The sequence below is a fragment of the Cetorhinus maximus genome, chromosome 13 (genome assembly GCF_964194155.1).
Source record: "Cetorhinus maximus chromosome 13, sCetMax3.hap1.1, whole genome shotgun sequence".
Lineage (NCBI taxonomy): Eukaryota > Metazoa > Chordata > Chondrichthyes > Lamniformes > Cetorhinidae > Cetorhinus > Cetorhinus maximus.
Window position 1 is genome coordinate 79,507,317 of NC_135891.1, and position 141,000 is coordinate 79,648,316.

Genomic DNA, 141,000 nt, shown 5'->3' on the forward strand with positions numbered 1-141,000 from the left:
CCCTAATTGCCCCTGAGAGCAGTTAAGAGTCTCGAAACGTTAACTCTGTTTCTTTCTCCACAGATGCTGTTGAGTTTTTCCAGCATTTTCTGTTTTAATTTCAGGTTGCCAGCATCCACAGTATTTTGCTTTTATCGTACATAAGAGTAAACCACATTGCTGTGGGTCTGGAGTCACACATAGGCCAGATCAAATAAGGATGGCAGATTTCCTTCCCTAAAGCTGGGGTTTTACGACAATCGATGATAGTTTCTGAGACTAGCTTTCAATTCCAGATTTTTTTTTTAATTAATTGAATTTATTACACCAACAGGGTTTGCTTTTCAGGCTTTCCACATGGTGAGTCCTCCAGCCACCACTGGGTGAATACTGGCGCTGGCAAGATGAGGCCCTTAAGTGGGCATTCATTGCTCACTCGAGGGCTCCAGTTGGCAGCAGGGAGGGAAGGCCGTCCACAGGCCTACCCACAATGGACCTAATCAAGACAGGGGTGGGAAAGCAGCAGGGTCCCCAACTGCCACGCTCTTGCCCAATTAAATGCCCTCCCGCCACCAAACTCGCCACAGAGGAGGGCATTAAATGAAGGCAAATGGGGCAAGCATTGAAAGAATTAACTCCAGGCGGCAATCGGCCAGGTGCCAGGAACAGTTGTGCCTGTGTGCTTGGTTGGCAACCTGTCCTCCAGCGCACGCATGTTTTCTCTCAACGCTGATGTCATCAGCCCCCTGTCCACCTCCTCCATCGCCTCATGCCTTCACAGCCTCTTCCGAGCACTCTCCGGACCTCTCAGCAAGAATTCCTCGATGCTATATTTGGGGCATACACCTTTAAGTGGTTTGAAATAAACTTTTTTGCACCTCACAGGAGGGCATCTCACCCTGAAGCATCGCGAAGTGAATGTAACGCAAATACACATTTACTATTACCGACTTTCCCTGCCGGCTTCAGTTAGACTGGCTACCCAGAGGCTCGGTGAAACCTGAAATCATTCATTTTTGGAAGGGGGCCATAAACAAACAGGAGTGAATAAAAATGTGTGCCAACAAAATAATGCTCATTGTGATAGATGCTGTAAGATTAGATCATAAGACCATAAAACCATAAGACCATAAGAAATAGGAGCAGAAATTAGGCCATTCGGCCCATCGAGTCTGCTCCGCCATTCAATCATGGCTGATAAGTTTCTCAACCCCATTCGCCTGCCTTCTCCCCATAACCTTTTATCCCCTTACCAATCAAGAACCTATCTATCTCGGTCTTAAATACACTCAATGACCTGGCCTCCACAGCCTTCTGTGGCAATGAATTCCATAGATTCACCACTCTCTGGCTAAAGAAGTTTCTCCTCATCTCTGTTCTAAAAGGTCTTCCCTTTACTCTGAGACTGTGCCCTCGGGTCCTAGTCTCTCCTACTAATGGAAACATCTTCCCCACGTCCACTCTATCCAGTCCTTTCAGTATTCTGTAACTTTCAATCAGATCCCCCCTCATCCTTCTAAACTCCATCGAGTACAGACCCAGAGTCCTCAAATGTTCCTCATATGTTAAGCCTTTCATTCCTGGGTTCTCGTGTACCTCTTCTGGACCCTCTCCAGGGCCAGAACATCCTTCCTGAGATACGGGGCCCAAAATTGCTCACAATATTCTAAATGTGTTCTGACCAGAGCCTTATAAAGCCTCAGCAGCACATCCCTGCTTTTATATTCTAGTCCTCTCGAAATAAATGCCAACATTGCATTTGCCTTCCTAACTACCGACTCAACCTGCAAGTTAACCTTAAGAGAATCCTGGACTAGGACTCCCAAGTCCCTTTGCACTCCAGATTTCTGAATTCTCTCCCCATTTAGAAAATAGTCTATGCCTCTATTCTTCCTACCAAAGTGCATGACCTTACACTTCCCCACATTGTATTCCATCTGCCACTTCTTTGCCCATTCTCCTAACCTGTCCAAATCCTTCTGCAGCCTCCCCGCCTCCTCAATACTACCTGTCCCTCCACCTATCTTTGTATCATCTGCAAACTTAGCCAGGATGCCCTCAGTTCCTTCATCTAGATCATTAATGTATAAAGTGAAAAGTTGTGGTCCCAATACTGACCCCTGCAGAACTCCACTAGTCACCGGCCGCCATCCTGAGAAGGACCCTCTTATCCCCACTCTCTGCCTCCTGCCAGACAGCTAATCTTCCATCCATGCTAGTACCTTGCCTCTAACACCATGGGCTCTTATCTTACTGAGCAGTCTCCTGTGCGGCACCTTGTCAAATGCCTTCTGGAAGTCCAAGTAGATAACATCCATTGGCTCTCCTTTGTCTAACCTACTCATTACCTCCTCAAAGAATTCTAACAGATTTGTCAGGCATGACCTCCCCTTGATGAAACCATGCTGACTTTGCCCTATTTTACCATGCACTTCCAAGTATTCTGAAATCTCACCCTTAATAATGGACTCTAAAATCTTACCAACGACTGAGGTCAGGCTAATTGGCTTGTAATTTCCCGTCCTTTGCCTCACTCCCTTCTTAAACAGGGGGGTTACATTAGCGATTTTCCAGTCCTCTGGGACCCTCCCTGACTCCAGTGATTCCTGAAAGATCACCACTAACACCTCCACTATCTCTTCAGCTATCTCCTTCAGAACTCTGGGGTGTAATCCATCTGGTCCAGGTGATTTATCCACCTTCAGACCATTCAGTTTTCCTAGCACCTTCTCCTTGGTAATGGCCACCATACTCACCTCTGCCCCCCGACTCTCTTGAACTTTGGGGATGTTACTCATGTCTTCTACCGTGAAGACTGACGCAAAGTACCTATTCAGTTCCTCCGCCATTTCTTTGTTCCCCACTACTACTTCTCCAGCGTCATTTTCCAGCGGCCCAATGTCCACTTTTGCCTCTCTCTTACCCTTTATATATCTAAATAAACTCTTGCAATCTTCTTTTATATTACTGGTTAGTTTACCCTCATATTTAATCTTCTCCCTCCTTATTTCTTTTTTAGTTGTCCTCTGTTGGTCTTTGTAGGCTTCCCAATCCCCTGGTTTCCCACCGCTCTTCGCCGCATTGTATGCTTTCTCTTTAGCTTTTATGCTGTCCCTGACTTCCCTTGTCAGCCACGATTGCCTCGTCCTCCCTTTAGTATGCTTCTTCTTCCTAGGGATGAATTTTTGCTGTGTCTCCCAAATTACTCCCAGAAACTCCTGCCATTGCTGTTCCACTGTCTTTCCTGCTAGGCTCATCTCCCAGTCAATTCTGGCCAGCTCTTCCCTCATGCCTCTGTAGTTGCCTTTATTCAACTGTAATACCGTTACATCTGATTCCAGCTTTTTCCTCTCAAATTGCAGGGTAAATTCTATCATATTATGGTCACTTTCTCCTAAGGGTTCCTTCATCTTAAGCTCCCTTATCAAATCTGCCTCATTACACATCACTAAATCTAAAATTGCCTGTTCTCTAGTAGGCTCCACCACAAGCTGCTTCAAAAAGCCATCTCGTAGACATTCCACAAATTCCTTTTCTTGGGATCCACTACCAACCTGATTTTCCCTGTCTACCTGCATATTGAAATCCCCCATGATCACTGTAACCTTGCCTTTCTTACATGCCTTTTCTATCTCCTGGTGTATCTTGTGCCCCACATCCTGACTACTGATCGGAGGCCTGTACATAACTCCCATTATGGCTTTTTTACCTTTGCGGTTCCTCAACTCTACCCACACAGATTCTACATCATCTGACCCTACGTCATTTCTTGCTATCGATTTAATTTCATTTCTTACTAACAAAGCAACCCCACCCACTCTGCCAACCTGCCTATCTTTTCGATAGGATGTATATCCTTGGATATTTAGCTCCCAGTCTGATCCCCTTGCAGCCATGTCTCCGTGATGCCCACCACATCATACCTGCCAATTTCAATCTGCGCCACAAGCTCATTTACCTTATTTCGTATACTGCGTGCATTCAGATACAGCACCTTCAGTCCTGTTTTTCCCGTCCCCTTTCTCATTGTTGTCCCTTTATCTGATGTGCTTGAAGTTAGACTCCTAGCCCTTTCCAAACACTCTGTCCTATTTTGTGTTCTGAAGACTTTAATAGCCTCTCCTGGGCTCTCCTTTCTTTTCAGTTTTTTCATAATTTTCCATGAAGTTGAATCCACCCCCCCACACGCTAACCTGCTGCTTTGTTTCCCATTAGTCATACTTCTTGGAGTTTTACCCTTCCCTCCTAGTTTAAAGTCCTGTTGACCACCCTATTTACCCTTTTCGCTAGAACATTGGTCCCAGATCGGTTCAGGTGGAGACCGTCCCAACGGTACAGATCCCTCCTGTTCCAATACTGATGCCAGTGCCCCACAAAATGGAACTCCTCTTTCCCGCACCACACCTTTAGCCACATGTTTACTTCCCTTATTCTCGCGTCCCTATGCCAATTTGCACATGGCTCGGGTAGTAATCCAGAGATTATAACCCTTGAAGACCTGTTCTTTAATTTAGTTCCTAGTTCCTGATAATCCCCAAACAGGTCCTCTTTCCTCGTCTTACCTATGTTATTTGTCCCGACATGGACCACAACAACTGGATCCTCCCTCTCCCTCTTCAATATCCTTTCAAGCCGGTCAGAGATGTCCCTCACCCTGGCACCGGGCAGGCAACGTACCATGCGGGACTCTCGATCCTGCTTACAAAGGATGCTATCAATTCCCCTAATTATAGAATCCCCTACAACTACCACTTGTCTTTTTGCTCCCCCCTCTTGAATGGCCTCCTGTGCCACGGTGCCGTGGTCAGCTGGCTCATCCTCCCTACAGCCCTGTTCCTCATCCACACAGGGAGCAAGTACCTCGTACCTGTTGGACAAGGTCAAGAGCTGAGGCTCCTCTGTTCCTGAACCAGGATTGCCATCATTTATGTATCAGTTAAAATGTTACGCAGCTTTCATTCAATTACTGTCTTTCGATGTGGAAATGCAAGTTGCATTAACTCTTTCAGAGTCAACCAAATAAACTAAATTAACAAAATGAGGGATAAAGTAAACACAGCCCCTAAATTAGGATAGCTGTAAAACCAAAGACAAAGTTTAAAGAAAACTTACAAACATCAAACCAAAATGTGATTAAGAGGATCGATAAAGCACTCCAGTCCCTGTGGTGCCCACTGGGCACGGAAGGGCAAGTTGCATTAGATTCAGCATTCAGGTGCTTGTTTTTAAACCTTTGGCCCCGCTTTGAACAAGTTCTGGGACTTGCTGGCTGCAGTTTCAGTTGTTGGATTTGACATCAGTGCAAATCCAGGATCAGGAAGTGCTCCCTCTGCAGTTGAAACATCACCAAATCAGCCTTGAAACGAAAGATGGGTCCAGAGGAAGTGTAGAGCTTTCCTTTACATTTTGCTTTACGAGGATCTATGATCTGAATCTCAGAAGCTGGCACGAATCATGTCTATTTGAAACAGTAATTGTTTACATACAGAGACTGTACAGTTTGTCAAAAGAAAGGAATGTTCACAAAATAATCAAATTCCCAGCATTTGCCTTTGTTGATATAACTAATTCCTGTTTTTCAGAGCGTAATTGGGGAACAGGATTCCCAGGTTCCATAACAGTTCCAGGAACTGGTAAAGCCCTTCAAACCGGACAAAATTACATCTTTGTTTTTTGCATTAACTGTTTACATAACAAAGGAATTTTAGTCCAGGCTGTTTAAAGGGAAAGTGCTTTCAAACCTGGTTGGTTTGGAATAGTAGAAGGTGCAATAATTCATGTATTTGCTGTTGTTTGTATTTGGGATGTGGGTGGCACTGGGCCAGGCTGCATTAATCACCCATCTCTAATTGGGGATGGTAATAAGGGTGTAGGCTGGAGTCACATGTGTGCCAGGCTGGGTAGGGATGGCCAATCCCCTTCCCAGGATGGCATTAATGAACCAGTTGGGTTTTTTTTATGGCAATCCAACAACTTTTCATGGTATTTTTATTCTGGGTCAGCCTCAAAAGTACCCAAATTGGCCCAGATCTTCTGGCCTCCGGATCGTAGGGAACCAAACGTAAAACTGAGGATCAGCACCTTATGGAATTCCTGACATGCTGACCTACATAAGAACGACCAGGAGGTTTCAACTTCCAATGAGCAATTCCCCTGCTCCCCAGGACCTTCCATGAACGTCTCCGATTCTGAGCTCCGATTCGGACAGTTCTGTGCCACCTACCTAGCTGGTTAGCAAGGAAATGTTAAGCAGATTAAAACCCATTCTAACTGCTGGCTAACTACCTCCCAATCACTCACACTGACTCACGATTGCCCCCTGAACACCCGACTACTTCCCCAGTCAGACCCAACCACCCCCACCACCCAACTACCCCACAACCTGACCTGACCATCCCACAGACCCGACCCAACTACCCCGCAACCCAATCCAGTCCCCACAAACCAACCCAACTACCCCACAACCCGACCCAACTACCCCACAACCCGACCCAACTATCCCGCAACCCAATCCATTGAGTTCATTCAAGTCGAGCTTACACCCAAGAGTAGTCTGGCCAATATTGAAATCGAAAAGAAGGCCGAGAATAAAGTCAGTGCTAGAAAGGAGAAGGCAAGTGGAAAGAAGACACAGAAACACAAATAAGGCTTTAATCCTGACAGCAAATGAGTATACTTTTGTACATAGGCCTGGAAATCAAATTGCAAATGCCATTGCACTTGGTCATTTGCCTTTACAAGAAAATGATGAGCACGTCCCAGTTCCACAGGAACTTGTTTTACTGTTAAGTTTCTTAGATTCCTCGCTGGTATGTGCTCAGCAGATCAGAGACTGGACAAGTCGGGACCCAGTCCTATCTCAAGTACGAGAACAAGTGCTACATGGTTGGTCATAGGAGCCTGTATCTGACGAAATGAAACCGTACTTCAACAGAAGACATGAAATAACCAGCCAGGGTGGCATCTTATCGTGGGGAGCACAAGTGACAGTACCTCCAAAGGAAAGAGAGCCACTGTACACAGTGCATATCCATGAATTTCCCGAATGAAGACCATAACACACAGCTACCTATGGTGTCCTGGGATTGATGGTGAAACAGGGAGTTTAGTGAAGAATTGTGTGCAATGTCAGCAATTGCAGAAGTTACGTTCAACAGCTCTGTTACACCCTTGGGAGGGGCCAGGAAGGCCATGGGTATGATTACACATTAACTATGTGGGGCCTTTCATGGGAACAATGTTTCTGCTCATTGTTGATGCCCACACAAAATGGATGGACATATATGAGGTGAAGTCACCAACGTCTTCTGCTACAATTGAGAAGTAGCATCAAAGTTTTGCCATTAATGGATTACCAGAAGTGGTCGTATCTGATAATGGCACAGCATTTACCAGTGCTGAGTTTCAATGGTTTATCAGCCTCAATGGTATCACTCATGTGAAAACTGCACCGTACCACCCTTCCTCAAACAGACTGGCCAAAAGGGCGGTTCAAACGTTCAAGGCAGGCATGAAAAGATTAACTGGAGATTCCTTAGCAACTGAACTAGCACGTTTTCTTTTCCATTATAGGACAGCCCCTCACACAACAACAGGTGTCACACCTGCAGAGTTACTGATGAAAAGCCATCTCAGGACAGGGTTGAGCTTAATAATGCTAAATTTAGCGGGGAAGGTGGAAAGGAGTCAGGGAAGTCAGAAAACTAGACACGATTGGCATAGTCATGAGAGCAAATTTACCTTGACAGAGACGGTATACGTGAAGAACTTTGGAGAAGGACCAAAGTGGTTACCGGGTGAAATAAGTGCAGTGACTGGGCCTATATCTTACCACGTGGTGCCTGAAGGCCAAGTCATGCAGAGACATGTGGATCATTTAAGGAAGAGAGAAACAATTCACCAAGAAATGATTCTACCAGTGTTCACAAGCAGGTTAGCATTTCCTGTTGAGAGAACTCAACTCTGTATAGACATATCTGAAGTGTCTAAGATTTGAGAATACAGAACTGCAGGTGTCCACTGAAGCATCTGATGTTCAGGCAACTCCAGAAAAAGAGGTTCCTGACAAAGCATCTGAAGCTGTAGAGCTGAGACATTCCACATGCATAAGGAAACCCCCAGAAAGACTGAACTTTTAAATTACTTACCAGTGTAAATAATTTATTGTCTTGAGAAAATTGTATTTGGGAATATAAAATGTATATCTGAGTAAAGGGGGAGGGATGTGGTAATTATGGTTTTATCTAACGTGTAATATACCTTTAAGAAGAATGCTCTTAAGGAAGATCAAATGATCTTTAGTAACCAATAGAAGAGTAGCGCAGGCTACCTCTGTAGTTAGTAGTCAGTAGTATGGAGATAGGGTCTGAAGTGAAAGCACACATGTAGTTGCTGCTGAGGTACCTGTGTAAATAAACATAATGTTTTCCACCTAAGAGCTGTCTGCTGATCAACTCTACCTGTAGTACCAACTCGGCCACCCCACAACCAGCGTGCAACGAGGATCCACAAGACCCAACAAGAAGGGAACAAGGCACTCTAAACAAATCTTACATACTGTGATATTATATTTATCGATAGTTAGAAAACTGGATCTTTTAAATCCAGGCCTGTCAGCAATATTCCCACCTAAAGTGTCGTCATATCTCCAACCAGTCAAACTATCTGCTTCCATTTCAATCACGGCGAGTGGCCAGGAATTCTGGATTTAGGGAAAAAAGATATTTCTATCTGAAATCTGCTCCCAGCAACGGAACAGGGATCAATTGATCAGGCAATCAGCTCTTTCCTGAGAGACGTGGGTGGCTCTGAGAAGAGCCTTTGGGTCCAGAGGTTTACAATTTTCTCGGGTTGTTTCACTTCTTTCCTGGCGCTGTTTTCTTAGCCTTTGCTGCTTTCACTTTGGGCTTGGCCTTCGATTTATCCACTTTTTTTTACACGCGTAGCATTTTGTCCCTTGTCAAAAAAAAAACTTCCTGGCACACTGGGTGCACGGAGTAACATCATTGAGTTTCAAAGCATGTGTGAGCCAGTGTGCACATGCAGATGGGTGTTGGCAGCCATCTTGCGTGGCCATATTGCATTAGCAGGAGACACAGCGTATAGAAAAACACAGAGGCCATTTTGTGCACAGCAAGATGTCACAAACTGCAATGTATTGAATTGGCAGGTAAGCCATTTTGCTGCTGTGGGTTGAAGAGGGATTGTTGACCAGGACATGGAAACAACTCCCAACTCTTCTTCTGTATATAGTTCTGTATAACTTCACCAGAAAAGAAAACAAGGCAGAATGTAAAACCGGCTACCAATATGCTAGTGGCCTAAGACCAATATCATCTCCTGTGGACCCAACACAGGTAGAAAGGACAATGAGGATGACCCTCAGCCTAAGTTCACTGAACTCTAGAAATGGACTTCATACCTTGGTGGTTTGGATGCAGAGGAAAGGTGTAGACTTCGAGGGGATCTGATTCAGAAATTTAAAACTCTTTGGGGCATCAATAATGTATAGCCAGTTAAATCTTTTCAGGTGATGTAACCAGGTAGAATTACTGACTATCCATGCGAAAGGGAGTGAGACTGGATGTTTGAAAGCTTAGTTTCTCTGAGGGTGATCAGCCTATGCAGCAACAACTCAGAGATGCTTGTGAGCACTCACTCCTTACATTCAGCAACAAATAAATTACCCAGCACCCAAGAATAGTCAAGACAGGGAAGCAGTGAAAAAGAAAAAAATTCTTTGACGCAGAAGTTTCAAGGTCTCCACAAAAGATCAACATAATTTGGGTGTGTTTTGTTGAAGTATTTATTTCCACTTTATTAGTTCAGAATCACACCAGTACACACAGTGTAGGTCCGTAACAATAACTGCCTCAACCATCAGACCTTAATCTTCACACTATCCATTTGATAAAATGAGTGTTAACCCCACAGAGCCTGTTTCTCTGCTTCTCTTCGCAAGTCTTGAAAAAGTAAAGAAAAAATGTACTAAACAATTTAAACCTTGTCATCGGATGTGAGAAGTAACTCCTCATCATTATAAGACCATTGTTGTCATCTTAAAAAGTGTCACATGACCTGCTTGTGATGTTTGTGCATTTTTAAGATCTGAAGTAAGACATTCTGGACATCTTCATCCATGTGACCCTGCAACAAGAAACACAACAAATCAGATCATTTTCCCAGTGATAAGACAATCTTTTGTTTCCTCTGTATGTCAAGTTTCAAAAGTTTGAGTTAGATTGCAAATTAGTCATGAATTAGTCATGAATTGTCTCCTTCTTATCTCCAGGATTTCCTCATATCCACACATTCACAACTTCAACACTAAAGGGCCTTATACGCAAAACAAAAAGTTTGGCCGGGATTTTCCGTGCTGACTGAGGTCAGGCGTCTTCGGTGCTGTGAGTGGACAATATGGCGAGAAGGCCAAAAGTTGGACTTCACGATGGCATAAAGCCAGTTTGTGATTGGCTGCGTTCCAGCGGACATCGGGAACCCCATTGCAATACATCAGCATATCATCATAAGGCCAGCCCGCCAGACTCATCCCCCCCACTGGATTATTTGCCCACATTGGCGGGAAACACAGCGGTGCAGAACACATCTTGACAAGTGTGACGTGCAGAAGTCGGGAGTAACTGCCAGGGGCTTGCTCACATCGCAGACATCTGGGGAGCAGAAGGTGCTGGAGCCTGACAGCAACAGGACCCTGGAGGAACATCCATGGCATGCTGGGTGAATTCTCATGGACATGGCTCCTCCATGAAGCAGCTCATGGGAGTTGGAAAGTCACTGTTGATGCGCACAATGGATGATGGTCAAGAGGTTGGGAGAGGAAAGTCGAGGACCGACTGGGCAAGGAAGAGGTGTCGAGGGGGTGAGGTTGCGATAAGGGGAATGAAGGTATCGGGGAGATTAGGTTTGCAGGGGGGAAATGAAGGCGTTGAGGGTATGAAGTTGGGAGGGGAGAGGGAGTATGGGGAGGAGGTGGTAACGGGGGAGAACTGGGGAGGTAGGTGTAAGGGGGTGTAAGGTGTAAGGGAAGGAGTTCAGAGAAGGGAAGGATTGAGCAGAAGGGAGGAAGTCCAGTGGTAGGAAGGAATACAGAGAGGGGAGGGATCCAGGGAGAGGAAGGAGTGTGGAGAGGGGAGGGAGTCCGAGGGAGGAAGGAGTGAGGATAGGGGAGGAAGTCAAGGAGAAGGAAGGAATACGGAGAGGGGAGGAAATTTATTTTTATTAATTGAGGGGATGTGGGCTTCGCTGGCTGGGCCAGCATTTACTGCTCATCCCTAATTGCGCTTGAGAAGGTGGTGGTGAACTGCCTTCCTGAACCGCTGCAGTCCATGTGGTGTAGGTACACCCACAGTGCTGTTAGGAAGGGAGTTCCAGGATTTTAACCCAGCGACAGTGAAGGAATGGCGATATATTTCCAAGTCAGAATGGTGAGTGACTTGGAGGGTAACTTCCAGGTGGTGGTGTTCCCATCTATTTGCTGCCCTTGTCCTTCCAGATGGTAGTGGTCGTGGGTTTGGAAGATGCTGCCTAAGGAGCCTTGGTGAATTCCCGCACTGCATCTTGTAGGTGGTACACACTGCTGCCACTGTGCGTTGGTGGTGGAGGGAGTGAATGTTTGTGGATGGGGTGCCAGTCAAGCTTGCTGCTTTGTCCTGGATGGTGTCAAGCTTCTTGAGTATTGTGGGAGCTGCATTCATCCAGGCAAGTGAGGAGTATTCCATCACACTCCTGACTTGTGCCTTGTAGATGGTGGACAGGCTTTGGGGAGTCAGGAGGTGGGTTACTTGTCACACGATTCCTAGCCTCTAACCTGCTCTTGTAGTCACAGTATTTATATGGCTAGTCCAGTTCAGTTCCTGGTCCCCAGGTTGTTGATAGTGGGGGATTCAGTGATGTAATGCCATTGAACATCAAAGGGCAATGGTTGGATTCTCTCTTTTTGGAGATGGTCATTGCCTGTCACTTGTGTGGCGCGAATGTTACTTGCCACTTGTCAGCCCAAGCCTGGATATTGGCCAGGTCTTGCTGCATTTGGAGATGGACTGCTTCAAAATCTGAGGAGTCATGAATGGTGCTGAATATTGTGCAATCATCAGGGAACATCCCTACTTCTGATGGAAGGAAGGTCATTGATGAAGCAACTGAAGATGGTTGGGCCTAGGACACTACCGTGAGGAATTCTTGCAGTGATGTCCTGGAGATGAGATGATTGACCTCTAACAATCACAACCATCTTCCTTTGTGCTATGTATGACTCCAACCAGTGGAGAGTTTTCCCCTGATTCCCTTTGACTCCAGTTTTGCTAGGGCTCCTTGATGCCACACTCCGTCAAATACTGCCTTGATGTCAAGGGCAATCACCCTCGCCTCACCTCAGGAGTTCAGCTCTTTTGTCCATGTTTGAACCAAGGCTGTAATGAGGTCAGGAACTGAGTGGCTCTGTCGGAACCCAAACTGGGCATCAGTGAGCAGGTTATTGCTAAGCAAGTGCCGCTTGACAGCACTGTTAATGACCCCTTCCATTACTTTACTGACGATTGAGAGTAAACAGATGGGGCGATAATTGGCTGAGTTGGATTTGTCCAGCTTTTTTTGTACGGGACATACCTGGGCAATTTTCCACATAGCCGGGTATTGTAGCTGTACGGGAATAGCTTGGCTAGGGGCGCGGCAAGTTCTGGAGCACAAGTCTTCAGTACTATTGCCAGAATACTGTCAGGGCCCATAGCCTTTGCAGTATCCAGTGCCTTCAGCTATTTCTTGATATCACGTGGAGTGAATCGAATTGGCTGAAGACTGGCATCTGTGATGCTGGGGAGCTCCAGAGGAGGCCGAGATGGATCATCACTGAGGATGGGGACAATTGTGAAGCCTCCTCCAGTGAGTTGTTTAATTGTTTAATTGTCTACCACCATTCACGTTTGGGTGTGGCAAGACTGCAGAGCTTAGATCTGATCCGTTGGTTGTGGGATTGTTTAGCTCTGTCTATCACTTTCTGTTTATGCTGTTTGGCACGCAAGTAGTCCTGTGTTATAGCTTCACCAGGTTGACACCTCATTTTTAGGTCTGTCTGGTGTTGCTCCTGGCATGCCCTCCTGCACTCTTCATTGAACCAGTGTTGATCCCCTGGCTTGATTGTAATGGTAGAGTGGGGGATATGGTGGGCCGTGAGGTTACAGAGTGTGTTTGAGTACAATTCTGCTGCTGCTGATGGCCCACAGCGCTTCATGGATGCCCAGTCTTGAGTTGCTAGATCTGTTTAAAACCTATCCCATTTAGTACAGTGGTAGTGCCACATAACATGATGGAGGGTATCCTCAATCTGAAGGCAGGACTTTGTCTCCACAATGTGTGGTAGTCACCCCTACCAATACTGTCAAGGACAGATGCATCTGTGGCAGGCAGGTTGGTGAGGATAAGGTCAAGTATGTTTTTCCTTCTTGTGGTTCCCTCACCACCTGCCACAGACCCAGTCCAGCAGCTATGTCCTTTAGGACTTGGCTAGCAGTGGTGCCACCGAGCCACTGTTGGTGATGGACATTGAAGTCCCCCACCAAGAGTACATTCTGCGCCCTTGCCACCCTCAGTGCTTCCTCCAAGTGGTATTCAACATGGAGGAGCACTGAGCCATCAGCTGAGGGAGGGCAGTATGTGGTAATCAGCAGGAGGTTTCCTTGCACGTTTGACCTGATACCATGAGATTTCATGGGGTCCGGAGTCAATGTTGAGGTCAACTCCCTCCCGACTGTATACCACTGTGCCAACACCTCTGCTGGGTCTGTCCTGCCGGTGGGACAGGGCGTAACCAGGGGTGGTGATAGTGGAGTCTGGGATATTATCTGTAAGGTAAGATGCTGTGAGGATGACTATGTCAGGCTGTTACTTGACTAGTCTGTGAGACAGCTCTCCTAAGTTTGGCACAAGCCCCCAGTTGTTAGCAAGGCAGACTTTGCAGGGTTGACAGGGATGAGATTGCCGTTGTCGTTTCCTGTGTCTAGGTCGATGCTGGGTGGTCCATCCGGATTCATTCCATTTTTGTGACTTTGTAGCGGTTTGTTACAACTGAGTGGCTTGCTAGGCCATTTCAGAGTCAACCACATTGCCGTGGGTCTGGAGTCACATGTAGGCCAGACCAGGTGAGGATGGCAGATTTCCTTCCCTAAAGGGGGTTAGTGAACCAAATGGGTTTTTACAACAATCAACAATGGTTCATGGTCACCATATGACTTTTAATTCCAGACTTTTATGGAATTCAAATTCCACCATCAGCCATGGCGGGATTCAAACTCTGGTCCCCAGAGCATTAGGCTAGGTCCAGCAACAATACCACTACGCCATCACCTCCCTGTGTAGGAGGAAGTAAGAGCGGAGGAAGAAGTAAGGCTGGAGGAAGGGGTCAGGAGGCTGAAGGGCTAAGGGTGGCAGAGGAAGTAAGGATGTCTGAGACAGTCAGGAAGGGAGATGGACTAAGCGGGTGGGGGAGTCCAGGAGTCTGGGAGGACTAAGGAGGGATGCAGGGATTCCAGGGGTGAAAGGGTTCCAGGGGGAAAGTGGTCCAGAGGGGAAGGGTGCATAGAGGAGGGGAGGGGTTTCAGGGGGGAAGGGGTTCCGGGGAGGAAGAGATCGGAGGGTGGGATGTCCAGGTGAACATGCAAGGGAGGGGTCTGGTGGGACCATGACAGCCTCCTGGTGAGTGAACTGAGGGTGGGCATGGTATGAAAGAATGGTGAGAATGACCGAGAGCAGAGTGAGGTAGTGGTGTGGGAGAGTGGCGATTCGATGGTAGGGGTAGAATGGACAGCAAGGGTGATTGGTGGGGCCTTGAAGGCAGACACGGAGCCTGAGGGTGGGAAGGAGGAGGTCCGGGAGGTGAATGTGGATGGGGATGGGATTTTCAGGAAGGAAGGGAACGTGTACGTTCACGTGGACATCCCCAAAGGAAAAGGGTTGTGGCCGGTAGGTCATGGAGGGGAGGTGGAAGGTCATGCCAGAGGGGTCAACTTTGATGGGGGAAGGGAAATGGGTAACTGGGAGAGGGGAAAAGATGGGGAAGCGCATGAAAAACCGAATCCAGACCATGCTGTCCAGATTGAAAGTAAAAAGTGATTCGCGGTGGGTAAGATCAGGTGCTGCATGGAGTGTGATCATTGGGTGGGCGGAGATGCAGGTCAGCTCAGAAGGACAACTGAAAGCGAGCCCTAGCAGGCAGCAGTGAAAATGCTCAGGACATTGACTGATTGTGATACGTGAAATATCCGTGTGCGTAGGAGAGCGCTTGCACGTGGCTCCGAAAGACTCTGCCACACACACATTTCTCCCTCCAGAATCACTACCGGCTGCTCCCTCTGCGGTGACAGAGGATGAGGTTGAGGGGCTCACAGGCAAAGGGGACTCGGAGGGAGCGCACAGCCTCTGAGATTCCTGAGTGGATGGCCCAGGGGTATCCAGCTGCTTCTCCTCCTCCCTTTGGGCGACCAAGGGTCCCAGCCTGACTCTTAAAGAGGAGCGCCTGGAGGGATGTCAAGGTGCCCCATTTCCTTCTCGCATTGCCTCTGCAGGAACTCACCCATGGCTCCCGCAATGGAGTGCAGGTCTGTGCGCATCTCCACATTCTGATGGACCAAGGTCTCCATGGTGTCCGCCATCCTCCCCATGGAGACCTCCATACACACACATGTGGGCACCACTTCATCAGAGAATAGGCAGACGCACCGCTCCGATTCGGGTGCCACTTTGCTGAGGGCTTCCAACAGCTTCATGTGATGTTCCCACGCCTTCTGCTGACTCTCCAGGATGAGTTGGAAGGCCAAATCTAGGGGCTGGTCATCTGACTCAGACCTCACAGGTGCCTGATACCCGGCAGTCCTCCAAGTGCTAGGGATTTCACACGAACATGCCTCCTGCTGCTGCAGACATGTGTCCTTACGGTAACTACCAGATTGTGAATCCGAGCCTGCTCTAGATCTAGGTCCCACCGAGGTGTGTGACTGCGCTAGTGCAGGGTGTGGGTAAGCGCTGTAACGTGTCTTTCAGGCTGCTTCTTTCCAGCTCTTCAATGGAAGGGGTGTCCTCTTGGCTGGACATGAAGACGTGGATGGAGCTGAGGGACTGGCTGGCTGAGGGTGTCGGTCACTGGGCAGAGCTCCCTGTGAACCAAAGTAGAGATAATTAGTGCCTGGCAGCAGAATCAAAAGCAGGAGGGAGAACGCTCACATTAGTGTTGAGAGAGGGATGATGTGGTGCAGGATCTTCCTGAGGGTGTTCACCGTTGACCTCACTGTCGCCGCAGTCACGGTCCATGTCCTCACCAGCCAGTGTGATGGCACACTCCTCAAAGTGAGTGAGGGGCCTAATGTGGGCCACTCCACCCCCCTGTCTGGGACTCTCCCTGCTGATGTGAGCCAGCTTCTCCTGCATGGAAACAGATGGAGAGAGTGTGAGCAGGATACATGGCACTGCATGAAATGTTTGTGTGGTGAGCAGAGCCATGGGTGGGATGAGGACACGGGCTCAAGAGGATATGAACCTGATGGAGATGTGAGGGTGCGTGTGACAGTTAGTGATGTTGTCCCATGCAGTATGAGACCCCTGTGGATGTGTGATGGGTTTGTGAGTGTGTGAGCTGAGAGTGATGAGAAGAGTGACTTACCCTGGCAGAATGGATGAGACCATTCATCCTCTTGGGGCACTGGGTGGCTGTCCTCTTTTGAAGGGCATCGACGCTGATCACTTCTGCCACTTGCAAGCCAGATTAGTGAGGTTGCTGCCCATCCTGTGGCCAGAGCGGGGGTAGAGGACATCACGGCGAGCCTCAACTCCGTCCAAAAGACACTCGAGGGACGTGTCATTGAACCTCGGGACTGCAGTCTTATTGCCTTTCGGAGCCAAGTCTTCTTTGCAGCGGTCGTGGGCTGGAAGCACTGAGAGGTGTGCGCTTGGCTGGACTTTAAATATGGCACAAGGCACAATGATGCGGTGAGGTGATGGCATGGTGGGCAAATGAGAGCCCGCTTGCCATGGAAATGGTGTGTTTACTGGGAATGTATAATTAATGCGGCGGGTTTGGAACAATGCGTGAAATCCACCATCATGGCTGGCGGGTAAAACATCATTTTGGCCACCACTGCACTTAGTGCAAATCTGAGACGATTCCACCCTTTGGCTCACTAACTTCAGAGCTTTGTCAAGCCCATAACTACAAACCATAGCTCAGTGGGTTACAGCCTTACCTCAGACTCAGAAGGTTCTGGGTCCAAGTCTCACCTTAGAGTGCTGAGCCAGTAATCTGACATTCAATGTGGGAGTGCTCAACTGTTGGAGGTCTTGACTTTCGATGTGATGTGAAAACAATCCACCCAAGCTCCAGATCTAATTGGCCTATGGTGAGTGGTGGCGATGTGTTACAGTTCACCCAGGGAGTCCAAGTTGCTGTGGCAACTTTGGCATGTTGTGGTCTGGAGTTGTGGATAGTGATGGTAGAGGCTCCAATGTTCTTTCCATCACATGGCTGACAGGGAATCTCTCCCACTCTTACTGCCTGCTACTGACGTGTGTTGGAAGGATTTGAAGGTTGACAATCAACATATTTGACCATGTTATGAACACACCTTCCTTGGCCATCAAGTCCTGGGGTGGGACTTGAACCCGGAGCTTCTGACTCAAAGACAGAGACGCTACCCACTGCATCACAAGACTCTTAGGTAAGTAAAGAAATGTGACCCCACCTTCGAGCTCCTTACCTGAACAGCATAAAGGAGATGTGATCGGTAAATTGCCACGATGGCTCTATGGTCGCTCTCTGCTTTCTGTGAAGAAAACCAGACCGAGTTTTACTGGAGCATTTCCAAAAATGACATTTATTGACAAATTGGCTGAGAATTTCCCCAAGGGAGTGAAGGCACTGCTGCCCCTTTTTAAATAAAGCACGCCCACCAGTGGCCAGCAGAGAGAGTTGCGCACAAGTTTCCTGGGTTTGCTTATTTTTATTCCCATTGGTGCAGCCAATAAGTGTAAAATAGGTGTAAGTACCAGGGCTAACTGGAAGCTTCTGTGCATCCTTCAATCAACGTGAAATCTGGGACACTGGCATGCATCCAGGTAAAAGAGGATCAGTATTTGGCTCTTTAACTTCACTCCCTAGTAACTTCACCGTGTGTCTTAACAATATTTTCATTGTATTGGCCAGGGCACCAGACCAGAGAAGAAGAAAGTTGAATTTCAACGATTCAGATCCTCGAAAACCTCCTCAAGGTATGAGAAGACAGGAGGTAGAGTCTGCTGCTTGGGGGAGGGGGTAATCAACTCACGCAGAAATGGAGCTTGTGCCACCTTAAGGAGGAGGTATTTACACTGAGTGCCAACTCCTTCATCCCAGGACGGTAAAACAGGATAAATTGAACGAGCTTAGCAAGTCCTGTAAGATAACACACTAGACACTCTCATGATCATCCTTGGGACCAGCAGACTCACCACCCACTTAAAACAACACCTCCACAAAGGAGAATAAAAACAAAATACTGCAGATGCTGGAGACCCAAAATGAAAACAGGAAATGCCGGAAAAGCTCAGTAGGTCTGTCAGCATCTGTGGAGAGAGAAATAGGGTTAACGTTTCAAGTCCAATATGACTCTTCTTCAGCAGTCTGAGGGCAGAAATGTGAGCATGAGAGCAAGATAATGAATTGAAATGGCAAGCGAAATGAAGATCTGTGTCATGTTTGTGGGCTAAGTGAAGGTGTTCCGCAAAGCAGTCACCCAGCCTGCGTTTAGTCTCCACAGTATAGAGAAGACCGTATTGTGAGCAGTGAATACAGTAGACTAAATTGAAAGAAGTGCAAGTGAATCATTGCTGCACTTAGAAGGAGTGCTTGGGGTCTTGGACGGTGAGGAGGAAAGAGGTATAGGGGCAGGTATTACACCTCCTGCAATTGCGTGGGAAAGTGCCAAGGGAAAGGAATGAGATATTGGGGGTGATGGAGGAGTGGGCCAGGGTCTCAAGGACGGAACCATTCCTTCGGAATGCTGACAGGGGAGGTGAGAGGAAGATGCGTTTGGTGATGACATCATGCTGGAGTTGGTGGAAATGGCGGAAGATGATCCTTTGAATGCAGAGACTGGTGGAATGGAAGGTGAGGACAATGGGAACCCTATCAGGGTTCTGGGAGGGAGGGAAAGGGGTGAGGGTAGAAGTGCAGGAAATGGGTCAGACACGGTTGAGGGCCCTGTCAACAACAGTAGGGGGAATCCTCGGCTGAGGAAAAAGGAAGACATGTCAGAAGCACATTGTGGAAGGTAGCATCATCAGAAGCGATGTGACGGAGATAGAGAAACTGAGAGAATGGGATGGAGTCCTTATAGGAAGCAGGGTGTGAGGAGCTGTGGTCGAGGCAGCTGTGGGAGTCGATGGGCTTGTAATGAATATTGGTAGACAGTCTATCACCAGAAATGGAGACAGAGAGCAAGGAGAGGAATGGAAGTGTCAGAGATGGACCATGTGAAGGTGAGAGAGGGGTGGAAATTGGAAGCAAAATTAATTAATTTTTCAAGCTCTGGTCAAGAGCAGCAAGTGGCACTGATACAGTCATTGATGTACCGGAGAAGGAGTTGTGGGAGGAGGACTGAATAGGACTGGAACAGGGAGTGTTCCACATACCCCACAAAAAGACAGGCATAACTAGGGCCCATGTGGATACACCTAGCAACACCTTTTACCTGGAGGAAGAAGAGTCATATTGGACTCGAAACGTTAACTAACTTGGCGTATTTCTCTGTAACAACACAGCGCCCTAACAACACTTACTGATATCGCAACCACCCTCCTTCCACATGAACATCACCCACCATCCCTCCCCTCTCCCCCAATGCCTTCATATCTCTTGCTTCATCTCTCCTGTGCCACTTGGCACACACTCCACAACTGGTAGCCTTATGTCTAATTCTGGGCACAATGCAGAAAGGGTTTCAAGGTCACGGAGAGGGTGCAGAGGAGATATACCAGAATTATGCCAATGTGGGGAACTTTGTTGATATGAAGAGACCGGAGAAGCTGGGATTTAATCCATCCTTTAACAAATACTGTGCTGTTGGTATCTGCTATCAGGGTGATTGGTTTAGATGAATATATCAAATTCAGTCTTTATCACTGAGGAGTCAGAACCTTTATCATTGTAATGCAGATTGTGTTCCACAATTTTGTCCAACAAACCACTGGCCTTAATGTTTATTTCAGTGAGCAAGTGGTCAATCTATGGAAGAGGCAGTGGAAGCAGAGAATGTTGATGCATTCAAATGCAATTTGAATAAATTTCTTTAATAAAATAAGTTTTTGGGATAAAGTATATGAATAATTTGAGACGTGATATGGTAATTGTTTTCTTGAGAGGAATAGGTATTTTTTATTCCTTCGTGAATTCATGTAATGCATCTTGTGGATGGTACACACTGTTGCTGCTGTGATCCAGTGACAGTGAAGGAACAGCGATATAGTTCCAAGTCGGAATAGTGAGTGATTTAAAGAGGAACTTGTAGGTGGTGATGTTCCTATGTGACTTTGGACCTATGGTTTCTAAAGCTCTCCGCCATTGGTCAGTTTTCCTCACGTCATCTCTGGATCTGTTGCAGAATTATCGATAGAGATGGATCTCTATGATAAGTCAACAAAAGGTTCAGGATTAAAATTAGAAAGCATTTCTTCACAAAAAGGGGGGATTTTTAAGATTGCGATCAATAATTTTTTGATTTAGAGCGATTGCAATTAAACGGAATTCAATTGCAAATTATCCATTATCTAATTGAATGGCTGAACAGCCTGGTTTGGCTGAATGGCCTACTGTTGTTCCTGTGTTAACAACAACATTATCATTGTATCATGTGACTAACAGGATAGAAGACCAATTCAATAAACCTTAATCCTTTTCCATCCAGCAATTCCTGAAGCTATGTTACCTTCCTACCCATCCCCCTGCTGTGGCAGAATCACAGGATTGTTATAGCACAGAAGGAGGCCATTCGGGCCATTGTGTCTGCGCCGGCTCTCTGAATAAGCAATTCACTTATTGCCCTTCTCCGACTTTCTTGCTTTTCTGGTAATAATCCAATTCTCTCTTGAATGCCTCGATTGAACCTATCTTCACCACACTCTCAGGTGATGCATTCCAGATCCTAATCGCTCGCTGTATGAAAAGTTTCTCCTAATGTCTCCATTTTTTTGTCCCAATTACCTTAAATCTGTGCCCTCTTATTCTCGATCCTTCCACCAGTGGGAACAGTTTCTCACTATCTACTCCGTCCAGACCCCTCATGATTTTGAATACTTCTACCAAATTTCCTCTCAGCTATTGCTTCTCCAAGGAAAACAGTCCCAACTTCTCTGATGTATCTACATAACTGAAGTTCCTCATCCCAGGAATTATTGTCACGAATCTTCTATAGTGCCTTCACATCTTTCCTAAAGTGTGGTGCCCAGAACTGGATGCAGTACTCCAGTCAAGGCCATTATGTGCTTGCTTTTACACTCTGTGCCCCTATTAATAAAGCCCAGGATACTAAATGCTTTATTAACCGTGCTCTCAATCTATCCTGCAATCTTCAATGACTTATGCCCTACTTACTGCTAGCTGTTGCTGTAACAATCTGATCTGCCTCTGTGTGGATTCTGTGTGTTGTGGGTGGGAGTGAGAGGCTGGTTTTGGAGGTAGTGCTGCAGCGTTGGACTTCTCCGACAAACTGTTCAAAGCCTCCTTCAGTTTGAATACCTCTTTGGATAGTTCGGCTATCTACAAAAAAAAATAAATTGTAATAGAGAATTAATAGCAAGGAACATTCTGTAGACAATAAGGAGGCACTAACGTGGAGAACTGGGACATCTGGGCCAACCTCAACTTCCCTATTCCCACTGGGAGGATGGGGTCAGAGGGCAATTGACATACACGCTCCAGTAACCATTCAGAAGGAAATACTTCCTAGTGCACCAATCCATTGACTGATAGCAAAATAGAAAATAATCAATTTGATCAACACTAATTGCCTTGCAATTAAAATATGCTAAAAAATTAAGTGTCTAGACGCCTTCTGTCTCAAATCGTCAGTCACAGAGCAATGCAAGAAGACAAGCACTGAAATGTGTACAGACAGTTTGAGTTTCATGTAGAAATCTATTATTAAGTCCTCACAATGCACTTTGAAAAACATATTATGATTAGAATAAGTCAACATTGTTTTACAAAGGGGGAATCCTGTTTGTCAATTTATTCAAGGTTTTGAGAATGTAACCAGTAGGATAGATAAAGGGGAACAGTAGATGTACTATACCTGCATTTTCAAGAAAGCATTTGACAATGTGCTGCACAAAAATTTAAAAGGCAAAATAAGGGCTCATAAGGGCAATATATTAGCATGGATAGAGGATAGAAAACAGAGAGTGGGCTTTTTCAACTTGACAGGCAGTGAATAATGGAGTGCCACAAGGATCAGTGCTGGGGCCTCAGATATTAACAATCTATATTAATAACTTAGATACATTACTCTGTCTCTTTTCTAAGTTTGATGATGATACCAAGCTAAGTGGAAAGGTAAGCTGCAGGGAGGACACAAAGAAGCTGCAATGAGATATAGACAGGTTAGGTAAGTGGGCAACACGATGGCAGATGGAATACAATGTAAGAAAATGTGAAGTTATCCACTTTGGTCACAAGAATAGAAAAGTAGAATATTTTTTAAAGGTAAGAAACTTTAAACATTGATGTTCAGATAGACCTGGGTGTGCTTATACAAGGAACGCAGAAAGTTAGCATGCAAGTGCAGCAAGCAATTAGGAAAGCAAACGGCATAAAAGCAAAATACTGCGGACGCTGGAAATCTGAAACAAAAACAAAAAATGCTGGAAAAACTCAGCAGGTCTGACAGCATCTGTGGAGAGAGAAACAGAGTTAATGTTTCAAGTCCATATAACTCTTCTTCAGAACAGAACTCGAAACGTTAACTCGGTCTTTCTCTCCACAGATGCTGTTAGACCTGCTGAGTTTTTCCAGCATATTTTGTTTTTGTTAGGCAAATAGCATGTTGGCCTTTATTGCAAGGGGATTGGAGTACAAGAATAAAGATGCCTTGCTACAATTGTACAGGGTTTTGGTGAGACCAGACCTGGATTACTGTGTGCAGTTTTGGTCTCCACATTTAAGAAAGGATATACTTGCATTGGAGGCAGTACAGTGAAGGTTCACTAGATTGGTCCCTGGGATGAGGAGGTTGTCCTATGATGAGAAACTGAGTAAATTGGGCCCATACTCTCGGGAGTTTAGAAGAATGAGAGGTGATCTCATTGCAACCTACAAGATTCTGAAGGGGCTTGATAGAGTGGACACTGATAGATTAATTACACTGGTTGGGGAATATAAAACATGGGGGCACAGTCTCTGAATAAGGGACCAGTCATTTAGTACTGAGTTGAGGAGAAATTTCTTCACTCAAATGGTTGTGAATCTTTGGAATTCTCTACCCCAGAAGGTTGTTAATGCTCCATTGTTGAGTACATGTAAGGCTGGAATAGTCAGATTTTTGGTCTCTCAGGGAATTAAGAGATATGGAGGCCTGGCAGGAAATGGAGCTGAAGCCCAAGATGAGTCATGATTGTATTGAATGGCGGAGCAGACTGAATGGGTCAAATGGTTCATTCCTGCTCCTATTTCTTATGTTCTTATGTTTGTCATTCAACTAAAGGGGCAATTGCAAAGAGCTAAATTTAAAGTTACCTTGCCACTCTCACCCCAGAACTGTATGCAGTTAAGAGTTAGAGTCGGGTTTTTCTCAATTGTATGCAAGTGTCCTTTGATTTTATTCTATAAATTGGTAGTTATCGTGTTTCCGAATATATAAACAGCCGCTTTGTAATACAGGATTGGAATCTTGCTGAAAAGAGAGACATGTTGCTGAAGCTTTTCATCTTGCACTCATCAGGACAAACACAAGAATGCCAAATTTCAAATTTTAAATTCTTATAATCATTTGAAATTTGGCTTTCTTCAACAATTTTCTGACTTAGAGGTGAAAGTGCTACTACTGCACTAAGCTGTCACTTGTATTAGCTATACGGTATTCACAATAACTTTAAATACCTCAACTACAATTACAACTTGCACTCGGCAGTTTCATATTGGAGACCATCTCAGAGTACTTTACAATGGAGGGAACAGGGTACCGCACAAGAGATGGGGAACACTAATGGATGAAGGAAAGCACAATCAAAGAGATAGATTTTTAAGAGACTCTTGAAGGGAGGGAGAGTGTGGCTGAGGCAAAGCGGTATTTGGAAATGGTCCTAAGCAGCAGGTTATAGTGTAGCTCCCAGTGATAGAGCAGGGAAACTTTGCACAGCTTTGAGATTCACTGGCATCATCATGCAAAAGATTAAATCAATGTAATGGGTCCATGATTGGATAGATTGCACTCGGTTGGTGGAAGGAATAATTTTTATTATACAAGAAGTCTGCATTGTTTCATGAGCCATCATCACTAAGAGGTGATACTGAAAAAAATTGGTGATCGAATCGCAGAATGCACAGCAAAAATATTTAAGAGCGATCAGATAGATACATGAATTAACATTGATTCCACAACACTGAGACCAGAAGGATTGTGTGATTTTGAAATACCTTCCTATCTTTTTCCTTAACAAGGCCAGCGGAGTCCTCAATCTGTTTATGCAGTTCAATGATCTTCATTGAATCTGCTTTTAAGTCATTGAGCTGTTTCTGCATTGTGGCCACCTCTTCCTCTGCAGCTTGCTTTTCACTCTTCATAAAGAGTGCCTCTCTCTGTACCCGGAACACCTCAGTGCAGGTCTTCTCATGCTTCTTGGTCAGATCGTTTAATTTAATGATCAAAGAATTTACCTCAGCCTTCAGTGAGGTAGTGATATTTTCATGCTCTTCTTTTTGAATGGTTTGTCTTTTCATTGTGTCCAGCTCCTCATGTCGCTGAGAAATCTCTTTTTCTTTCGTGGCCAATTGATCCCTCATATTGGTTACTATCCCTTTTGTATCCTGCAGAGATTTTTCAAGTGATTCCTTCACTTTCACATGCTCATCCCAAGGTATAGAACTCATCCTTTGATATTCTACCTCATCTTGTAGCCTTGTGATTTCTTGTTGGACTGCATTGTGTCTTACCTTTAAATCAGAAAGCTGCTTGTTGGCTTCACTGAGGGATTTAGTCAACTCATCCTTCATCTCTTCATGCTCCTCCTTTGGGACATACAAAGATTGTACTGACTTGAGTTCTTCAACTTTCTTTTCATATTCTGTTTGAAGATCTCTGCATTTTTCCTGCAATTCATTGTGGGCTTTGCCCAGCTCTTCTAATTGATTCTTCAGTTCTTTGGACACTTCAGTTCCATTTTCAGTGGACTCTCCAAAATGGCTTCTCAGATCCTTGAGTTCACCTTCTGCCTTGGTGTATTTTTCTGTTAGCAACAAATTCTCTTTGGAAATTTCTTCAAGTGAGGCATTTAGTGACATTCTCATTTCATTGTATTCTTCCAAAGGGACACTGTGAGTCAGAACCTTCTCCATTTCATTCACCTTTTCCTCCAATGCTTTCATCTTCTTTTCTTCTTCTAGTGCAGTTTTACCTATTTGCAGAGGCTCCATCTTAACACTCTCATGTTCAGGGATTGTTATTATAGCCTCTGTGCTTCTCATAGTTTCCTTTTCTTCCACTGAAAGAATTCCTAGTTGAATCTGTTCTTCTAGCTGTTGAATCTCAGTCATTGCAGCCTCATATTTGTCTTGGGTATCCTTCAATTTTTTAATAAGTCCTTGAACTCCTTGGCTTTCATGTTCTTCCATGTCTTGCACCTCTAATTTCTCATCTCTGGGTCGGTCTTCTACCTTCGAGCAGGTATTGGCTTTGAGCTCATCAAAAACTTCTTGCAGCCTTTGAACTTCTTGCTCATGTTCCACCTTTAGTTGTTCATATGCTTCCAGTGAGACTAGCTTTTCAGAGGTTGCTGAGTTAACCTCCTCCATGATTGTAGTCTGGGCCTGTTCATACTGTTTCTTCAGCTTCTCAAACTCTGCTTGTAAGGCATCGTAGAGAAGAACTGGGATAAAATCCAGGCTTCCTGATGATTCCTCTTCATTTGCTCCTTTCTGCAAATATTCCAACTCCTGAAAAAAGCAAGAATAATAGAATTGAAAGTGCTAAATACTGATTAGGAACACACTTTGTAATAGGTTATGCATCATCTATATGTTAGTTATCTTGGTTTAGAATCATTTAAACGATCCAGGTATGGTTGGCAACATTGACTTAATGCCTGAAGTGTCAACCATGGCTCAGTTGGTAGCATGCTTGCATCTGAACCACAAGGTTATGAGTTCTAAGCCCCACTTGAAGACTGAGTAAAATCAAGGTTAACACTCCAGTGCATTACTGAGGAAGCGCCTCACCGTCGGAGGTGCCCCCTTTAGGAGGAGACATTAAACTGAGCCGCCAGCTGTCTGTGCAGGTGGATGTAAAAGACCCCATGGCACTATTTTGAAGAAGTGCTGGACAGTTATCCCTGATGTCCTGGCCAATATTTATCCCTCAAACAACATCACAAAAAACAGATCGTCCAGTCATTACCACATTGTTATTTGTGGGAGCTTGCTGCGTACATATTGCTACCACATTTCCCACATTACAAAGGTGCCTACACTTTATAAAGTACTTCTTAGGCTGTAAAACACTTTGCGATGTCTGGTGGTTGTGAAAGTGCAATATTAATGCATGTCTTTCTTTCCTATGTGCCACAACTGCAATTATTGCAAGGCTGATTTGCAGGACCCAAACCCCATCCCAGCTTGAATGTTGCTTGCTATCTTCTCTCTGTCATTCCATCTTCTTATATTTCAATACAGGCCATCCCAACAAGCCAGTAAACAACTGTCAAGTTAGAAGCATTGCCTCAACATCGCAATGATGATATGTGAACTAGATTACAGTTAACTTACAGCCTAGCAATTCAATACAACTAAGTGGCTCACCAGGCTGAACCACAGGGCGGAACAGACGATCACTTTGGTGTGGGACAGGAGTCACATATAAGCCAGACTGGCTAAGGTTGGCAGATTTCTTTCACAAAAGATATTAGATTTATATCATTCATTCTTGTGACGTCTGCCAAGGCTGGCATTTATTGCCCATCTCTAACTGTCCAAAGAACACTGAGCAGCCGACGAGGCCATTTCAGAGGAACGTGTTTTAAACTGTGCTCATATTTTCTGGATTAGTAGTCTAACTCTCTGAATTGCTGAGCTAGTAACATAAGCCTTTACATTATTGTACCAGAATGCCAATGTTGAAATAATGCAGAACAGAGATTCTGGCATAAGGAGACAAGTGGAGAAGTTTAATTCCCAAACCAGGCGAGAAGGGAGTAAAGTTTCAAACATTTGAAACCTGATTCCAAACCATCTCAAAAACACCCATACCTGGCTGGATGGATGATTAAATTATCTCTACAGAGCTGAATAGCCCACCGGTGGGCCAAGTTTTCCAGGTTCTGGGAAACCCGGCAGCTAGAGGAAGGTGAGAAAAGCCTGACACTGGACAAGTGCTTTTCCAGCACTGCTTGTGGGCCAGGGAGAAAAGAATTACTTCCACCGACTTTTTAAGGTAACCTGATTTTTCTCTGCATGATTGGCATCCCTTCCTACTATGTTTCTGTCCACCCCACCCTACCCCACCCCTCCTGTACAATGTCGCCAAAGCTCTCCATAGGATACAGGACTGTTTCAAATCTTTTAAATGTATTGCACTTTTTACTCTGGAAAACCCAGGCTGTAAATTAACTGTAATCTACAGACATTGCCAACTGCTAAGAATGGGGTAAAAGTTGCCACTATGGGCATTAAAACAAAAAATAAGGATGATGGCTTATGAGATTGGCAACTATAAGACTAACTCTCGCAAACCCTATAAACAGGAGAGACAATCATCTAGCAGGGACACCAAAGAAAGGGGAAAAAGAAAAAACTATTGGGGCAAATGAGTGCAACTCCTTGTTATGAGATTATGGGCCTGTCATTACATAAGCTGCGGGAGTTCCCAGTATTCTAATACTAAATTACACAAACCTACAGTTTGGAGCAGTGGTGACTATAGAAGCTACTGAAGAACGATGTGGGCAGTCAAGACATAAGCGGGATCTTATATCCCTCTGACATGAAGGAGGGTAAGGAATGCAGCCTCCTGCTTAATTAACATGGTTATAGTGGCTCTGTGCCTACTCCAGCTACAGGTTTTTTTTTATTCATTCACGCTTCGCTGGCTGGGCCAGCATTTATTGCCCGTCTCTAGTTGTGCTTGGCAAGGTGGTGGTGAGCTGCCTTCTTGAATTGCAGCAGTCCATGTGGTGTAGGTACACCCACAGTGCTGTTAGGAAGGGAGTTCCAGGATTTTGACCCAATGACAGTGAAGGAATGGCGATTTATTTCCAAGTCAGGATGGTGAGTGACTTGGAGGGGAACTTGCAGGTGGTGGGTATTCCCATGCACCTGTTGTCCTTCTAGATGGTAGAGGTTGCGGGTTTGGAAGGTGCTGCCTAAGGAGCCTTGGTGAGTTCCTGCACTGCATCTTGTAGATGGTACACACTGCTGCTACAGTGCATCGGTGGTGGAGGGAGTGAATGTTTGTGGATGTGATGCCAATCAAGCGAGCTGGTTTGTCCTGGTTCGGTTATGTGGCACAGAGGAAGCCCAGGGAAATCCCAGTGCAATCTAATGGGGACAAGGGTTTGCATCCATTTCCTCCTCACTCCTCCTGGGAACAGAGCTCACCCTAGTCACCATCAGGAGGAAAATATCCCTTGAATATTTCTTCTCTAGCAAGGTCCAAGTCTCATCCATTGTTACCAGGGTGTGAGTACATTGCTGGAGGAAGATCAATGATCCACTGAGAGCTGGCAAGGTACATGCATTACGATAGCCACATGACATGACTCCAGTTCTGTATTGACCAACCTCACCCATGAGCTGAGCAGCCTGAGGGTGCATAGTCCTCCAGAACATTGAGAAAGGCGTGTTCCAAAGAATCACTGAGGCAAATCTTCCTCCACAATCACTTGTGGAGAAGGCAGCACTGATGGTAATAAAATCATATGACAGATCCACTGGAAGTAATGAAGGAGGGTAAATTGGTCTGAGCCTTCTGGTTCTTGATCTCGCAGGAAAAATTAGCTCTGGAGAAAGGGCTCCTCAGGTGGTTAGGTTTCCCAACTTGTTGTTCTAACGTTGGTGGAAGAGGAGGCCCTTGACATCACCAGGTCAGCGAGGAGGGAGCCCATTCAAAACAGGGTGAAATGATGTTACCATCTCCAAGTGACAGGGTTCAATTGAGGCATCATAAAGGGAATTAGACTGTTATCAGAAAAGGAAGAATGTGCAGGGTTATGGGGAGAAGGTGGGAAATGGCACGAGGTGAATTGCTCATTCAGAGAGACAGCACAGACGGGATGGGCAGAATGGCCTCCTTTTGCCCTGTAATGATTCTGTGATTCTGTGGGTGGAACTTCCTCCTCAGTTTCCTCTATATCTATGAATAAGCTGAAATGGAATACTGCATCTGTGCAGAAGCAGCTAATGACATCGACACAATTTCCTGATCAGCTTTTTATGTCCCTCCTGAAGGGACAGTTGTGAAGGGGGAGCCAAGGCAGCAATGAGTGACATTGTCATGCTCTTCAACAGAGGAAGAAGCAATCCAGCCAGCATCATCACATGAGTCAAGCCTCTACCAGTGCAGGTACTCACCTCGGTGGGGCCTCAAGTGTGTTTAAGGCAGGAGGCACAGGGTGAGCAACACATCAGGGAGGTGGTGAAGGAGGCGGAGGCAGCTGTGGGTTGTGCCCATTGGAGGATGGAAGACAGATACTCAGCTGGAAGGAAATGCAGAGCTTCAGTTGTCACACACAAAGCATCTCTTCCTGCAACATCAACAGGAGATGTGTTCCTAAACGTCAGAGTTCAGGACCGAGGTTCAGTCAGAGCATGTGCACCATCATGTCTCAGGCATATCAGCTCATCCATTGAGAGAGTGGCCAAGCTCTTAGAGATCTGTATGTGATATCATGATAAATGGGTACAGTAGCAGCACACTAACAGGCACAGAATGCGTACCACATTCTGGAGCATTGACCAGTCAGTCGCACTGATAGCACAAAGTTCTATAGAGTGGGTGCCAGGATTGCCCCAGCTCTTCGTTGCCTCTGACATTCAAGCGGCCCATGGAAGGGCTGAGGCAGGCAGCGATGAGATGGAGGGGGTGACCACTCACTGGGCATCATCATCTGTTGCCCCTTTGGCCTCTCTGGCTGAGGCACCATCAATGCAGCAAGGCCCTGTGACCACACGTGTACCTGCAAAGCACAGGTGCCCATACTGGCACCGCAGTGATAATGATCACCACCACAGGCATCTCAGCCGCATCCACACACATGAGGGAGCAGCCTGTCTCTACTTCATCCTCAGACACAGGGAGTGCACCAGGTCGGATGGCTGAGATCAGAAGGTGCTAAGTCTGTAGTTTTTTTTTGAGATGTTGATTTTCTTTTAAACTGTTAAATCTCTTCCTCAGAACTTCCAGAAGTCTGCATTCATACCTTCCCCTTTAGGTTTTGTTGCACTTTTCTATCCATTCCTGCATCTCATTTTGACCACTGACTGTAAACCCAGTTCATTCTTTTACTGAGCCTCCTGTGTTAACCAGTTATGCAGAAATTGGTCCATAGGGAACATGTCATAATTCATCCTGATCATTCCCATATTGTTTTCCAGCATTTGATTTCCCAGGCTTCCAGGTGGTCCTTGTGGAGGTGGTGTATTAGTATTCGCAGCTGGCCTGTTCATTGCATGAAGTGGCTGCGGAACTTGGTTTGCAGAGGCTGCTTAAAGATTCGTAAAATCAGGTGCAGTTAGTTCCATTGGCGTGGCCATTCCACTCCTTTGGGCTATTTCTTCCATCCTCAGATTTTCTCTATTTTCACCAAAGTTCCCTCAGAATCTGTTCTGTTGTCTTCTCATCATTTCTTCTTATTCACGCTGACGTAGCAGCATTTCTTCCTCACGTCTTCTGCGTTCCTCCTCTTGTCTCAGTTCTATTTGTTTTCGCTTCTGCAGTTCTTGATTATGTAATTCTTCCACGTGCCTCAATTCCTCTTGATACCTCATTAAATCTTGTCCCATCAGCATGACTTGGTGCTCATGATGTGCAGCTCCCAGTTCTACTTCCAGCTTCTCTCATGCTTCCTTTACATTTCTATCAGTGTGCTCCTGCTGCTGTTTCTCCATTTCAAGCAGAGCCTTCCACCTCATGGCATATTCATACCCTGTCACTTTGGTCTCACTTGGGTGACCCTTGTTACAGGTGTAAAAACAAAAAGCTAAAAGCTACTGCGGATGCTGGAAATCCAAAACAAAAACAGAATTACCTGGAAAAACTCAGCAGGTCTGGCAGCATCGGCAGAGAAGAAATCAGTTAACGTTTCGAGCCTTCATGGCCCTTCGGCAGAACTGAAGCATAGTTAGAAGAAGGGAGAAATATAAATTGGTTTAAGGTGGGTGGGGGGGGGGGGTTAGGGTTAGTGATCAGTCAAAATTGCTCGATGTAATAAAAGGTGAATGATTGGAGCCAGACTTGTGCGATTCTAATTCATGCCTTTTAAGACATGTGCATTATGAAATGGGACACAAATAAGGGTGTTGGTTGAAATATGGTGGCATTTGGAGACTAGCCTTCTAAACAATATAGACATCAATGGAAACTTAATGCTTCATGTCCACCTTGGATTTACTCCCCATCTTGAAGGTGAGTCCCTGAGCTACTTGTCTTTCAGTTTGAAGGGCCCTGAGGAGAAACATATCTGAATTAGTCAGACCTCAATCCAACCAGTGGAGGACCTTGTAAGGCTGAGTCGCCATGTCCCATTGCTTCCTCCTCCTCATCCTCCAAGGAAATATGCCATCCTCCACTTCTCCCTCATCAAGATTCACACCTCTCTGGTGGACCATGCTGAGAGGAGTACAGCAGGCCACTACAATCCAAGACACCCTTGACGGTGCCTATTGACCAGGGAGATGGTGGCAATATTGTAATGTTACTAGACTGGTAACTCAGAGGGCCAAACTAATATCCCAGTGACATGAGTTCAAATCCCACCAGCTCAGGAATTAAATTCAATTAATTAATACATTTGGAATAATCTGCTAGTCGCATTAATAATGAAACAATCAGATTGTCTTAAAAACCCATATGGTTGACTCATGTCCTTCAGTGAAGGAAATCTGCCCTCCTTACATGGCCTGGCCTACACATGATTCCAGACTCACAACAGTGACTCTTAATTGCCCTCTGAAATGGTCTAGAAAGCCACTCCATTGTAGGTCACTCACCACAACCTGCTGAAGGACAATTAGGGACGCCCTCCCCAATGCCCAACTGACCCGTTAGGTCACTCCCCCACGATAGACCCAGTACTGACAGAGCTAATACCCTGTGACCTCAGTACAGTCCATGGCCACTGTATCCCACGGCATGAGCATCTCTCTAAGCCTCCCCACTCTTATGCACCAATATTAAATGGACCCACCTCCATGACTGACTCCCTGCTGCGATGTCCCCTCCTATTCAAGGATGTGGTTGCAAGCCTTCATGAGCCTGGGGCTCCAAATCAAAATCACTTCACAGTATCACAATACATTTACAGTTCAGAAGGAGACCATTCAGCCCATCAAGTCTGCACTGGCTCTCTGAAAGAGCATTCCACCTAGTCCCACTCGCCTGTCTTATCCCTGTAACCTTGCACATTCTCTCTTTTCAGATAACAACCCAATTCCGCTTTGAATACCTCGATCAAACCTGCCTTCACCATCCTTTCAGGAAGTTTGTTCCAGACGCCAACCATCCTCTGGGTGGAAAAATTTTTCCTCACATCACATTTACTCCTTTGGCCAATTATTTTGAATCTGTGCCCTCTGGTTCTTGATGTTCTTTTGAGCGGGAGCAGTTTCTCACTATTTACCCTGTCCATACCCTTCAGGATCTTGAATACCTCTATCAAGTCTCCTCTCAGCCTTCTTTTCTTCAAGGGAAACAGTTCCAACCTCTCCAATCTATCCTCATAGCTACAGTTCTTCATACCAGGAATCATTCTTGTGAATCTCCTCTGTACTCTCTCCAAAGCCTTCACATCATCCTCAAGTATGGTGCCCAGAACTGGATGTAGTAATCCAGATGAGGCCTAACTAGTGTCTTATACAAGTTCAACATGGTCTCCTTACTCTTGTACTCAATGCGCCTATTAATAAAGCCTAAGACACTATATGCTTTATTATCTTCTCTCTCAACATGTCCTGCCATCTTCCATGACCTGTGTACGCATACACCGAGGTTACTATACCTCCTTTAGCTGGAGTCCCTTTATTTTATTCTGTCTCACAATACCTTTCCTGCCAAAACGAATCACCTCACACTTCTCTGCGTTGAACTTCATCTGCCACTTGTCTGCCAATCCACTTTATCCCCATTAACGAGCTCTAAAGTAGCTCATTTGCATGGTGAATTGATGAACCACCGCATTGGGGCAGGGTGCCGGTATACAGCTCCCAATGCCACTTCCAATACCGCTGGGAGGTGGCACTGCCACTCAGGGGCGTGAAATCGCAGACTTGCGAACCATTGGTTCCTCCTCTGCAGCTGAGCAAAAACTCAGCCTGATAATTCAACGACTTTGTTTTCTGAAACTTGTATCTGTTTTGGAGCCTAAGTAATTATTTTAAAACTCGTCCTAGGGTTGCTAGCAGCGAGGGCAAAAAGCAGGTTTATTGCCCGTGCCTAGTTGCCCAGAGAAGCTTGTGGTGTACCAGATCCTTGAACCATGGCAGTCTGAATGGTGATGGTGCTGCCAAGATGGTGGCTGTGAATTCCAGGATATCGATCTAACAACAGCAATTCTGCCTTTCCACTCAAAAATATCGGAAACTGAAGATAATGGTAATTGTGGGCAACTTCAGTAAAACAAGAAAGCCTTTCCCTGACCTCAGGACATGCCAAAGTGCCTTACAGATAATGAGGTACTTGCTGGAGAATAATCATTGTTGTAATATAGGAAACTGGGCAGCTAAGCTCGACAGAGTAAGGTCCCACAACAGCTATGAAAAAATGATCAGCTAATCTTGTTTCAGTAATATTGCTTTAGGGATAAATATTGATTGGACATGACACCAGGGAGAACACCTTGCTCTTTTTTAAATCAGGCCACGGGATTTTTTACAGACACCTGAGAGGACGTAATTGTAGTGTCAGCCTAGATTTTGTGCTCTGGTGTGGGATTTGAGCCCACAATCTCTGGCTCAGAGGCAAGAGAGCCACCTTTGGTGTTCCAGTTCCTTTCAATTGGGAGCCTAGGCCCTGCTATGTTAATTGGAGAATTGAACTCTCCAAGAGTGACAACAGAACAACTTGTCTAAAGGCCATCATAATCAAATATATCGAATTTCCTTCCTGTTCCTCAAACATTAAAGGCAGGAACTCATTAGAATGTTATTCATTTATTTCCCATCCAGCAGCCAGTAAAATGGACAGGCTGACCTTCGTCAGGCAAAATGGATAGGCTGACCTTCGTCAGGCAAAATGGACAGGCTGACCTTCATCAGGCAAAATGGACAATCTGACCTTCTGTCAGGCAGGGAAACCTGAAAAGGGAGATGAAACCAGAAACCCTCAGGGAGGGTGTCTGCCAATCAGGAGGGGGTAAGGTCAGAGGCTGGGACTTATGGAGTGTGGAGTGTGGAGTGCGGGGTGAGGGGGTTGGGGGGTTGTTGGGAATAGAAGAGGAAAACTGTAACTTGAGGTGGGAAGGCAAAACATAGGTGCTCAGGTTGGGGTCATGGTAAAGGTTGGCTATAATTGCGGCAGGGAGTGGATGTCTGCTTTCGATGAGGCAGACAAGTCCTCAACCATGACAGGAGGGAGAGAGAATGAGAGACCCCAATCGACTGGGAGGAAAGGATGAAGGCTTCTTTGGGGGCTGTGAAGAGCACTCCTGTTCCTCCTGACCCACAAGGAGTGCTGGAAAAGACAACCACCTTCTTGAGCTGGCAGCTCCCACCTCCCTTTCAGTGCCAGGTTTCCCGATCCCTGGAAAATCCGAGCGGCGACTGTTAAATTCAAATGAGCTTCTCAGTGGGGAACTCTGATTTCAATACGTTAATGAGATGACCTGGGTCTTCATGTCCTGCTTGCAAGTCTTGATAACTGCTGGTGTGAAAAGGACAGCAAGTGCGTACACAGCAGGCTGAGGATTCATCCCTTTACTTTCACTATAACCCCTTCCTTCAATCCTCTCCCACCCATTGTGCAAGGGTCAAATAACAAGGCCCATGTTTTGAGGGTTCATTACCTGCAATCTCCCTTGCAGCTCTTGGTTTTCACTAGTGAGTGACTCCACTTGACTCTGCAGTGATAGAAGCCATTCCTCGCTAGAGTTGTTCATGGCCTTTTTCGAAAACAGCTTCTCAATCCCTGAAACATCACAATGCAACAATGGTAGGCAACGGAACAAAACAATTGAAAGGATCATTTGATTCCAAAATTGAAACAAAAAGAAGGCCAACAAGAGTCAGTGCCAGTGGAACAGTATCCCAGTGAGAGTCAGGGCCAGAGGAACTGTATCCCAGTGAGAGTCAGGGCCAGTGGAACAGTATCCCAGTGAGAGTCAGGGCCAGAGGAACTGTATTCCAGTGAGAGTCAGTGCCAGGGGAACTGTATTCCAGTGGGAGTCAGTGCCAGGGGAACAGTATCCCAGTGAGAGTCAGGGCCAGAGGAACTGTATTCCAATGAGAGTCAGTGCCAGGGGAACTGTATTCCAGTGGCAGTCAGTGCCAGAGGAACAGTATCCCAGTGAGAGTCAGGGCCAGAGGAACTGTATTCCAGTGAGAGTCAGTGCCAGGGGAACTGTACTCCAGTGAGAATCAGTGCCAGGGAAACTGTTGCCCAGTGAGAATCAGTGCCAGGGAAACTGTACCCCAGTGAGAGTCAGGGCCAGGGTAACTGTACCCCAGTGAGAGTCAGGGCCAGGGGAATTGTACACCATTGCGAGTCAATGCCACATAGCAGGCTGGATCCTTGTGAGTCTGCTCTGTATGTTCTCTAAAGCCTCAATATCCTTCCTATTGTGTGGAGCCAAGACTGCGCATAATAATCTAAGCGAGGTCTTTCTGTGGTGCTGCATATGGACACAGGCTGCTTCATTATCTGAGGAGTCGCAAATGGGACTGTTCCCCACCATCAACAAATATCCTTACCGCTTGGCTTTTATATTCTAATCTTTGGTGATTAAAATAACAATTCCATTATCTGTTTTTACGGTCTTGTCAATCTAAAGTCTTTACTGTCCTGTGAATTTGTATCCTCAAATCCTTCTGCTTTTCTACAGCTGTATTCATATATAATTACTGCCACTGTGCACTGGGGGTGGAGGAACAAATGTTTAAAGGTTACCATTGACATGGATGGGGCGCTGATCATGCAGGCTGCTTTATCCAAGATGATGTTGACTTTTATGTATGTTGTTGAAGCTGCCCTCAACCAGACAAGAGGAGGCTGTTCCTTCACACTACTGACTGTGTGGATGGTGGACAAGCTTTGGGGAGACAGGAGGTGAGTTACTTAAAACAGAATTCTCAGCTTTGAACTACTTTTGCTAGCCACAGTGTTTATATGGTTGGTCCAGTTAAGATTCTGGTCAATGGTAACCCCCAGGATGTTAGTTGTGGAGAATTCAGCGATGGCAATGCCATTGAATGTCAAGGGGAGATGGTTAGATTCTCTCTTGTTAAAGATGTTCATTGCCTGGCACTTATGTGTCACAAATGTCACTTGACGCTTATCAGTCCAGCCTGACTGTTGTCCAGGTCTTGCTGAATATGGACATGGACTGCTTCAGTATCTGAAGAGTTGTGAATGGGACTGTTCACACCATCAGTAAATATCTACACTTCTGACCATATGGTGGAGAGAAGATCATTGATGAAGCAGCTGAACATGGTTGGATCTAAGACATTATCCTGAGGAACTCCTGCAGTGATGTCGTAGGGCTGAGATGATTGATCTCCAACAACCACAACCACCTTTCTTTGTGCTAGGTATGACTCCAACCAGTCAAGATTCTCCTGATTCCCATTGACTTCAATTTTACTGGAACTGATGTCACACTTGGTATAATGCTGCCTTGAGGTCAAGGGCAGTCACTCTCACCTCACCTGTTAAGATTGGCTCTTTTGTCCATGTTTGGACCAAGGCTGTAATAAGGTCAGGAACTGAGTGGCTCTGACGGAATCCAAGTTGAGCATCAGTGAGCAGGTTATTGCTGTGTAAGTGCGCTTGATAGCACTGTCGATGACACCTTCCGTCACTTTGCTGATGAACAAGGGTAGACTGATGGGGTGGATCTTGGCGAGGTTGGATTTGTCCAGCTTTTTGTGGACAGGACATACCTGGGCAATTTTCCACACTGCTGTCTAGATGCCACTGTTGTAGCTGTACTGGAACAGCTTGGCTAGGGGCACGGCAAGTTCTGGAGCACAAGTCTTCAGTTCTATTCCTGGAATATTGTCAGGGTCCATAGCCTTTGCAGTATCCAGTGCCTTCAGCTGTTTCTTGATATCACAGAGAGAATCGAATTGGCTGAAGAATGGCATCTGTGATGCTTGGAACTTCATGAAGAGGCCGTCATGTGTCATCCATACGGCACTTCTGGCTGAAGATGGCTGCAAGTGCTTCAGCCTAATCTTTTGCACTAACGTGCTAGGCTCCTCCATCACTGAGGATGGGGCTAATTGTGGAGCCTCCTCCAGTGAGTTGTTTAATTGTCCACCACCATTCACAACTGGATGTGGCAGGACTGCAGAGCTTAGATCTGATCCATGGTTGTAGGATTGCTGAGCTCTGTCTATCGCATGCTGCTTCCGCTGTTTGGTATGCAAATAGTCCTGTGTTGTAGCTTCACCAGGTTGACACCTCATTTTTAGATATGCATGGTGCTGTTTCTGCACTCTTCATTGAACCAGGGTTGATCTGGGCTTGATGGTAATGGTAGAGTGGGGGATATGCCGGGCCATGAGGCTATAGATTGTGGTTGTATAAAATTCTACTGTTGCTGATGGCCCACAGTACCTCAGTTTTGAATTGTTCGATTTGGTCTAAATCTATCCCATTTAGCGCAGTGGTAGTGTCACACAAGATGGAGGGTATCCTCATTGTGAAAATGGGGCTTCATCTCCATGAGACTTCATGGGGTCCAGAGTCAAAGCTGAGGATTCCAGGGCAACTCCCTCCCGACTGTATACCGTGATGGTGCCATTTCTGGCGGGTCTATATGGCTGGAGGGATAGGACATACCTAGGGATGGTGATGGTAGAGTCTGTAAAGTATGATTCAGTGAGTATGACTGCGTCAGGCTGTTGCTTGACTACTTTATGGGACAGCTCTCCCAATTTTGGCACAAGCCCCCAGATCTCAGTCAGGATACTTTGATGGATTGACAGGACTGGGTGTGCTGTTGCTGTTTCTGGTGTCTGGGTCAATGCCAGGTGGTCCATCCAGCTTCATTTCTTTTTGACTTTGTAGCAGTTTGGTTCAACTGAGCAGCTTGTAGGCCATTTCAGAGTCAACCTTATTGCTGGGTCTGGATTCACATCTTGACCAGACCAGGTAAGGTCAGCAGATTTGATTCCCTGCAGGGAATTCAGGAACCAGATGGGCTTTTATGATAACCCAATAGTTTCATGGTCACCGTTACTGAGACTAGCTTTCAATTTCAGGTTTATTAATGAATTGAATTTAAATTCCACCAGCTGCCATGGTGGGATTTGAACCCATGTCCCCAGAGCATTAGCCTGGGACTCTACACCATTGCTCACAAGAGAATATGGGAACAATGTGAGCAACTGTGATTAAAATTGTATTTTCATGTGAAGATTAAACACCAACAATGGACTGTTTGCTCCAATGACCTGTTTCATGTTGGAACTTTGATATATTTCCATACATTATCAAAACTCATATATTCATTTGATTAGATAGTCACAATGAATGCAAAAATGTGATTGCAGTTCCAAACACCGTGTACCTGGGAAACTGTCGACCATCTCTTCTTCAACCATGAGTTCACTCTCATTGTCCTCCTGAATTTTGCCCTGCTAAGATTAAAAAGCAGTTCAATTAGAAAAGGGAACTCTAGATATTTCTCACCTACCCAGGTGTCCCGGCCAATACTGATCTCTCAGCCAATGCTACTGAATACAAACTAACTGGTCATTTACCTCACTACGATTTGTTGTGCATTAATTGGCTGTCATGTTTGCCTGTATGGCAACAATAGAAACCATAGAAAAGTTACAGCACAGAAGGAGGCCATTCAGCCCATCTTGTCCATGCCACCCAGGTGCCCTTTCTAATCCCACCTTCCTGCACCTGGCCCATAGCCCTGCAGCTTACAGCACTTTTGGTGCAGATCCAGGTACTTTTTAAAAGAGTTTAAAGTTTCTGCCTCTACCACCAACTTGGGCAGCGAATTCCAGACACCCACTACCCTCTGCGTAAAAAAGTTCTTCCTCATGTCCCCCCTACACCTTCAGCCACTTATCCTGAATCTATGTCCCCTGGTTCTAGAATTCTCCATCAAGGGAAACAATTTTATCCTGTTCACTCTATCTATTCCCCGCAGAATTTTGTACACCTCAATCAAGTCATCTCTCAGCCTTCTTTGTTCTAAGGAAAATAACCCCAACCTATCCAGTCTCTCCTTGTAGCTACAATTTTCTAACCCTGGCAACATTCTTGTAAACCTCCTCTGCACTCTCTCCAGAGCTACTATGTCCTTCCTATAATGTGGTGACCAGAGCTGCACACAATACTCCAGTTGTGGCCTCACCAGTGTTTTATATAATTCCAACATTATATTCTTACTTTTATATTCTATACCTCTGCCAATGAAGGAGAGCATTCCATATGCCTTCTTTACAACCTTGTCTACTTGAACTGCTGCCTTCAGGGACCTGTGTACTTGTACGCCAAGATCTCTCACTTCATTTACCCCTCTTAGTATATTCCCATTTATTGTGTAATCCCTGTAACTGTTTGACCTCCCTAAATGTCTGACCTCACACTTCTCTATGTTAAAATCCATCTGCCACTTTACCGCCCACTCCACCAACCCATCTATATCGTTTGGAGATTATGGCTATCCTCTACACTATCCACTACTCGGCCAATCTTTGTGTCATCTGCAAATTTCCCAATCGTGCCCCCCACGTTCACGTCCAAATCGTTAATATATAACACAAACAGCAAGGGTCCCAACACTGAGCCCTGTAGAACACCACCTGAGACAACTTTCCATTCGCAAGGGCATCCATCGACCATTACCCTTTGTTTCCTGTTACAAAGCCAACATTTTATCCAGTTTGCCACGTTACCCTGAATCTCATGGGATTTTATTTTCCTGACCAATCTGCCATGTGGGACCTTGTCAAACGCCTTGCTAAAATCCATGTACACAACATCTACTGCACTACCTTCATCAACCCTTCTTGTCACTTCCTCAAAGAATTCAATCAAATTTGTGGGGCAAGACCTTCCTTTAACAAATCCATGCTGACCATCCCTGACTAGTCCATGCCTTTCCACATGACAGTTAATCCTATCTCTCAGGATTGATTCTATTAATTTGCTCACCACCGATGTAAGACTAACTGGCTTATAATTGTTTGGCATTTCCTTTGATCCCTTTTTAAACAATGGAACTACATTTGCATTTCTCCAGTGCTCCGGTACCTCCCCTGTATCTAGTGAAGATTGGAAAATCATCCTCAGAACATCTGCTGTCTCCTTCCTGACTTCCTTCAATAGCCTCAGAAACAATCCATGTGGCCCTGGCAACTTATCAACTTTCAAGGATTTCAACTCTTCGAGTACTTCCTCTCTCTTTATGACTATCCCATCCAATATCTCACAGTGTTCCTCCTGGACTATTATATCTACATGATGTACACTTCAAAAGTAATCCATGTAATGTCAATTGCCTTGTGAGATCCTGTCAATACTGTGTAATATCTTTGCATGGTTACGGAGAAAGAGCAGGGAAGGTGGACTAACTGGGCAGGCAGTGGTGGGTCATCTTCTTCAACCTCTGCAATGCTGTAACTAGGCCAATTCAAAGGGCAGCTAGTGGTGTAGGGCTGGAGACACATATAGGGCAGGCTGGGTGGGGGCAGTAATGTCCTTCCTTGGAAACATTAATGAATCGGTTGGGATTTCATGGCATTTTAACAGCTTTTCACGGGGATCTTTACCGGTGCCAGCTTCCTATGCCCAAGTTTTAAAAGGTTTGAATTCATGCCCTCTAGGTTATTGGCCTCGGTTTTTTTTACATTTAATTATAAATTATGACATTAAAATAGGAAAATAAACTGAAAAGCCTGAGAATCCCAGTTTTGATTTTGAAACCATCTTTTCGAGTACTCTGTTAGTTAAACGAGCCTGCCGTGGCCAAGGTTAATTTTGTGGGGCCTTGTTTGAGAAAGCGGGGAAACCAGGAGTGATGTAAAAGTGTTTTATCTTGCAGTGTTTCAAGTGCAGTAAGAGGTTAGTTTTTATTAATTCACTCTTGAGATGTGGACATCACTAGCAATACCTCGTTGCTTTTCACATGATGGTGCTGAAACATCTTCTTAAACCATTGCAGTCCATAAGTGGAAGTTCTGCTCCTGTGATGTTAGATAGGAAGGATTTTGACTCAGCGATGATGGAGGGATGCCGATATATGTCCATGTTGGGAGATTGTATAACTTGAAAGAGAGCTAAGAATGTGTTCTCTATTCTTGCTTGTAGCACTAAATTTTGTATCCAGTCAAGCTGATCAGATCAAAGCCTCCTCTTTCTCTGCTTGCTGTGATGGTTAGCAAATGGGTTTGGGCCAGTTTCAATTAAGCTCTAGGTAGGGACAGGTCCTCAGCATAGAACCGGCCACAACTCAGTACCTGTACCAACCAGGCATAAATTGACAAAGTTGCTCAGAGACCACAGGATATGAAGATGTTTCACTGATGCAGTAAGGGTGGATGGAAGTTAGGGGTTCGGGATTGGATTAGAGCAGATTTTGCAGCTTTGGTGGAAGCTACATGAGTTTCTGTCTAACTGTTTCACACCTGATCCGGGAGTAGTTGTCAATGACAATGATGCCCAAGGCTCTGGCCCAAGTCGGGTGACATGTATAGCTTGTGTCCAAATGTTAGTGTGCTTTTCCTGGGTTAAGCCTCATTGGCAAAGGGTGGGTTCACCTCTAACTGGGTGCTCGGCAGGATTTCCTGCTGCAGTCCTCAATGTCATGACCATTTCCAAGTTCAAAGGGAAAATGCAGCAATTTCCAGGAGTCACATGAACAACAGGGTGCCTCATTTTCAGGCAGGGCAGTGGAGGTTTACCTGGAGTGGGTGCCCAGGGGAGGCAGGTCCTCTTTCATTTCAGCGGATTGCCAGGTGGCCACAAGTGGCCAAAGCTACATGGCAGGAGATGGCCATGAACATTATTACTTCAGGAAGGGAAACCTGCAGCCCCTATCCAATCTGCCTATATGTGACTTCAGTCCTCTCCCAATGTGATTGATTCTGAAGTAGCCTAGCATGACATTCAGTTGTACCCAGCTCCCAGGGCAAGTCTGGATGAGCAGATAATGTTGCCCTTGCCAGTGAAACCGCATCCCGAGAGTGAATTAAAGAAAGGTATCCTTGTTAATCCATGGTATCTATTTAAATAGATCATTTACCTCATGCAAAGACAGTCTGCCCTGTAGGGTTTCAACCTGCTTGATAACATCTTGATGTTCTTTCTCTTTCTCAGTTAGTTTGTCCGTGAGCTCCTGTATCTGTGAACATTACCAAACTTATTAATAAAGGTTTAGATTGTGCTTAACTTTGAAAAGGTTATGTAGATTTTCCTCTTCAGTAATCGAAGGCCATCACCGAGGGAAAATCAATCCTCATATTGTTTTGTCTAACAGAAATGACATCACCCACTTATAATATCCATGAATTTTCATTGATTCTGACAATCTCCTGCCATAACAGTGTAGTCTTCTGATGTTAATAAACCAAGGGTGGGCTTTTCCGGCCCTGACACCAGCGGGCATTGTCGTGGGCAGGACTGGAAAACTTGGAGCGCTGTTAAAAGTCAACGGCTCTCCAAATGTTCCTGTCCCACCCGCGACGATGCCCGCCAGTGTCAGGGGTGGAAAATAAGTCATTCCTTCTGTGAATGAAATCTATACAATGTCCTGAATGAACAGCGTCAGATGTAACTACTGTGGAATTTTCTCTCACATAATGCTACGCATCAGCGAAGTCTGTAGATAAATTCGTGAAGGATCACAGCCTTGCTGGAGACACTAATAGTCTCACAGGTGAGCCCAAGACTTTCACAGGTGCTTTGATCATTGATTGAGGACATAAGAATATGAGAAACAGGAGCAGGAGTTGGCCTTAAGGCCCTTCGAGTTTGCTCCACCATTCAAAGAGATCATGGCTGATCTTCTACTTCAACATCATTTCCCTGCACTATCCCCATATCCCTCGATGTTTTTAATATGTAGAAATCTATCGACCTCAGCCTTGAACATACTCAATGACTGAGCACCCACAGCCTCTGGGGCAAAGAACTCCAAAGATTCACCACCTTCTGAGTGAAGAAATTCCTCCTTATCTCTGTCCTAAATGGTCTGCCTCTTATTCTGAGACCATGGCCCCTGGTTCTGAACATCCCCCCGGCCCTGCGCCACTCTCCCCCACCCCCCCAGCCCTCTCCCCCAGCCAGGGGAAACATCCTTCCTGCATCTACTCTATCGAGCCCTGTAGGAGTATTGTATGTTTGAATGAGGTCACCTTGATTAATGTGTTGTAGAATTGTGTAAATATTTTGATTTTGGGGTCCTGCCAGTGTGCCAATATAATCTGAATGGAAAGCACTATTTTGCAAATTAAATGCGGATTGCTAATAATCTGAAAATGTGTGTCCAGATCCCTGTTGATATTCAGAAGTAATCCCTGTATTCCTGTTAATTTTGCATTCGGCAATTGGAATAAAACAGCTTTCTTAGTGCAACTAAATTTGAATTATCTTGAACTTTAACTAATACTTCCAATTAAAATCAGTGGACTATAGCAACTAATATTATCCAAACTCTCATACACTCCAGCTATGAAAGAATGGTGAAACAGTTTGGCTGAGAGAAATTATTTTTAAAATGGAAATACCTGATTTTCCAGTTTCTGGATTCCACAATCTTTTGCAATCAGCACTTTCTGCAATCAAAAAGGAATTCCAATGGTTTTATTGTGTTTTTCCCTTCTCACACACATACCACAGCCAAAGCGTAAAACCAGTTATGCCGTTAATTAAAAGCACGGTCTACCAATCCCTGAACCCAGTACTACTGAATAATAAACTGATTAAGAGTTAACATGTACAGGTACAGGAAATGCTAGCTCAAAAATAAATGCAGTTAGACATTCACAAATCAAACTAGATTGACTTGTAGCAATGCAAAGGGAAAAAAATCCTACCTCCATTTAAACATGAGCTCCATACAATGACAGTTTAAGTGAGGACTAATGACAAAGTTAAGTGGATGACTGAGATTAATATCTGCAGGATCTGTGTTGGGAGATATCAAATCTGAAGAGAGGTTACCTGTTCTGGATTGGTATGGAATGGTAGTTTGGGCACATATAAAGAGTTATGAACATATGAATTAGGAGCAGGAGTAGGCCTTTTGGGCCCTCGACCCTGCTTCACCATTCAATAAGATCATGGCTGATCTGATTTTGGCCTCAACTCCAAATTCCGCCTATCCCCAAAAACCTTGGGCTCCCTTGTTAGCCAAGTATCTATCTACCTCTGCTTTAAAAATATTCATTGACCCTGCCTCCACCGCTCTCTGGGGAAGAGAATTCCAAAGATTCACCACCCTCTGAGAGAAATAAAATTCTTCTCATCTCCGTCTTAAATGGGAGAGCCCTTATTTTTAAACTGTCCCCTGATGAAAAGCCATTGATCTGAAATGTTAAAGCTGTTTTTCTCTCTCCAGTAATGGTGCCTGAACTGCTGAGGATTTCCAGCATTTTCTATTTCAGATTTCCAGCATCTGCAGTATTTTGTTTCTGTACAGGGCTGCTGTTTTCTATTTTGTTAATAATTCCCATTTGCAAGTAAGAAATCCTTCACAATGGCCGGGATTTTCCGCGCCCGGTAATGGCGGGCGTGTTCGGTGGCGTGATTGGAAAATCTCGCGAGATGGCTCTAGTCTCATTTTCCAGTGACTTAAATCCAGGACACAATTGTCCCACCCACCCCCCGCCCCAATCAATGGCAGGCTGCATTTCCCACCGACAAATGTCAGGAAACTTAATTTTCATAAATTTGCATCTCATTATTGTGGCCACAAACCAGAATCATCCCGCCAAGTCAAATTTAAATCCAACTTCAGAACGGCGTGATTTAAAACTGCCTTTGAAAGGCGTGCGCCTGGTGACCTGGACTTTGAGGGGAACTCAGAAGTGAGTGCACACAACTTGGCGCAGAGCTCGCGAGGGTTCCCCATAGGGATTCAAGGAAGCGGCGCCACATATTTGAGGAGTGGGGTGTCCATAGGCAAGTCTCTAAATCAGCTTCTTCCCAGCTGGTTTTCAGTGCGGTGCCAGCGCAAGGGCTCAAGTGGGGGGAGGGGTGGGCCAGGGTTGGGGGGCAAGGCGGCACAGACTAAAGAATATGCACAAGCACATGCTGGGGGTTGGGGCGGGCAGGGGGCTATGGTGGTGAGAAATTGGCGAGGCACTTGGAAAAGCATTTCAAGGTTGAACATTCTTCCGCAGATGAGACAATTCAGCATCAGTTCCATTGAAATGCTTGGAGGTTGGCTTCTAAAACTATTATGTCCACTCAAGCAACACAAATTCCTGATAGTGCCACTTTTGCTTTTTTTAAATTCATTCAGGGGATGTGGGCTTCAGTGGCTAGGCCAGCATTTATTGCCCATCCCTAATTGCTCGAGAAGGCGGTGGTGAGCTGCCTTCTTGAACCGCTGTAGACCATGTGGTGTCGGTACACCCACAGTGCTGTTAGGGAGGGAGTTCCAGGATTTTGACCCAGCAACAGCGAAGGAATGGCAATATATTTCCAAGTCAGGATGGTGAGTGGCATGGAGGGGAACTTCCAGGTGATGGTGTTCCCATCTATCTGCTGCCCTTGTCCTTCTAGGTGGTAGTGGTTGTGGGTTTGGAAGGACCCTTGGTGAATTCCTGCAGTGCATCTTGTAGATGGTACATACTGCTGCTACTGTGCATTGGTGGTGGAGGGAGTAAATGTTTGTGGATGTGGTGCCAATCAAGCGGGCTGCTTTGTCCTGGATAGTGTCAAGCTTCGTGAGCGTTGTGGGAGCTGCACTCATCCTGGCAAGTGAGGAGTATTCCATCACACTCTTGACTTGTGCCTTAGATGGTGGACAGGCTTTGGGGAGTCAACAGGTGAATTGCTCGTTGCAGGATTCCTAGCCTCTGACCTGCTCTTGTCGCCACAATATTTATTTGGCTAGTCCAGTTCAGTTTCTGGTCAATGGTAACCCCCAGGATGTTAATAGTGGGGGATTCAGTGATGGTAATGCCATTGAATGTCAGCTGAAGATGGTTTGATTCTCTCTTGTTGGATATGGTCATTGCCTGACACTTGTGTGGCAGAAGTGTTACTTGCTACTTGTCAGCCCAAGCCTGGATATTGGCCAGGTCTTGCTGCATTTGGAGATGGACTGCTTCAAAATCTAAGGAGTCATGAATGGTGCTGAATATTGTGCAATCATCAGGGAACATCCCTTCTTCTGATGGAAGGAAGGTCATTGATGAAGCAACTGAAGATGGTTGGGCCTAGGACACTACCGTGAGGAATTCTTGCAGTGATGTCCTGGAGCTGAGATGATTGACCCCTAACAATCACAACCATCTTCCTTTGTGCTATGTATGACTCCAACCAGTGGAGAGTTTTCCCCTGATTCCCATTGACTCCAGTTTTGCTAGGGCTCCTTGATGCCACACTCTGTCAAATACTGCCTTGATGTCAAGGGCAGTCACTCCCACTTCACCTCAGGAGTTCAGCTCTTTTGTCTATGTTTGAACCAAGACTGTAATGAGGTCAGGAGCTGAGTCGCCCTGGCGGAACCCAAACTAGGGCATCAGTGAACAGGTTATTGCTAAGCAAGTGCCGCTTGATAGCATTGTTGATAACCCCATCCATAACTTTACTGATGATGGAGAGTAGACTGATGGGGTGGTAATTGGCCAGGTTGGATTTGTCCTGCTTTTTGTGTTCTGGACATTCCTGGGCAATTTTCCACGTATTCGATGTAGTAATTATGGCTTTGTCATATGTTAGACTGTATCTTTAAGAATAGTCCTGTGATGTAAGGTCATATGATCTGTGTAAACCAAGGTGTCCGCAGCACAGGCTACCTCCACAGTCAGTGCAGACATAGAGATGGAGATGAATACACACATGTAGTTTCTGCTGGCTATATTGTAAATAATCCTAATGTTTCCATTTAGAAAGTTGTCTGCAGATCTACTCTTTTGCAAATAGGCAACTTGATCACTCTACAACAAACTGACGATGAGGATAAGTCAGGGTAAATCAAGATAAATCTGAATTGGTACTGTACCTCGCCCAGCAATTGTAAGTATCAACACTCGTTTACAATAACAGAAGACATACTCACCCAAAATGCCACAATTTGGTAGAATCGATCCCTTTGAGCCAGCCGCAGGCAATTGTTCTCAGTATATAGAACGCCTGGCGTTCTTATTTCAAGCGAACAAAATCACAGGGGAAGAGAAGAGGCGAGTGATCCTCTTGAGTACTTGTGGGAGCAAAACCTACAGTTTGATTTGAAGCTTGCCAGCACCCAGTGCCCCAGATTCAAAGAATTTTGGAGAATTGGTGGACCTCCTGAAGGGACAGTTTCAATCCAAGCCTTCAGTCATGATGCAGAGGTTTCAATTTAATTTGTGAAATAGAGCCCTGGGTGAGACAATTGCTAGCTATGTGGTGAATTTGAAGCAACTATCGGAACATTGCAATTTTGTTGGGACTCTGAACGACATGCTCAGAGATCGTTTAGTGTGTGGTGTGAAAGAAGACATGATTCAGAGAAGATTGCTGGCTGAAGTGAATCTGGATTTTAAGAAGGCATTAGAAACAGGGATGGCCTTGGAAAGCACTGTAACAGACTCACAAGCAATACAAGGGGCGCAAAATGGCGCCGTCCTCCAAATTTAGTGGGATCAGTCAGCCAAAAGTGCCACAAAAAAGCAAAACTCTGCTGCGAAGCAAGAAACAGCCCCTGCTTACCGAAAAATAAGAATAAATAATTTAGCAGCTAAATCGAAGAACAACTTCAATAGATGTGGAAACAATCAGTCTTTTAGCGATTGGCAGTTTGATAAATAGAATGTTACTTTTGTCACAGAAGTGGACATATAATGAGACAGTGCAAAGAGAGATTTAAACAGGTTTGCAAACAACAGAAAAAGCCCAATGATATCTCCAGTGTAGAAGAGCCTGAAACAATGAATTCTGACATCCAATCATTGTTTAACATGAAAGTTGGGAAGACAGGGCCAATATTTGTATTTCACAGTACAAGTGAATGGTAAACCAGTAAAAAATGGAATAGACATCAGAGCTTCCACTACTGTAATTGGAGAACTCACTTTCAGATATTTAAATAATGGTGGACATGCTCACTTCATGAAAGCAAGACCAGTGCCATGCACCCTGAGAAAGAAGGTTGATGCTGAGCTGAACCAGCTAGAGAGGTTGGGTGTCATAAAAGCGTTCAGTTCTCAGAATGGGCAGCACCCATAGTCCATGTCCTTAAACCAAACCAAAGCATCCAAATTTGTGGGAACTATAAACTAACAGTCAACAGAGCAGCCGAACTGGACAGGTACGCTATTCCAAAAATCGAAGACCTATATGGCAAGCTAGCAGGAGGGACAACATATACAAAGCTTGACATGAGCCACCCATATAAACAATTCGAGTTGTTTGACACCTCCTGGGAATTCATCACAATTGATACCCACTAAGGGTTGTACCAATATACACGTTTGCCTTTCGGTGTTTCCTCAGCCTGTGCCATCTTTCAGAGAACAATGGAAAGCTCACTGCAGGGACTACCCCAGGTTGCAGTCTACTTAGACAATGTGCTGATAACCGGATTCACTGAAAAGGAACATTTGGCCTAACCTAGAGGAAGTCCTAAAACACTTTTTACGACTGAAAAAGGAAAAATGCACTTTTCAAGCAAAAGGAGTAACCTATTTGGGCCACTGGGTAGACTCTCAGGGGTTACACCCAGTTGGAGAAAAGGTTAAAGCAATAAGAGAGGCACCTGCACCCCAGAAAGCCTCTGAACTTAAATCATTTTCAGGAATGATAAATTATTATGGGTGGTTTTTACCTAATTTATCTGCAGTTCTGGCCCCTCTACATTCACTGCTAAGAAAGAACCAATGTTGGTCTTGGGAGGCACCCCAAAAAGAAGCTTCCATGAAAGTGAAACAGCTGTTACACTCATCCAATCTCTTAGTGCATTATGACCAGACAAAAGACTTGGTGCTAACATGTGATGCGTCTCCCTATGGAGTGAGAGAGGTACTATCTCATAGAATGGACAACGGCACAGTGCGGCCAATAGTCTATGTGTCCAGAACACTTACCACAGCTGAAAAAGAATATTCTCAGATTGAAAAAGGTCTGTTGATCATTTTTGTTGTAAAAAAAATTCACCAATACGTGCATTTCACTATTGTATCAGACCACAAAAACTGTTTAGCAAGGAGAAGGCTATACTTCCCATAGCCTCAGCAAGAATACAACAATGGGCCCTAATTTTGGCAGCTCATGAATACACCTTTGTACATAGGCCTGGCATTCACATGGCAAATAGCGATGCCCTGAGTCGCCTGCCCTCACAAGAAAATGATGAACACGTCCCAGTTCCACAGGAACTCGTTTCACTGTTAAATTTTTTAGATTCCTCACCAGTATGAGCCAGACAGATTCGAGACTGGACGAGTCGGGACCCAGTCCTATCTTGAGTGTGAGACCAAGTGTTACATGGTTGGTCCCAGGAGCCAGTCTCCAATGAAATGAAACCGTTCTTCAACTGAAGACACGAGATGAGCAGTAAAGATGGTGCTCTATTGTGGGATGCGCAGGTAACACTTCCTCGATAGGTAAGGGAGCCACTTTTAGTCGAACTACACAGTGGCCATCCAGGGGTCTCCCAAATGAAGACCATAGCGCGCAGCTACCTATAGTGGCCAGAGATGGATGGTGATATTGAAAATGTGGTAAAGCACTGTGTGCAATGTCAGCAGCTGCAAAAGTTGCCAGTGGCAGCTCCATTGCACCCAAGGACTGACATGTTTGATGTCTCTATCAGAGTGGAAGACACCGAACTGCAAGTACCCACCGAGGTACCTGATGTTTGTGCAGTTCCAGAGTATGTGGTTCCTGAAAAAGAATCTGAAACCGCGGAGCTGCGACATTCCACACAAATCAGGAAACCACCTGAAAGACTGAACTTGTAAATTTCATGACCTGTGTAAATATTATAATGTCATGAGATGAATATACTTGTTAATACAGCATGCACAGCAAAGTTAAAGGGGGAGGAATGTGGTAATTATGGTTTTGTTAAACATTGGACTGTACTTTTAAGAATAGTCCTGTGATGTAAGTTCACATGATCTGTGTAAACCAATGTGTTAACAGCACGGGCTACCTCCTCAGTCAGTGTAAAGATAGAGATGGAGTTGAAAGCACACGTGTAGTTGCTGCTGGCTGTATTGTAAATAAACCTAGGGCTGAATTTTCCCCCCATCGTGGGGGTTTTGCAGGGCTGAGCGGGAGCAAGTGCGAACCCAATCGGCACCACCGATTGGGGGTGCGCTGCCATTTTACGTGGGCGGGCCAATTAAGGCCCATCCAGCGTGACGCGCACCCGGAAGCGCTGAGTGCTCCCTGTGTGGGCGGGGGGGGAATTCCCTGAGTCGGGGCCTGCGCTCTTTCGCGCATGTGCACAAAAGAGCGCAGGAATCTCCCCGAGGCACAGAGGTGCCTCAGGGAGATTAATTTAAGTTTTGAAAAATGTAATAAAGGTTAAAAAAAAATTTTACGGACGTGCCCCCTCATGTGAATGATGTTTCATGAAAAATGCGAAGGCCACCTGGGCTCTTCGCCTGCCCGCCAACCTTAAAGTTGGACGGGCAGCATTCCTAGCAGCTTTAATTACTTTGCTAATAACCTTAATAGGGCCTTTGACAGTTCGGCGGGTGACCAGCTGCACCGGCTGCCTGCTTACCGAACTGACAATCTAAATGATGCGCAGTGACTTCAGGACGCCTGCCCGATGTCACCGCGTGTCATTTTACGCGTCGTGAGCAGGCCCCTCCCCTGCTCGCCAACGGGAAAATTCTTCCCCTAATGCTTCCATTTAGAACGTCATCTGCAGGTCAACTCTATTACAAATAGGCGACTCGGCCACTCTACAACAGTCCGGTAGATGCCAGGGTTGTAGCTGTACTGGAACAGCTTGGCTAGGGGCGCGGCAAGTTCTGGAGCACAAGTCTTCAGTACTGTTGCCGGAATATTGTCAGGGCCCATAGCCTTTGTAGTATCCAATGTCTTCAGCCGTTTCTTAATACCATGTGGAGTGAATCGAATTGGCTGAAGACTGGCATCTGTGATGCTGGGGACCTCTGGAGGAGGCATTTCTGACTGAAGATTGTAGCAAATGCTTCAGCCTTATCTTTTGCTCCTGATCCTTTAACCCCTCAGGCACAGACTGCAAAATAATCTGAGTTTTATGCGGCTGCAGAACAATTGAGTGACTGGGCAAGTTAGACGATCACCTTGCGAGATGCGGGCATGTAACAGTCACAGGGGGAGGTGCTCAGAATCCTTGCTTTGTAGTTATTCAGGCTTTCAGCAGTCACCCTCATGGCCCAAGCTAACCATGCAGCCTTGGAGTGCAGGTTAGGATAATACCTGTGCCAGAGCTGAGAGCACAGGAATCAGTTCAGTGGCTGAAGCTGTCGCCACTCGGTCATATGGTGTGGGGCAGAGGTGGGTGGGGTTTTGGTCAGGCATCAAGCAACTAAGCGCTGGCCATCCAAAGTGGCGGCCAGGACTCTCCGGCATCCATGAAGGGGCTTTGAGACTTAACCAAGAGATGTCCTTAGGAGATGTATGCTGACCTTCGCTTCTCTCTCTTCGCTACTGCAGGAACATGGAGCCTGGTGATCTCGCAGTCTGCCTCATGGCTTATAGGCAGGAGAGAAGAAGGAGACAAATGTGACAGAGGTGCCTGGCTCATCAAAGGGAGGGGAAAAAACCATCAAGATCAAGGGACAGCAGGGTCTCCTCCACACATGGAGGAAGATCCACAAAGAGCCGTCCTTCGTAGGTGCCTCGCTAGACCCAGGGTATATGGACAGCGCTTGTCCTACCTGCAGATGAGCGAGATCAAATGTCGCCAAAGACTGCACATGTCAAGGGAACTGGTTATAAAATCTGCTACTTTCTACAGGATTTGGTGCTTCGGGGGCTGTGAGGGCATCCACTGCCAGTGGCATTCAAAGTGACTGCCTCACTCAATTTCTATGGCAGTGGCTCCTTCCAAGACTCCACTGGTGACCTGTGCGGGATCTTTCAAACCTCCATGCACAAATGTGTCCAGGAGGTCACAGACGCCATCTTCGCCAAGGCACACAACTTTATCAATTTTGATCGAGGTCAGGCAAGCCAGGAAGCAAGAGGCTGGGGTTCGCTGAGATTTGTGGTTTCCCACAGGTGCAGGGGGCCATCGGCTGCACTCACATGGCTCTAAGATCTCCATGGCAACAAGCCGTCCAGTATGTGAACCACTCACCCAATGTCCAGCTGGTCTGCAACCATAACAAACGGATCATGCAGTTCCACGCATAATAACCAGACAGCGTCCAGGACTCATATACCCTCAGCAGGTCTCAGATCCCTGACATCTTCCAGGGTCCAGAGAGGCTGCAGGGTTGGCTTCTCAGGGGCAAGGACTACCCGTAGAGGACGTGGCTGGTGACGCCCGTGAGGCGGCCTCAGACTGCAGCAGAGCGACGGTATAATGATGCCGCAACGCGGACTTTGGTGCAGCAAACCATTGGGATCCTGAAAATGAGGTTCTGGTGCCTCGACAGACCTGGTGCAGTACTGCAGTACACCCCCCAGTGGGTGTCGCATATCATCTTGGCTTGTTGCACACTGCACAACCTGGCAACGCAAAGGGGGGATGTCCTGGATGATGAGGAGATGAAGGATCTGCACATCTCCTCCAATGAGGAGGAAGTGGAAGGGGAGGAGGGCAATGAGGTCCAGGATTCAGGCGATGAGTCCATTGCGCTGGCCAGACAAGGCAGGTGTGCCTGTGAAGCCCTAACAGCCACAAGATTCCACAAGGTGGATGACGAAATGCAGTGAGGACTCTCCTGAGACCAGAAGATAGCAACTGGGAGCATCTGGCACCCGTCTGGCTCTCATCTCATGCAGACATTGATGGAACACAGCGGGAACATGGACTTCAAAAATACTTGATCCTTTTGCTTGCTAAATCACCTGTCCCCTTCAGCATTACACCTTCATCTGTCCAGAATGCAGACGAGAAGTGGGGGCATCCCCACCTCAAAGATGCCCAGAGCACACATAACATCACATGACCCAACAAGGCTAGGGCACAATATACTTGCAGTAAACACAATCACCATCAAGGAGCAGGCATCACTGAGGTGGGCTGTGACTGAGACGGGACAATGACTGTGGTCAGAAGACTACATACTGCACAGAGGAGAGGCCCTGGACTGTGGCTCATGACCTCATTTTGTGCAGGGACCAAGGTTTCACTTCTGAATGACACAAACACACCTCATCAAAACAAAGAGCCATAAACACGGAGACATGATTATGAGTGTATATACATTGGTGAACATTATATACAAGTGATTAACACCTGTGCCCACGTTGTGCAACTAGATCTTTTTGACTTTCCTAACCCTGCCGCTAAATCTTGGTGCTCCCCCAACATCCACAGCGGAGGTGGAGGCAGCCTGCTGACTGCTACACCCTGTCTGTGATGACCTTGATATGCATCCTCTGGAGAGCAGAGACCTGAAGGGCATCAGCCTGCTTTCAGGGTCCTGCTGTCTAATAGTGCCACCCTCCTTGGCTTGTGGATCTGGAGCTGCTGGGGTCACAGGAAGAGGGGAGTCAGATGGGCTGGACACTCCTGGAGTCACCTGGGTGGATGTCCCCGGGGTGTGCACCTGCTGATCCTCCTCCCTATGGGTGCCTGAGGGGCCCTGGCTGACTCATTGAGAGGAAAGGGCAGCTGGAGTGAGCTCGAGACGCCCTGCACCCCTCTCACGTTGACATTGATGGATACCAGCAAGTGCCTCAGTGATGGAGTGCAACTCCCACAGCAGTGCAGGTCCAATATCCTGGACCAAGGTTTCCGCAGTGCCCACTCCCTACCAGTGTTGACCTCGGTGCGTTGGCATGCCAGCGTTATCACCTTGCCTGAAGGTGAACGGATTCCTCCATCGTGCCTTGCAATCACGAGGAGTGCAGCAGCCATCCCTTCCCCATATTCCCGAGCTTGTCTTTACAGCTCCAGCAACTGAGGTAGAAGCGAGTCCAGAGGCTCGTCTCACGATTCAAACTCCAGAGATTCCTGGTCTCCCGCAGTCCTCCGCATGCCAACACCCTGGGATGTCCCTGCCACTGCCTGCTGAGTATCAGACAGTGCGCTGTGCTCACCAGATTGCGACTCTACTCTAGAAGGCTACTCTAGAACTAGGTCCCACTGAGTTGTGTGTCTCTGCGCTGGTGGAGAGTGTGGGTGATGCTGTGACGGGTCTTTAATTAGGGCATCATCAGATTCCTCTTCCGAGGTGTCTTTGGGGCTTGAGTCGAGGGCCTGGGTTGTAGACGCCCTTGGATGTTTCCCAGATGTGCCTTCGAGAGAAAGGAAAGATGCATGGCAGGGGAATGCAGAACAAGAGACATCACTCACAATATGGTTGTCTGATGGATGTTGCAGTGCAGGATCCTCACTTGGTTGAGCACAGCTGACCTCGCCGTCAGCACAGGAATGGTCCACGTCGTCGCCGGCCAGGAAGATGGCTCTATTCTCAAAGTCAGTCTGGACCTTCAGTTGAGGCATTCCACCTCTGGTCTGGGACCTCTTCCTTTTGTTATGAACCAACTTGTCCTGCATGAAGATAGATGGAGAGAGTGTAAGCAGGACACCTGCCAGGCCAGATGAGAATGATGTCTGGCATGTGTGGGTGGTGACTGATGCCACAGACAGGATGAGGACATAATCTGCTGAGGAGATGATGGTGTGTGTGGGACAGTGAGGGATGATGTTCCTTGAGCTGGCAGTGAGTGAGATCCCTGTGGATGCGTGATGGGTTTGAGAGTGATGAGCAGGGTGACTTACCCTGGCGAAACAGAGGAGATCACTCATCCTCTTCCTGCGCGGGGTGGCTGACCTCTTTTGTAGGGTGTTAGCGCTGACCACCGCTGCCACCGCCTCCCATGTTGGATTTGTCACCTTGGATGAGTTTTTTCACCCAGACTTCGCGGCAAGCCTCTACTGCATCCAGTAGGCACTTGAGAGAGGTGTCACCAAATTTGGGGGCAGCATGTTTCCGCACTTTGGAAGCCATAACTTTCCATTGACTTTTGATCCCTTAGAGAGAGCTAGCTCTGTGCAGGAGCAACCTTTAAATATGGTGCCCAGATTACCAAAGGCCTGAGGTGACGGTGGGGTGGGTGAATCAGAGGCCACCCCATCAGCGATCCGACATGGAACCCGTGCCCCCCAATTTCTTCAAAAAGTGGCATGAGAGGGTGAAAAAGCCATTATTGCCGTCGGCGACTCAATCTGCTTTAGGACTTTGCCGATTTCATGAAAAATCCCACCCAATGTTTATAATGTTCCGAAATACTGACCTGATTTAATCTTTCATGGTAAAAGCACAATACTGCAGATCCTGGAAACCTGAAATAAAAACAGAAAATACTAGAGCAACTCAGCAGGTCTGACAGCATCTGTGGAGAGAGAAACAGAATTAACGTTTCGAGTCCGTATTATTTTTCTGAAGAAATCACACAGACTCGAAACATTAACTGTTTCTCTCTCCACGGATGCTGTCAGACCTGCTGAGTTTTTCTAGCATTTTCTGTTTTCATTATTATTATTATTATTATTATTATTATTACTATTAATAATCTTTCATGGCTTTGATTGGATTGATACAATTTTAAAGGGTTGTAGGAAAAGAGAGACCTTTGCAGGGGGCATAGAGGTTATACACAAATGTTTGAAAGTGTGGGACAAATTGATCAGGCTGTTTAAAAAAGCAGATGGGATTCCTGCCGCTATTAATAGAGATTTAGAATGGAAAGTCAAGGAGGTAATGCTAAAATCTTTATAAAACAGGACACAGCTGGAGTGTTGTGTTCAGTTCTGGAAGGAGGTCAAGCCTTGGAGAGGTCTTCGAGGAGATTTTGCACCAGAGATGAGGGGTTGATTATATGGAGAGAGTCAAGACACTGGGATTGTTTCCAGAAGGTTCAGGGGAGATTTAATAGAGATGTACAAAATTAAGAATGATTTTGATAGAGCAGATAAGATGAAACTGCTTCCACTGGTAAGGGGACACAGGTTTAAGTTAATTGACAAAGGAACCAAAGGAGAGATGAGAATTTATTTTTTACATAACATGATGTTATGATCTACAATGTACCACCAGAAAGGGAGGTGGAAGCAGATTCAGTTGTAATTCTCAAACTGGATGAATACTAGAAAAGGAAAATTTACGGGGCTTTGGGGTAAAGAGTAGGGGAGTGGGTTTAAATGGATAGCTCTTTCAAGGATCTGACATGGGCACAATGGGCCAAATGGCCTCCCACTGGGAAAGATTTTAAATCACTTAAAGCCCATTCACTTATACAGATTTAAAATTGGGCCCTACGAACCCAGCCACACGTTTCCACAGCAACGGTTAATTAGGTTCCTGATTTGATTCAGTTGTGGTTTAGTCTTGTACAATAAATATAAAATTAAAGCCAATCAGCTGTTAGTGTGACACAGAGGTTTGCATATGTAGTAAGTGGTGGTGGGGCCAATTGTGCTTCAGATCCAAGACTTTTATTTAGATTATCATTAACTATAGTAAACATGGAGTATGATGAAACCTGGACAAGAAACTCGCTAGGGTTGAAGTGATTCATAATTTTTTTAATGAGGCTTTCTAATGCTTTCTGATAGAAAGCAAAGCTTTTTCACAGTAGGCCCAAGGCCTGCAGCTGGATTAATGGCAAAACCAGGTGCTTGTCTTCCTTATGTTTGGTACAAGATGGTGGAAAGCGTTACCTCCCGCTGGCACTTGTCCACCAGCTGCTCCAGGTTGCTAATTGTCTGCAGCAGGTGCTGTCGTTCCTGTTGAAGCAGGTCTACCTCCTCACTTAGCCTCTGATCATTCTGTGAAACAGACAGAGCTGGTTAAGGGACATGTGCACAGGTGAATATGTAGTGGGCTCACTTTACTTTCACCCCGACACGCCCCAGCTCCACCTTCACCCTCTCATTGCCTCTCTTACTCTCAAGCTTATGAAGAGGTTTGCTGAGGTCATCTGGTGGTGCCACAATGGGAATCCTGCAAGTGTGAGTCTAAGGGTGGAATCTAGTGAAGGGGGAAACAAGGCAAGGCTCTTAATTCTGCAGGAGGTGAAATGTCAGCTTTCCAACAGTGGGATGAACACTGGGGAGTAAACTGGAAGAGGATTAAAGGTGGTTCTCGATAGCGAGCAGCAGGAACCTATTGTTAATGTATTAGCAGGTCATGCATATTCAATAAAACACATGGTTGCCAGATTAAATTGTGCCTTCGCAATTAAACTGGTAGCAAACCAGAAACATGTGCTCTCAGATTCAGGACTGGTTAAAGGTGATGCGCAGCAAGCAAGGTAGTCTTCATGGTGGACTCGGAGTGAGAAGGAGATGCTTTTCTTGTATGGGGAGCTTTGTTGGACCAGGGTAGAGGAGGCTAAGCAGTTACATTGAGCTTGGGTGGCAGCTATCCAGTGAGGTCGGGGCATGGGTGTTAGAGGAAGGGAGGGAAGGAGGGAGGGAGGGAGGGAGGGAAGGAGGGAGGGAGGGTGGCAGCTGCTCCAGGGATCCAAGTGCAGCTGGTGCACAGGGGTGGCAGAAGTTCCAGTTCAAAATCCTCCTCTCAGGCAGGCAGAATGATGCTGCTGGCTTGCAAGGAGTAGATGCCTGTCTGCGTGCCATTTAAAATGGACTTCAATCCCATGAGGTCGACGGTTTCCAGCCCTGACCCACCACACAATTGGCTGGGCCCCTCGATTGTGTATAGCTGATTGGTTGGCCACCATGTGATTGCATGTGGCCAGCTGTCCCGCCTCCGAGAGGAAGGCCCATTACTTCCAGTCCCGCCCTCAGAATACTTGCTGCTGTAACTAGATTCCGCCCTGTGTATCAATTGGCTATTCCTTCATGTGAGGCATCACTGCTAAGTCTCATGTTATCTTCACTTGATGAGCACACACACATGTATCAATAGACAGCAGCATTGAACACAAAGAACTGATTTTAAAATACCTAAATTTGTGAACACTCCGTTGTCTATACTTTGGCCCTCCCAAATTCCCTCTTTTCCATTCTCTTTCTGCCCTTTTATTTCTTTAAATGTTAAATTGTTTTGTTTTTGATTTAGCTTTTTGAATAATTGTCCCTTAAAAATTTAGAATTTGCTTTTAAGTAGGACCGCTGGGTGTCCAAAAACTCTTTACCGCCAACAAGGTACTTCTTGAAGTATAGTCAAGTTGTGCACAGCAAAGGCCCCACAAACAACAATGAGGGAACTGACCAGATACTATGAATGTGATGGTATTTGTTGAGGATAAATGTTAGCCAGGAGAACTCCCCTACCTTCTTTGAATTGTACCAGAGCCATTCTGGCTTAAACATCTCACTTAAACAACAGCATCTCCAGACCTAGCACTCCCTCAGTCCCACACTGAGCATCAGCCTACATTAGATAGCTAACCCTTGGAGTCAGGCTTGACCTTACAGTGTCAGAGGAGAGAGAGCTACCACTGACAGAAATTGGTTGGTGGATTTGTCATCTAACAACTTGGCATCCATGTATTTCAATATGGCATAGTGTTGATTGGCAGTTAAATGAGTTTGACTGGCAATTGAGGAACTGGTTTGATTGGCTGATGTGTATTGGGTGTGATTGGCTAATAAGGAATGGGTTTGATTGGCTAATATGGAAGCAATGTGATTGGATAAGTAGCCTTTATTATTCCAAATGTTCTGAAAGCTGAGTGAGTGAATGGGATGAACTCACCTTTGGTGTGAGTGTTTCTGTTGAAGAGTAAGATGGACTCGTCGATTCACCAGTGGAGAGAAACTCACAGGATTGGGAAGGGCTCTGGAACCAGCAGCACAGAGAATAAATGTTTCAGCTTTATCACAATGACAACTGTGAAACAGAAATCACTATTTTCCCTTCTTTCGTCCTATTCCCCCACCCCCAACCCGCTACCCCTCACTCCCATTCAACGCACTTCCAGCACGTGTCACTAAGGACCCTTGCCTGATTAATTTTTTCACCCCTAAAGTCAGTCAAAATTACATTTCACCCACTGCTAAGATCAGGTAATTCAGCAAAAACTGGTGTCACTGAATAGTGGGGTTTCTGGCTGCTTTCCCTTGTAATGATTGAGCCTAGGGCCTGCTATTCTGAATGGCTGACTTTTGCACAGGGCCATCATTTGTCAAATGAGGCATTAAGGCATGTGCTGATATTTGAGGTCAAAAATTTCATTGGATTCATTCTTAAGAGTTCTTAAACCTATTTGCCCAGAAATTCTAGACTATGAGTTGGTGATTGACGGAATGCCTCCTGAAGAAACAACATGGCCATTCACACCGTCTCCTCAGGATTTCCCATCCATCCTGGGCCCAAAATTACATAATGCAACTTGGGGAATCTCAGGGCAACTCTATGCCATTATTTTAACCTCTTCTCATACATAGGAATTGGTGTACACCATTCAGCCCATCAAGCCAGCTCGACCATTCATCTTATCTACATCCACCCTGTCACACCCTGTAAGAATCTTGTAAGTTTCAATGAGGTCACCCCTCATTCTTCAAAACTCTAGGAAATAGAGACCCAGTTTCCCCAATCTCTCTTCGTATGACAATCCCGCCATCCCAGGGATTAATCTGGTGAATCTCCATTGCACTCCCTCTATGGCAAGTGTATCTTCCTTAGATATGGGGACCTAAACTGTACACAATATGCCAGGTGAGGCCTCACCAAGGCTCTATACAACTGCAGCAAGACATCTTTACTCATGTATCCAAATTCCCTTGCATGAAGGCCAACATATCATTTGCCTTCCTAATTGCTTGCTGCACCCGTATGCTAGCTTTTAGTGACTCATGAACAAGGACACCCAGGCCCCTTTGGACACTTGCACTTCCCAACCTCTCACCATTTAAGAAATATTCTGCCTTTCTGTTTTTTCTACTAAAGTGAATAACTTCACACTTAATCACATTATGTTCCATCTGCCATGTTCTAGCCCACTCACTTCGCCTGTCCAAGCCCTCTTGGAGCCTCCTTGCATCCTCCTCATAATTTATGATCCGACCCACTTTGGTGCCATCAACAAATTTGGAAGGACAATTGGTCCCTACATCCAAATCATTTATATAGATTGTGAACAGCTGTGGCCCCAGCACAGATCATTGTGGTACCTGACTAGTAACAGCCTGCCATCCTAAGAATGATCCGTTTATTCCTACTCTCTGCTTTCTGTCTGATAACCAATTCTCAATCTATACTAGTATATTTCCCCCAATCCCATGCACTCTAATTTTAATTACTAACCTCCTGTGTGGGAACCTTTTCAAACACATTAACAGGTAACATATTTTAGAATTAGAACCGAACTTTGACCTTTTCAATTGACAGCAAGGTTGGCCTTTGGACTGGTGAATCTAAAAGAGGCTAAAACAGTGTCTGTGTTTGTACCTCAAACATCACACTGGCTGCAGCTGGATTTTTACTGTCTATTTGAATTAGAGTAAGTTCCTATTACCTGGATAGAAGGGGTGCTGGGTGGCAAGGGGGCTTGCCTCTTTCGGGGGCTTGTAGTTTTGTCTTTTGCCAAAACCTGTAGAATTTGAGAATAAATTGATGAAAAAAGTCAGCAAATGCAATAAGAATCCAAACAGAGGGTGAGAGGGAGGAGTTTAGGTGCAGACAAACTGAAAGGGTGGGATCTCAGAGGCACGCAGATCATCAGAGAGCTTTCTGAGGGAGGACAGGAGATAGCAGAGATTTAAAGGATAAGAGGGGTCTTTGCCGATGCAAGGGGGAAGGAAAATTCTGAGGGAACTACCATACGTCGAGGGAGGGATGGAGAGAGGGGAGAAGATTGCAGGAATGCAGAGGAAGAGAATATGAAAAGTGTGTTCAATAAGGCCTGTAATTACTTTTTAAAAGAGTGAAAAATCAGTGGGAACTTGTTAGTGGGTCAGCCAGGTGGATTAATCAAACACTAGAGATAAATCAACTTGTTGGTCTTATTAATGTCAACAGAAAGTACAAACACATTATACATTTATATACTTACCAGTAAGAAATCCATTGGAGCCTGTGCACTATTAATCAACGCAGAAGAGTTCTCAGCGCAGGATACCACAGAATTATTGAATGTGGACCCTAAATGGACAATGTCAGATGACTTGCTCTAACCCTATCAGTTCGGTGATGATTGTCAAGTGATCTTTGTGCCGTGTACTGCTACATTAATGCATGATAATGCCACACCACATGCATTCTATTTTCAGTGGAACTTTGGTGCTATCTAGATGGTAACGCAATATCTCAATTTTATAACATCACATTTTAACAGCTGAATTCCAGATTTGCTGCCTTCAAATTAGCTATAATTTTTGTACAAACTCGCTACTTCTTAAATTGGATTAACCTGATGCCTAGCATTCCCTTGCAGAATTCTACTTACCTAATTTAAACCATTAAGCCTTTATCACAAAACACATTCTCATGGCACAATGATATTAATATTGAAGTCTTCTGTTCTGCTAAGCTATCTACCTATTATATTATACATCATCTAACATTTAGAGCAGGATTTTTCACTCAGCGTGTGGGCACGCACCCGACATGCCCGAGAGTGAAATAAAGCACGCTGACTTCGGCCAAGCGTGCCAACATCAACGTGCACTCTCGCAATAGTTTGGTCGGCGGGTGCACACCGGAACCGGCAGTGCGCCCGCCAACAATTAAAATGCCTATTAAGGCCATTGAGTTAACAATGGTGCTGAATTTTTCACTGCCTGTTCAACCTAATGGTTGACAGGCAGACGAAGGTGCCAAGAGGCCTTTGCAATTTTTTGGAAACCTCATCCACGGGCGGGATAAGGATTCCAAAATCAAATGCAAAAGAAATTTAATTTTAAATTAAAAACATATCCCTGCTCATGTGACACAGAGTTACATGAGGGGACATGTTTCATTAATCTTTTCTGTTGTTTATTAATTTTTTTAATATATTCATCTCCCTGGGGCAGCTTCGTGTCTCAGGGAGATTATTCGGCGCTCTTCCGCGTGCATGTGAAAATTGAGCTAAGCCTGATTCCCCTCCTTCCCCCCGCCTGCACAGTCAGCGCTCAGTGCTGCCGCTCGCGTTCCACGCTGGGCGGGCCTTAATTGGCCTGCCAGAGTGAAATCGTGGTGCGCTGTGGATCGCGGGCAGTGGTCAGCTTCCCAACCGCCTGACCCCGCCGATCCCACACACCAAGGGCAAAATTCTGCCCTTAGGCCAGGATTTTCCGGCCCGGCCCTGGCAGGGCACGCCGCAGGGGATGTAGTTTGGCACACACCACGGGGGATGTGGCTTGGCACGTCATGGGGGATGTGGCTTGGCACATGTCATGGGGGATGTGGCTTGGCACACGCCACAGGTGAGGCTTGGCACATGCCACAGGGGATGTGGTGGCCAAGCCAAAAGTCCACTGCCTTTTGGCGAAACCAGATGACCCCAGCGATGGGCAGGGCCAGAAAGCCCTGCCCTTAGCAGTAGGTAGGAGGTACTACCCTAGGAGCAATGGCACTGCATCCCAAAGATTACTTGATGTTACATGGAATTATGTCATAGATGTCCCTATTTCTCTATCTGTATAAGTGAGGGACAGAGAGATGATTAGGGTGTGTAAGAGAGAGGACAACTGGGATAAAAGAAAGAGCGGATGACCACCAGGAAAGAAGAGGGATAGAGAGAAAGAAAATCCCTGAAAGATGACAGTGGAAACTGGAAAGAAGGGGAAAATAGAAGAGTGAGATTCAGAAGTGGTGGAAGGAAAGGGAACCATAGAGAGACACATACAAAGAGAGTTCCTCATCTGAAAAACAGGCAGCCATCAGTTGAAAAGGGGTGGATGGGGATGTGGCCTCAGCTGCCCCATTGATGTCTAAAAACATGCGTAAGGAGGGCCATGGAAGAACAACAGTCTGTCTGCCTGTGCTGGTGGGAGGCTACCCAAATATCCAAACTAACTATGTTAGTTGTAGCTGGGCCATGTTTTCAAATCCCGGTTACAACTGGGAGTCTGTGCAATGCACTCACTTTTCCCATAAATATCAGGCAGTGGGGTCCACCCCAGAAAAGGCTCAGAAATTTCATTTGGCGCATTTCGGTAGTGTCAGGGGGAGTACTCCTCCTGCCTTCTACAAATACTGTGGGCTGGTACTGGCTCTATGAATGGAACCTTCTGCAATCACCCATCGCCTTCCATAATCCAACCTTGCTGGGTATGGGAACATGGGCACTGATGGTTTTCAGCTTTCTCATGGTTGGCAGGCAACAGTGGAGTGTGCAAGATTCATCAGTTATTCTGTATGAGGCCCAAACATAAAAATGCTTGGGACCTCCTGATACCGGCTTCTGGTAGTTCACTGGGGGTTCTCCTCACATCATTTCTAGGTCTGTTGTGGATGAATTGATAGAATGGGCAACAACTCTATTAGCGTTTAAGCATCTGACTACCAGAATGGCAGGAGCAGAATTCGATGGGGAATCAGTGGCGTTGTGCTAATGTCACTGGGCTAGTAATTTAGAGACCTAGGCTAATGTTCTGGGGACAAAGGTACAAATCCCACCATGGCAGATAGTGGGATTTAAATTCAATTAATAATCTAGAATTGAAACGTTATTCTTGGTAGTGGTAACATTCTAGCCACTTTCCTGAATGCCTCAGAAACCTGGACAATAAATAAAGATGTGTGGAAGAAAACAGAGGCTTTTGAAATGTGAATGCTAAGAGGTATGCTAAAAATTCCATATAAGGACCAAAACACCAAGCTATTTCCAATTGTCATAAAAATCCATCTAGTTCACCAACATCCTTTAGGGAACGAAATCTGCAGTTCCTACCTGGTCTGGCCTACATGTGGCTCAAGACCCAAAGCAATGTGGTTGACTCTTAACTACCATTTGAAATGGTGTGGCAGGCCACTCAGTTCAAGGGCAATTAGGGATGGGCAACAAATACTGGCCTTGCCAGCGACACCCACATCCCATGAAAGAATACATTTTTAAAAGGATCTTGGTGTCTTTTTTGTCCTATACTCGTACTGCATCACAAAAAATTGTTTACTATGTGGAACAATGTCATAGGGTTCTCTATTTTGATCTCTATAAGGGAAGCACTGAGTAATGGTGTTTAATGTGTGCATATGATTGTGAAAAACTGAAAGAAAAGAAAAGGCAGAAGAAAACAAGGAAAGGGGATTGGGAGAGAAAAACCGGAGGGAAAGGGAGATGAGGGAAAGGGTGGGATTCCAGGGATAACAATCAACCTCTATCATTTAGTTTACAACAGACCCAGAACTAAAGTGAGGAAAATCCTCAGCACTCCGATCCCAGGAAATCTTCAGAAACACGTTCTCATATTGTGCGCATTAATGATAGGACTGCTGAAATGTGACATTGACAGTAAAGATGTGAGATATATCCAGGACTTATATTGGGACCAAATAGCAAGCATCAGGTTCAAAGATGGACAATCAGGCACATTTCAAGTGAAGAGAGGAGTACGACAAGGCTGTGTACTGTCACCAAAATTATTCAGTCTGTACACAGAACAAATATTCAGAGAGCCAGAGGTACTTCCAGTGGTAAAAATTGAGGCAAAAACAGAAACTTGCAGTATGGCTACTTGCGGAATCAGAAGAGGCCCTACAATATGTCATTGATCTAGTAAAATCTAGATATTTAGAACATGGATTGCATATGAGCATCAATAAGACAAAAACAATGGTAGTTAGAAGGAATAAATTAGAAGAAATTAGAGTGAAGATTGAAATGGATGGTGTCACACTGGAACAAGTAGATAATTTTGCCCATTTAGTACAAGTGATAACCAGAAGATGGCAGATGTGATGCAGATGTCAGAATAAGGATAGAGATGTCAGAAGTAATTTTGTGAAGATGAAGAATGTGTTAACAAGAAAACTGAAGTTTGAAATTAGGAAAAACTCATAAGATGCTACATTCTATCCGCTTTCCTGAATGCCTCAGAAACCTGGACAATAAATAAAGATGTGTGGAAGAAAACAGAGGCTTTTGAAATGTGGATGCTAAGAGGTATGATAAAAATTCCATATAAGGACCATAAGACAAATGAAGAGACGCTTAAAATAGCAAGAGCAAAAAGTGCTCTAAAAAGTGAAATCCAGAAAAGATGTCAGTATTTTGTCTGTTTGGTCAGAACTGAAAAGCTACAAAGATCTCTTCTAGAGGGCAAAGTGGAGGGCAGCAGAAAGCGGGGTCGACCCAGGCATAGTTGGATGATGGACGTCACAGAACAGTTGCAGATGAGCTACAGTGGATGTGCGAGGATGGTGCAAGACAGACGAGCGTGACATACCATGACAGCAGATGTCCTGGCAAGAGTAGCTACAGGCAGGGCAGGAGCAGAAATGATAGGGAGGAAGGAGCACAGGAACAGGAGTAGGCCATTCAGCACCTCGAGACTTTCACCATTCAATGAGATCATAGCTGACCTTTAACTTACTCCATTTTGCTGCTTTGTTTCTGTGCCCCTTAATACCTTAATCTAACAAAAATCCGTCAGCCTTAGTTTTGAAATTTTCAATTGACCGTTGTGAGCCCACGGTTTAATCCAATCATCTGTACTTTAATATGGACAGTAGGGGAGTGAAATATTCTGTCAGTAGGATTTTTGAAATAAAGTTGCACCTCCTTGTTTTAATTTTGGACAAAGATGGATAATGTAATGGGAGCACATCCAATGTGGGTCTGATCAGATTGTGGTTCTGATCAGGTTCTGGGTGACTGACAAACTGAAGTCCGGTTCCTTTACCTGATGTTGCCTCCTTCTTAATTCTGGCTCTGCTGAGGAATAAATGATACAAATAAATAAGGTTCATGAAACACAGAATATGTTACAGTGTCTAGCAATCAAAATCAGTCAGGGGCAGTATGGTGGCAGAGTGTACTGTGTTCCTGGGCCCAGTGCCACAGATGGAAGGGCACCAGTTATGCCTAGGTACCATGCGAGCACCCGATCTCAGCCTTGGTATCACGCAGAAGCACTAAGTAGATCCAAGTTCTTGGAAACAAGACTGGCCGGGAGGGAAAATCAGGGCGACTCCACATTTTCCTTTATAATGCAGCATTGGCTACCTCTCCTTGGATATGGGGATGTGTGGAGACTTCTGCACTTCTTGCTCTCAGAGAATCGAGGTAAGTCTACAGAGCACCACTAGGAGCTGTGCCACATGAACAAATTACTTCCGCAAGAACTTTAACATGTTTACGTAAAGGAAGAAGGTCTGCCTCAGTAATTGAGCAGAGGTGACAACTCATGCCATCAATACAAGATCATTTCAGTGCAAAGCAAGAACTCAGCGCTACAAGCGTTCTACTTTCTTTAAGCTTTAACAAACATTTCGAATGGAGGAAGGGAAAGGCTTAAGAACAAATGTTCAGCCTCAGGTTTCAGCTCACCTCTCTCCTGTTGAATATTGGTGGCTGGAACATGTTGGCTCCTGTGCTAACTGGGCTTTGGCTAAATCACCTGTAGGATGTGACTGGTCAGAGGCCATCTACACCCCTGTAACAATCTCATCTCTTGCTGAAACCCTCATTCATGCCTTTGTTACCTCTAGACTCGACTATTCCAATGCACTGCTCGCTGCTCTCCCGCATTCTAACCTCGCTAAACTTGAGGTCTTCCAAAACTCTGTTGCCTGTGTCTTAACTCGCAGCAAGTCCTGTTCCCCTACCTCCCTTGTGCTCGGTGACCTACATTGGCTCCCAGTCAAGCAATGTCTTGATTTTTAAATTCCCATCCCTGTTTTCAAAATTCCCATCCCTGTTTTCAAATCCTTCCATGACCTTATCTCTCCCTATCTCTGTAATCTCCTCCAGCCCACAATCATCCAAGATATCTGTGCTCCTCTAATTCTGGCCTCATGAGTATCCCCAATTTTAATTGCTCCACCACTGGTGGCCGTGCCTTCAGTTGTCTAGGCCCAAGCTCTGGAATTCCCTTCCTACACCTCTCCAGCTCTCTACCCTGCTTTCCTCCTTTAAGACACTCCTTAAAACCTACCTCTTTGATCAAGCTTTTGTTCACCTGACTTAATAACTCCTTCTGTGGCTTAATGTCACACTGTATTTTCTAATGCTCCTGTGAAGCACCTGGGGTCATTTCCACACATTAAAGGTGCTAAGTTGTTGTAAGGGTGGGCTGGATGGTGCTTTGTTTGATGTGTGCAGAGCCACTTCACGGAGTTTTATCCAATTGACAAACTTGTCTTTTGTTGATGGTCAGTGATAGAGCCCGTGATAACTGGAGTTACCGCTTGGTCCGTGGAGACAAAAGAGGCTGATAAACTCAATTACTCTTTTTTCTTGTCCTATTCCTTCCCATGTAGGATCTGCACACATGAAGCATCAGTGCAGGAGCTCTTACCACTGTACATAAAGAACTGGTGGAAAACTAACAGTGCCGCAGACTAGAAGCGGGCATAATTATCCATGAAAATTCCTGGGTGGAAAACTGGCAGAAAAATCACTCCATGTCAATGCAAAGCAGTGGGGCCTAGAACAATCCCAACTCCCTTTGATCCCAGGTATGAGGTATGGACTACTTCAGGTCAGAGCCATCTATTTTTGTGACAGGCGGGACGAGGACAAAGAGGAAAAGAAAGGGATTTTTTTTTTGGTGATGGATAATGTAATACAGTGCAAAGGACGCGGGATCATAAAGAACACAACCTACCGCTGTTCCAGAAGCTTCTGTGAGACGCCACATGAAGTAGCTGCAGAATGTCTGTATTTCCAGTCACCATACTATAGTGTCTAGCATCATGACCCAAAGCATCCACAAGGCTGACATTAGCTCCATTCCTAACAAGGACATCCACCGTCTCCACACTGTCGTTTTCACAGGCCAGCATCAAAGCTGTTCTGAGTTTAGGAAAGAAAGCAGAACATGCCCCCTTGTTAGCAATGAGAACACGGAATACCTAAGCATCTTCTTGCATTGTTACCTGAGACTGAGCTGTCATGGTTGAGGCATAAATAGTCAAATATTTCAGTAACCCTCAGCTTCACTGCTTTGCAGAAAAATCACGGAATCACAGAATGGTTACTGTGCAGAAGGAGGCCATTCGGCCCATCGTGTCTGCACCAGCTCTCCGAATGAGCATTATGACTCAGTGCCTGCACATTGTTTCTAGTTAAATAATCTAATGCCCTCTAGAATGCTTCTATTGAACCTGCCTCCACCACACTTCCAGGCAGTACATTCCAGATCCGAACCATTCGTTTTGTGAAAAAGTTTTTTCTCACATCACATTTGCAAATCACTTTAAATCTGTGCCCTCTCATTCTCGATCCTTTTATGAGTGGGAACAGCTTCTCCCTATCTACTCTGTCCAGCCCCCTCATAATTTTGAACACCTCCATCAAATCTCCTCTTAGCCATCTCCTCTCCAAAGAGAACAGTCCCAACCTCTCCAATCTATCTTCATAACTCAAGTTTCTCATCCCTGGAACCGTTCTTGGAAACCTCTTCTGCACTCTCTCCAATGCAAACACATCTTTCCTATAGTATGGCACCGAGAACTGTACATGGTACTCCAGCTGAGGCCTAACCAGTGTCTTATATAAATTCAGCATAACCTCCTTATTCTTGTATTCTACGCCCCTATTAATAAAGCCTAGAATACTGTATGCTTTATTAACTGCTCTCTCCACCTGTCCTGCCGCCTTTAATGGTTTATGCACATATACCCCCAGGTCCCTCTGCTCCTGCACACCCTCTAGAGTTGTAGCCCTTATTTTATATTGTCTCTCCATGTTCTTCCTACCAAAATGAATCACCTCACACTTCTCTGCATTGAACTTTATTTGCCACCTATCTGCCCTCTCCACCAGCTTGTCTTTGTCCTTTTGAAGTTCTACACTGTCCTCCGCACAGTTTGCAGTGCTTCCAAGTTTCGTATTATCCGCGAACTTTGAAATTGTCCCCTGCACACCAAGATCTAGAGCATTAATATATATCAGAAAAAGCAAGGGTCCCAATACCGACCCCTGGGGAACTCCACCACAAAACTTCATCTAGCCCGAAAAATATTAATTAACTGTTTCATATCACTCAGCACTTTTGAACAAGGGTGTGATGTTTGCAATTCTCCAGATGCCTCCCCTGAGTCTAGAGTAGACTGAAAGATTATGGCCAGTGCCCCTGTAATTTCCACTCTCAGTTCCTTCAATATCCTTGGATGCATCTCATCCGGTCCTGGTGCCTTGTCAACTTTAAGTACCAACAGCATATCCAGTACCTCCTCCTTATCAATTTTGAACCCTTCTAGTGACAGAGTTTCCTCCTCTGTCACCATGGCCTGGGTAGCACCTGCTGCCTTGGTAAAGACAGATGCAAAGTATTCATTTAACACCTCAACAATGCCCCCTGTCTCCATGTATAAATCCCCTTTATGGTCCCTAATTAGCCATACTCCTCCTTTCACCATCCTTTTATTATTTATGTGCCCTTAGAAGACTTTGGGATTCCCCTCTATGTCGGCTGCCAGTCTTTTCTCATAATCCCTCTTCGCTTCTCTTATTTGTTTCTTCGCCTCTCTTCTGAACCTTTTGTATTCAGCTGGGTTCTCAATTATATTTTCTACCTGACACCTGTCATAAGCACATATTTTCTTCTTTATCTTAATTTCTATCTCCTTTTTCATTCAGGGAGCTCTGGATTTGTTTGCTCTACCTTTCCCTTTAGAGGGAATATACCTTGACTGTGCCCGAACCATTTCTTCTTTGAAGGTAGCCCATTGTTCAGCTATAGTTTCTCTTGCCAACCTTTGGTTCCAATCTATCTGGCCCAGCTCCATTCTTGCCCCATTGAAGTTGGCTCTCCCCCAGTTAATTATTCTTACTCTAGATTACCCATTGTCCTTTTCTACTGTCATCTTAAACCTTATGATACAATGATCACTGTCTCCTAAATGTTTCCCCACTGTCACTTGATCTACTTGGCCCACCTCATTTCCAAGAACCAGGTCTAGCAGTGCCTCCTTTCTTGTTGGACTGGACCTATACTGCTGTAGAAAATTCTCCTGAACACAATCTAGGAACACTTGCCGCTCTCTGCCCTTTACACTACTACTATCCCCAGTCTATATTTGGGTAATTAAAGTCCCCATTATGACGACTCTATAATGTTTGTACCTCTTTGTAATTTCACTGAAGATTTGTTCCTCTACATCCTTCCCACTAGTTAGTGGTCTATAGGCCACATCAAGCAATGCAATTGCACCCTTTTTGTTCCTTAGCTCTAGACAAATTGATTCTGTCTTTGAACCCTCTAGGACATCCTCTTTCTCCAGCACTGCAATGCTCTCCTTAACCAATACTGCCACCCCTCCTCCTTTTCTTCCTCTCCTATCTTTTCTGAACACCTTGTACTCAAGAATATTTAACACCCGGTCCTGCCCTTCCTTGAGGCTGGTCTCTGTCATCACCATGACATCATGGCTAGAATTTTTTGATGGTGTGCGGGCATGTGCCCAGGATGCTCGGGCGTAAAATGATATGCGATGACGCTGGGCGAGCATTCCGATGTCATCGCGCACTTGCGCGATATTTCAGTCAGGGGGCACACGCAGGAGTCAGCAGCCCGCCCACTGACAATTTAGGTCCCTTTTAAGGCCCTTAATCAATTAATTGAGTACAATTTTTCACTGCCCATCCAACCGTTCAGTTGGCGGGCGGGCGAAAAGGCCAAGTGGCCTTTGCATTTGTAGCAAAACCTCATCCATGGGCAGGTTGAGGTTTCAACCAGTGATTTAAAAAATATATAAAACCTTTTTGCACCCCTATTTAACATGAACATGCTCATGTGACAGAGTCACATGAGGGAACATGTTTTCATTATTTTTCATTTCTTTATTTTGAGCGCTGAAAATCTTCAGCTCCCTTAAGTAGCTCTGTGCCTCAGGGAGCTTTTACTGTGCGCATGTGGGAACTTCAGCGCTCCCTCTCCACCCACCTTCGCCCCCCCCCCCCCCCGCTCCCGCCAGCACTGAGCGCTGCAGCGCGCATTTCACACTGGCTGGCCGGCCAGCGTGAAATCGCGGTCAGACCCCGATCACGGTGACAGTCGGCTTCCCGACTGCTCCTGAGCCCACCACCGAGTCCACCTGATGAGGGCAAAATTCTGCCCTGTAATTCCACATAGCTATCTCTGCCGGTAACTTACTAAGCTTATTTACTATACTCTGCACATTCACATACATGCAGTATAACCCTGATTTACACTTCATGACTTCCCCCCTTACTCCTACTCCACCTATTAACTTACTATTCTCTATTTTAGTGCCAACTGTCTCTCCCAGTATTTTGTGCAGCCTGGTATTCTGCTCTAATATTCTCTCCTGGTTCCCGCACCACTGCCAAGTTAGTTTAAAGACCCCCAACAGCACTAGCAAAATGCCTCACAAGGAACTCAGTCCCAGCTCTGTTCAGGTGCAACCATTCCAGCTTATATCGGTGCCAACTCCCCTAGAGCCGGTCCCAGTATCCCAGGAATCTAAAGCCCTCTGCCCTGCATCATCTTTGGATTCATTCATCTCCCTTATCCTCCTATTTCTGCATTCATTTGCACATGGCACTGGGAGTAATCCAGAGATTACTACTTTTGAGGTCCTGCTTGCTCATTTTAGACCTAGCTCCCTAAATTCTGATTGCAGGCCCATAACCCTTTACCTACTTAAATCATTGCCACCAACGTGGACCATGACCTCTGGCTGATCATCCTCCCCGAGAAGAATGTTCTGCAGCCTCTGTGACATCCTTGACCCTGGCACCAGGAAGGCAACATACCATCCTGGAGTCACGTCTACCACCGCAGAAATGCCTGTCTGTTCCCTAACTAATGAATCTCCTATCGCTATTGCTCTTCCTTTCTTCTTCCTCCCCTCCTGTACAGCCGAACTGCTCATGGTGCCACAAATTTGGCTCTGACTGCATTCCTCTGAGGAACTAACACCCTCACCGGTATCCAAAGTAGAGAACCGATTTGTGAGTGGGATCCCAGGGGACTCCTGCGCTACCTACCTGGCTCTCTTGGGCTGCCTGGCAGTCACCAATTCCCTACTGCCTTCATGCTCCTAACCTGCGGTGTGACCACCTCTCTGAACATGCTATCCACGTAGCTCTGAGCCTCACGGATGCACCACAGTGACTCCAGCCGCCGCTCGAGCTCCGAAACCCAAGCTCAAGTTTCTGCAGCTGGCAGCACTTTTTGCACGTGTGCACGTCTAGATCACCAATAGTATCTTCGACTTCCCACGTCTTACAGGAAACGCATTCCACTTAACCGAGCTGCCCTGCCATGTCTTAACTCTACTTCCTTTATGTTAACTTCATTTTACTTTGGTTTACTTATATCACTTTACGTTACTGGCCCTGACTTCCCCTTATTCCTAGTGTTTCTTACTCAAATCCAAGTAGCTACTTCTTTAAACATAACACTTTTCTAATTTAAAGCTATTTAATGACACTCCTTAACAGCAGTTTCATATCAACTAATGAAGTTACAGTTTTCCTATGATGTCACTTTTCAATTTTTTTTTCCCAACTCAGCTCTGAAGGTGAGGTTTACACCCAGGTCCGTTTCTGCTCATCTGCTCCTGTCCCTGACTTAGAATAATTCCTATGTATACTGCATCTTTTTCCCCCAGGCACCGAATTCCCACATGAGCCCTAATTCGCTACTCACTTGGTCTCTGTTTTGCTCCAGCGTAGTTGCCTGTCTCCTCACGCGCCCCTTATTGACCATGCAGCAGTGAAAGAGAATGTGTGAGGGTTGAGGACTAGAGGGCTTCAGAGTTCAGAGGACCAAGGCGGGCCATCTAACCAGCCTGCCTATCACTCACTCGCCACCGTGACAACTATGACCTGCTTCCAAGGTCAGGGGGCCTGACTTTAACCCGTCTCCACCTCCCTCATGCAAAGATTGCTTGTAACCAGGCCCTTTAAGCCAAGGTGGATCTGCCAAGTCAGGAAATTTCCCGACTCGAGCTAGTCGTCTCGGTCGCGAAAATCCGACCCTCTAACTTTAAGCAGCTGCAGAGGCTGTCAGTATCTCTGGAACCAGAGTTCAGCACCAATCACTGAGGAGTAGGGAAGAACAGAGGAGAAGCAAAATAGGATCGTTTAAAATGCAAATTTTGTTGTGGTGTTTTCAGAGATGTATCACTTGTCATAACTTTCAATAGAATGTTGCCTGTCTCGTCCCTGCCTGCCCGTATTGGCTTAAATGACAACTTGACTCACTTGGTGAAGCACTGGCCACTCACTGATGAAAGCCATGGGCAAAATTTTACAGCAGTGGGATTTTACGTTCCTGCCGAAGCCAATGGGGTTTATAATGTCTCGCCGCATTTTACGGCCCTGTCCCCGCCGAAACAGGGCCGTAAAATTCTGCCCCATGGGTTTAAGTTCCACTATAGACTTGGGCACATATTCCAGGCTGACATTTCAGTGCAGTACTGAGGGAGATTGAACTATTGGAGATGTAGCCTTTAATGATGGATTAGTAAACTAAGGATCCTTTCAGCCTGCTCAGTCAGGGTTGTGTACGTGGCACTATTTGTCAGCCCTGGCTCACTTGGTAGCACTCCTACTTCTCAGTGAGCAGGTTGTGGGTTCAAGTCCCAATCCAGGACTTGAGTGCAAAAATCAAGGCTGACACTGCATTGCAGTACTGACCTTTCAGAAGAGCTATCTCTTGGGTGTGCTGTTAAACTGAGACCCCATCAGCTCTCTCAGGTGGACATAAAAGATCCCTTGGCACAATTTGTAAAAGAGTAGGGGAGTCTGTCCTGGCCAACCAACATTCATCCCTCAATCAGCATTGTAATAACAGATTATCTGGCTGTTATCACATTGCTGTTTGTGGGAGTTTGCTGTGTGCAAAATGGCTGTCACATCATAATGGTGATTACATATAAAAACAAGTACTTCATTGGCTGTAAAGTACTGTGGAATGTCCAGTAGTCATGAACTACACATGTGCAAATCTCTCTCTTTTTAATTTAAGAGGAGCAGTAAGATAAACAAGCCATTGTTCTCCAATTAACCATCACCCCCAATCTATTCGCTTGCTCTTTGAGGGATCTTGCTGTGCATTAGTTGGCTCAGTGCCTCAATGTAAACATTTTTATCCTCATATCCATATCCCTCATTTTGGCCTCGCCCTACCCGATCTCTGTAATCTCCTTGATTTCATAACTCTCCAAGAGCTCTGTGTTCCTCCAACTTTGGACTCTGCACCCTCCACTTCCTTCACTCCATCACCAGTGGCCAAACCTTCAGCTATCTAGTCCCAAATCTCTGGAATTCCCCAACTAAACCTCCCTGCAGCAATCTCTTCTTTTAAGATGTTTCTTAAAATCTGCCTCTATGACCAAGTTTTAGTCATCTGTCTATTGTCTCCTTATTTGGCTCAGTGTCAAACTTTGTTTGATTTACTCTCCTGTGAAGCACCTTGGGGAGTTTTATTATGTTAAAGGCACTTTAAAAATAATCATAGCTCACTGGTTGATGCATTTTAGGTTGCCAAGAAGGTGATAAAGGTGCTTTTAATTAAAGATTTTACTTACCTCTCCTTAGCCACACATTACCTGCCTTCGTGTTGACTAACATTTTCCTGGCTGATAGACGCAGCTCACCTTCCCTGTTTATCCCTGCTGTTGACATCTCCTCCTCTTACAATCAGGCACCTGCACATCTCATAGTTGCTCATCTGTGCAGCCAGAATCAGTGGAGTGCAGCCATCCTGGATGAGAACGAGAGAGAGAGAGAAGATACTACACCCACCCAGCGCTAAGTCAACTACCAGCATACTATGGATGTTGGTCACTTTGTTGGATCCACTGCCTCCCATCCAAGCGTAATGTGCCTGAATCTCTGAAGTCCTTTACCCTCAGGCCAGCCAGACCCCAGTGGGCTGATATCTTGCTTAGGCAACTTTGTCTGCAAACTGGGACAATACAAACAGGAGGATTTGAAGGGGAGGGATTCTAAATGTTACATATTTATGCATTTTTGCTCAGCCTTTGTGAGTTTGTGTATTAGAGCTGTAGGGGTATTGTGTTAAGAATTGTGAGAATCCCGGGCCAGGATTTTATGGCCCCTCCACCCATATTACAGTCCCACCGAACTGAATGGAGATTTAAGTGGCTTGCCGCATCCGCCAGAAGGAGACTCACTGGCCCTGGGGTCACCCAAAAAGTCAGGTGTAGAGGAGTTGTTAAATTGGCACCATTATGGAGAGCTAACTGCCTGAGTTCTTGCAACATCCAGGCATAGTTCCTGCCAGATCCTCAACTTTTGGGCAGCCAAATAGGTGGGCAAATAAAGCCAAAAATCCACTGTCCTTGCAGTGTATTCCCACCCTAAGTCTGGGAGGAATCTTCAATAATGAGCCAGGACTCTGTGCTCCAGGTCCCAGCTTTCCCTTCAGCTTAAGTGGGTTTCAAACAAGGGGAGCAGCATCAGAGGAGTCATAGTCAGTGTAGGGGACCTAGAACACCTGGATTTTCATCATCCCCAGTTTGAGCATCCACTAGCGCGCTGATACACCCAGCAATGCCAGCCAGAGAAATAAGACCCAGGAACATAGCATTGAATCCTAAAGATGTTGTAACTTTAGGAAATATTTTCTGATCCCTTTATAAAGGGGAAAGATTGGCCATTCCAAATGTCATCAGAAGGGCTCACTGCTTTCCCCACCAAATGGACCAGATATATTTCACTGAGAATTCCAGCATTTCCTGACTGGTGGGTGCCCAGGATATGCCCTTAATCCTGAAAAGCTCCCTGCCAGAAATATGGAATCTTCCCCACTGACCCTCGGAGACTCCTGGTGCACTGAATTATGGTGCTTATACCGGGACATGGGGACATCAGGACACAGAGACATTGGGTCACCAGGTCAACAGGACATTGAATCATCGGGTCACCAGATAAACAGGACAGTAGGTTATTAGGAAACTGTGTCATCATATTACCTGGTTATGGGATAATTGGATTACTGGGTCATCAGGCCACAGGATCATCACATCACCCGGTCATGGCGTAACTAGATTACTGGGTCACCAAGTCACCAGGACAATGGATCATTAGGTCACCAGGCCTTTGGGTCACCAGGTCATCAGCTCCAAAGGTTATTAGAGCCACGTACAAATTGACATGGTCCTCAGACACCACACCCATCATTGGTTAAAATAATCATAAATAATTCTTGCAAGATCAGTCATCAATGACAAACCCGATATCTCTATTATCTAGAAGGACAAGGGCAGCAGATGCATGGGAACACCATCACCTGCAAGTTCCCCTCCAAGTCACACATCATCCTGACTTGGAACTATATTGCCGTTCCTTCACTGTCGCTGGGTCAAATTCCTGGAACTCACTCCCTAACAGCACTGTGGGTGTACCTACACAACATGGACTGCAGCGGTTCAAGAAGGCAGCTCACCACCACCTTCTCAAGGGCAATTAGAGATGGGCAATAAATGCTGCCCTAGCCAGAGATGCCCACATCCCATGAACGAATAGAAAACAAATCATGGCATCATTGTTCATATGTCTGATAAATAACTCTCCAATCCAAAATAATGATTCCCCCTGATGAAGGAACTTTAAATTCCCAACTTTCAAATTTGAAAGATTTACTTTCATACATTTGCACCGGGATATTTCAATTCTGCTCTGCAATATTTCAATGTATTGTCAATCCAACACTAATAAAGTTAATCTTCAGCTTCACACAGTCTGGCTTTTAATGAATTCACAGAGAGCGAGTAAGAAACATCACTTACATCGTCATGGACATTTAAAGGAGACTTGAAATTGCATAGTGTCTGAACACAGGAAAAACTCCCACTTGTAGCTGCAACAAGAGAGAGGAAAATGAAGAGCATCTTCTAAGCACAAAGGAGATGGTCACACTTAACAAACTCACAGTGTGAGCTTGGACTGAACCAGCTGCCCATTAACAATGTGTGTAGATGGCAAAAAGAACTGTCTTTTATTACAAATTTTTGAATACATAAGAATTTAATCTTACCTAATCCTGGTATAGGAGGATTGGTTCTGATCCTGATTCCAGTACAAGTGGACTGGTTATAATTCTGGTACAGGAAGATTCAAGTTGGCAAAAATAGTTTGGAGGAAGAGATCATGGAAAGCATTCAAGGCAGTGTCTTAGAATAATACATTGTGAAACCAACTAGGGAAGAGATCATTTTAGACCTTACCTCATGTAATGAGACAGGGTTAATTAGTTATGTCACAGTAAGGGGTGCTCTTGGGAAGAGTGATCTTAATATGATAGAATTTGACATCAGCCTGGATTTTCACTGAGTCGCTTTGACTTGGGAGCCCTTTAAAAATAGTGGGTGGGTCCCGATTCCGGGATTCCCGACCCCATTCCCAGACTGTCTGATTTTCGGGAGTGTCTTTAAAGGGTGTTGGCTGGTTCCTGTCAAAAGCTCACACCTGGGAATCCTGACCTGGCCAGCTCCATTGTGGAAGTAGATATCTCCTACTCCTTCACAATTTTCATGGAGTCAGGCCAGATTTTTAAACAGTTGTAGCTCACAGCCCCTCAGATGAGTCATAAACCCTAATGTACATAAGGGGACCTTTTAAACAGACATAATAAATGGTCCTCCACACAGCACCCTATGCCAAGTTATGCCCTCCTATCCACCTCCCATGGCCCCTCATGCTCCCTATGCTAAGCTTTGCCCTCCCTTCCACCCACCACTATGGCCCCTCCTGACCCCATGCCAAGTTTTTCCTTTCCACTCAGCCCCATGGCCCTTTATGCCCCCTATGCCAAGCTTTGCCCTTCCACCCACCCCTACGGCCCCTTATGCTCCCTATGCCAACAGAAATTATAATGGGGAGTAAGGAAATGGCAGAGACATTGGGTGTGATTTTCCACACCCGCCCGCCGCCGCGATCTTCCCATCCCGCCACAAGACAATGGACTTCTGGCAGGGGGGGGGGGGGGGGGCCACCTCACCTGCAGCGGGCCCCACCCGCGACAGGGGTCGGAAAATCCCGGCCATTATGTCTGTCTTCACAGTAGAATATACAAAAAATTACCAGAAATAACATACCAAAACCGAGGCTCTAATGAAAGTGAGAAACTTAAAGTAATTAATATTACTACAGATAACATAATGGAGAAATTAATGGGACTAAAAGCCTATAAATCCCCTGGACATAATGGCCTTCATCCTAGAGTTCTAGAAGAGTTGGCTGTCGAGTTAGTGGATACAATGGTTATGATTTTCCAACATTCCATGAATTTTGAGTCCAAGTGGATTAGAAATTAGCAAATGTAACACCATATTCAAGAAGGGAGGGAGAGAGAAAACAGAGCTGCAGGCCCATTGGCTTGACTTCAGCCATCTGGAAAATGCTGGAATCTATAATTAAGGCAGTTGTAACAGGGCACTTGGAAATTCATATTCTAATTGGCAAGAGTCAACATTGTTTTATAAGGAAACCATGATTGACAAATCCAACAGAGTGTTCTGAGGATGTTTTTGAGGCTAACAGGGTAGATGAAGGGGAACCAGTGGGTGTTGTACATTTGGATTTTTTAAAGGTATTTCCCCCCCCCCACCCCCTCTAAAAGGGCACTACATAAAACTCATGGGATTGTGGGGGAATATATCAGCATAGATCAGCTGTTCTTTCATTGGCCAATGTTGGTATCCTGGCATTACATCAGTAGGTTTGATTACATGTATTCAGTGACTTTGGGCATGCAGCATTCCAGGTGACTCATGTTGTGCAGACCATGCACGAAGTAAGTTGTGTAGCACTGCTGTGCGAATGAACTTTGCACTCAAGAAGTCTTCCTGCGATTGTAAAGGGTTGCAAGCGATTGCTTTATGCAATTGTAATTCCACAACTGGAGTACTGAGTACAGTTACCCAAGGAAGAGTTCCCTCAGGGAAGATGATAGCGTAGCAGTAATATCACTGGATTAGTAATCCAGAGGCTCAGGCTAATGCTCCAGGGAATTCAAATTCAATCAATAAAATCTGGAATCGAAAGCTAGTCTCAGTAATGGTGACCATGACAACTATCATGGAGTATTGTAAAAACCCATCTGGTTCACTAATATCCTTACGGAAGAAAATCTGCCATCCTTATCCAGTCTGGCCTACATGTAATTCCATATTCACAGCAACATGGTAGACTCCTAACTACTCTCAAGGGCAATTAGGGATGGGGAACAAATGTTGGCCTTTCCAACGATGCCCATGTCCCATGAAAGAATTTTTTAAAAAATCAAAGGTTCACTAGACTGATTTCTGGGGTGAAAAGGTTGTTCTATGAAGAAAAATTCAGTTGAATGGGCCGATACTCTCTGGTGGTTAGAAGAATGACAGGTGATCTCATTGTAACTTAGAAGATCCTGAAGGGAACAAAATCAAAATACTGCAAATGCTGGAAGCCTGAAATAAAAGCAGGAAAGGCTAGAAATGCACAGTCTAGGAACATCTGTGAAAAGAGAAAGAGAGTTAATGTTTCAGATCAATGCCTTTTGTCAGGACTCAGATTCTGATGGGTTTGACAGGGCAGATGCTGAGAGGCTGCTTCCCCTGGCTAGGGCATCTAGAATACAGGGGCATAGTCTCAGGATAGGGGGTTTGTATTTAGGACAGAGATGAGGAGAAATTTTTGAATTGTGAATCTATGAAATTCTCTACCCCAGGCGCTGTGGATGCTCAGTCATTGAGTTCATTCAAGACTGAGACTGATCGATTTTTGGACATGAAGAAAATCTAGGGATATGGGGATCGAGTCTGGAGGGGGTTGATGTTGAAGATCAACCATGATTTTACTGATTGGTGGAGCAGGCTTGATGCATCATATGGCCTACTCTGGCCATTTCTTATTTCTCATTTATTGGTCCTGATCCTGATACAGGCAGATGGATCCTGATCAACCTTTTTTTGGAGTGCACGGATGATTTATCTAAGTGTGCTGTCCCTTTAAATTCTTGTGCATAGCCATGTGTGAGCGGCAAAGGAGTTGAGTAGTGTGCAGATTGAGCAAGAAATTCGAAACCACACAGCTTATAGGGAACATTAGTCATGATCCTGATACAGGAGGATTGATCCTGATCAAGGGGGAATTGATCCTGTTCCTAATCTTAACCCTGATAGAGGTGGATTGACCCTGATCCTGGTACAAGAGCACTGGTTCTGATCTTGGTACAGGTGGATCAGTCCTAATCCTGGTCGAGTCAGTGCCCAACCCTCCCTACCTATCCACATTGCCTCCCTTCCAGGATTTACTTTCAAGCCACTGGTGATGAGAAAACAGCCCAACATTCATCATCTTCAAATTATCCGTAAGGCCTGCAGCACTCACTGCAGAGATCCAGGATAAGTATTAGGATAAATCCTCCTGTACCTGGATCGGAATCAGGTCCAGACCCGGAAATATGCTCAGGGAAATTTTCCAGCCCTTTTCTCTTTGCAGGCCCCCAGCTGAGGTGGTAGGTGGTCCAGTCTGCTCCCTTTGCCTGCTGATACCTGCCCATTACCAAGACAGAAGGACTGAGCCCGAGTGATGATGCCTCTCTGTCCTGTTCTTGGCTCTACTCCAAATTGAGAATGTCGAGTGTGTGAACCGCTCTTCTGGGGACACCATAGTTACTATTCTTAAACATGTCACTTGCAAGCTCACTGTAAGCACACTCAAACAGGCTGAAGGAAAATGTGACAGCTCTGAAAGGTACTGACCTGCATGGTGTAATGCGATTCTCCCATAACTGTCAACAGCATTAACTGGGCATTTTTCCTAAAGAAAGAAAGATTTGTATTTATATAGCACCTTTCACAATGTCAGGATGTCCAAAAGCATTTTGCAGCCAATGAAGTAGGTTCATGGTGTAAGTACAATTGTGATGAAGGATATACTTATGCACCAGCTCCAACAAACAGCAATGTGATAATGATCTGATTTAGTGATATTGGTGGAGAGATAAATGTTGGCCAGGCCGTTAGGGAGAACTCCAATCATCTCTTTAGAATAGTCACTCTCACCCACCAATTCCATACCTTCGATGTTCTCTCACCTCCATTGTTGTATGAATGTCCCCCCGCACAAAAATGTCCTGATCTGCCCACCACTCTCACACTGCCCTTCTCTCCCCTCTTCCTTCAAAACACCACCACAACTGCTTTCCCCACCCCACCTCCACCTCGCCCCCTTCATTTTAACATTGAAATTTCCAAGTTGTTATCGTTATTGTGATCCTCACCTTGTGTCAGTATCTCTGATAGAGGTTCAGGAATTCTGTTAGGCCCCAAAGGGGAGGTTTGGAATTCCCTGCTCCTCCCCTAAATGGCTCGTGGCCATAAAGGAGGTGTAGCCCAGCATTGTAAATAGTTCAGACTCTCTCACCCAGGACATCATGTGAAAGCACTGTTGCACCACTGAAAACCCACATGATATGCACCCAGAGTCAAAATTGCTGCCCAGACTGCACCATCTTTCACAGCCCACCAACGCAATCCCTGTTAAATACCCATGCAAGTCCTCTTTGCAAATGCTGATCAGATTTATTGAAACAAACATTGTTTTTGAATCATAAAGAAGTTTATATATTTCTAATATGGATCCATCAGGAATAATGGCTCACTTCACAATTAGTTATGTTCATGGGATCATGCAGCATAGAAGGAGGCTAATCAGCCCGTCATGCCTGTGCCAGCTCTTCGGTAGAGCTATCCAATTGGTCCCACCCCCCTACTCTTTCCCTATAGCCCTGCAAATGTTTTCCCTTTCAAGAATTCATATAATTGTTTTGGAAAATTGCTACTGAATCTGCTTCCAGGTCATAATAACAGTGGTCCTAAGCAGTTCCTTTCACCAGTTTGACCTTATGCCCCTTTGTTTGATATCCTGCTTCATCTTGGAGTTGTGCTCTGGGTCATTCCCAATGAATGCCTTATGTGCACCGATCTGACTCTAGGAGACATTTCTGTGACATTGTCCTGTTGATGAAATATGGCTGTTAATCCATCTAACAGTAACATCAGGCTCTCAAAGTCTCTGTGACCTCTATAAAGGTTTTGGACATGGGTTCCAGTGTTCTGTGAACTTGGCATATGGCTTGGAAGCAATACACCAATGCTATTACTTCCTGGATATCAGCCATGCTGGACTAACTGTGAGTGCTCTGTGGAAACGGGTAAAGGAGTCAGGCCGAGACTCCATTCAGGCTGGACAAAGCCCACATCCATCAGACCAGAATATGGCCACCCAGAATGCTGCACTCCAAGTAAGATACAGGTCAATCAGGAACCCAGAAGCAAGATATGATTCCTTCAACCTCAAAGGTTGAGGTACATCAGCGAATGCGGTCGCCCTCCTATATCTTGACCAAGTGCTCATCATTCAGCAGACTTCATGGCTGGAAGGCTTGTGAAAATGGAAAGAAAGTCAGAGCCAAGCTCTGGCCTGTCCCTGTTTGGTGCCCACTCATGTAGGAATCTCTATAATAGTCAGCCCTGGGAATCTTCACCTTCACTGCTTAAGCAGTGAATTCATGGTGCAGGTAACCCAGCACAGAACTAAACTTGATTTTTCATTCGTTTTGGGACATTGGAAGAGGAATATAATCATCTTGGACCCAAAATCAATGGAAATTAAAATTGGAAGACCCCTCGAGTTTATCAGCACAACACCCTCTGAGATCCATCATAGATCAATCCACACAAACTCCAATTGATGCAAGATATGATTCCTGAACCTCTATCAGAGATACCGACATAAGGTGAGAATCACAACAACTATAACAACTTGTATTTATATAACACCTTTAACAGTAAAATGTCCTAAAGTGCTACACAGGAGCATTAACAAACAACAATTTGACACCGAGTCACAGAAGGAGATGATAGGACAGGTGACCAAAAGCTTGGCCAAAGAGCTAGGTTTTAAAGAGTGGCTTAAGGAAGGAGAGGTTTAGGGAGAGAATTTTTTTATTATTATTCATTTTACGGGATGTGGGTGCCGCTGGCTAGGCCAGCATTTATTGCCCATCCCTAATTGCCCTTAAGAAGGTGGTGGTGAGCTGCCTTCTTGAACCGCTGCAGTCCATGTGGTGTAGGTACACACACAGTGCTGTTAGGGAGGAAGTTCCAGGATTTTTACCCAGCGACAGTGAAGGAATGGCGATATATTTCCAAGTCAGGATGGTGAGTGACTTGGAGGGGAACTTCCAGGTGGTGGTGTTCCCATGTATCTGCTGCCCTTGTCCTTCTAGATGGTAGTGGTTGTGAGTTTGGAAGGTGCTGCCTATGGAACCTTGGTGAGTTTCTGCATCTTATAGATGATACACACTGCTGCCACAGTTTGCTGGTGGTGGAAGGAGTGAATGTTTGTGGAAAGGGTGCCAATCAAGTGTGCAGCTTTGTCCTGAATGGTGTCAAGCCAGTGTTGTGGGAGCTGCACTCATCTAGGCTGGTGGAGAGCATTCCATCACACTCCTGACTTGTGCCTTGTAGATGGTGGACAGACTTTGGGGAGTCAGGAAGTGAGTTATTCAACACAGGATTTCTAGCCAAAAATATGTAGTGGTAGTAGGGGATAGTATGGTCAGAGGTATTGACACTGTTCTCTGCAGCATAGAGTGTGAGTCCAGAAAACTGTCTTGCCTTCCCGGTCCTAGGGTGCGGGACATCTGCTCGGGGCTGGAGAGGAACTTGCAGTGGGAGGGGGAGGACCCAGTCATCACGGTCCATGTACATGTACAACGACATCGGCAGGCAAAGAAGGAGGTTCTGCATAGTCAGTTTGAGGACCTAGGCAGCAAATTAAGAAGCAGAACCTCAAAAGGTCATAATCTCTGGATTATTACCTGAGGCGCATGTAAATTGGTATAGGATTAACCAGATTAGGGAGATGAATGAATGGCTCGAAGACTGGTGAGGGAGAAGTGGGTTTCAGTTCGTGGGGCACTGGCACCAGTACTGGAGAAAGCGGGATCTGTACTGTTGGGACGGTCTACACCTGAACCGTGCTGGGACCGGTGTTCTTGCAAGCTGCATAACTAGGAAAGTATAGAGGGTTTTAAACCAAATAGTGGGGGCAAGGGATCAAATCTGGGAAGATGTGGTAAATCAAAGAGCAGAGTCAAGACAAAAGGAAAAGGTATTATTACACGAAATGGAAAACAGACCATGACAGGAAGTGATAGAGAGTGAAAATCTAGAGGTTATAAAAGAATAAAAGGATGAAACTAAAAGCTCTGTATCTGGATGCACGTTGCATTCAAAACAAAACAGATGAACTGACAGCGCACATAGAAATAAATAATTACGATTTGATAGCTAATCCGGAGATATGGCTGCAGGAGGACATGGATTGAGACCTGAATATTGAAGGATATGGGACATTTAGGAAGGACGGGAAACGAGGAAAAGGTGGAGCGGTGGCTCTGTTAGTTAATGATGGTATTAGACAATAGAGACGGATAACCTAAATTCAGGAGACCAGGATGTGGAAATGGTTTGGGTAGAGATGAGAAATGGTAAAGGCAAGAAGTCACTTGTGGGAGTTGTGTACAGGCCCCCTAATAGTAACCACATGGTATGGTTGAGCATAAAGGAAGAAATAATTGGAGCTTGTCAGAAAGACACAGCGATAATCATGGGAGATTATAATTTACATATAGACTGGAAAGGTCAGATGGGCAAAGGTAGCCTAGATGAGGAGTACATTGACTGTTTTCGGAACAACTTCTTAGAACAGCATGTTCTGGAACCAACCAGAGAACAGACTATTCTAAACCTGGTATTGTGCAATGAGATGGGAGTAATTAATGATCTCACAGTGAAAGTACCCCTAGATAGCAGCGACTATAATATGATTGAATTTTACATTCAGTTTGAGGGAGAGAGGAGTGGGTCTGAGTCTAAGTTTTTAAACTTAAATAAGGGCAATTATGAGGGCATGAATGCTGAGCTGGCTAAAGTGAATTGGAAAATTAGATTAAGGAATAAGCCAATAGAGATGCAGTCGCTAATATTTAAGGGGATATTTCAGAATGCACAGAATAGATACATTCCAACAAGTAAGAAAAAGTCCAAGGGACAGACACACCATCCGTGGTTAACTAGAAAGGTTAAAGGTAGTATCAAACTTAAAGAAAAAGCATATAATTATGCAACAATAGGTGGCAGGTCAGAAGATTGGACAGAATATAAGGAATAGAAAAGAATGACTAAAAGACTAATAAGGAGGGAAAAATTAGAGTATGAGGGAAAGCTAGCCAGAAATATAAAAACAGATGGTAAGAGTTTTTATAAATATTTTAAAAAGAAAAGGGTTAACAAAGTGAGTGTTGGTCCTATAGAAAGTGAGTCCGGAAAACAAGGAGATGGGTAGATAAATTCAACAGGCATCTTGTATCCTCTATAGTGAAATCTGATGCAAGTAACATCCCACAAGCAGCTATAAACCAGGAAATGGTAGTGGGGAAGGAAGTCAGGAAAATTACAGTCACCAGAGAAGTGGTACTGAGTAAATTGTTGGAGCTGCAGGCTGACAAGAGTCTGGGTCCTGATGGACTTCATCCTTGGGTCTTAAACAAGTGTCTAATTAGGTAGTTGCTGCATTGAATTTAATTTTTCAAAATGCCCTAGATTAGGGAAAGGTCCCATTAGACTGGAGATAGAAAATGTAACTCCATTATTCAAAAAGATAGGGAGATAGAAAGCGGGAAACTACAGGCCAGTTAGCTTAACATCTGTCATAGGGGAAATGTTAGAAGCTATTATTAAAGAAGTTATAGCAGGGCACTTGGATAAACTCAAGGTCATCAGGCAAAGTCAACATGGTTTTGTGAAAGGGAAATTGTGTTTAACTAACCTATTGGAGTTCTTTGAGGAAGCAATGTGTGCTGTGGATAAAGGGGAACCTGTGGATGTACTGTATTTAGACTTCCAGAAGGAATTTGATAAAGTGCCACATCTAAGGTTACTGCAGAAAATGAAAGCTCATGGTATAGGGGGTAACATATTGGCATGGATACAAGGTTGGCTGGCCAACAGGAAGCAGAGAGTACGCATAAGTGGGTCTTTTTCAGGTTGGCAAGATGTAACGAGCGGTGTGCCACAGTGATCAGTGCTGGGACCTCAACTGTTTACAATTTAAAGAAATGACTTGGATGAAGGGATTGAAGAGATGGTTGCCAAATTTGCTGATGACACAAAGATAGGTAGAAAAGTAAGTTGTGAAGAGGACATAAGGAGGGTACAAAAAGACATAGATAGGTTAAGTGAGTGGGCAAAGATCTGACAACTGGAGTATAATGTGGGAAGATGTGAAATCATCCATTTTGGAAGGAAGAATAAAAGAGAAGCATATTATCTCAATGGTGAGAGAATGCAGAGCTCTGAGGTGCAGATGGATATGGGTGTCCTAGTGCATGAATTACAAAAGGCTAATATGCAGGTACAGCAAGTAATTAGGAAAGCTAATAGAATGTTATCATTTATGCGAGGGGAATTGATTACAAACATAGAGAGATTATGCTTCAGTTGTGCAGGGCATTAGTGAGACCACATTTGAAGTATTGTGTTCAGCATTGGTCACCTTATTTGAGGAAGGATGTAAATGCGTTGGAAGCAGTTCAGAGAAAGTTCACCAGACTAACACCTGGGGCAGGATTTTACGTCCCGTGGGTGGGTGCGTGCCTAATCCGATCAGGCGTAAAATGGAGCGCAATAGTTTCGGGCAAGCCTCCGGACGTCATCCCACACTCACACGATATTTTGGTCAGAGTTGGCAGCACACCCGCTGACAATTAAGAGGCCTATTAAGGCCATTAATTTATTAATTAAGAGAGATTTTTTGCTGCCTATCCAACATTATGGTTGGTGGGCGGGCGAATTGGCCAGGCATTTTTGAGGAAACCTCATCTACGGCTGGGATGAAGTTTCTGACATTAATTTTTTTTTAATGTTTTGACATAATGTTTATTATGTATATGTATATGATGTGAGTGAGCCTATGTGGGGATATTTTTTTCAGAATTTCCAAATCTTTATTTTTGATTTTAAAATTCTTCGGCTCGCTGAGGCAGCTCTCAGCCCTCAGGGAGCGTTCCTTGCGCGCTCCCCCTCCTCCCGCCCCCACCCGGCAGCACTGAGCCTTTCAGCGCACGTTTCATGCTGGCCGTTAATTGGCCAGCCAGCGTGAAATCACGGTCAGGGGCCGGTTGTGGGTGGCGGGCCGTTTCCCAGTCGCTCCCGGGCCTGCCCACAATGCCTGCTCAACGACCAGCAAATCCCGCCCCTGAAATGGATGGGTTGCCTTATGAGGAAAGGTTGGTCAGACAAGGCATGTATCGCTGGAGTTTAGAAGCATAAGAGGCAACTGGATTGAAACAATGAAAATCCTGAGGGGTCTTGATGGTGAATGTGGAGAGGATGTTTCCTCTTGTGGGAGAATCTAGAACTAGAGGTCACTGTTTAAAAATAAGGGGTAGCTCATTTAAAACAGAGATGAGACGAAATGTTTTCACGCAGAGGGTTGTGAGTCTTTGGCACTCTCTTCCTGAAAAGGTGGTGGAAGCAGAGATTTTGAATATTTTTAAGGTGAAGGTGGATAGATTCTTGGCAAGCAAGGGGGTGATAGGTTATCAGGGGTAGGTGGGATGCAGATTTCAGGTTGCTATCAGATCAACCATGATCTTATTAAATGGTGGAGCTGGCTCAAGGGGCTGAATGGCCTACTCCTGCTCCTTGTTTGTATGTTTGGACCTGTTCTTGAAGCCACAGTATTTATATAGCTAGTCCAGTTCAGTTTCCAGTCAATGGTAACCCCCAAGATGTTGATAGTGGGGGATTCAGTAATGGCAATGCCATTGAATCTCATGCAGCAATGGTTAGATTCTCTCTTGTTGGAGATGGTCATTGCCTGGCACTTGTGTGGCACAAATGTTACTTGCCACTTGTCAGCCCAAGTCTGGATATTGTCCAGGTCTTGCTACATTTGGACATGGACTGCTTCAGTATCTGAGGAGTCGCAAATGGTGTTGAACATTTGAACATCCCCACTTCTGACCTACTGATGGAAGGAAGGTCATTGATGAAGCAGCTGAAGATGGTTGGGCTGAGGACACTACCCTGAGGAACTTCTGCAGTGATGTCCTGGAGCTGAGATGATTGACCTCCAACAACCACAACCATTTTCCTTTGTGCTAGGTATGACTCCAACCAGGGGAGAGTTTCCCCCTGATTCCCATTGACTCCAGTTTTGCCAGGGCTCCCTGATGCCACACTTGGTCAAATGCTGCCTTGATGTCAAGGGCAGTCACTCTCACCTCACCTCGGGAGTTCAGCTCTTTTGTCCATGAACCAAGGCTGTAATGAGGTCAGGAGCTGAATGACCTGGACGAAACCCAAACTGAGGTTATTGCTAAGCAAGTGCCGCTTGATAGCACTGTTGATTACCCCTTCCATCACTTTCCTGATGATCGACAGTAGACTGATGGGATGGTAATTGGCCAAGTTGTATTTGTCCTGCTTTTTGTGTACAGGACAAATCTGGGCAACTTTCCACATAGCCAGGTAGATGCCGATTTTGTAGCTGTACTGGAACAGCTTGGCTAGGAGCACGGTAAGTTCTGGAGCACAAGCCTTCAGTACTATTGCTGGAATATTGTCAGGATCCATAGCCTTTGCAGGATCCAATGCCTTCAGCTATTTCTTGATATCATGTGGAGTGAATCGAATTGACTGAAGACCGGCATTTGTGATGCTGGGGACCTCCGTAGGAGGCCGAGATGGATCATCCACTCGGCACTTCTGGCTGAAGATTCTAGCAAACGCTGCAGCCTTGTCTTTTGCACTTATGTGCTGGGCCCCTCCATCATTGAGGATGGGCATATTTGAGGAGCCTCAAGACTGGATGTGACAGGACTGCAGAGCTTAGATCTGATTCGCTGATTGTGGAATCTCTTAGCTCTGTCTATCACTTGCTGCTTATGCTGTTTGGCACGCAAGCAGTCCTGTGTTGTAGCTTCACCGGGTTGACATCTCATTTTTAGTTATGCCTGGCGCTGCTCCTGGCATACCCTCCTGCACTCTTCATTGAACCAGGGTTGATCCCCTGGCTTGATGGTAATGGTAGAGTGGAGGGTATGCCGGGCCATGAGGTTACAGATTGTGTTCGAGTACAAAACTGCTTCTGCTGATGACCCACAGCGCCTCATGGATGCCCAGTCTTGAGTTGCTAGATCGGGTTCGAAATCTATTCTATTTAGCACAGTGGTAGTGCCACACAACACAATGGGGGTGTCCTCAATGTGAAGATGGGACTTCGTGTCCACAACGACTGTGCGCTGGTCACTTCTACCAATACTTTCATAGACAGATGCATGTGCAGCAGGGAGGTTGGTGAGGACGAAGTCAAGTACATTTTTCCTTCTTGTTGGTTCCTTCGCCACCTGCCACAGACCCAGTCTAGCAACTATGTCCTTTAGGACTTGGCCAGCTCGGTCTGTGGTGGTGCGACTGAGCCACTCTTGGTTATGGACATTGAAGTCCCCCACCCAGAGCACATTCTGCACCCTTGCCTCCCTCAGTATTTCCTCTAAGTGATGTTCAACATGGAGGAGCATTGATTCATCAGCTGAGGGAGGGCGGTACATGGTAATCAGCAGGAGGTTTCCTTGCCCATGTTTGACCTGATGCCATGAGACTTCATGGGGTCCTAGGATACTGTGTACAGTCTTTGTCTCCTTATTTAAGAAAGGATATCCTTGCATTGGAAAGAGTTCAGAGAATGTTCACTCAGCTGATTTCTAGGGATGAGGGGTTCATCTTATGAGGAAAGGTTGAGCAGGTTAGGCCTATACCCATTGGAGTTTAGAAGAGTGAGAAGTGATCTGATTGAAACATATAAGATTATGAGGGGACTTGACAGGATGGATGTTGGGAGGATGTTTCCCCTTGTGGGGGAATCTAGAACTACGGGCACACTTTGAAAATAAGAGGAGTCCCATTTAAGGCAGAGATAAGGAGGATTTCTTTCTCTCTCAGAGGGCCATTAGTGTTTGAAATTCCCCTCCCCAGAGAGCAGTGGAGACTGGGCCATTGAATTTATTCAAGGATGGGTTAGACAGATTTTGATTGGCAATGGAGTCGAGGGTTACAGGGAGGGGCGGGTGGGGTGGGTGGGGACAGACAGGAAAATGGAGTTAAGGCCACAATCAGCCATGATCTTATTGACTGGCGGAGCAGGCGCAAGGGGCCAAATGGCCTACTCCTGCTTCTATTTCCTATGGCCTTATAATTACAGAGCATAGGGTGTAGACCGCAGAAGGCACGGCTCTCAATGGCGGATCGAAGGAAACTGGGGATGCGCGAGTGACTAGAGTTGGAGAAGCGCGGAGATCTCAGAGGGTTGGTGGGGCTGGAGGAGGGTTACAGAGATTGGGGGGGGAAGGCCATGGAGGGATTTGAAAACAAGTACGAGGGTTTTAAAATTGAGGCGTTACCAGATCAGGAGCCAATGTAGCTCAGCAGCCACAAGGCATTTGATGCGGGTAAGCATACAATGAACATGGCTTTAGATAAGCTGAAACAAATAGGGTAAGAACAGAATCCATCCAGTAGATTTATAACACAACATGTGAACATATAATAGAGGCAGACCTTAACAGCAATTGTGGCACAAGGGTAAAGGTCAGCAGCACTGAAATCCATTCACATTGGTTATTACCAACTGCAGAATATCCGATATAAAAAAAGGACACCGAGCCTGCACCATCATTAGCGAGCACCCGGTGTTACTATTGGAGCCCAGTCTGTGGTGGGACAACACCTCACATCCAGAATACCTTAAGATCCACACTCATTCCTGAACTAAAGTTTGGTTGCGATTTTGGAATCGGAGTATCTCAGGATAACACATTACAGTTTTGCCAGAGTCTGCTTTAATATGAACAAGGATTATCTCAAGAGTGCTCGTACCTGAAGAAGCCTCTTCACACACTGATGGTTCCCATATTTTGCTGCCAAATGTAACGCATTCAACCCTAGGTTGAAACCAGGTAAACACATCAGGTTAATGAAATTATATGGGGCAGGTGTAGTATAAGAGTCTGGCACATATAGGGTTAACATGGGATTGAATACAATACCACTCAGACCGTGATGTAAGAGAACACATGACCCACATCTAAGGGTCAGTCTAGTGTTGGACAAAGCAGTATGCCCAAGCAAGCATGGAAACAGTTTCTAGCTTGAACCATTTACAGCATATATGTACAGAGTTCTTGTCGCTAATAAATACATTCAGTTAACATACTTAAGACCACAAAGACTTGTCTTATGTGGAAAGTTTGGACAGGCTAGGCTTATATCCACTGGAGTTTAGAAGAGTAAGAGGTGACTTGAATGAAACATATAAGATGCTTGACAGGGTGGATGTGGAGAGGATGTTTCCTCTCATGGGAGAATCTAGAACCGGGGTCGCTGTTTAAAAATAAGGGGTCACCCATTTAAAACAGAAATGAGGAGAAATTTTTTCTCACAGAGGGTTGTGAGTCTTTGTTAACTCCCTTCCTCAAAAGGCAGTGGAAGCAGAGTCTTTGAATATTTTTAAGGCAGAGGTAGCTAGTTTCTTGATACATAAGGGGCTGAAAGGTTAAGGTGGGTAGGCAGGATTGTGGAGGAATCAGATCAGCCATGATCTTTTTCAATAGCGAAGCAGGCTTGAGGGGGCCTAGTGGCCAACTCCTACTCCTAATTTGTATGTTCGTATTACAACTTAGCAGCATCCTACAACAGCAGGATTACCGTCTGGGGTCAGAACTCCAATGTCAGGATCAAATGCAGGTCCCAACTCTGCAGCATATTTAGAATAGTCATTCAACAGCGATTTTTGCAATTAGTGACCAGAGGTCACACTCACAGTCCTATGAAAGGTGGCAGACAGGCTCTCGGAAGTGGAAGGTCAATAATAGGCCCACCCGCACTTTAAAGGAGCTGCAGTCTGCTGTTGCAGGTAAGGGAGAGAGAGGGCACATCCAACTTGAGATGTCCATTGCACCTTTTACAAAACTAAAGAAAATAAATGGCCAGAGCTTCTGAATTACCATTGTGGCCAAAGCTGTGGCAAGTAGGTATGGCGGCTGTGGGATGGGCCTCAAAGTGATCCTAGAGCGCTTCCCCCCCAAGTCAGCCACCGAGAAGCATCAGCTATGTGTCTAACCCTATTGGGGAGGTTGGGCATTGGAAAATTCCGGTCGCCCTCTGATCAAAGGCCTTAATTGGCCTTTTAACAAAGTTAACAAGCTATTCTCTGTCTGTGGGTGGGTAGCCATTCCATGTCCGACCTGCACCCACCCCCCCACCCCCCCACCCCCAGGAAAATGGCTGAAAACCGGGACTGTGGCGGGAAACCAGAACACCAGCCAGCGTCAGGAAATTCAGTGCCCGCTTCTGTTCCCACCCCCAGATCAGCATCAAAATCCTGCCCATGGACTTTGTTCCTCTATAGCATCCTCAGGAAAATAAGGTATCTGGCATGTCATCCCCTCAGTGTGCTATCTTTAGTACACTTTTTAATTTTTTGCATTAAATTCCTTTGCGCTATTTGAATACAGTCATTAATCTGATCATTCAGGCACCTATAATGTTATCCAAAAGCAGGAACGGCAACCACATTCCAGACTGTAAAGACTCACTGCAAAAACAAATTCCTCCTCATCCTCCCTCTGGTTCCTAAACAAATTATTTTAAATCAATACCCCTCTTGTTATCAAACCTCCTGCCAGTGGATACAGTTTCCACCTATTAAACCCCTTTATAATTTTGAACATTTCCACTAAGTCTTCCCTTAAACTTCTCTCTCTAAGAGTCACCATATCAGAAATATGGTTTTGTTGTTTTGCTTCTCCCCTAGCTGTGGGATGCTGAGGTCAATTATGGTACCTGCGTCACTGACCCATCTCATAATTATCAAATGCAGCCCATGTGTCAAAGCTGGGAACGTCCTGGTCTGTATCTCAGTACCTCTCCAGGCAGTGCAGTGGGCAGCTCAGTCACTTCGAGCTGAATTATCACCACAGAAATGAGAAGCAGGAGGTGCGGAGACAGGTTTCTGGTCCAATTATAGTGTAGCGGGCAGGCTCAGAACTGAAGGGCCAATCAGGGGCCTTCCAGCTGGAGAGGGATGGAGGATGCCATAGTAACTGGGAGGGCACCTCAACAAGAAGATCCCATTTAGCCACACTTTAATAAAAACAGAAAAAGCAGCCAGGCCACCGCTAAGTGTGGGGCAAGGGGCGGAGTCGGGAGGCAGTGGGGGGAGGTCCACTCTCCAGGTGGGCTTTTCCTGCACCCACCCCCGGCAGTCTGGGAGGGCCTGTAGGCCTGTCAGGAGCATTGGCACTGCCACTGGGTTCCCATCTCCAGGGAGCTGAGGTGCCCTCTGTTGTGTCAGGAAACTGGATTCCGACTGAAAAATCCCAGTTGGCCTCCTCAGCTCATCTGTAACAAGGCTCTTAATGTGTCTATTGCCTGGGGAAGGGCAGTGTGGGGAAGGGCAGTGTGCCCAGGCCCTGAACTCACCTCCTCCAAAATTTCTGGCGCTCTGCAACTGACACGCCACCTGGCCCCTGAAAATTCAGCCCTTAGTGTGTGAACTACAAGAACATGGTAGCCAATGGCAGAATCAATCATGTCTGCTGTTACATTAAAGCAGCAATTGAAAGGATGGTGTTGTGTGACAGAATGGTTTGTACAGCAGGGGATTTAATTCCCCGAGGATGCTCCACAGCGCCCAGCAAAATCTGGGTGCGAGATCTGCAGAAACTTGAGAGAAACATGAAAGCTGTGACAATGAGGCTCCCCTCGCCCTCAGGAGTTGAACCCCCAGACTTTACAATTCCACCTCAGTGGAAAAGAGTCCTCCCATAGAACCCTTTGAGTGTGAAATGTTTACCTGAGCCATCCAGGGCAGTGAGTTCCACTCCGTGTGCCAGGATGACCTCCAAACAGTCCACGTGACCTCTCATTGCTGCTAGATGGTACCTAAGGTAGAGACGTTCAGAGCGGCTGAATTAGTGAGAGAGGCACAGTGTATTAAAGCAAGCAAGTTGCACTAAATTTTATAAAATAGTGGCTAGGAGCCTCAGAAGGAGGCATTGTTTTCAAGTCTGGGCTCCATACTTTTATGAAAGATGTCAAGGCCTTGGCGAGAGTGCAGTAACTCAGTTCCTCATTTATCAAGTATTCGCTAAGTCTGCTTTTCTTTCAAGAGAACAACACCAGCAATCCTAAATTTGTGCAAAGGACCATGCCTGATAAATTGTGGCAATAATTAAACTTTCAGTCCCTCTGGAAATGCAAGATGGTGGAAAAAGGGTGACAGAAAATTGACAGTTCAGTTTACACCTCCCCCATTGACAGTTCAGTTTACACCTCTCTGTAGTAACTGAAGGTTTAGCCTCTCCTACTGTCTATCAGGGGTCACATGATGTTCTTGGAGGCTCCAAACAATGAGCCTTAAACACAGGCAATCCAGGGGATGGAGCTTCCTGACAAGAATCCTGATCGAGCATGTGGCACCTGAAAAACTCTCAGTAATAAAGTTTATCTCTTTCTTGTTGAAACCTGTCCGCTCCATCAAGTCCTTACATTTGGCGATGAGAGTAAAATAGCTCCGACGCTGCACCTCGCCTTGTTAATGTGAGTGCATCGAATCGTGAGAAAAAAAGGATTACTCACCAGTCATTCCACTCTTCAGATGAATCAATCCTTATGATGTGACTATGGAAGACTGGAACTAGTAAATAGAATGCCTTGGTTTTTATTTTGTAGCGAACAAAGTTACCGTGGAGGGAAAGCAGAAAGCCATCCTTTTGAGTGTATGTGGTAGCAAGACATATAATCTCATATGCAGCCTGATGGCCCCAAGCGCACCCAATTCTAAGTCCTGTAATGAATTAGTGGACCTCGTGAAAACGCACTTCCAGCGAAGCCATCCGTAATAATGCAGCGTTTTAAATTTAATTCCAGAGTTAGGGCCCCGGGAGAGTCCATCACAACCTATGTAGCGAACCTGAACACTGCAACTGCAGGGACACATTAAATGATTTGCTGCGGGACCAATTAGTTTATGGGGTTCAGGATGATGCCATTCAGCACCGTTTACTCACTGAGCCCGACATCGAACTGAAGCACGTCCCAGAAATCTCCCTCGCCATGGAAAATGCTCCGAGACTCACAGGCTTTGCAACATATACAACATGGCGTCATTCTTCACGTGTGGCAGGAACCAACTGCCTGGCGTGGAGCGAAAACCAGGCCCACAGCATCGAAGTGAGAGGCAATGTCCCCTGTGAGAAACATGGTAAGGCCGAGTAGGAAGACTTCAACAACAACTCCAAGATTAAACTGTTATAGATGTGGAGGTGACCACCTGTAAACTCAAGGAGGCAGAATGTCATTACTGCCATAAGAAAGGTCCTGGATTAAGGCAATGCAGGGCGAAGTCAAAACAGACCATAAATCCATTAATAATGGAGGTGGATACGGGAGCCTCAATCACAGTGGTGGACAGCTTCATTTAAATAGCTTACTATTAAGCGTACCCAGCCACTAAACCTGGAGCAGACAACCGCTGAATTAAAGACGTACACTGGATAATCTATTCAGGTAAAGGGCATCGCCACAGTACCAGTTCTTACAGGCAACAGACAGCCCAGTTTCCAGTGATAATAGTGAAAGGAGAAGGGCCTAATCTTCTAGGCTGAGATTGGTTACTGAAAATTAAGCTTGACTGGTCTAAGATATCTTACCTGAAAACAGGAGATGTTCCTGAACTGCTAAGGAAATATGACACTGTATTTCGGGATGAATTAGGGAAGTTAAAAGGCTTGCAAGCAAAAACATACACGGATCCTCAGGTGACACCATGTTTCTTTAAGGCCAGACCTGTGCCTTATGCGTTGAAGGGGAAGGTGGATGCAGAACTGCGCTGGTTCGAAAAGCTGGGCATCTTCCATCCTGTCCAATTCTTGGAGTGGGCAGCACCCATAATGCCAGTGGTTAAACCTGGCCAAACTATACGCATTTGTGGGGACTATAAATTGACTGTAAACAAGGCAGAAAAACTGGACAAGTACCCCATTCCAAGAATAAATGATTTATCTGCAAAGCTGGCTGGAGGCAAATCCTATATAATATTGGATATGAGCCATACCTACCAACAATTAGAACTGGGTAGCACATCAAGAGAATACGTGACTATAAACACACACAAGAGTCTTTATCAGTACACTCACCTATTCTTTGGAGTCTCATCTGCATGCGCTATCTTCCAGAGAACAATGGAGAGTCTTTTGCAAGGACTTCCCTGAGTGTTAGTTTACCTAGATGATGTTGGCACTTGGCCAACCTGGAGGAGGTGCTAAGAAGGTTCATGGGAGCCAGTGTACAATTAAAGAAATAAAAACACACATTTCAAGTACCAGAAGTTATTTACCTGGGTCACAGGGTGGACGCCATGAGTTTTCACCTAGTAGAAGAGAAAGGTCAGGCAATAAAAATACACCCTCACCATCCAATGTAACTGAGCTCAAGTCCTTCCTGGATATGATCAGTTACAATAGCTGCTCCTTGCCTAACTTATCAACTGTATTAGCACCATTACACTTGTTGTTAAGAAAGAATCACTGTTGGTTGTGGAATTCACAATAGGAAGAAGCCTTCGTGAAACTGAAGAAACTGTTGCTTTCATCGTGTTTATTGGTACGTTACGATCCATCGAAAGAGTTGGTAACAACATGTGATGCCTCTCCTTATGGTGTAGGAGCAGTGTTATCACATAGAATAGAAAATGGATCAGAAAGACCCATTGGCTTTGTCTCAAGAACCCTCTCCGCAGCCGAGAAGGGTTATTCCCAGCTAGAAAAGGAAGGTTTATCGGTGATATTCAGAGTGAAGCAATTCCACCAGTATCTGCATGGATGACATTTCACCATTATGTTGGACCATAAACCATTAATGGGATTATTCAGTGAGGATAAAACCATTCCACCAATAATATCAGCAAGAATACAACGTTGGGCTTTGATACTATCTGCATATGATAATAGCTTTATGCACCGCCCTGGCTTGCATATTGCAAATGTGGATGCACTCAGTCATCTCCCATTACCAGATAGCATTGTGCATGCTCCTGTTCCACAAGAAGTTGAACTTCCTGGATTCTTCGCCTGTGTGTGCGAAGTAACTTAGAAATTGGATGAACAGAGATCCAATATTGTCGAAAGTCAGAGACTTTGTTTTGCAAAGATGGTCAAATTTGCCTGTATCAGAAGAGACAAGATCATTCCATACCAGAAACACAGAGTTAAGCTGTCAACGTGGAATTTTGTTGTGGGGATCAAGAGTTGTCATCCCTTCGCAATGAAAAGAACCACTCTTGACAGAGCTTCACCATGCGCATCCAAGCATATCGAAGATGAAAATGCTTGCATGAAGCTATGTCTGGTGGCCAGGCATTGACAGTGACATTGAAAGCCTGGTCAAGCACTGTCTCCACTGTCAGCAACAACAGAAGTTGCCTGTTTCAGCTCTGTTACATCCGTGGAAGTGGCCTGGTCGACCCTGGGTTAGACTACATATCGATTATGTAGGTCCATTCTTAGGTACCATGTATTCGTTGATCATAGACGCACATTCTAAATGGATGGATTTATATGAAGTCAACTCACCAACATAGAGCGCAACTATCGAGAAGCTGCATCACTGTTTTAGCACACATAGCTACCTCAAATTTTCGTTTCTGGTAACGGTAGTCTTTACCAGCCCAGAGTTTCAGGGATTCATGAATCTAAATGGAATCAGACATATTAAAACAGCCCCTTACCATCCCTCATCAAATGGTGTAGCTGAGAGAGCGGTACAAACTTTCAAATCTGGAATGAAGAGGTTATCAGAAGGTACTTGAGAAACTCGACTATCCCTCTTTCTTCTCAGTTATCATACAACGCCACATTCGACTACGGGTTCAACACCGTCTGAATTATTGATGAAATGCTGCCTACGTACAAGGTTAAGTCCGGTCTTTCCAAATTTAGAGGGGAAGATAGAGACGAATCAGAGTAATCAAAAGTGGAATCATGATATTCATAGCAATAGAAAGCTCACACATTCAGTTAAGGTGACACAGTATTCATACAAAATTTTGAAAGTGGATCTTGTTGGGTTCCTGGAACCATTGTCTCAGAGACTGGTCCATTATCCTTCCAAGTGCAAGCGGAAGATAAAATTGTTCGTAAAATCGTGGACCATATTCGTGCTAGAGAGACATTCCAATAACTAACTATTCCACCTGTGATAAACGTCGAACCATCAATCCGTGAGGTGACAGATTGACCTAGAATGGACATGCCTGATGTCTCTGTAGAGTTGCCAAACCCAGAACTGCCACTTTCTAATGATGTGTCTCGTGCTGCAGTTCCTGATCATGTTGATCCTGTTGAGGAATCTCAAGTGGTTGAGCTACGCCGCTCTAGCCATATAAAGAGAGCATATCAGACTTAATATTTAATCACCTGACCTTGTATATATGTATATGTTGCTGGATATTCAAATGCTCCCTTTAATTAAAAACTGTAAAAAAAAAAATCTAAAGGGGGAGGAAATGTAGTAACTGAAGGTATAGCCTCTCCTGCTATCTATCAGGGGTCATATGATGTTCTTGGAGGCTCTGACAAATTAGCCCTAAGCATGGGTAATCTGGTGGGGGGGGGGGGGGGGGGGGGGGGGCTTCTTGACAAGAGTCCTGATCGAGCATGTAGCACCTCAAAAGCTCTCTGTAATAAAGTTTATCTGTTTCTTGTTGAAACCTGTCTGCTCCATCAAGCCATTGCACTCTCCCATTGACAGTTCAGTTTACACCTCCCCCATTGACAGTTCAGTTTACACCTCCCCCATTGACAATTCAGTTTACACCTCCCCCATTGACAATTCAGTTTACACCTCTCCCATTGGCTTCAAATGGGAAGGGATGCAAATGAGCTGTTGGGTCAGCATCACCATTTACACCGACACAGAGCCAAATATCTGCCCCATTCAGCCTCGTCATAGAGAGTGGAAATCCCACTCAGAGCCTCTTGGACGTTATTCGGTGTGCCAGCCACCATCTTCTGACTGAGACTCAGGAGCAAAATCCCCCATCTCAGGGAGTCTCTGCCCTGGCACCAAATTCCTAACCCTCCACCGCCACCCCCGACCCCCCCAACTGGCAGTGACCTCACCCCAGGCCCATCATCACCTCCCACGGAACAGGCGTACGTTAGGTTCCTTACAAGTAAGGCGGAGGGCCGGAATAGCTGCAGCTCCTTGCTGCTTCTCTACCTATCCTGCCGGAGTTATGGCAAGATATTGGACGAACCCCAATGGAGTTTCAGGGCACTGGGACTCTGGCTACCCGTTCTGACTGAAGTGGTGCTGGTATGGGCACCAGACTTTGGATAAAAGCACGGCTGGTTCCGGATGTTTCCAGTCACCGTCAGCAGATGGGCACTGGGGAAGGGCCCAAAAGTGGTATTTGTACCTACTTACCCCAGGGTAGTGGAGCATCCTCAGACTAACCCTGCCAATAGTAGCAAGGGGACAGCTGAAGAGCACCAGGGCGTGTGATCTCAGCACACCCACTACAATCACAGCACATTAGATTTTCAACTGCCAAGTTTTTTCTCTTTTCAATGGCTCGTTAACAAAACTGTGGGAAGGTGAATCTTCTCAAAGACAAAAACATGATTGGTGAGGCTGGAAATCACAGAGAAAGCCAAGCCTTGTTCCCATTTCTTTTTGCTGAAACAGGAAGTTCATTATTTCTTTATCCTGTGGGTGGCCATATAAAGGGCCCAATAATCAAATACAGAAAGAAAATGTGGGACTCACGCTGATCGTCCTTCAGTGTCGAGCTTTGTCGTGAGAAGAGTCCTTTTGTTGAGAAGCGAGGCCACTTTCTCAGGGTCACTGCCGTCGACGGCCTGTAACAGCTTCTCATCATATTTACTCCAGTCCTGGCTCTGAAAAGAAAGACTGAAATTTATCGAGCCCCCTTCACAAATGCAGGACGTCCCAAAGCACTGACGGACTTTGTGAAATGTGCGGCAGGATTTCTGGGCCCTGCCGAGGTTGGGAACGGAGGCAGACATTTAGGGTCCGGCATGCCACTTTCCCAACTCCATTCCCGCCACCAGCCATCTTGGTCATGGCTGGATTGAGGCTGGCAGGGCTGCCCGTCCCCCTGAGGCAGCTAGTCAATTAGCTCATTAAGAGCCTTGTTAAAGGTAGGTAATGGACGTTGAGTCAAGCGAGGCAGGCTGGGGGGGGGCGGTGTCAGCACTCCCAGCAGGCCTACAGGCCTTTCCTTCCTGCTAAAGGTAGCTCTGTGGAGGGACTCCGCCACTCCCCCCTGCCCATGGCTGCTTATTGTACTTTTTAATTAATTTTTTTTTAAAATGTGGTGAGAGGGTGCCTCTGTGTTGAAGTGCAGTCCCAGCTACTTGCCATTCATTGCAGCTAGTTGTCCCTGCCTCTTACTGGCTTTTTGGACATGTGAGCCCACCCGATGCCATTAACTGGACAGGGAACCTGTCTCCATGTCAATCATGGGGGCTCCCCAGTCAAAATTCCAACGTGTGACTTTTCCCTATGGGGCTGGGTTCAAGATCTAGAAACAATCCCCGCCTGTTTCCACCCACAAGGTGCAAATTCATCCAATGAACCCAGCAGCCAATATGCACAAAGAGAAAAGCAAAATACTGCAGATGCTGGAAATCTTAAACAAAAGTACTGCTGGGAAAACTCAGCAGGTCTGACAGCAACTGACGAGAGAAAAACAAAGTTAACGTTTCAAGCCCATATGAAGAGAGAAGAGTCTGAAGAAGAGCCATATGGACTCGAAACGTTAAATCTGATTTTCTCTCCACAGATGCTGTTAGATCTGCTGAGTTTTTCCAGCATTTTCTGTTTTTGATGCACTAAGTAACCTCCCACAAACGGCAATGTGATAATGATCAGATAGTCTGTCTTTTTGTGATGTTCATTGAGAGATAAATACTGGCCAGGACACCAGAAGGAACTCCTCTCCTCTTCTCAAAATAGTACCATGGGATCTTTTGGATCCAGGTTAGAAGGCAGACAGGTCCTCAGTTTGATAACTCATCTGAAAGACAGCACCTCCAACAGTGCAGCACTCCTCGGCACTGCAGTGGTGTGTCAGTCTTGATTTTTGTGCTCAAATCTCTGTGATGGGACCCAGAGTCTTCAGGATCAGAGGAGAGAGTGCTACCAATGAATCATACCAGACATCATGCTCCTCTTACAGACTTTTACAGTGCAGAAAAGAGAAATATTTTCTCTAAGCTTTTCATCTTTCATCAGGACAAACAGAAGAATGCCAAATTTCAAACAATCACAACAATTTATACTACAGGAGAAAAGGGTGCTGATTGGTTGGTAAGTTGACTCTGATTGGCTGAGGTGTTGCCATGGAGAAAGCAATGGGGAATTATAGGCTCCCCAAGCTCCTGGGTAATTCCAAAACGGTGCAAGGCTTGAACATATTCTTTTTGTTTACAGACAACAGGTCCCTGAGTGTGAATGTATGTCACTTCAAGCAAGCTTACATGAGCCACGTACGAGCTTGACTGATTCTTAAACTGGTTGTTAGTGTAGTTATTAGCACACTCAGGAATGTTCAGCAAGTGCTGCCCAATTGTGGCATCACAACCAACAACTATGTTTTGTTTTGGGTTTTGTAAGTGCAGGCTGGTTGAGTACAGTCTTTTTCTGTCTAGGTCACAGTTCCTATAACTTCGATGTCAGCATTTTCAGCCATGACAAGGGCAGAAAAATGGGTGATACTGAATCAATCGATGGTTCTCTATTCTAAAATACTGGAGGGGGGAATTTAACTCCAAAAAGGAGTCAGGTTGGGGTATTAAAGTGTTAAAAGTCTGAATTCCAATCCCAACCTGCCTCGAAGCTGCCTACTTCTGGGGCAAAATTTTCTACCTGTCGGGTGGGCGGAGCAGAAGCGGGCACGAACCCGATCACTGCCCACGATCAGCTCTGCACCACCATTTCACGCGGGTGGGCCAATTAAGGCCTGCCCAGCATGAATTGTGGCTCCTGAGGGCAGTGAGAGTGGGTGGGCGGCGGCAGGATTGCAGTGACCACCAGGTCCAATGGCGACCTGGCGACCTGGCGGCCTATTTAAAAAAGCTGCTGTGGCCTTTCAAAGGCTGCGAATCATGGCCAGTGGAAGGGCTCCCCAGAGCGCTGCTGGTGAGCAGGCCAGGCAGGTGGGCAGGGCAGGGGGGCTCTGTGCCCCTCGTTTTTCGAACGATTGCCTTGCTGCCCTCCTGGAGGAGGTGGCAGCACGGCTGGAGGTCCTCATACCCCAGAAAGGGAGGAGGAAGCCCCCCCCCCCACCACATGACGAAACGTGCCTGGGAGGAGGTAGCGGAGGTGGTGAGCTCCCGCCACCTTGAAGCTCCCCTCCCAGCATGTCATCACCCTGACTTTGACATGTCCTGCAGTTCAAGCACAGCACCCAGGTGCACCTGGGTCCAGTGTCGCAAACGCTTCAACGACCTGTTGCGCTCTGGAAGGGTGAGCACCATGTTGGCATTGGTCACTTAATCCAGCAGGTAGGCTTTCTCCCCTGGCTGCCCCCCCACTCTGCCAAGTCTGAGTGCAGTGACTGCATTGAATCATTGACGACATGTGTCCTTCACTGGGTGGGCCAGCAGATATTGCCCATACTGAGGTCACCCTGAGACGGTGGTGAAGAGATGGGTTCTGCCCCCACATCATGTGTTAAACTGAGACTCACGTGACCGGTTTGGGGGGCAACCTGGAGGAGCTGCACCTGGGTGCTGTGCTTGAACTGTAGGACATGTCAAAGTCAGGGTGATGACACGCTGGGAGGGGAGCTTCAAGGTGGCATGGCAACGAACCATCTGCTGCCCTCTGCGCTCCACGTGCTTGCGCCTCCTTGCTATGGAAAGATAAACCGTGTGGTGCCTAATGTGATGTAGGCAGCATGTGGCCAAGGGGGTGGTGGGGCGGGGGTCAGGCCTAGCATCTTTGTGTGAGTGTTCGGCAGCAGCGGGGTGAGGAGACACTGGTGCCCTGATATGTCCCACTCTGGTGGGGGTGGGCCATGCACGAAGAGAGTCCAGGTACAAGTAGCACGAATCAATGCTCTTCTCTCATTTTCTGGTGGAGAATGCTCATGATGCCTCCAAGCGGGTGAGGACTGGTGGCGGCCAGGCAGAGTTAGCAATTCTCAGCCGCTTTGAGCTGGAGGCCCTAGATTTGGAGAGGCGCCATGTGCCCAGCTCCACCGGTGTCAGTGAGACTGGGGTGCCACGGGCAGGTATGTTTGCCCACCAGTGAGGTCACCATTGTTCTCCCAACAACCATAGCAGTGCTGAATGTTCAGTGATTGAAATTTGCAACGTGGCTTGACCATTGCTTATGGAAGGTTGAGAGCATAATGATCCGGGGGACAGGGATACACATTGACATTGTCTTCACGTTAACTGATCCAACGTCCTTGTTCTTCCTTTCAGCATCATCAGAGCAGGGCTGGGAGGAGGAGCAGCAGAGGCCCCCTCTAACACCTGAGGGCCCTGAAGTCTCACCAGCGCCACACCATCTCTGCCAGGCAGGCACCAGCGCAGATACTAGCACCTCGGTGGGAGTTAGAACATTGGCTAGTGTCCCAGGGCACAGCGGTGAGGGCACTCCACAGTTGCTGGAGGAGCTGGCAGAGACAGAGAGTGCCCATGGCACCAGCAGTCGGAGGACTGTAGGGAACCAGGCACATGCTCAATCGGTGCCTGATGATGTGCCTCTGGAGTCGTCCGTGACGCAGCAAACGCAGGAAATGACCATGGTGGAGGAGTCTACATGGATGATTGCCAAAGCAATGAGCCTCATGGCCAAGCGCCATGTGTCCTCCATGGAGAGAGTGGTGATTCTCGTGGAAAGGCTCCTCCAGGAGACCCATCAGGGCTTCCTGGGGATGCGCTCTGACCAGCAAGCCCTCACAGCAGCATTGACCTCAGCTGGTCAATGCCAGTGTGGGAGATGGTCTGGGCACCAAGTTTCCCAGCTCGGTGCTCATCCATCCATGGTGAGCAGGGAGGCCCGAAGTGACCTCATGTCGGCGCAGCAGCTGCCTGTCATCTCTGTGGGCTCCTCTCAGGGTGCTCCAGATGAGGGCAGCAGCTCCTCTGGCCCTCTCCCAGTTTCATCCGGTGAGGCTGCGACGACTGAGGAGATGGTTGCTGCGGAACAGGCAGCTCCCTCCCAGGTGGGGACAGCACAGGCTCCACAGGCCAGAGGATGACCGCCAAGGTCAGCGAGGCCAGCAGGACAGCAGAGTCAGCAGGCTGGCTCAGATGCCACTCCCAGTGATGGGGCAGCATCAAGACGTAGCGCCTGGAAACGTAAACATAAGGCACATTAGGCACACCACGGGTTTATCACTGGTGCTTTTGTGTTGGCCCGAGATGAGGTCTTCATGAGTTGGTGTGATTTTTAACACCTTTGTCATTTTGTTTCATTAAGTTTCTTTGGTTGTAATATTAAATTCAGACATGTCACAATGGCTGAAGTTGCCTCTTTTCTTCTGCAGGTGGATGGTTTCCAAAAATGTGATGAGTGTTTTGTGGGACATTCAGCTTTCTTACCAAGGGCCTTTGTTAATGTTCCAAACCAGGCAGATTTTGCATTTAGGTATCAAGTATGGAGCTTACAACCCAGGCTTGCCCTGAAGGTCCATATGTGGTGTGCTAGCTGAAGGTTCATTGGATTAAAGCTTCCCAGGTGTCCCTGCCTCCCTGCAGTATGCTTGGGTCAGCGTCTACCCCCTCAGCATTTCCCTGTGCGTGCTCATCCCCGGACTCACTGCTGGACTCATCGTATGCAGCCGCAGCCACTGCGTCGACGTCTTCATCATCCACTGCGTCCCCCCTTTCCAGCGCAAGATTGTGGAGAGCACAGCATGCAACCACTATCAGCGACACACAATCTGGGGGGTACTGGAGTGCGCCCCCTGAGCGGTCCAGGCATCAGAAGCACATCTTGAGAAGACCGATGGTTCTCTCCACCACAGCCCTTGTGGAGGCGTGGCTCCTATTGTACCGCTGCTCAGCTTCTGTTCCTGGATAGCGGAGAGGCGTCATGAGCCACCTTCTGAGGGGATAGCCCTTGTCACCCAGCAGCCATCCATCCAGCCGGGCTGGAGCACTGAAGAGCCCCGGCACCTGGGAGTGTCTGAGGGTGTAGGCGGCGTGGGAGCTGCCTGGGTACCTTGCACAGACTTGTAAAATCTGCATCCTGTGATCACACACTATCTGCACGTTTATAGAGTGGGAGCCCTTCCTGTTGACGAAGGCACCGGGCTCACCTGCTGGCGCCTTGATGGCCACATGTGTACAGTCTATTGCACCCTGGACACGGGGGAAGCCAGCAATGGCCGCGAAGCCTCTGGCTCACTCTGTCTGGCTGGCCTGGTCACAGCGATAGTGGATGAAGGTCAATGCACGCCTGAACAAAGCATCTGTAACCTGCTTGACACAAGTGTGGACAGCTGATTGGGAGACACCACAAAGATCACCCGCCGAGCCCTGGAAGGAGCCAGAGGCATAGAAGTTGAGGGCAGCTGTGACCGTTAGAGCCACTGGCATGGGGTGTCCACCCACACAGTTAGCGGAGATCTCAGGGCCAATCACCTGACAGATAGTGCTGACTGTCTCCCTTGAGAGATGGAGCCTCTTTCGGCACTGCACCTCAGACATATTGAGGTAGCTGCTTTGCCACCTGTATATCCTGGCAGCAGGATAGTGGCGTCTTCTGCGGCCCCTTCCACCTTGGACTACCTCTTGGCCCTGCACCCCTTGTGTCTGCGCCTCTCCTCCCAAAGGTGGCTCCCCTGGAGGCAGAATGTACACTCCTTGCCTCCTCCCCCTTCTAGCCCTCCCTTCATCCTCAGAGGAAGTACCTCCAGTGAAGAGTTCAGCCCCCATCCCCAGGCTAAGGGAAGGCTCCCTGAAACCTGCAGGCCCAAAAAAGACTCCTTACTGCAGAGTTCTGACCTGAAGGTTAAGAGTCCAGACAAAGCAGCTGGGATGCGTTTTGAAGTATTGCAGATCACACAGGCAAGTTTCAATAGCTTTGAAAAATCAATACTTGAGAGAGCACACTCACGACCCCACTGAGCCCTCTTATCCCGCCCATGCTTGAGGTTTATTCAAATGTGTCCTACCTGCCTGCCCATTGCGCCCGTGCGCCAACCTGAAGATTGCACTGGAGCCAAAAAATCGCCATCAATTGGTGAGTCAAGGGCCTTAAGTGGCCCGTTAATTAATGGCAGGTATGCATCGGAGATCATCACGCACCCGGCCACCGAAATATCACAATGGCGCAGGGTGACGTCAGGACGCTCGCCCGACGTCACCATATGTCATTTAATGCACAGGCATGCAGGGCCTGCCCCCACGCGCCAGTGGGAAAATTCTGCCCCTGGTTTTTAACAGGTTTGGGTCAGGGGAAGGGGTTTGATCAATCCTCTTTCAGGAGGTGGGTTGGCACTTTAAGTATTAAAATGAGACTCATTACCTCATATTTATTCACATTTGTAATTTAACCTTGGCCTTTCAAGTTTCCCAGGCATCAAGAAACTCACCATCTAATCAGAAGTGAGGGACTGTTGGACCAGGAGGTAAGTGCATTCCCGCCGACCTGCTCGATCCAGATTGTCTCCCCTTCGAGGCCTCTGACATCCCTCCCCCACTCCCAGGCCTCCGATTCCACCCCTTCACCCCCAGACCTTTGATCTCTCAACATTCGGCCTCCGACCTCCCCCACCCACAGCCTTCTAACCTCTATCTTGCACCCCAGAACCCCACAATTGGACCCACTCTCCACTGGGAACATGGGATAGCCCACCTCCCCACATGGGACCAGACCTCCTACCTCTGTGATTGGGTGCACTTCTGGCCCTCCTGCTCTTCCACACAATCTCCCCTCCAAGATCTCCGATCTCCCAACACCACACCAACGCCTCTGACATCCATCCACAGACCTCTGACCTCTCCGCCACTTTAACAACTTCTGTTTGACCCCTAATTTTTCAGGCATCTCTGACAGCCACTTAAAAGAGGCAGTGAGCCCTGACATGTGTAAACAAGAGGCCCAAGGCCTGCTTTAGGACCCCTCTCCTAAATTACTGTCCATAACCAATTCCTGTTCACCATGGATTTCCAATCCCTCTACTCGTCCATCCTCCCCTACCCTCCACCCCTCCTTGTAGGCCCTCTGCTTCTGCATTGAACGGAGGCCCAACCAATGGACACCAACTGGGAGGCTTGTCCTAAATTTAGAGTTGTCAGCTCTATTGAACGTTGTCCTGGAGGCGTCATCACGGGGCCTCCTGTCTCTAATCACACTCTCCCCACATTGCCACCATTGGTTGCCTGACATGCCCACCATCACCAATTGTAAAGTGAACAGACTGTTGTCTGATTGGATTATCCTTGACTCTCAGCCTTTTCTCCCCATGTCTGAGATTTTTCTGACAAGTAAACAAAGGTAATCAAAGAAAATTTTTTGAAAAGGACAATTTTGTTTTAATGCACCTTCGATTTTTCCCCTAGGGTAATGGCAACAGAGTTCTGGAGATTTGTCCTTAATACCTGTGACCCCCAGCCCAATCCTGGATGATTTGTGACCCTACCCAGGTTGGGCCTGAGGCCTTATGTCAATAATGGAGTGAGCCTCCAGCATCAGCCGCACCTCCAGTTGAAGAGGATTCATTTCAGTCCATTTGACTTGATTAAGTTCCAGGGTTGTTAGGGGAGGATTATGGGATAGGGGTTGATTGCAATGGGCAGCTGCTCTCAGGGGTGCTGCGAAGCTGGTGAGATAGGAGAGCTCCTGCCCCTCATAAAACTTTAAAATATAATTTTCCTTACTTTAATGGCCACTGAATAATCTGGAGTGGAGAGGCCTGACACAGTCCAGTTTAGGAGAGGGGTCCTATAGCAGGCTTTGGACCTATCATTTACACATGTCAGAGCCCAAGGCCTGTTTCAGGTGGCTCTCAGGGTGCCTCAAAAATTAGAAATCTGACATATTTCAGGAGACCTTGGGAGTGGGGGACAACGCCATGTAATTAGTGCTTTTTTGTCCCTGTTTTATGCCCTATTATCTGCTTTAATGTAACTGTAGTATTTATTTGTATGTTTTCCCCTGATATCGTCAACATAGGGAAAGCAGTGTTTACACTAATAGGGGGCAATGCATGCTGCTGATGCTGTCAGGCTTAGCACACATTTAATAAAATCCTATCCCTGCTATTTTAATCTGACCTCAGTTCGTAGCATTCTCGCCTGAACCAGGAGGTTGAAGGTTCAAGCCTGTCTCCAGAGACTTAAACGTAAAAATCTAAGCTGGCATTCCACTCTGGTGCTGCCATGTTAGTGGTCTTTCAGATGAGCATTAAGCCCCGTTTGTCTTCTCGAGTGGATGTTAAAGATCCTGAGGCACAACAGTAATTCCTCGTTTTAAGTTGCGGTTGCGTTCCTGGACATCGCGACTTTAAGTGAAACGACTTTACGTCATAGGTTCCCATAGGAATCAATGTTAAAGCTGGAGCTTGGTTCCTTCAGACGTTTCTCACCCAGAAAAAAAACAATGTACAAGTTGAAACGATGTACCGTACATGTGCTGTACTGCGCACCCCTAGCTGGAATAACTCACAGAATAAAATAAATCACTATATATAAAATAAATACCACACTTAGGTACTTTAGGATCTTTCTCAACAAAAATAAAGCTATAAGTTGAAATGCTGTATGTTCCTAAATAGCAACATTCAGAAACGAAATAATCTTTAAAATAAAATAAATTTTCAAATATGAAAGAAATATAATATACTGCAAATGTAAACAAAAATTCAAATAATTACACTCACCAGCTGTCTGGTTTTGGATTGACCGCACTCCACCTAGTGGCAGAAGTTGGTCGGTGTAGGTAACAGCTGAAATAGTCCCAGGGCTTTCAGCGTGAGCGGACAGCGGGAACCAGAGCAAGGGGAAGAGGAACCAACTGAAAAATTCCCCGGCGGTGGCAACGGACACCGGGACTTTTAAAGGTGGGAATGGAGGGTGGGAACAAGAGCCGGGGTGGGGTGGGGTTGAGTTGGGTTGGGGCAGGGGGGGTGGAAGAGGAACTTCAGGACTGAGTGCAGGAGCAGAAACAGAAGTGGAAGTGATGGAGGGAGCAGAGGTAAGAGGTGCACTGATCCCAGCAGCGCTGGGGAACATGTCATGTGCAGACTGGGATGTGCAGGCCACAGAACAGAAAGCCTGTGATAAACGACGTTATAGTAAATATTGCAACGTTAAATGGATATGCGGTTGTTATTTTATGCATGACATTAAAGTGAAACAACATTGACTGATTCAACACTAAGCAGGGATTTACTGCATTTGAAAGAACAGCAGCAGAGTTTTATCTGGTGTCCTGGGTAATACCGGTCCCTCAATCAACATCACAACAAAAACAGATTATCTGGACATTACCGTAGTGCTGTTTATGGGAGTTTGTCCTAGAATTAACTGCTGTGATTTCCTACATTACAACGTTGACTAACTTCAGAAGTAGTTCATTGTCTGTAAACCACTTTGGGACATTGTGAAAGGTGCTATAGAAGTGCAGGCTTTTCTTTTATTCCGTTCGAGAGAGATTTGACCAGCATGGGTTAAGTGATTGAACAATAACATCGCTTCTAATGATAAAAACAAAAAACTGCAGATGCTGGAAATCCAAAACAAAAACAGAAACAGAAATACCTGGAAAAACTCAGCAGGTCTGGCAGCATCGGCGGAGAAGAGCACAGTTGACGTTTCGAGTCCTCATGACCCTTCAACAGAACTAAGTAAAAATAGGAAAGGGGTGAAATTTCATTCTCCGCCGATGCTGCTAGACCTGCTGAGTTTTTCCAGGTATTTCTGTTTTGCTTCTAATTACGCCTCCCCTTTAATAACATAGGCTCCAAAGAGATCTGCCCAACCAGAGTTGGCAATCCATAGATTGGATTCCATCAGTGATTAAAACAAAAGTATGGTAAAGAATTTTGTTCTTAAAGGGGCCAATCCTTTATACTTCTGTATTTTTTTTACATAAAGGTATATAAAATCATGGAAAGCCAGTTAACTCAGTTGGTTAGACGGGTAGCGTGTGGGTCATATTAACGCCAATAGCACAAGGTTAGATTCCTAGCAGAGATAGATTTGGGGCCTGCCTCCTCACCCTATCTGTAGTAAAAACAAAAACCACAGCACTTTGCTGAGGTTCAGTGCGTAATTGCCAAGGACCTACCTGCCTTTGGGCAGATACCTCAAGGAGAAGATGTAAAATCATGTTATCACAAAGGTAATTGTTTTAATAACAGTTCCAATTGTTTTGCTGTGGAATGCAGATTAAACTCTAGAGATTCCAACCGCACATACAGCTATTGAATTAATGCAGCTTCAGCAATGGCAATGGGGATTTTAAAGGAGGCGATTTGGCTCAATGCAATGCAGCATCAGTGCTCTCATCAACGCGGCTGAGAGCAGCAGGCAGAATGTGAGCAGGATGAAAATCTAAAAGAGAGAGAAAGCAAACATACTGACAGAGAGGCAGCACAGAGACAGATCCGTTTCATAACCGTTCGCAGGTGTCTGATTGCCATGCAGCTCCGATGGATAATGTCCCCTTCCTCAAAGAACGTCCAACTGCTGCCCCTCTTGCCCAGCCAGGATCAGTCCTGCTGCACACAGCCAAGCCTCTCGCTCAGGAACACCCGTGGCACCATCTCTCCGGCACAGCAATCACACTGCAGTTTGCTGCAGCGTCGGTACCCCACCCCTCCCAATCTATTCCCCCTCTCCAAACTGGGAGACCAGAGCCGGCTTGCTGAATAACACACACTGCCGCACAAACCAGGTAGCCTCTGCTTTGCTCTAAGCAACAGCGTAGAATGCTGACAGTCATCAATCAACCACTCTACATTTAAATAGACCAGCAGGGAAAATTACAGCACTGCAATCAGAAGCCAGCAAGCGTGTGTGTTAAGCTTGCCTGTTGACAGGACGATTGCCGGTGTAATGCATCCCCCTGATTTAATACCCCTCACACATTAGCTTTTCCAGGTTAATAAACTTTTTTTTTGTTGTTTGAATCTGCGGCCTTTACAACTTAAATGCTAATGCTGGGAGTTGTACTGAATGCTGTCTCGTTGCTACGATTTCGAACAGTTTGAACATTTCAGGTGTATGTTGATACAGATCCTTTTGCCATTTGTTTCATTTTCTGTAGGGGAGATGAAGCCGACGTTCCTGATTTGATTTCTCATGACTGCTCGAAGTCTGTCTGTGTCATTTGGTGGGGTTCAGGGGCAAAGAGCAAATGTACGTGACAAATAAGGCTGCAAACATCCCACCTCCACTGACAAGGGGCTTGAGACTGGGATCTGTGAGATTATGTGGTGAAAGTATAGTACATTGGAGTCAAATTCATTTGGTCTGTTAATCCAGCGAAGACTTGAGGCTGATTTTCTCCGTAATCCTGCCTTGGGGGGAAATGAGGCAGTGAAGCCGATCGTTGCCTCGGTGACAATAACCAGTTTAAAGAACTGTCTTCTAATCTTAGCAATAATCTCTACCTATTGGCACTAGAGATAAACAATTTGTAGCCCAAGGAAAATCTTATAAGGATGAATTATGGAATAATATAGCACAGAAGGAGGCCATTCAGCCTATCATTCCTGTGCTGGTTCATTGAAAGGACATCATCTTACCCCCTGCTTTTTCCCTACAGCCTTGCAAATTGTTCGCTTGAAATGTATATCCTATTCCCCTTTTGAAAGTTACTATTGAATTTGCTTCCCTTCATATTCCAGATCTCACACTTTTTTTATTCATTCATGGGATGTGGGCGTCACTGGCTAGGCCAGCATTTATTGCTCATCCCTAATTGCCCACGAGAAGAAAATTCTCCTCATCTCCCCTCTGGTCCTTTATCTCTCTTTACTTTCTGCACTTGATACCTACACTCTTCAGTTGAGTTCTCCCCCCCCTGTGCCCCAACTTTCCTCACTGATGAATAGATCTCCCCTCTTACAGTGTGTCAGCATCAATGGAGCACTGCTCTTAGAACTGTTGGATGCTGAAGGAGGTAACGCAGGTGGGGAGCAGAGAGGGAGAAAAAAACCATGTGGACATAGCTGCCTGATTGGCACTAAATTTAGCAGAGCTTCCCAAAATAGAGGGCTTCCACTGGCCCTCCTGCCGGTGGACAAGGGCCCCATCACCTCCATTAAATCCAGCCCAAGGAGTGCAGATGAATTCTGTTAGCACCAAAAGTGCCTTTCCACCCCAACAGTCAGTCAGTTAGAAATAATAATGCCACTGCCCCTTAGTGCAGTTGGATTCCTGACCCTATTTCCCAGTTGGTCTGAAAGTCAGTGAGTGATACAGCAAGGTATTGAGCCTATAGCTGAAGAGATGGAGAGGATGATGGGCTGGGAATTCAGATATATAGTTTAAGAGCATTCCCTTTCAAAGGCTGGGAGTAAATGACACCTGCTTTAAATGAAGCAATGTGCACATATCAAGGCATAGTCGTTATCAGAGAAACATGCTGTTAGATTTGAGCAATTCTCAAATAATGACATAATTCAGTCCTCAGGAGTGAAATTCCTCTTGGGCTGGAATGAAAAAAACAGGCACTAGCCAATCCGTAGCCCAACTTAGATCCCACCCAAATCTCTTTCCCACTAACTTCAACAGGCTCCACGACTCCCTATCGTCTGTTCTGCATTGTCACCCATGATCACTTTCACCCACCCCACACTGTGTCATGAACTGTAGCATTACGAGACAGGCTGTTTTAACTCCTCCGTCCTCACCCAAGGTGAGAGCGTCTTGTGCGCCAACTTTAAGAAAATTAGGACAAGTGTGAAAATAATTGTGAGTGAGCAACAGAAAATGCTGGCAGCAGTAATTTTTGAGGAGCTGTCTCAGAATCTCGAACCCAGGTCCTTGGCCCCATCACTGCAAGATTCATACCCCTTCGTTCAGCTCCCCAAGGAGGAATTTCTGTTTGAATTTTAGGAACAGCTTGCCTTCAGTTCTTTCACTGCCTCTCCCGCTGCTCGTATTCGATTTAATGAATGTGAATCACAATGCCAGCACAAGTAAAAAATAAGGAGCGATATGCAGTCCAACATTGAACCAATTGTTAATTATACTTAGGATCGCTTCATTTATTATGTAAATGGTAAATATTCCTTCAGCATGAGGGAAAACTGATCGTAAAATGCCACCTACTCTTTTTATTGACCTAGCTGCCCTTTACCCGATCAATTAACCCTCTACTCGCGCTACAAGAGGGTTTCTTCCCCATTAAAAGCCATCGGCTTCACAGGAACTGGTTCAGTTCAGGGTCGGGGAGCACCCCCCACCTCCCCGCCCAGGAAGTTAATAGGTCACTTACCATTGTCGTCAGCACTTTATTCCTTTCGTACTCAGCATAGCTACCAGTGTCATAGTTGGTGAGTATACACAGTTCCCAGCAAGAGATTCTAGAGAGCCGGCCTATACATTTTCACACAATTGCTGCTCTGAATGCTTGGCAGCTGTTGGTTGGACTGAAATTGGTCTGTTCCATTTTCTGATTTTGTTTAGTATCTCCAGAATAAGAGAAGTAGTGGCTTCCTCTGCTCGGTTTGTTTGTGTTCATAGTTAATTGTGAGACTAATCACTTGTTTCAATTTAAAGAGGTACTGACTTCACAGCAAAGTGCCTAATCAATCTTTCATCTTTTGTTTGAAAAGGGAAAAACTGAGTGTCACCTGCCTTATGATTTCACATAGGAGCAGGAGGATATTCTGCCCCTCGAACCTATTCCACACCATTCAATTAGATCATGGCTGATCTGTCAGCGTCGGCAGAGAAGAGTACAGTTGACGTTTCGAGTCCTCATGACCCTTCAACAGGTCATGAGGACTCGAAACATCAACTGTGCTCTTCTCCGCCAATGCTGCCAGACCTGTTGAATTTTTCCAGGTATTTCTGTTTCTGTTTTTGTTTTGGATTTCCAGCATCCAGAGTTTTTTGTTTTTATGGCTGATCTGTAGCTCAGCTCCCTTTACCCACCCAGGTTCTATAATGCTTAATACCCTAATCCAACAGAAATCTATCAAGGTGGCATCTGTGGAGAGAGAAACTAGTTTAATCTTTCAGTTTGATGACCTTTCATCTCTGATTCCCAAAACTCTGATTCCTCTTCACCCACTAATTATTTCCAGCATTTTCTGTTTTATATCAGATTTCCAGCATCCACAATATTTTGCTTTTTCTTTCAATCACAGTTTTGAAAGTTTCAATTAACCCCCAGCCTCAAAAGCTTTTTAAGGGGAGAGAGTTCTAGATTTTCACCAACCTTTATGTGAACATGTGCTTCCTGACATTACTCCTGAGCAACTCGAATTTGAAGACTGTGACCCCTTGTTCTGGATTCCCCCTACCTGAAGAAATAATTTCTCTCTATCTACCCTATCAAATCTGTAGTATAGGGCAATCTGTCATAGCAAGAGTTAATGTGGGACTGGGAAACGGTACTGCTGCAGTGTGATGTAAAGAGACACTTGACCTGAGACTAGAGTCAGTTGTGGACTCGAAAGAGACCTGTGTCGAAGCAAGCATGGAGTTAGCTCATAGCTTGGGCTGTATATATGTACATAGTTATGTGTTACCAATAAACACTTAATGTTCAACCGTATAAAACTCAGAACCTCCTTTAACCATATTAAATAGCTCACTAGATCACCCTGTAATCATCTGTACTCAATGGAATACAAGCCTAGTCTATGTAACCTGGTTTCCTAATTTAACCCTTGAAGCGCCGGCATCATTCTGGTGATTCTGAGCCGCATTCCCTTCGGGGCCAATATATGCTTACTGAGGTGCCCAGGACTGAACACAGTCTCCTATTATTAAAAATATTTTTTATTTATTTCTGCTGTGACCCCTGCTCCACTCAATGCATGGTTGGACAGTACCTCACCAATTGTACAGACCATTCCGGCCTTGTCCTCCCCTCAGCTGGAACAGTGATGAGCAAGGGTCAAGGGTTAATCATCAGGAGCAGGAAAGCCAATTGTCGCACTCCTACCAACGTCATGATTGAGGTCCAGCAGTCAAATCTGGAACCACCATGTTAGCAAGGTTTGGTTGCACCCAGCAGTTACCAATCAAGCTATTGGGGGAGGGGAGCACAGATATGTATTTTAAACTGACATGTGTTGTGTCAAGCGATTGTAAATCAACCAAAAATAGTTTGCTCTTTTTTCCCATGAATCTGGTTTTACTGTTGTGAGGGAGATGGCGGTGTAGTGGTCATGTCACTGGACTGATAAACCAGGGGCCCAAGTTAATGCTCTGGGGACATGGATTCAAATCCCAGCTGGAAATTGAATTTAAATAATTAATCTTTTTTTCTGGAATTATAAGCTAGTCTCAGTAATGGTAACATTGAAACGATAATCAATTGTCATAAAACCCCACGTGGTTCACTAATGTCCTTTAAGAAAGGAAATCTGCCGTCCTTACCTGGCCTGGCCTACATGTGACTCCAGACCCACAGCAATGTAGTTGACTCTTAACTGCCCTCTGAAGTAGCCAAGCAAGCTGCTCCTTCTCAAGAGTCATTGGCAACAAATGATGGGCTTGCCAGCAGTGCCCACATCCCATGAAAGAGCTTAAAAAAGGATTGAATGTGATAGTAAAAGGTACAGCAGGTGGGACTGGTAAAGATCAGAGAGGGTCCAAACAGGAGAAGGTGAGGATGGTAACCTGTCTGAGGGGAAGATTGAGGGAGGTCAGAATGGGTCACAGCAAAGGGGGAAGGGTGGAGATATAAGCAAATATCTCAGTTAGGGGGAGGTGGCAGTAGCAATGGTCTCAATCAAGGGAGAATCGAGGTGGGAAGGAGTGGGTCACAGCGAGAGATCATTCATTCTATACACTAGCGATTAGTGACAGGTGCACTGTGGTGCAAGTGAATCAGGGAAACATTTTGTCCAGCAGACCAGATGCAGGAAGAAGCTGAAAATTAGGTAACAACAGAGTGAACCTGGAATGCAGATAAAGATGGAATTAAGAATGAAGTTGGCACTTGTGATTCAAAATATGACAGAGGTATCAGGGCTCGATTGAAAAAAGGTTGCAGTATTTGGAGTCTGCTGCACTGCATAACCTTTGTTATTCCCTAATTTTAAAAAAATTGGTCTCAGGAGCACCCAAGTTGTGAGTGAGATCAGCCTCATGTTGTCTTTACCCAATATGGTGGCTGGTGCGCATCCAGTCAGCATGGGCTTCCAGTCTGCCATTTGTTGTGATGTGCCTTTAAGGGGCATACCTTAAACTGCTGTCCATCACTATCCACCCGAGACAGGATGTGATGTATAACCCCATGCACTCTATAGGCAGTATGGAGCAGTAGTCCTACAGACCAGGCATGATCTACAAAGCCTCCCAATTACCAATGCATGTATACAGTCTTATCTTCAAATAAAGAACCCATATTATTGTTCTACCAACCCTTGTTTTATGATTGGTACATCTGCACTAAACAAAAGAATTCAACACCATTTATGACGGTGAAAAATGTCTTAAAAAAGGGCCCAAAAGGTGGCCAATTTCTAAGTCCTTACTCACTAAAAGCGAAACTTGAAACATATCTCATTTGCAGGCTCCAAAATTATGTCATCAACTTAATTTTGGTGTTTGTAGTCCCTTACACCCATGAACCATCTACAGCAGGGAAAATGAGCTGGAGAAACGGCTCCCAGCTTCTTCCTGATGATTGTTAAAGATTCCCCCTCCTCAGGTACTTTTCCTCAACCCCACCCCAAATCTTCTGTCATTCTTTTGTCACCACCCGTCTCTTGGAAAAAAAAGATCCATATTTGACCCCAAAATAAGCTTTCATCCACATCTTGTGGTATAATGGAATATGTTAGACTAAGCGCCATCAAGGGTTAGGTGTAACAGTCTGTGATGTCATGAAGGAAGTGGCAAACACTCGTGATCTGAGACTCGAGGAGAGTAAGCCTGGTCAGAAGCTGGTGTAAAGGGGTGTTCTCAAAACAGTAAATATGTTAAAATAAAGTTACAGTTTTGCAGCCAGCAGTCTTTGGGAATTTATTTAAATTACTCCAACCCAACAACACAATAATATAGGTACCCACGCCATCACCAAGACTGCTATTTTTCCACCTGTGTAACATTACCCAACTCTATCCTTTTCTCAGCTCCTCTGCTGCTGAAACCCGCACCCATGCCTTTGTTAGTTTGAGAGTTGATCACTGTGCTCCACCACACTCCAGGCCTGACTGCCAACTCCTAAAATTAAACATCCAAAACTCTGCTGCCCGTGTCCTTACTTGTACAAAATCCCATTCGCTCATCACCCCTGTGTTCGCTGACCTAAATTGACTCCTAGTTAAGCAATGTCTCAATTTTAAAATTCTCATCCTTGTTTACAAATCATTCCATGGCCTCACGTCTCCCTATTTCTGTAATCTCTCAAGCCCCACAACTCCCCTCAATCTCAGTGCCCTCCCAATTCTAGCATCTTGTCAATCCACAATTTTAAGCACTCCACCGCTGGTGACCATGGCTTCAGCTGCTTAGGCCCTAAGCTCTGGGATTCCCTCCCTAAATGTCTCAATCTCTTTCTTCTCCTTTAAGACCTTCCCTAAAGCCTACCTCTTTAACTAGGCTTTTCGTCATTTGCCCTAATTGCTCCTTATGTGGGTTGGTGTTAAATTTTGTTTGCTAATGCTGCTGTGTAGTGGCTTGAAATGTTTTAATCTGTTAAAGGTGCTATATAAATGTAACTGTTGTTGTTGTTGTTGTTGTTGTTTGAAGCTGGCCAGTAAGAGGTGCTCAAGCAGCCAAACCCACTCTTGGTTCAGTTCCTCTGTATCATTCACATCTCTGCGGGTTTGACACTCATTTGAAGAGTTTTTTTATGGGATTGAGAATGTTCAGGGGATACACCTACAAAATGTGCATGTGATAGACCCAGTGGAAGAGGCGGCCAAGAGTCAATGAACACCATCATTCACAAGTTCCCTGAAAACATGCAGCACAATGATGTAAAAACATTAAGTACTTCACTTGTGCATTATTTTACTGGAACAGATCCCTCTCGCTCCACCTGAAAAAGTTGCTAAGCATTTTACCACAGAGAAAAGAGGGAAATTCCAATCCCACCTCTTCCCATTCGATAGGCAAGAGAGAGAAAATTTCAAAAATCTGGGACCCAACCCCAACTGGCCTCCAATGTAAGGTTTTGACTTTGGGATTTAGGGGAGCAGGCAGCTAAGCTGGTCTCCAGAGGTGTGTCAGTTATTTAGATATGTTAAATGAGACTGTGTGCCACAAGTTTTGGCAGCCGTTTGGATTTAATGGCTATGGCCAGGTTTCTCAATGATCAGGAGGTCTGGCAGCGGGTGGAAGGTGAGAAAGGTAAGATCAATCAGATGAGTGCCTTTCCAGCACTGCTTGTGGTCCAGGAGGGGCAGACACAGGCTAATCTACCTCTTTCCCATGATCAGCCTCCCTCCCACCATTGGCCTCCCTCCCATGATCCAAAGCCCCCTTCACCTTCGAGCATCACACACCCCTCACCCCAAACATTCTCCACCCTCCCCAGAAACACTATCTCCCCCTTATCATGATAATAGTTGATTGTGGTAGTGGACTCCAGTATTAGATACTATATAGTTCTCTGTACTAGGAATAGGGTCATCTGACCTGGGAGTTGAAGGTCAGATACCACATGTTGGAACCTGTCTTGATAGAATTCAGTTAGTGCAGATATGTGTTTATGTTCAGAAAATGTGTTATCAATAAAGTTAGCTCAGCTACAATGCCAACGGCCTGTGTGCATCATTGAAACAAAAAAATGAGACATGGTGTCAGAAGTAAACTAAACGCAGCAGTGGAGGTTCTGAAACCACCAACAGAGATCCGTTTGGTGGAAATTTTCACCAAAAACCGGAGGAGGTTCCGGCAGCGATTCAAGTGTACCTCAAAGCAACGGACAGAAATAGAAAAGGCCCTCAGGTACAGTCTACCATCTTTCTTCACATAGCAGGGGAAGCCACCCTAGAAGTCTATAACACATTCACATTTGTAAGTGATGAGAAACAAAATGACTTGAAAGAAATAATGGAAAAATCCGAAGCCTACTGCAGCCCTAAGAAAAACATCACTTATGAAAGATATCATTTTTTTACATGCACGCAAGACAGTGACAACGTTAGACAGTACATAACTGAGCTGAGAAAATGAGCTAAATCATGTGAATTTGGAGAGCTTGAAGAATCACTCCTCCAAGATAGGATAATTTCGGAATCACAAATGACTCTCTGAGAGAACGGCTTTTGAGAGAAGTTGATCTCATGCTGGAGAAAGCAATAAATATCTGCAGAGCAGCAGAGACAATGAAATGCCAGATTAAACAGATGACAGAAGCCACACACAGTCAAGCAATTAGATGCAGTTAAACAGAAACAGCCCCGGGAAAGAACAATTAGATAGTCTTAACGTAAAAAGAATAAAATTGCCATTAAGACATTTAAATGCAGCCAATGCAGAACAGAGCATTTACCAGGTAATTGTTCAGCCTATGGAAAGCAGTGTAAGAACTGTGATAAACTAAATCACTTTGCTAAGATGTGTAAATCAAAGAAAGTGTACACAACTGACACAGGCACTGAAACAGAACTTTTCGTTTTTACAGTAGCAACAAATTCCAAAGAAGATGAATGGAAGGTTGATTTAAAAATTGCCAACATGATGGTGAATTTCAAGCTTGACACAGCTGCACAAGTGAATGTCACTCCCATAAGCCTGTATTGTAAGAAAAGCAAAGAAAAACAACCAACTAAAACAAAAGTGAAGCTGTCTACTTATACAGGTGAAAAAATTGCTGCAGAAGGGCAAGTGCACACTTAAAGTGATCTACAAAAAACAGTCTCAAGCACTTCCATTCATAGTGGTGAAAACTGATGCAAAACCCACTCTTAGAATCAAAGCTTGTGAGAATCTGAAGCTAATCAAGAGAATAATGATCATCACCACTGATGACATTCTGAGCGAGTATAAAGATGTGTTCCAGGGGATTGGCTGTCTAAAAGGAGAACACACCATCAAGATTCACAAAATTGTGACACACAAAATGCACCTGCCCAAGAAAATACCAGTAATGCTGAGAGAGCGACTGAAAGCAGAGTTGGACAGAATGGAGAAACTTCACATCATCAAGAAAATTGAAGAACCAACAAAGTGGTTTAATCCAATTGTAATTGTAGAAAAATCAGATGGGATCTGCGAGTCTGTCTGGATCCCAGAGACTTAAACCAAGCAGTACAAAGAGAGCATTACCAGCTGCCCACAGTAGAAGAGATCACGTGTAAACTAGCTGATGCTAAATACTATTCAGTTTTGGATGTGAGTTCAGGTTTCTGGCAGGTCAAGCTGGATGAATGCAGCTCCTATCTCTGTACCTTCAACACATCATACGGGCAATACAGATTATTACGCTTACCTTTTAGTATTAATTCAGCTCCGGAGGTGTTCCACAGAACAGTGAAGCAGCTGTTTGAAGGGTTAGAGGTTGTGGAAACCTATATTGATGATGTGCTGGTCTGGGGAGCCTCAGGAAAAGAACATGACCACAGACTGAGGCAGGTGCTGGCCAGAGCTAGAGAAAGGAACCTCAAGTTGAAGAAGGAAAAATGTAAAATAGTTCTTCATGAAATCAAATACTTGGGACATGTGCTAACAAGTGAGGGACTGAAGCTGGAGCTGAGTAAAATCGAAGCAGTTGTGAACATGCCACCCCCAGAATGTAAAAAAGACTTGGAGAGGTTTTTGGGAATGGTGACCTATCTTGGGAAATTCACTCTGAATATGTCAAACCTGACAGCACCTCTCAAAGAACGTCTACAAAATGGTGTGTAATGGCACTGGGAACAAAGTCACCAGGAAGCTTTGACCAGTCTGAAGAGAACACTGACCCAGGCACCAGTGTTAAAGTATTATGATGTCTGTCAGCCGGTCAAGGCCTCAGTGGATGCTTCAAAGACTGGCCTGGGAGCTGTCCTCTTGCAAAATGAGGCACCAGTGGCTTACGCTTCAAAGGCAATGACTGAAACACAGCAGCGGTATGTCCAAATAGGGAAAGTAATGCTAGCAATTGTGTTTGGCCTAGAACGTTTCCACCAGTTTGTCTTTGGCAAAGATGTGGAGGTAGAGTCTGATCATAAGCCTTTGCAAGCTACACTTAAAAAGCCCCTGAATTGTGCACCACCAAGAATCCAAAGATCACTAATGCGTCTGCAGAAGTACCAGGTGAGAGTTAAATACAAACTGGGCAAGGAAATGTACATCACAGACACTCTGTCATGGTGCATACCTACCCATCACAGAGGAAGAGGATAAAGAAACAGAAGCACAGGTTCACATGCTGACAAAGAACTTACCTGTGGCTGTAACCAAACTGGATGAGATCAGGGAAGTGACCAAGAACAACGCCACCCTGAGAAACCTGCAGCAGACTGTGCAAACTGGCTGGTCCACACATCGGAGCGGAGCCCCTTCTGCTGTACAGGAGTGCTGGAACTTTCATGAGGAACTTCATGTAGCAGAAGGAATACTTTTCAAAGGAGAAAAGACCATAATTCCTGCAACACTGAGGAAAGAAATGCTGCAGCACATACATGAAAGTCACCTCAGCACAGAAACAGGCAGGAGAGGAGCTCGTGATGTAATGTATTGGCCTGGAATGGGAGCACAAATCGGGGAAATGATGAATGCGTGTGCAGTGTGCCAAAAGTATAATAAATCGCAACAAGAAGAATCATTTCAACCACATAACATTCCAGAGAGGCCCTGGCAGAAAATTGGAGTGGACTTGTTCACATTTGACAACAGTGAGTACCGACTGGCAGTAGATTATTACTCAAAGGTTTTTGAGTCTGTGCTGCTGAGAAATGATAGTAATAAACTGTAATAAATTATTTTAAATGAATTTTTGCTCGCCACGGCATACCTGAAGTGCTCATCTCATAACGTTCACAATTCTTAGGCACTGAGTTTTGCAAGTCTGCATAGGGCGGGGAGTTTTGCCACACTACGTCAAGACCCAAATGTCCACAATCCAACGGAATGGTGGAATGTACCGTTGAGACCTTAAAACACCTGTTGAAAGAGGCAAAGGCGGATGGAAGAGACCCCTACCTGGCTCTGCTGGATTTCAGGAATATTCCATTACAGGGCATTGGATCATCTCCAGCACAGCACCTGATGGGGAGAAGTCTAAGTACTAAGCTTCCAACTGCGCCCCAACTGTTGTTTCCACAGCTAGTGAGCTATAGCATGCAGGACCTGCTCAAACTGAGACAGCAGAAGCAGAAACAGTACTTTCATCGAGGAGCCTGACCTCTGCCTGACCTGAACATGGGAGAGACAGTGAGGATTCAGCATGAAGGGATCTGGAATCCTGCTGTTGACACAGGAATCACAGGAGAACCAAGGCCTTACATAGTGCAGACTCCAAACAGACAACAGGACAGGAGAAACCAGAAATTCTTACGGAAGACAAATGAAACACAACCCTGCTCTGAACCAGAAAGTGTAGCTGAAGATCAAAAACCAGAATGCACCAGCGAAGCAACAGATTACCAGACAAAGCCTGAGACTCCTGAAAACTATCTAAGGGGTGATAGTGACACAGAGCTGGAGAAGGCCCATTGTCACCATTCAGAACATCCAGTGGAAGAATTGTGAAAAAATCGCAGAGATACAGACCCATAGATGTTTACAGCACAGAAGAAGGCCATTCGACCCATCGTGTCCGCACTGGTCAACAAAAATCTGACTACACTAATCCCATTTTCCAGCCTTTGGCCCATAGCCCTGGAGGCAATGGCAATGCAAGTGAATATCTAAATATTTCTTAAATGTTACGAGAGTTTCAGGCAGTGAGATCCAGACTGCCACCACCCTCTGGGTAAAATAATTTCTTCTCAACTCCTCTCTTATCCTTCTACCTCTTACCTTAAATCTATGCCCCCTGGTATTGCAAAAATTGCCTTCCTATCCACCCTATCTGTGCCCCTCATAATCTTTTACACCTCCATCAGATCCCCTTTCAACCTTTGATGCTTCAAGGAAAACAACCCCAGCCTATCCAATCTTTCCTCATAGCTCAGACCCTCAAACCAGGCAGCATGCTGGTACATCTCCTCTCCAGTGCAATCAGATCCTTCCTATAATGTGGTGACCAGAGCTGCACGCAGTACTCAAGTTGTGGCCTAATCAGCGTTTTATACAGTTCCAGCATAACCTCCCTGCTCTTGTATTCTATGCCTTGGCTAATAAAGGCAAGTATCCCATATGCCTTCTGAACCACCTTATCTAGCTGCCCTGCTAACTTCAGCGGTCTGTAGATATGCACACCAAGGTCCCTCTGATCTTCAGAGATAAGATAAAGACAAAACGGACTGATCAAAACAAAGTGAGAAAGAATAGATAAGAAACTTTATGCACTTGAGTTGTACATAAGTTTTTTTTTAAAAAGGGAAATGTCATGATAATAGTTGATTGTGGTAGTGTACTCCAGTATTAGATACTATACAGTACTCTGTACTCGATATGGGGTCACCTGACCTGGGAGTTGACGGTCAGATACCACATGTTGGAACCTGTCTTGATAGAATTCAGTTACTGCAGATATCTGTTTATATTAGGAAAATGTGTTATCAGTAAATTTAGCTCAGCTACAATGTCGACGGCCTGTGTGCATCATTGAAACAAAAAACAAGACACCCCTGACCCATAGGGTGGAATCTTGTTGAGGCATCCAGGGTTTCACCTGCCAGCTGGGTAGCCAGCAAGGGACCTATGCTGCCTCATTTCGGGAAGGCCTGCTAAAGCATAAGCAAATCAGGCAGTGGCAAGACCACGGCGGGCCTTCCCCTGGCCTCATGACACTGGAGACAGTGGAGAGTCTCACCTACCAAGAGCTGCCAGCCTCTTGTGCTCAGCAGCGCCACTGGGGGGGTGGTGGCTGCTGCTAAAAGGACAGGCACCGGAGCAACCCAGGCCACAGGTAAGTAATGTGCTGGGGATGGAGGTGGGTTTTGTTTCAGAGGGTGGGGATTACAGAGAGAGGGGTACAGAAGGGTTGCCAGCAAAGGCAGGGAGTGGCTCTCAGTGCCCCCCCACCCCACTTCCTGATGCCCAGCCCACAATCTAGCACTGGGTGCCTTTGATCAAGGATCCCCTAGGATGTGATAAACTAGCCGCACGGTTTTAGCTGCCGTGCACGCCACATGGTGACAGGCCCGCCTGCAGCTGGATTAGTACCAGCGGCATCAGGATGAGGCCATAAGTGGTCATTAATTGGCCACTTAAGGGCCTCAATTGGCAGCGAGGTGGGAAGGTTGACCATGAGAGCCTTCCCTCGCAGAACTTCACTCAGATGGATGCGGCAAGGCAGTGAGGTTCCAGTACGCCACCATCCCACCTAAGTACATATCCTCCCCACCTCCAAGCTCACCACCAGAGTGAGCAGGAGATTCCGCCCACCATCACTACAACTTTTCCCGATCCTACAATCTCTCCTCCCCTCTCTCCTCTCCACTCACAGGCTGTAACCCAGCAACACAGGCCATCCCACCCGGCTGCCAACCAAGCCTCTCAGCCGAGAAATGGAGAAAAAAATTCAAATGAGGTTCTGCAGTTAAATTCACCAGGACTTTCACATTTACTGGTGTTTGCTGAGCACTACGACCAAATCACAACACCCCCACCTCCCCCATCCCATCCGTTCAATCCTTCTGTCCCTGAAGGGGTGAATTCTTTCTACTAGAGATCTACCTTGTCCCACTTGAGTCTATAAAAAGAATTGTCAGCCTCAGTGTCCTTGCTGGTTCCAGTTTCATTAGCTGTCAGCAGATGATGAAGAGCACAATATGTGTGGTCACAACCTGCCGGATATTCTGAATATGAGGCTCCATGCTGCTCTCAACCAAGTTTAATGCACAGCTCAATAATATACATAGGTAAGCTTAATGAAAATTATATATATGTGTGTTTTATATATCAAATATAAATGTACTGTAAAATATAAGTTTTGTGTGCATATATTTGTGTGTATATGTCTAAATGTAACAACTTACACTTACATAATATAGTTAACATGGTAAAACATTCCAAGACACTTAACATGAGTGAATATCAATAAAATATTTTTGTCATTTTTGACACCAAACCCTAAGAGCCAATGACACAAAACTTGATCAAGAGATAGGTTTTATGGAGCATCTTAAAAGAGGAGAGAGGTGGAGATTTGGAGAGGTTTAGTGAGGGACTGACAAGTGTGGGCAAACCCTTTGTGAGGAAGCGCACGGCGGCGCCATTTTGGATTTTCAGAAATCTCTTTAAGCTGAACCTGCAATTTAAAAATTTTAACCATGGATCAGAAATCCACTCTTCCAGGTGACTTTGGACTTATTAAAGGCTCAGGTCAATCACAAAATTGGGGACTCTGGGGAAAGAGATTCCTTAGATTAATGATTGCTTCAGGTCTGGATAAAAAGACAGGAGTTGAACAAATTAACACACTGCTTTATTCAGTAGACCCAATAGCTGACGATACAATAGCTAGACAAGGAATCAACGAATCATCTGCAAAATGTGATGACGTTTTAAAATTATGCGATGCTTATTTTAACCTCAGAAGTAGCAAAATCCTTGAAAAGGCTAAATTTAATAAACGTGTCCAGCAGCCAAGAGAATTGGTCAATCCCTTCATTAATGAGCTGTACAGAATGGCGATGGTGGTGATATGGTTTCTTGAAATCTGAACTAATCAGGGATTGAATAGTTTTAGGTGTGGTAGACAATGCATTCTCAGACATGCTTCAAGCGGAGAAAGGTCTAACCCTTGAGAAAGCCACCCAGATTATCAAGCAATCTGAAATCCGGGGAAAAATTTTCCCTCTGTCGGGGGGGAAGTGCAGAAGCGGGCGTGGGCAGGTGCGCCTCCGATTGGCGCCTCCGATCAGGGGCGCGCCGCCATTTTACGTGGGTGGGCCAATTAAGGCCCGCCCAGCATGACGGCTATGCGCCCCCTGTGCGGGCGGAGGGGGGATCACCTCAGCTGAAAGAGCGCACTGATCTCCCTGAGGCTAAGTGCTGCCTCGGGGAGATCGGCGCCAAATTAAAAACTGTTGAACAAATGATTGCAAGATTTCCCTGACATGTCCCCTCATGTCACATGAGTTGGGACATGTCCATAACTTTTATTGAAACCTTTATTAAATATTTAAAAACCCTAATGAAACCTCATCCCGCCCGTGGATGAGGTTTCATGCTTTTTCTTAAAGCTGGGGGGGTTCCCGGCCTGCCCGTCCAACCTTAAGGTTGGACGGGCAGGTCCATTAATGATTTTAATTAGTTTCTCAATGGTCTCAATAGGCTGTTGAAAGGTCAGCAGGTGGACAGCTGATTCAGCAGCGCCCCTGCCGAACTGAAAACGGAAATGATGCGGGGTGACATCGGGAGTTCCAACCGATGTCATCCCGCGTCGTTTTACACGTCGGCGAGCAGGCCCCGCCCCCGCTCACCGACCGGAAGATCCTGCCACCGGTTGCAGCAGAGTTACAGGAAAAAAGCAAACCCCACAGTCCAGTTGGTGCATAGACACAAGAACACTCCAGGCCAAGGGAAGCAATACCCTAACCAGTACAGTGACCATGCCAATGCTATGGAGCAAAGTGCCCCCACAGGCATGATCAATGTCCAGCAATTTCAGCCCAATGCTTTCAATGTAACTGACCGGGACACTTTGGGAAGCTGTTCAAAGCCAAAGCACCAAAACCCATAGAAGATCCCAAGAGGATTCACGAGGTCAAGACATCACAACACAACCATGTTTCTTGGGTGAGGTCAAAGATCCTGTATTTTCTTTCTGGAATGCCGACATCGCGGTTAATGGCTTTCTCACAAACTACAAATTGGACACAGTCCAATCGACAAAGAACCGTGGCTGAGAGACCTTGGCTATGAACAGCAGACGTGCCACTCTGTTGGTCCAGAGGTATCTGACTTTCGATCATAGGCATGATTCTGGAACCAATAAGGTATGGCGGCAAACACATTTTCAAGCTGATCTTTGTCATCTGTAACCAGTCTTTCTCTCCCTTGAGCAGAGATGCCTGTGTAGCCCTGAATCGCCCCAAAACAGCAGAAGATGTCAAGACAACCACTGTCGTAAATTAAACAGAACTGCAAGCTCCTGAGGGCTCCAACGAGAAAGATTCTCGCGACTGAGACTTCAGCTCTGAATTGTCTTCTCTCTTTGCAGGTCAATGATATTCTGAGAATGTGATGAGGTGCCTTTAATGCAAATTTTTACTAACTTCCCACTCAACACACTTAACCTTCTTTCTTGTTGACTCATAGTTGTGTATTTTTACAGCTGATAGACACAACTCACCTCCCCTGTTTATCCCTAATGTTGTTATATAGCGCCTTTGACAACTTCAGCATGGCCCAGAACATTCTACAGCCGTGCAGTACGTTGAGGTATAGCCACTATTGTAAAACAGGAAATGGAGCAGCCAATTTACACCCAACAAGCTCCCAAAAGCAGCATTGAAACAATAATCAGATCATTTGTTTTACTGCTGTAGGTTGGGTGATAAATATTGGCCAGAAAATATTCCCCAGCTCTTCTTCAAATATTGCCATAGAATCTTCTCCATCCTCCTGAGGGGGCAGTCAGGGCCCTCAGTTTAACATCTCATCTGAATAACAGCATCTCCAATTCCCTTACCAACACACTGCAATATTAACCTGGATATTCTGTTTAAGTCCCTGGAGTGGGATTTGAATTCATAAACTTCTGACTCAGAAGCCAAGGCATAACCACTGAGCCAGAGCTGACACCTACACTGAAATTCTGATCATTGGCATCCATCTTGTTCCCTGTGGGGCTGCAGCCAGTTCCCAGCATACACATCCTTCTCAGACAGTGACACTAAGATGCCAGCAGAACAATGTCAGATAGATTCTCCCTATCTCTTACATTATTAATCGTGTGGCTTTCTTATAAGAATCGGAAACAGTTGCCTGATGCTGTGCAACTCCACGCAGATTATATTTTCTACTTTCACAAAGTGAGCACATCTCAAAGTGAAATAAACTGCTGAATGAATAGAGGGTCATACTGCATTGACAGTGTGCCTTGAACATTCAGCAGTGAGCACAGCGGGGGGTGAATTGTTAATTGTGATCATTGAGCTATTCACAAAATTCCTCCATGGTCATCACAATCCTATTAACACCGAAGAACCAATTACACTACATCTGTCTCTGGGACTTGCTGATGAATGATTTGTATTGTGTGTGCTGAGTGGAGTTTAAGCGATGTTATCTGACACGAGGGAGGAGGTAGTGAATTTCCTCACTGTCGGGCTTTCAAACTTTACATATGTCAATTAGACTCATTAAATGGGACCTTACCCATTATTGGCTTGAGACTGAGATCAGCAACAGCAGGGTTATGGTTGTCATCATGAGCAAGAGTTGCTGACAGCAAGAACGATAAAAGGAGCAAGGGATTAGGATCCTTGTCACGATAACTTACTTCATGGGATATTACAAGCTATATCAAAGCCAGAAGGACCCAAGTTTAGGTTTATGTTGAGTTAGTTAATCTCGACAAGGATAGGCATAGTAGGAGCAGAATCAGCCCTCATGGGCCAGATTTTACGAGCCCTCCCGTCTGACAGGATATTACGGTCCCACCGAACTGAATGGAGGCTTAAAAAGCTGGCTGCATTCGCCGGCTGGGAGGTGGGGGGAGACATGCAGCAACGGGGCTGTAAAATCCTGGCCATTATCCCCAGGCCTGAGTTTTTCTTCTCCTCTTTGCCCCCTGCTGGAAAGGACACATGTGTGGCCTTTGGGGTAGCAGAGGTTTCACGTTGGCTTTGATGCTCCCCTATGACCAAAAATGACTTGTAGATGCTCACTGTGCTGGTTAACACACGAGGGGCAGCATTTTGGGGGAGGCAGAGGAGCGAGCCCAACTGGTGATAAACATCCAGCATCCGCAGTTTTTTGTTTTTTATCTCCAGTGATAATCATTCCCTAGCATTACAGAAGGAAGCAATAATAAGAAAAAGAGAAAGAGACCTGTTGCAAAGTGCCTGAAGGGACTTCCTTGGTATCTTGGTGTCACTGGCAAGGCCAATATTTGTTATCTATCCCTAGTTGCCTTTGCGAAGGTGGTAGAGGGCCTTCTTTTTGTTCCACTGCAGCGCGTGTGGTGACAATTATTACCACACTGCTGCTAAGTAGGTAGGCCCAGGATTTTGGCCCAGTAATGATATATAATCTATGTCCAATTCAGAATGACATGTAGCTTAGAGGGGATCTTGCAGGTAAAATTACAGGATGATATTGGCTTGATGATGATGATATCAGCACCATGGGGCAAAGGTCAAAGACCATCATTTGGGTTTTATGTGAACCCCAAACTCCCACCCAAAAATGCAAAAGAAAAATCTGTGAGAACAGTCAACCTTTCAATGGTCAAATTTCTCACCTTCATGTTAGCCAGTATCCACAAATATTTTTTTACTCCCTGTTCTTTCACATTTAAAACACTTCATTCTTACCTGGAGTGTCAGCCTTGGCTCAGTTGGAAAATGCTCTCCTCTGAGTCAGAATGGTGAAGGGTCAAGTCCTACTTCAGAGGCATAATCCAGCCTGACACTCCGGTGCAGTACTGAGGGAGCACTGCACAGTTGGAGGTGCTGTCTCTTGGATGAGGCCCTGACTACATGCGTGTAAAAGACCCCAGGACTATATTTTGAAGATCAGCAGAGGATTTTTTCCCACTGTCCTGGCCAATATGTATCCCACAACCAAAGTGCTATAGAAATGCAAATTATTTCTTTACCCACTTCTAAAGCATGTTGAGAGTAAAATAATCCCTCCACCTTTCACCCTGAGTCCTGCTCCTGCTGCTGGTATGAAATCTCACTTTCTAACCATCTACCCTGCATGGCTGCCTCCAATTTTTAACCAGCTTGAACTGAAGCTGGAGGGAAAATCACCGCAGAAGTATTGCAGAGCTGGAGGAGATGGAGTGGGGCAACACAGTGCTTGGGAATTCTCACTTGTGTGATGCGGCATGGTAACTCTGGTTGGATATATTCCTGGAGGTGTCATCACATGACCTCCTGCCTCCAATTGCCCCGACCCCACACTCCAGCCAACTGTCACCCAACAGACCCAGCCTCTTGGAGCTTTGCCTTCCCATAACAATTGCAAAACGAACTTACACTTCATTGCCTGATCGGGTGATACCTAACTGTCAGTCAAACAGCCTTTGTTTCCCATTTTGGCAATTTCTATAACTAATAACTGCATGATTTTTATCCTGAATTGCTCGCAGCAGTGTCCTGGAGATTAGTCACCAATGTCTGGAAACGCAAAGGCAATCCTGCAGATTGTGTAGAAGACAAACTTGCACATTAGCCTCAAACAGAGAGGTAAACCTACATCCTTACATGTACATGTGGTGGTATAATTACCTGGGTAACATATAAGTCCGCTTGAACAGATCAGAGAATATAGAGCCAAAAACCCTTCTCTGGACTTGAACCTAAGGGTAGAGTCTATAATCATGTGGATTGTACGTGGTAGGGGAGATTTAATTGACTTGGTGCCCAGTCACCCTGGATTTCCTGGGTGTAGCAAGAGTTGAGTATTTTGGAGCTCACCTCTCAATGTGAACTCGCCCGATTTTCCTTCCGCCTGTATTAGTCAAGTAAAACTGGCCATGTTCCTTCATCGGTGTAACTTCTGATATTCACTTCATTCAGGTGATCCAGGTACAGAGCCCGGTAAATCTCCTGTCAGCTTTAACAGGTGAATGCCCTTTTCTAATTCTGCATTTTCTTATTCTCTTAACTTGCCCAGATGGGTGGGTAACTCCTCCATGGAGCCACACTACACATCATCAAAAATGCTGCTAATAGTAAGGATTACGACTGGTCAGTTTGCATGCTTTCAATTCCCAGACCTAATCTAATTTAACACTATTTAGCAGCAGTGCTCCAGTCATCAATTATTAATTGGTCAGTGTTGTGAGTTTGCTGATAAGCTCTCCATTGTCCTATCAGCAGTACTTTTATAACTTTCTTTCCTTTGCCAGGTTCAGTGTGACTTAAGCCTGACCAAAGGATGGCAGCGGACAAGATAAGCAGACCAGGCGCAAGAGGCTACAACTGTAGAGCAGGAACCAGAGACCAAGGAACAAGGATCATGGAACAAGGAAAAGGGAACAAGGAATTGTGATTAGGGACAAGGGACCACGATCCAGGGACCAAGACCAAGAATCCAGTTGCTCCTGGAACAGCACCCAAACAGAAAAATTGGCCTTCATACCACACATTACTGTAGGTGGGGGACCTGCACATGGAAAGTACAAATTTCCTCACGGTATTTCTTTAAAAAAATCCAAACTACATGTCCTCATAAATGCTGTTCTATTCATTGATTATACCAAATGCAGCAGGCAATTGCAGGTTAATAGTACGAGTTTGAATCTCAATAGAATCAATTACATTTTACAAGGACATTAAACCTGTGTAATTAGTCAGTTGATAGCTCAATAAATAATTCACTGGTCAATGTACTGGCAGACAACAGGGGTTACTGGCCAGTCAGTATTCCAAGCAATTTGAAAGCATTTCTTCATGAAGGAGCCATATTCTAGTGTACATGACTGATAAGCAGTCACACAAGAGCAACAGAATGAAATTTATTGACTGTTGTTGGAAAAGGATATGACCAATGTTTCCTCTAATTTCTATTTACTGTGCCTGCTTGTTGCACTGCACAGTACCTTTAAGATTGATGCGAAACCATGCATGTTTGTCTTAAAGGGGACATTGCTTGTGCACAGCCTGTTTGTTCCCTGCATGGCACATCCCCGATAGCTGTGCAGTGACCGCACCCTGCAGTTTAGCAGGACCATTGGACAGGAGTAGGAGCCTGTCTGATGTTTCCCCTCTCCAGCCTGGATAACTGAGGTTAATTATATACTCCCTGCTGAGCTGAGCTGATCTAGTGTATCATCAGAGAGGGAAACTCTTTCAAGTTATCAACAGTCACAGATTTTCAAGTACAATCACAGTACTTGGTTTCCGGGAGTGGGACATGAACCCACAACCCTCTGATTCAAAGGCGAGGGTGCTATGAACTGAGCCACAGCTGACACCTCCAGCTGAGAGCTGATCTAGGCCAGGAGCCAAACCTCCCTGGTTTGGGTAAGGGCACGATTAGGCTGGACAGCTAAGCCCCACAGTCCAATAGCCTGCTACACTTTTAACAGATGAGGCTCACACATTAACAATAGGCCCTGGAAGGTGATAACCATTGCTCCTCTCTTAAAAAGGTAACAATTATGAGATTATGACTAACTTTGATTTCCTGTTGCTGGCTCCTGTTTTTAGTTTGACAGCAATTCCTGATGGTGTGAACAAGGGGCTAGTTTGGATGAGGCACTCGATCTGAATGAATTAAATCAACATTGTCCGCAGTTGGGCTGTCACAGTTTGCTGGGGCACGGTGTGAATCAGTTTAATTGTCTGCACTGTCAGAGTTAGCAATGCCTGAGTATTTCCAGCACTTTATGTTTCTCAGATTTCCAACATATGCACTGTCTTGCTTTTCAATTATTGCCTCTGTTCCCTCTATTATTGTTGATTTATTTCCCAATTATATCTCACAATTCATCCCAAACTGACTGAGGCTTCCCCATAGCTCTGTTCTAACACACTCTCTAGTACTGTTGACTTGCCTCCACAGAATGCAAAACCATAGCAACAGAAGGAGACCATGTGGTGGCCATCAAGCCTGCTCAGACATTTTGTTTGCTCTTTTCAACCACAACTTCCTTCTCGTTATGTTTCCTGACAGCCAGACCTCCAAAGAAAGTATCCATCTCCCTTCTAAATATCTAACTGTCTTTGCATCTATAAAGAAAGAAAGGCTTGCGTTTAAATATCACCTTTCACAACCTCAGCACTTCCCAAAGTGCTTTGTAAATACTTTTGAAGCAGGTTCACCATTGTAGTTGGCAGCCAATTTGCAAGCAGTAAGGTCCTACAAACAGCAATGAGATAATGACCAGATAATCTGTTTTTCTGATGTTGATTGAGGGATAAATATCAGCCAGGATACCAGGGCGAACTCCCCTATTCTCTTTGAGAGAGCAACAAGTTGCAGTTTAATATTTCACCCAAAAGATGGCACCTCCGATGATGCAGCATTCCCTCAGTACTGCGCTGGAATGTCAGCCTAGATTTTGGTTTCAAACTTCTGCAGTGCGCCTTGAAAACACAATTTTCTTCGAACTCGGTGGGGGAAGAGTACCACCCACTGGTTTGGGACTACCACTGGCCACTGGGGGCCCAAATCTAGGACAAAGGGACATCGTCTTTGGATTTAAATTAAGCTGATTTGAAGTAGATCAAAGACATCAGAAAATATAAATCTGCACGCAAAGAGTTGTAAGCAGATGGAACACGGTAGCCTAGAAATTACGCCGGATTTTCCAGCACTCAATCAGTTTTCTAAACCCCTAATATGGAAGGCAAGAATTGCACCCAAATTGGGGCAGAAATTTTGTCACATATGCAAAGGGCCTAATGCCTATTTCAGGCATGGGTACTGGACAAGCTACCCCTTGTTTACCACATTGACCGGTAGTAGTCCCAAACTGCTGTAGGTTCTTTCAGCTGCAACTTCAGCTTCAATTCTTCAACCTTTCTTCAATTCCTTTCCTCATCACCACCTCCCCCTTTTCTCCCCACTTTCTCCTCTGCCGAAGACAGAGGAGGATTTGTTTCCATGGTGACAGCCAGTCTCCGAGCGAAATCAGCTTTCTTTCTGTGTTACTCTTTACAATGAGTGTTGGCAGCCAGAAACTCCCATCTTCAGCAAGGGTATTGAATATCACAACTGACTAATTGTGGGATTCAAACTTGCTGCACCCTTAATGCTTCAAGAGGGCAGTGTCAGCCCTTTTGAATCTGCTTGCCAGTTTTTCCACATTGGCCTGTGTGGACCACCCCAATACAAATGGTTTTGAAATCCCACTTTAAACTGGGTAGATAGAGTATGAGTTACATTGCCCTTTCAACCCTGATTGAATTCACTCAGGCTGATATGATGAAGGTCTCTCCATATCTCTCTCTCTTGCTGTCTTTCTGTTGGTGGCAAAGGTCCTGAGTCTGAGACATAGTTATGTGACATTACCAACAGCGTCTGCATTTCTTAAAAGTTCGTAGGTTGTAAACGCTTTGGAATGACCTGAGGTCACGAAAGGTGTTATATAAACACAAGTTTCTGTTCTTACCCAGTTCCTCGTGGGCTTCAGTCCACATCAGTCCACTTTAGTCCTTACTTTGGCATTAATTGCCAATGTATTTTCACAAAAAACGACTGTGGTCCTTCTCAACTCACAAGTTAGACTGTATCCATGTTCTGCAAGCCATTATATTTTACAATCTCATTTGGTGGGGCAATAAGGAATAATTGGTTTCAGAAAAGGAAATCTTCTGATGGAAGCTTCAAGGTACATTCTTGGGGTGGTGAGAGCTTTATGCTGCACCTGATCCATATTGCAGTGAGGCAAACTGTTAAGTGTCAGTTGGTTTGGTGGGTAGCATTCTTGCCTCAAGTCCCCCAGAGACTTACATGCATAGTCTGGCATAGTACTGAGGGAGTGCTGCACAGTCAGAGATGCCATTTTTCAGGTGAGACATAGGGCAGAATTATGCTGTCGGCGAGCAGGGGGCGGGGCCCGCTCGCCGACATGTAAAATGACACGGGATGACGTTGGGCGGAACCCCCGATGTCATCCCGCCCCATTTAAATTTTCAGGAAGGCGGGAGTGCAGCAAAATCAGTTGCAGGCCCACCGACCCGTCAATGGCCAATTGAGGCCACTGACAGGATCGATTATACAATTAAAGGACCTGCCCGTCCAACCTTAAGGTTGGCGGGCAGGCCAGGAGCCCTGGCAGCAAATAGATAAAACATGAAACCTTATCCAGCGGCAGGATGAGGTTTCATGCAGGGTTTAAAAAATTTTAATAAAGTTAGTATGTAAATTATGAACATGTCCCATCTCTTGTGACATTGTCACATGAGGGGGATATGTTAGGGAATTTTTTTTTGCACTTTTAACATTTTTCAAAGTGTAAGCTATCTCCCTGAGGCTGCACTTAGCCTCAGAGACGTGCGCTCTTTCGTGCGCATGCGCGAAAGAGCGCACTCTCGCTTTTGGGGAATCCCCCCGCCCGCACAGGGAGCGCATAGCGCTTCCCACCGGACGTCACACTGGACAGGCCTTAATTGGCCCGCCCACATAAAATGGCAGCGGGGATCGGCTCCCCGCCCACCAGAGATTGGGTCGGGCCCGCCCACTCAACAGACAGAAAATTCTGCCCATAGGGTTGAGTAATAGTAATAGCTGAAGCAAAGACCCACCCCACAGCCATAAAGCGCTACGGGCAGGCTAAACGAGGGCCAAGTGGGACTTCCACTCCTCACTGGCCCTATTAGAAGGAAAGCAGGTGAATTCTCCTGGTATCCTACTCAATATTTATCCCTCAACAAACAGATTATTATTCATTACTGTTTGTAAGACCTCAATTGCGTTTTGCAAATTGGCTGATGTTGAACATCTTTGGAAATTAGAGAGGAATATCCCATATTATTTTTCTCGAATTAGCCTAAGGTGTAAACCCCTCTGGTGTTTTCCTCTCCTGGAGATTATGAGACTGGAGTTAGGGGAGGGATGTTATGGTAAGTGTAGACTGCATGTTGGGACCGGCTGAATGGAGCAGTTGGTCAAGTCCTGACCTCCAAGGTTTGTATCATTTGCTTACATCAGCTGAGCCTGCATGGAAAAGGGTTGTGTGCGAGGGTTAACATTAAGTCACTGAGCCAATGCCACAGGAGCTTTCCTGAAAAATGATGTTTATCTTTGGGAGGCTTGTGAAGTATCAATTCATTATTGTGAGGGAGGGAGAGAGAAAGAGAGTGACTGACAATGGAAATCAGACTCCTGAGCCCTTCTGATTGCCTGTTCTCAGTGCCAGGTTCCATGTCCAGGGTTCTTAGGTGCAACACCATTTGCAATAAGTGAACAGAAGAAAACACAAAGAGCCATTGAGAATGAGTACACCACAAGTGAGCTAGATGTACAGCAGCTCATGGTAAAAAGAGCACCACACGTGCATCCTGGTATCCCACGGTTTAGAAAATTGCCTGATTGTACAGCAAGGTCTCAGGGTCAATCCCCAGTCAGTGTCGAACTGGCTGATCTCAGCTGGAGCTTCAGAGGGGCTTCCACAATTGGCCTGGTGTCCAGGGAGGTGAAATGGGGGTGATGGGAATCAGCAAGATTCCTGATCTCGATCTCTATTGGGTGAAGGAAAGTTTGCCTGGACATAGGGTAAGGACAGTAACAGGCTCTGCCATGATGTCCTCACAGTTGAATGGCCCTCTAACTGGGCTCACACATGGACAAAAAATGAGAAGCTGGTTGATATCCACGGAAATCCATGTTAACATGGATTAGTTCCTTTAGGGCATGATAAGAGACAACTGAAGATGGAATGGAAAGAAAATTGGAAAACAATAGGCTTCATGGACATGAGATTCTCAACAAAACTAATAGGGTGGAGGGGGAGAGAGAGAAGTTTTAAATAACCACATTTAAAATTCATTACTCAAAGAGGGCAAGATGGTGGCGACAGAAAGTGAGCCTGCCCCATCAGGGAAGCTTGTGTTAGCTCTACAGTCTCTATAGAAGTAATTTAATAGCCCTCTGTGGTAGAGAATTCCACAGGTTCACCAGCCTCTGAGTGAAGGAGTTTCTCCTCATCTCAGTCCTAAATGGCCTACCCCGTATCCTGAGACTGTGACTCCTTGTTCCAGACCCCTCCCCGTCCCCCCCCCCCAACCAGAGGAAACATCATCCCTGCATCCAGTCTGTCCAGCCCAGTCAGAATTTTATGTTTCGATGAGATCCCCTCTCATTCTTCTAAAATCATGTTTAATACTCCTGTGAATTACAGCTTCATTCTCGATAGATGGCGAGCTGAATATACTCACCTCGCTTTTCTTGAATTTCACTTTTAAACTCTTCATTTGCTGTGCCTTATGGCCCTCTCTTGCTTGTCTTCAGGATGCTGCGAGCTGGCAGGTAAGGGAAAGAAACAAACGGTCAGTATCAAATCTGGTTAATTCACTCAATCAAAACTGGTTAAATCACTCAATTAGTCAGAGATCAGGACATGCAGACTTTGCATTTTAATAAATCGGCTTACCCCCAACTGCTCTTTGACAGATATATATTATACAGAGGGTTGTAGTTATATATATATATTATACATATATATATTATACAGAGGGTTGTAGTTACTCTGTAATATACAAAGGAGGTCAATTAAACATGGAAACATAGAAAAACAGAAGCAGGACTAGATCGTTCGGCCCTTTGAGCCTGCTCCACCATTCAATATGATCCTGGCTGATCCTTTCCATACTCCCGCTCTCTCTCCATACCCCTTGATGCCTTTAGAGTCCAGAAATCTATCTTTTTCCTTCTTAAATATATTCAGTGACATGGCGTCCACATGACCACGTTTTTCTGTGGTACAGAATTTCACAGGTTCACCACCCTCTGAATGAAGAAGTTTCTCCTCAACTCAGTCCTAAATGGCCTACCCTGTATCCTGAGCGTGTGACCCTTTGTTCTAAACCCCACCCCCAGCCAGAGGAAACATCATCCCTGTATCCAGTCTTTCCAGGCCTGTCAGGATGTTATACGTTTCAATGAGATCCCCTCTCATTCTTCTAAACTCCAGTGAATACAGGCCTAACCGGCCCAATCTCTCATACAACAATCCTGCCATCCCAGGAATCAGTCTAGTGAACCTTCGCTGCACTCCCTCTATGGTAAGTATATCCTTTCTTAGGTGAGGACATCAATGATCCAGGTGTGGTCTCACCAAGGGCCTGTCTAGCTGCAGTAAGACATCCTCGTTCCTGTACTCAAGTCCTCTCACAATGAAGGCCAACATACCATTTGCCTTCTTAACTGCTTGCTGCACCTGCACAAGGACACCCAGGTCCTTTTATACATCAACATTTCCCAATCTATCACCATTTAAATAATACTCTGCCATTCTGTTTTTCCTACCAAAGTGGATAACTTTACATTTATCCACATTATACTGCATCTGCCATGTATTTGTCCACTCACTCAACTTGTCTAAATTGCCTTGAAGCCTCTTCCTCACCACTCACATTCCCACCAAGTTTTGTGTCATCAGCAAACTTGGAAATATTACATTTGGTTCCCTCATCCAAATCATTGATATATATTGTGAATAGCTGGGGCCCAAGTACTGATCCCTGCGGTACTCCAATAGTCACCGCCTGCCATTCCGAAAAAGAACAATGTATTCCTACTCTCTGTTTCCTGTCTGCTAACCAATTCTCAATCCATGCCAATATATTACACCCAATCCCATGTGCTTTAATTTTGCACATTAATCTCTTATGTGGGACCTTATCAAAAGCTTTCTGAAAATCCAAATACACCACATCCACTGGTTCTCCCTTATCTATTCTGCTAGTTATGTCCTCAAAAAACTCCAGTAGGTTTGTCAAACATTATTTCCCTTTCATAAATCCATGTTGACTTTGTCTAAACCTGTTGATATTTTCTAAGTGTCCTGTTATCACATCCTTTATAATAGACTCTAGCATTTTCCCTACCACTGATGTTAGGCTAATCGGTCTATAATTCCCTGTTTTTTCCCTCCCTCTTTTTTTAAATAGTGGGGTTACATTTGCTACCTTACAATCTGCTGGGACTGTTCCAGAATCTACAGAAGTTTGGAAGATGTCAACCAACACACCCTTTAGTTCCATGACCACCTCCTTTAGTACCCTGGGATGTAGATCATCAGGCCTTGGGAATTTATTGGCTTTCAGTCCCATTAATTTCTCCAGCACTATTGTTTTAGTAATACTAATTTCCTTCAATTCCTCCTCCTCACTAGACCTTTGGTTGCCTAGTACTCCTGGGAAGTTATTTGTGTCTTCCTCCATGAAGACAGAACTGAAGTAGTCGTTTAATTGCTCTGCCATTTCCTTGTTCTCTATTATAAATTCTCCTGTTTCGGACTGTAAGGGACCTACATTTGTCTTCACTAATCTTTTTCTTCTTACATAATTATAGAAACTTTTACAGTCCTCTATTATGTTCCTTGCAAGTTTACTCTCATACTCTATTTTTCCCCTCTTAATTACTCTATAACACACAGGGGATCAATTAATCTGCAATATACACAAGGTATCTATTACTCTAGTGCACACAGCACATTTATTACTCTGTAATATATTGATTATTATTTAAGTAACATAAAATATGTGTAACTGCCTGAGAAGATATTGAGGGTATATGATCATCCTTGTGTTACCAAGGAAACACGTCAGCCAAAGTGCCTGCTCCTGATTTCTCTGCTGTGGCTCAGTTGGTAGCACTCTTACTCCAGAGTCACAAGGTTCCAGCTTCAAGTCCCATGCCGAGATTGAGCATAAATATCTACACTGACACTGCCGTGCAGCACTGAGAGACTACTGCACTGTTGGAGGTGCATTCTTTCAGATGAGACATTAATCCAAGGACGCATCTGCCTCCTTTGTTAATGTAAAAGGTCCCACAACATGAGTTTAAAGAAAAGCA

The 141,000-nt window shown here is 45.6% G+C and overlaps 1 protein-coding gene across 1 annotated transcript; it reads right to left on the reverse strand.

Annotated features, from left to right (window-relative positions):
• Positions 1-9,780: 9,780 nt before the first annotated feature.
• ankrd24 (ankyrin repeat domain 24) lies at positions 9,781-111,783 on the reverse strand. Its single transcript, XM_078555637.1, has 20 exons — positions 111,693-111,783; positions 100,892-101,022; positions 94,917-95,005; positions 91,940-92,004; positions 81,692-81,749; positions 77,735-77,805; positions 75,578-75,684; positions 68,611-68,798; positions 66,685-66,716; positions 61,374-61,448; positions 59,609-59,692; positions 57,607-57,714; positions 44,339-44,386; positions 42,856-42,954; positions 39,160-39,229; positions 35,431-35,552; positions 24,644-26,158; positions 21,605-21,769; positions 17,736-17,801; positions 9,781-10,125 (listed from the first exon to the last, which is right to left on the reverse strand). The coding sequence occupies exons 1-20, from the start codon at positions 111,753-111,755 to the stop codon at positions 10,048-10,050; spliced, it is 3,234 nt and encodes a 1,077-aa protein (XP_078411763.1). The 5' UTR covers positions 111,756-111,783; the 3' UTR covers positions 9,781-10,047.
• Positions 111,784-141,000: the final 29,217 nt, after the last annotated feature.

Bases quoted from the DNA above. Each gene is read 5' to 3' on its own strand.
- ankrd24 (XM_078555637.1), bottom strand. From the start codon at position 111,755: ATGGCAATCAGACACCTGCGAACGGTTATGAAACGGATCTGTCTCTGT. The intron at 92,005-94,916 runs GTAAACATTTCA...GTTTCAACCTAG, and splicing joins CACTGCCCTGGATGGCTCAG to GGTTGAATGCGTTACATTTG. The intron at 44,387-57,606 runs GTAACGCTTTCC...TTTTGATTGCAG, and splicing joins TGGACAAGTGCCAGCGGGAG to AAAGTGCTGATTGCAAAAGA.